At 48.6% G+C, this 121,896-nt stretch overlaps 1 protein-coding gene across 1 annotated transcript; it reads left to right on the plus strand.

Annotated features, from left to right (window-relative positions):
* The first annotated feature begins 7,075 nt into the window (after positions 1-7,075).
* INPP5D (inositol polyphosphate-5-phosphatase D) lies at positions 7,076-121,668 on the plus strand. Its single transcript, XM_072961859.1, has 27 exons — positions 7,076-7,348; positions 23,449-23,512; positions 55,806-55,956; positions 58,283-58,454; positions 61,923-62,063; positions 69,994-70,081; positions 73,293-73,373; positions 73,523-73,594; positions 74,550-74,673; positions 85,340-85,446; positions 87,388-87,490; positions 89,838-90,034; positions 90,445-90,562; positions 93,077-93,173; positions 93,702-93,840; positions 94,804-94,912; positions 95,065-95,153; positions 97,608-97,689; positions 100,940-101,029; positions 103,260-103,373; positions 104,635-104,717; positions 107,340-107,427; positions 110,311-110,460; positions 112,551-112,647; positions 114,544-114,810; positions 118,883-119,504; positions 120,480-121,668. Exons 1-27 carry the CDS (start codon positions 7,215-7,217, stop codon positions 120,480-120,482), a joined length of 3,582 nt encoding a protein of 1,193 aa, XP_072817960.1. The 5' UTR covers positions 7,076-7,214; the 3' UTR covers positions 120,483-121,668.
* Positions 121,669-121,896: the final 228 nt, after the last annotated feature.

Genomic DNA, 121,896 nt, shown 5'->3' on the forward strand with positions numbered 1-121,896 from the left:
TGAAGTGACCCTACATCTCTGCCTCCCTGACCACCACATCTGGGACTTCAAAGTCCCTCTCCTGGCATGACCCTTTCTCAGACCCTGTAACCCACTCTGCTTCCTGTCCAGGGTGGAAGGACCCTGGACAAGTAATTTGTGTTTTGTTTTTTCTTTTTTAACTGATGAATTCCACAGAATATTTTTAAATTGAAGTACAGTTGATTTACCGTATTATTTTGTTTCAGGTGTACAACAAAGCGATTCAGTTTTACATGTTTTTTTCCGATTCTTTTCCTTTATAGGTTATTATAAGACATTGAATGTGGTTCCCTGTGCTATATGTTGTTTATCTATTTTCTACATAGTCGTGTGTATCTGTTAATTGCACGTCCTAATTTATCCCTCCCCACCCTCCTTCCCCTTTGGTAACCATAAGTTTGTTTTCTATATCTGTGAGCGTGTTTCTGTTTTGTAAATAAGATCATTTGTATAATTTTTAGATTCCACATATAAGTGATATCATATAATATTTGTCTTTCTCTGTCTGCTTATTTCACTCAGTATGATAATCTCCAGTCCATCCATGTTGCTGCAAATGGTAATGTTTCATTCTTTTTATGGCTGAGTAATACTCCATTTGTGTGTGTGTGTGTGTGTGTGTTTGTGTGTATTCTTTATTCTTTCATCTGTTGATGGAAACTTAGGTTGCTTTCATGTCTTGGCTATTGTAAATAGTGCTGCTATGAACATTAGGGTGCATGTATTTTTTTGGATTAATTTTTATCTTTTCTGGATATATGACCAGGAGTGGGATTGCTGTTTCATATGGTAACTCTATTTTTAGTTTTTTAAGGAACCTCCATACTGTTCCCCATAGTGACGGCACCAAGTTACTTTTCAACCAAGTGTGTAAGAGGGTTCTCTTTTCTCCAAACCCTCTCCAGCATTTATTATTTGTAGACTTTTTGATGATGGCCATTCTGATCAGTGTGAGGTGATACCTCATTGTAGTTTTGATTTACACTTTTCTAACAATTAGTGATGTTGAGCATCTTTTCATATGCCTGTTAGCATCTGTATGTCTTCTTTAGAGAAATGTCTATTTAAGTCTTCTGCTCATTTTTTTGATTTTTTTTTGACATTGAATTGTGTGAGCTATTTGTATATTTTGGAAATTAACCCCTCCTGGACAAGTAATTTGATGGTGATCCTATTGCACCTCTCTCCTGTCCCTGTCACGTGCCCCCACATGAGGTTTCAGAAGCAGAATTCCTCTTATGCCTTGACACCTGCCATGTAAGCTCTTTTGTTTCTTCAACACTGAGGTTTTGTCTGTCTTTCCCAGAGTTTCTAGAGATGGCCAAGTGCCCACAACCCCGTGTCTGCCAGACCACCCTGATGCTCTTCACTGCCCTGACTTCCTAGAAATTTTCCAAGTCCCTCTTCAGTGCCTGGACCTGGCCAGAGCTGGCAGGGCAGTTGGGTGGGTTGATACCCTAGCTTGGATCTGAGCACACGTGAGCTCTGACCCTACTTTTCTCCCTTAGCTGCTTTCCAACTCTCTGCCCTACATGTGGAGTTCACCAAGTGCCCCAGTGAGCTCTCAAATTCAAGTCTATGGGCTCTTTCTGGAGCCTCACTGACTGGGTGTGGCTCAGGTCACTCCTTTTGACTGGTGCAGTATTTCTTTCGTGTGATGGCACAAGATTGGAGCCACTAGAATGGTGCTGAGATGCTGATTTGGGTGGCTCTTACTCACATCAAACACAAGACAAGTTCAGGCTCTTCTATCACTGCTTCTTGGCCAATCCTTGGCCTTGAACAGTGTGTGGACCTGTCAGTCACCTCTCGCCTATACTGAGGGTGACAGGGATGGTGGCAGTTGTTTTTTGTCTGAACGCCTGCCAACAGCCCCTGGGCAGTTACTCCATCCCTTCTAGAGGCTCCTGTCCTGGTGTCAGGCAGCATTTCCGCCGATGTTTTTCAAGACCATTACTCTACAACACTTTTCCAATCAACTGACATTGAGCTCTCCAGGTTCATCCTCATCATGCCAGGTGCAGGATGGACAGTCCTTAAGAATGGGACTGCTCTCATGTGTGGAGGGCAGGGGTGAGATCATCCCTGAAAGAGATCACAATACAGAAATGCAGTGATTATGCCTGAATATTCAAGAGGAGATGCCCAGAAGATGTGTTGTTCTACGTTTATGCTATGAAATTCAGAACAGCAGCTTTAACATGACCAGAAAATGAATTATTATTAATAATTTTCTTTTTTTATTGCTCTCTATTTTTATTTATTTTTCCTTTTTAAAAATTTAAATATAGTTGACAAATGATATTATGTTAATTTCAAGGGTACTACATAGTGATTTCACATTTGCACACGTTATGAAATGATCACCACTATAAATGTAGTAACCATCTGTTTCCATACAAAGTCATTACAGTATTATTGACCATATTCCTTATGTTGTATATTATATTTCCCTGGCTTATTTATTTTATAACTGGAGGTTTGCACCTCTTAATCCCCATCGCTTATTTTGCCTCCCCACCACAATCCTCTCCTCTGGCAACCATGCATTTGTTCTCTGTATTTATGAGTCTGTTTTTGTTTTGTTTGTTTTGTGTTTTAGATTGAACATATAAGTGAGATCATATGGTATTTGTCTTTCTCCATCTTATTTCACTTAGCAGAATACCCTCTAGCATAATCGATGTTGTAACAAATGTCAAGATTTCACTAATATTCCATTGTATATATATACCACATCTTCTTTATCCACTCAACTATGGATGGGCACTTAGGTTGCCTCCATATCTTGGTTATTGTTAATAATACTGCAATGAACATAAGAGTGCAAATATCTTTTTCAATTGATGTTTTTGCTTTCTTCAGATAAATATCCAGGAGTGGAATTGCTGGATTTTATGCTAATTCTATTTTTAATTTAATTTTTGGAGAAATCTCCATACTGTTTTCCATAGTGGCTGCACCAATTTACAACCCCACCAACAGTGCACAAGAATTCCCGTTTCTCTATATCCTCGCCAACACTTATTATTTGTTGTCTTTTTTATAATAACCACTTGACAGACGTGAGGTGGTATCTCATTGTGGTTTTGATTTGCATTTCCCTGAAGATGAGTGCTGTTGAGCATCTTTTCATGTGCTTGTTGACAATCTGTATGTCTTTGGAAAAATGTCTATTCAGATCCTCTGCTCACTTTTTAATTGGGTTGTTTGGTTTTTTGACACTGAGTTGTGTGAGTTCTTTGTATATTTTGGATATTATCCCCTTATAGGATATATCATTTGCAAGTATCTTCTCACATTGAATAAATGGCCTTTTTCTTTTGTTGATAGTTTCCTTCACTGTGCAAAAGCTTTTTAGTTTGAAGCAATCTCATTTGTTTATTTTTGCTTCTGTTTCCCTTGCCTGAGCAAACATATCCAAAAAACATATCTGAAAAAATATTACTAATACCAATGTTAAAGAGCATACTCCCTATGTTTTCTTCTAGAAGTCTTATGGCTTTAGGTATTACACTGAAGACTTTAATGCATTTAGAATTTATTTCTGTGCATGGTGTGAGAGAGTAGTCCAGTTTGATTCTTTTGCATGAGCTGTCCAGTTTTCCCAACACCATTTATTGAAGAGGCTCTCTTTTCTCCATTGTATATTTTTGCCCCCTTTGTTGTAGATTAATTGCCCATATAAGTGTGGGTTCATTTCTGGGCTCTCTATTCTGCTCCATTGACCTAAGTATCTATTGTTGTGCTGGTACTGTACTTTTTAAAAATTACTGTAGCTTTGTAGTATAGTTTGAAATCAATGCATGTGATACCTCCAGCTTTGTTCTTCCTTCTCAAGATTGATTTGGTCACTTGGGGTCTTTTGTGTTTCCATACAAATTTTAGAATGATTTGTTCTAGTTTTGTGAAAAATGCCATTGGTATTTTGATAGGGATTGCGTAGAATTTGTAGATTGCCTTGGGTAGTATGGTCATTTTAACAATAATAATTCTTCCAATCCATGAACACAGGATATCTTTCCATCTGTTTGTGACATCTTCAATTTCTTTCATCAGCATCATAGTTTTCAAAGTACACATATTTTACCTCCTTAGTTAGATTTATTCCTAGGTATTTTATTCTTTTTGTTCTGATTGTAAATGAATTTGTTTTCTTAATTTTCTTCTGATAATTTGTTGTTATTGTATAGAAATGCAAAAGACTTCTGTGTATTAATTTTGTATCTTGCAACTTTACTGAATTCATTGATGAGTTCTTGTAGTTTTTTTGGTGGTGTCTTCAGAATTTTCTGTATATAGTATTGTGTCATCTGCAAAGAGTGACAGTTTTACTTCTTCCTTTCCAATTTGGATTCCTTTTATTTCTTTTTTCTTGACTGATTGTTGTAGCTGTAACTTCCAATCCTCTTGAATAAAAGTGGCAAGAGGGGGCATTCTTGTCTTGTTCCTGATCTTAGAGGAAATACTTTCAGCTTTTCACCATTGAATATGATGTTAGCTGTGGGCTTGTCATATGTGGCCTTTATTATGCTCAGGTATGTTCCTCCTGTACCCACTTTCTTGAGCATTTTTATCGTAAAAGATGTTGAATTTTGTTAAAAGCTATTTCTGCATCTATTGAGATGATCATATGATTTTATTCTTCACTTTGTTAATGTTCACATTAACAATGTATGACATTGATTTACAGATGTTTTAAGGTCCTTGCACCCCTGGAATAAATTCCCCTTGATCACAATATATGATCCTTTTAATGTATTGCTGAATTCAGTTTGCTAATATTTTGTGGAGGATTTTTGCATCTATGTTCATCGGTGATACTGGCTTGTAATTTTCTTTTTTGTGATATCTATATCTGATTTTTGTATCAGGGTGATGGTGGCCTCACAGAATGAGTTTGGAAGTGTTTCTTCCCCTGTTCTTTCTCTTTTCCTTCTGGGAGCCAATAGTGCAAATGTTATTATGCTTGATGTTGTTCTAGAGGTCTCTTAAGCTGTCCTCATTTTTTTAAAATTCTTTTTTTTTTTTTCTGTTCAGCTTGGGTGATTTCCACTACCCTATCTTCCAGATCACTGATTTGTTCCTTTGTATCATCTGATCTACTGTTGATTCTTTTAGTGTGTTTTTATTTCAGTTATTGCCTTCTTCAGTTCTCTTTGGTTCTTTTTTATATTTTCTAACTCTTTGTTGAAATTCTCACTGTGTTCATCCTGAGTTTGGTAAGCAGCTTTATAATCATTATCTTGAACCTTTTATGGGGTAGATTGCTTATCTCCACTTCTTTCAGCTCTTTTTCTGAGGTTATGTCTTATTCCTTCATTTGAAACATACTCCTCTGTCTCCTCATTTTCCCCAGTTTTCTGTGTTCGTTTCTGTGTGTTAGGTAGGTTGGTTATATTTCCCGATCTTGGAGAAGTGGAGAACCCAGTTTTCTGTGTTTGTTTCTGTGTGTTAGGTAGGTTGGTTATATTTCCCGATCTTGGAGAAGTGGCCTTTTGTAGGAGATGTCCTGTGGGCCCCAGCAGCATGCTCCCGTTTGGTCACCAGAGCTATATGCTCCGGGGTGCCCCATACAGGCTGCATGTGCTCTTCTGCTCTGAGGCTGGCTCCTGTGGGCACACTGGTAGGTGGAGCTGGCCCCTGGCCCGGGTGGCTGCAAGGCTGTGCCTTGTGTGGTGGCTGTGAGCGCACCAGAGGACAGGGGGAGCTTCTTCCTGGGCTGGCTGTGCAGCCCATGGGGCTGTGGAGCTGCTGCAGCCCCACTGGTGGGCAGGTTTTGGTCCCTGCGTGGCTGGGAAGTGGGCTTGGGCCTGGTATCAGCTCACTGGAGGGCAGGGCTGGGTCCCAAGCAGCTGTCTGTGGGGCCTGGGGAAAATGCAGGGGTGGTGCCAGCCCACTGGTGGGCAGGGCTGGGTCCCTGGCACTGATATGCTAGAGGTCGGACTCCTCAATGGCACTTTCCGATGCCAGGGTAACTGAGGTAGACCCAGCTCCCCAGAATGGCTGCTGCCAGCGCCTCTCTGTCCCAGGGGGAGCCCCATTTGCCTGCTGCCTCTCTGGGAGCCTCTCCAAGGTCAGCAAATGAGTCTGACCCAGGCTACTTTCAAGCTACTGCCTCTGCACTGGGTCTTGGAATGTATAAGATTTTGTGTGCTCCCTTTAAGAGCAGGGCTTGTGTTTCCCACAATTCTGAACATAAGCCCCACTGGTTTTTCAAAACCAGACATGCTGGGGGTGTGTCATCCCACTGCAGGACCCCTGCATTGGAGCCTGGTGTTCCCTTTGCTCCTTGGGGAGGACCTCCATGATTGGGATAGTCTTCCCATTTGTGCGTTGCTGACCCCGGGGGGTGGGTATTGACTTCTGCGTCTCTGCCTTTCCTACTCATCTCATTGTGATTCCTTCTTTATGTCCTTGTGTCCTTTGCTATTCTGATAGATAGTTGCTCTGTAAGAAGGTATAATTTTGGTGTGTCTGTGGGAGGAGGTGTCACCCAAGGTTCTCCCAGTGCCCAGGGCTGAATGGTGTCTGGATGGCTGTGAGTCTCCAACATGGGGATGGGGCTCGACTATACCCCTGCCCCTCAGTTTTGCTAAGCTCTAAGGTAGATCTTAGTCTCCACTGAGAAATCTGTCCTGTGAGCCTCTGTTCCATGGGTAGGTTGGAGGGAGGGGACAGGGAGTTGAAGAGCCCTGGGGGAGGGCAGAAGGCTAAGGCATCCGTCCAAGGCGTGGCCACCCCGCTTGGGCATCAGGACGGGCCTCAGAATGGCCGCTGCTTTGGCCATGCTTCCTCGGAAGCCGGCCATGACTTTCCTGACGCCAGGGGAGCTGACGATTCCCCCAGGAGGACCTGAGCTGACGTTTGCCCCTCTGGGATCTGAGCCCCATTGAAGGAAAGAGCCCAGGCAGAAGGGGGAGGGAGGGGCAGCAGGCAGTGACGGGCGGGGTGGGAAGGTGGAGGACCTCTCTTGCTTGGTCTCTGCAATGAGGAAGTTCTCTGCAGCTCTGTTTCCTTTCCCTCGCTGAGAGCCTGAAACAGGAAGTCGGTCAGTGAGCTGGTGGCAGCAGCTGGGGCGACTGAGAGGAGACCGACGGCGGGTCACAGCGCAGGGGGCCTCAGCTCCCCTTGGCGGCGCGTAGGTCCTGTGAGGTGGCCTCCGGCCTGGCCTGGGGAGGCCCACGCCCGCCATGGTCCCCTGCTGGAACCATGGCAACATCACCCGCTCCAAAGCTGAGGAGCTGCTCTCCAGGACGGGCAAGGATGGGAGCTTCCTCGTGCGTGCTAGCGAGTCCATCTCCCGGGCGTACGCGCTCTGTGTGCTGTGAGTACCGTGCCCACCCACCCTTGTCCCTTTGCCCCGGCTGGCCACTCCTGCCCAGGCATGGAGATGATGGAGGTGCAACTGGGAAGAGGGGGAGCTGGCTCGCGGCTTAGCCAGGGACCCGGTTCTGAGATGGGGTGTCTTTATCCAGGTGGGATGGAGCAACCTGGCTTGCATGCACCATGGGTCGGTTGGTGAGTCCTGCTGAGGCCCATGGTGGACCTTCTTGGCCTTGGAGTTCAGGTTGTGCAGGGCCGGGGCTCTCCTGAGCCAGACTGGGGCCTGGCCACACACCCCAGCTACCCATGAGCTGTGGTGCTCCGGACTTCCTTGGGGTGCCAGGGGCTAAGAGAAGGGGTGTGTGTGGGCTTTCTGAGCCAGGCAGAAGCTCAGGACTCCATGGTGGTGGCTGTGTTAGGCAGCAGCTTGGTCAGTTCAGGTGTTGGTCAAAGATGCCCCATTTGGAAATACTCCTGGAAGAGCAGAAGTAGCAAGAGGGACCCTTCCTGTGCCAGGCTCTGGGCCTTTGGAGGAAGCCATGGTTTGGGGAGCCATGAGTGTGGGATGGGTTCATTCAAGAAAGGATTTTCAGTTCACCCAGAAGTTGTGTTTGGGGCCCTGGGAGCAGAGGAAGTCCCCATCATCACTAGCAGGAGCCTCTTCTCTGCCCTCCTCAGCCCTTAGCTGTGTCCCCACCAGTATGGGCCTTTTTGCCACCATCAATAGCCCCTGTCCCTTGGCTCTGGGAGGTTGCTGAATGTGCTGATTGTCCTAACAACTGAGGAACTGGCCGCTTGCTGGAGGTTCCTATTAAAACATGCTTCTCAACCAGTGTCTTAACCGTGGCAACATCACTCACTCCAAGGCTGAGGAGCCGCACCCCTGCAGCCCTGCAGACTAACCATCCCCACTGGGGCCCCAGGCAGTGCTGGGCGCCATGGGGGAAGGGTGTGTCCATCTACACCTCTCAGGTGGCCTCCCTGGGCTTGCAGAAGGGTCCCTCCAAGCAGACAGGCCCTGCCACTCTCCACGCAAGAGGGGAAGTGGGTCCTGGACATGGGCCTTTTTGGGAGCATTGAATCTAAGCATTTGTCTGCCCTGCACCCCATCTCATCTTCACGACAACCTCAAGTGTGGGTCCTTTTGTTGCTCCACTTTGCAAATGAGGAAACTGAGGCTCAGAAAGGTTAATGAGTGACGACTGTCAAAGCTAAAGCCATCTGCACCCAGAGGCTGCACCCAGACCACCAGACTCCCACTACCCCACGCCTACACCTGTCAAGCCAGGTGTGAGCATAGGTTCCAGGTGGCAGCAGAAGCCAGGACATTTACAAGGGCCAGCTGGGAGCATTTAGAAATTAACCCAGGCTCACAGCTGGCTGCTCGGCTTGAGCTCAGACTGTGTCAGAGCCCCACCTCCAGTCCAAGGCCAGCTTCCTGCGGCCCCTACTCTCACACTCAGGGGAAGGGAAGCTGACCCAGACCTCCCCGCAGGCACTGCCCCTGTGGGGGACCCGTCAACGGGGCCATAGAAATGGTGGGGAAAGTCTGATCCGCCTCCACTCAGCCCATGTGGGTTTCTCTCCCTTCCTGGGGACCTTGGCTGAAGGCTGATTCCATCAGGTGTTCCAGGGGCCTAGTCTCATGCTGGCCGCTAACCTTCACAGCAGCCCTTTGACCGGGTGCTGTGGTTGTGCTCAGGCTACAGATAGGAACGTGGGTCTCTGACTCCAAACTGGGAGCAGTGGGACGAGCCAGAGCCAGAGCTGGGAGAGGCCTTGGAACCTCTAGTCCCACCACCCCAACTTTGCAGGGGAGCAGACCTCAGAGAGCTTCAGGCCTTTGTCCACACTGCCCTGCTGGCCGGTGGCAAGCTGGGATCCAGGATGGTTTCCAGTATTGCTCTACCTCTCCTCCCTTCCCCTCGCCTGTGCTGAGTTAACTCTCTAAGCCTCTGCCCATGTGCAGGGTCTACCCCTTCGGAGGTGCCTGTGGTTCCTGAGATGTCCATCAGCCTCTTAGCCCAGGGCTGGACTTCCTGTCAGTCTCCCATCCCCAAGGCCCCTTTAGCTCCAGGCACCAAGGCTCGAAGCCCTCCCCAGGGAGTCCAGTCCCTCGGCCAGGCTCTTGCCCCAGGCCCAGGGCTCCCCTTTTCCCTCTGCTTGGTAGGGGACGCCACCCTTCCTGCAGGGCCAGGAGCCCCTGGAGGCTGTGGGACACCACGAACCACCAAATGTCCCCCAAATCTGGGGGACCTAATTTTGCTGCCACTCTTAATGTTGCCAATTAAGGAGATTTAAAAATGAAAAATCCTAACTAAATGAATGACAACTAACTGCCACTTGACACCAAAAAGGCAGGAAGAACGTGCTTTAAAAAAAAAAAAAGCCAAAAAGCCTGTCTTAAATCAAATATGTCTAACTTCCTGAAAAACAGCTCCCCGGCCTCCATCCTTAGTTTTCTCTGTTGCCTGGTGAAGACCTTGCCCCATGCCCCCCAGGTCCACGGCCCGGCGGTGGGAACCCTGATGGGGGAGGAGCAGCCGGGTTGTCCTCAGTTTCACAAGCGTCAGCCTTCGCCCTCTGCTGTCTCTCTGGAAGTTGCTGAGAATGCAGGACCTTGCTTGGGCAGCTGTGGGGTCAGGGCCTTTTAATGACCCTGCTCCGACAGGAGCCAGGACTGCAGAAGGAAGCCTCAAAAACTGGCCCTTCTGCTCTAGAAATATCCATATGGGAAAAGGCCTCAGAGCCCAGGGTGCCCAGACCTGTCCTGCCTGGGCCCCAGTGGCTGGAGCATCCTCCTGGCCCCTCCGGTGAGTGAGGGGATGGCAGGGTCCTCCCACTGCCCAGTCAGGCAGTTGTGCTCGGATGGAGCTCCAGGAACTGAGGGCAGCTTCCTCAGGAGTGGCCTTCATTCTCGGGAAAGAGAACAGGATTTGACTATTTAAATGGAACTAGGGAGGGCGGTGAGGGAGACAGCAAAAGACAAGGCTGCGATTCAGTATTGCCCACGTGACCTAGGAGTGCACATTCGCCCCTGGCTTAGCAAACCGACATTTCCTCTCAAGGGGTCAGCCCTGCCACCTGCCACTGGGCAGGAAAGCTCAGATCTCTCCACAGGAACTCAGAAAGCCCTGCTTTAGGGGGACCCCAGGGCTCATCTTGAGTCACAGAGAGCTGGAGGGGAAGACCCCAGGCAGCTGACCACGTGGTTTGAGGCCAGCTCTGCCTTCTTGCAGCCAGGGGCTTGAGAATGTGTGGGACGGCAGACTCTTCCAGCTGGGGCCCATGTCATCCTCATCTGGCCCCGCTGAACCCGCCAGCGGAGTCAGCCCTGGTCTAGGGGTCTCCATGAGGGAGACATTCAGTGCATCTTGGATGAAGATGCTAAGAGGCTGGGAAACTCGTGTCCTTCTCCTGCCAGGACTGCACATCCACATAGGGGCCAGCACACCTGTCAAGTGCTTGCTGTTGCAGAGAAGATGTCTGCCTTTGGGGTTGGGGGTCCATCAATGTAAGGGGCAGCCTCCCCTTGCCCTGACTGCGCAGGCAGAGCCAGAGCAATGGCTGGTGTCGTTAGGATACACCTCCCTCTCTGTAAGAGCAGCTGGGCCCTGAGAGTGAGCTGGGGCCTCTCACAGGACTGGGGCCATCCAGTGGGGGCTGCTGGGTTGGGTGGTGCTCCCACCAAACCATACTGGAGAGAATTAGCTTCGCTCCCAGGGGAGGGGCTGGGCACATGCTGCCTGTGACTCAGCAATCAATACCTGGTCCAGCCAGCTGTGGTGGGGACAGTCTCGGTTTCCCTTAGCGCAAGTCCTTCCACGAGCTGCTCAAGGCCACCTCCGGCCTCCTTCCTGGCAGTAGTGTCCCAGGCAGCCTCGTCAGCACAGCCAGAAAGATGAAGCGCCAGAAGGACGTTTAGTCACCGACAGCGCCCTCAGAAAAGGCATCCCACTTGTTGGGAAGAATGCGACAGGCCACTTGAGGTCGGGCAGGCCACGAGCCTTGCTCCCACAAACCAAAGGTGGTTGCTAACCTGTTCTGCCTAAAAATAACAGCAAAAGACTCATAAAGGGCTTAATGTGTGCCAGGCTCTCTTCTAAGCTCTTTACACATATTAACTCACTTACTGTCCACCCTGGCCTTTGGAGGAAGTATTATTACCCCCACTTTACAGATATGGAAACTGAGACCCAGAGAGGCTATGTAACATGCCACATTTATAGGATTGATAGATGGCAGGGACAGGACTTGAACTCATGCTGTTCTTGGAAGGGAGAAAGAGAACGGAGCCAGCAAGCCTGCGTGTGTGTAGGGTCAGGGGAGGCCTGGAGAGGAGACCCCTGGTGATGGAGCCACAGAAAAGGGGCTTTGGAGGGCAGAAATGTCCAGGAGAAGCGCAAAACCATTTACTGCGGCGTGAATGGGTGTGATGTAATCCTCCTTCCTCCAATCCCCTTTCAAAGTTCAGTAAAGTTCACACTGCTGGTGAATTACTTAAGTGCACATGCAAAGAAAAAGGCTGTTTTTACTATCTGGTATTGACAGAAAGTGGTGGGAAATGCTGGCACAGGCCGTAGTCAGAGCTGGAGGACCGCGGCTCCTAAAACCTAGCATACATAAGAATTTGTCCACAGACAATTGTCCTGAGCATTCCTTCTGCATCCAAGGCCAGGAAGGATTGTGTGTAATGGATTTCTGGTACCTTCTATGTGAGTGATTCAGAAAAACCATGGTTAATGTTGAGTGTCTCCAAGTTTCTGTGCCCATGCCTGGCACCCTGGAGAAATCCTTCCAGAACCAGGCTTTGGTGTGTCTTGCAAGCTTGCCTACCTGTCAGGTTAAATTCACCTGTGCACAGACGTTGGCATTTTTCTGTTGAGTGGTCCCATCTCCTGGAGTATGAACCCTGGCATGGCGATAAGATGCGCCCCTCGCCAGGCCTCCCCCCCGCCCAGGGATGGAGTAAGAGAAGATCGGCTCTCCCCTCCCTAAATCATGCCATGTGATGCCATCCCTAGGGGCAAGCCCTCTGTGGTTGGCTAGGCCTGATGTGAGTTCTAGCATTTGCGAGATGCTAACCTCCCTGTGCTTACCCAGCATCCTCACTGGTGAAATGCATGCTCCTTGGGTTCATCTTTTTAAATTGCAGTATAATTTACATCCCATAAAATCACCCTTTCTACAGTACACAGTTCAGTGGTGGTTCGTACGTTTATAATGTTGTGGAACCATCACCAATATCTAATTCCAGAACATTTTCATCATCCCCCTAAAAAACCCTGAACCCACTAGTAGTCACTTCCTATTCTGCTTCCTCCCAACCCTTGGCAGCCACTAATCTACTTTCTGTCTCTGACCATTTGTCTATTCTGGATATTTCATATAAATGGAATCACATAGTAGATGGTCTTTTGTATCTGGGTTCTTTCCACCTGGTATAATGCTTTCAAGGTTCATCCATGTTGTAGTACAAATCATTCCTTTTTATCATAATAAAAGTAATAGCCCACTATATAAATATATCACATTTTATTTAGTCATTCACCAGTTGATGGACATTGGGTTGTTTCTATTTTTTGGGTATTGTGAATAACTGTGCTGTGAACATCCATGTAGAAGTCTTTGTATCGGCATGTGTTTTCAATAGTCGTGGGTGGAGCTGCTGGGTCACATGGTAATTCTGTCTAATTTCTGTGGAACTATCAGACTGTTTTCCACAGCAGCTGGGCCATTTGACAGTCCCATCAGCAGTGTGTGAGGGTTCTAATTTTTCCACAGCCTCACCAACACTTGTTATCTTTTTGGTAATAACCATCCTACTGGGTGTGAAGTAGTATCTCATGATGGTACTAATTTGCATTTCACTAATCATGAATGATGTTGATTGTCTTCTTTGGAGAAATGTCTATTCATATCTTTTGCTTATTTAAAAAATTGGGTTCTCTGTCTTTCTGTTGTTGTCATTGGATTGTTGAGAGGGTAGATAGAGAGAACGTGGGTAACCTCTACAACCAAGGCCAGCATGTAGTCAGCACCCTCTGAATGCTGGCCAGTATTTTTTACGCGCTGTAAAGCGAGTAGCGCCAGCTCAGAAGCAGAGGAACATAGCGCCCATCTGTGAAGAGGGGCCCACTGCAGAAGGCAGAGGAGAGCGGGGGCAGAGTGTTACTTCTGGAACTTCCTGGAGGCTGCGGGAGCCTCCGGGAGACACTGAGCTGTCATGTGGGGCCTCCTCAGAGGAAGTGCTCAGAGAGATGAGGCAGGAAGAGGACTTGAATGACGCACGAGTGGCCGGTGGCCGCTGGGGCCAGGGTTGAGCACCTGAGGGAGAGAGCGGTCTGGGGCACAGTCACCAGGAAGAACCACCGAATGAAGCCAGGGAGGATGACGAGGTGGAGGCCTTCTCAAGAGTGATGAACTACAACATAGGAGGGAGGCCCTGGGGGAGCTAAAGTCTCAGGGGCACAGCCGATGGATGGGATGGGGAGGCCAGGCCCTGGGAAGCGGGCAGGACAAGCCTGCAGCTCCGTGGACCAGACCCTTCCTCTCTCCCCTGCTCGTTTCACACTCGCTTTGTCCCATTAACTAGAAAAACATGTATTTTCCAGGACCAGGACCCAAGCCATTTGAGTTCAATGACTTGTTCTAAATAACCCCAGACAGGCCTGGCCCCCAAAGGCTCAGCTGGTCTGGCCCCCTCACTCACCAACCAGAAGCCTGCCTTCCAGAGGGGACAGACCCGATGAGGCCACCCGGGCGTCAGTGGCAATGCAGAAATAGACCTTCTGATAGACAAGGCAGAGATCCTTCAAGTGACTTAAAAAATATACAGTATTAAGCATAACACACAAAGAGTCCAAAGTGCAAAGAAAGAAAATAATCGCCCAATCACTGAGACAAGAGACTAACATATTGATTCCTCTGTCAGCAGACATTGAAGTTACTAACAGTGTTTTGTTGTTATAAACATGACCGTGATGAAGGTCTTTGTGCAGATATGTGACATTTCTGGTGATAGATTCCCAGGGATGGAATTACTAGATCAAAGGATAACGTTTTTAAGGCTCTTGATGCAAAACGGCAAATCGCTTTCCAGAAATTCTGTTCCAGTGTTTGCTCTGGGAAGCAGTGCTAGAGAGCGCCTGCCTCGTTCCAGTCTCCCTCTTCTGAGTATTTTCATTTAAAGAAACATTATTACGTTGCAAGGTGAAAGGTGTTCAATTTCTGTTTGTCTGGGTTTGCATTCCTTGATGGCACTCATGGTGAACGTGCTTGGATTATTGACCTTCATCATTACTCCTTTGTGAATGGTCTGTTCCATTCTCTTTGCCATTTTTCTTCTGAAACTGTAGTTTTTTGGTTATCTATTTGCATGAATTCCTTATATCACATTTATTACAAATATTTTCACTGTGTTTTGCCTTTAAACTTTGTGGGGTTTTTTTACAGTCAAAGATTGTAAAATTTTGTAAAGTTTGTCAGTCTTGTTCTTTTGTGAATCTTTTTCCCCTTTGTTTTCCAATATAGAGACTGCCTCTGCACACAGATACGCTGTTCTGTTTCTTCCTGTGGGAGGCAGGGCCTTTGGAGCTAATAAACTAAGGGATAACTCTGCCTTTCCAAGCTCTGGCAGTTTGTCTAGTTCCATGGGACCTTGGTTTCCTCATCTGGCAGGGCTAAGAACACCCACGTAGCAGTGTGGTTGGGTGGATTGAAGAAAAAGTGTGTATCATGTGTTTAGCACAGTATTTGGCAAAAGCAGATGGAGAGATGACAGGTTTTTTGGTTTTGTTTTGTTGTTTTACATTGAACACTTTAATCTCTCTGGAATTAATGAATGGTGGGAAGATTTATGTGTATTTTTCTCAAAACCTCTTCCTGAATAATTCATCCCTTTCCTTTTGCGATCCCTCTTTTACTATATAGTAAATCTTCTGTATCTCTTTCTTGCCCGTTTACCCAAGTCCATGTATCTCTACTTTTCTTACAGCTATTTCATACCAAAGGCATTACCACAATTTTATAAAATATTGTATTTTAGGATTTTCACATTTATTCTTTTCTAAGTATTCTTCTGGGTGAACCAGATGATAATTTTGTCAAGTTGGAAAAAATGGTATTGGGACTTTGATTGGAATTACATGAAATCTTTAATACAACTTGTAAAAGTGGACATTTTAGTACTTTTCAGTCTTAACAATAAATATAGCTCTCTCTATTATTTTAAATGTTATCATTTCCTTCATCTAGGTCTGGCATGTTTTTGTGATGATTACTTATGATTACTTTATAATTTTGTTACTCTTGTGAATGAAACCTTTTGTGATGACTGATTACATACAGGGAAGTTGTAGAATTTATAGATTCACCTTTTATTCTATCACTTTACTTATTATTTCAAATTGTTTTCATTTGCTTCTCTGGGATTGTCTTGCTAAACAATCACATCATATACAAATTATAACTATTGTGTGGTCAACTTTCAAAATATTTATAACTCTTATTCAGATTTCACAGTTTATTGCATTGGCCAGTATTTCTAAAATTTCACAGCAGAGGGTATTGGGAATAGAAAACATCTACCTAAGGCAGAAGTACTGTGAGAATCAAACATGGTATTGCCTGGGAAGGACAGTATCTGGCACAAAGTTAGCACCTGTTAAAAAAAAAGTTAGTTGTTCTTTTTCATGTCAAAGAAGGAGCCGTCTTTTCCTAGTTTTATAAAGAGTTTTTGGTGGACTGAGTATTCAATTTTATCAAATGCCTTTTTAATAGCTATTGAGATGATTATGCTATTTCCTTTATTTCATTTACTGGTGTATTAGCTTAAATTTATAGAATTCCTAATATGAACCACTTCTGCATAATTAAAATGAACTATTCTTGATTTTGATAATTTTTTATTGTACTCTGAGGTTTATTTAGGATTTTTGTGTGTGTGTTCATAAGTGAGATTGATTTATGTGATTTTGATCTTGTTATGGTTTAAGAATTACGTAAGTTTCATAAAACATCCTGGAGACATTTACATAGTATCATCATTATCTGATTTTTTAAATATATAAAAAAATTGGCAAAAGTGCTTTTCCTCAGAGCCATTTGTAGAGATAACTCTTTAATACTTACTTCAATTTCTTCTTTGGTATTGATTTATTCTTGTTTTCTATCTCCTCTCGTGTTACTTTTGATAAATTACATATATTTTTCATTAAACAGCCCATTTGTTGAGATTTTCCAATTTTCTAGCAGACGATTATGCATGGTTTGCTGTAATTTTAAGGTTCCTCTTTTATTGCTGTTGCTACCTTCCTTTCTCATTACTGGTTTTACTTACTAGTTGTGTTGGCCAGGATCCCAGCAGAAAATAGAGGGTATAATCCAAAGGAGGGTTAGGGTTAGAGATGGTGAGTAGCCTGGGGCCAGTAACCATGGGAAGCCATCCCCACTCCTGGACTGGAGGAAGCAGGGCCTTCTGACTTGAGCTGTGGCCTCCCAAGGAGCAACTCAGCCACTGCCAATCTGCAGCAGGTGGGGTGGGGTCAGGGGAGCAAATACCCCTTTCTCACCTTCATTAGTTAGTGGTGAGGCAGCCGACACAGATCAGCTCCCTGGACACAGGGCAGGTGCAGAAGGATGGAAAGTGGGTGTATTGGGGGTCAAAGCGGGGGGTGTGAGAGGAGCGTGTTCAGCTCACTTACATTTTTTTCTTTTTGCTATTCTATTTGTCAGAGGGCTGTCCATTTAATGTTCTGCTTTGCAAGTCATATGCTCTTAGATTTATTCACCTGCTCTGCTTTTTACTTTTATATTAGAAAGCTATCTGTGTGTTCAGGAGTCCCTACCATATATATGTTTGAGGACAGAGAACTGTCTTCTATGTTTCTCACCTTCCCTCTCCTCCTGTACTGACCTTCTCAGGTTTGTCTTCTTCCTCGTTGAAGTTCTCCATCTCATAAGCTGCTATTTACCGCCTCTCTTGCGGTGTGTAATGCTGACTGTGGGGTTCTAGCTTTTCCACTTATGGTCAGTTTTTCTTTTTCTTTTTCTTTTTTTTTTACATTTTTTATTGATTCATAATCATTTTACAGTGTTGTGTCAAATTCCAGTGTTCAGCACAATTTTTCAGTCATTCATGGACATATACACACTCATTGTCACATTTTTTTCTCTGTGATTTATCATAACATTTTGTGTATATTTCCCTGTGCTATACAGTGTAATCTTGTTTATCTATTCTACAATTTTGAAATCCCAGTCTATCCCTTCCCACCCTCTACCCCGCCCCCCCCAGTAACCACAAGTCTGTATTCTCTGTCCATGAGTCTATTTCTGTCCTGTATTTATGCTTTGTTTTTGTTTGTTTGTTTGTTTTTGTTTTTTAGATTCCACATATGAGCGATCTCATATGGTATTTTTCTTTCTCTTTCTGGCTTACTTCACTTAGAATGACATTCTCCAGGAGCATCTATGTTGCTGCAAATGGCATTATGTTGTCGGTTTTTATGGCTGAGTAGTATTCCATTGTATAAATATACCTCATCTTCTTTATCCAGTCACCTGTTGATGGACATTTAGGTTGTTTCCATGTTTTGGCTATTGTAAATAGTGCTGCTATGAACATTGGGGTGCAGGTGTCATCCTGAAGTAGATTTCCTTCTGGATACAAGCCCAGGAGTGGGATTCCTGGGTCATATGGTAAGTCTATTCCTAGTCTTTTGAGGAATCTCCACACTGTTTTCCACAGTGGCTGCACCAAACTGCATTCCCACCAGCAGTGTAGGAGGGTTCCTCTTTCTCCACAGCCTCTCCAGCATTTGTCATTTTTGGATTTTTGAATGACGGCCATTCTGACTGGTGTGAGGTGATACCTCATTGTAGTTTTGATTTGCATTTCTCTGATAATTAGTGATATTGAACATTTTTTCATGTGCTTTTTGATCATTTGTATGTCTTCCTTGGAGAGTTGCTTGTTTAGGTCTTCTGCCCATTTTTGGATTGGGTTGTTTATTTTTTTCTTATTGAGTCGTATGAGCTGCTTATATATTTTGGAGATCGAGCCTTTGTCGGTTTCACTTGCAAAAATGTTCTCCCATTCCGTAGGTTTTCTTCTTGTTTTATTTCTGGTTTCCTTTGCTCTGCAGAAGCTTGTAAGTTTCATTAGGTCCCATTTGTTTATTCTTGCTTTTATTTCTTCTAGGAGAAAATTTTTGAAATGTATGTCAGATAATGTTTTGCCTATGTTTTCCTCTAGGAGGTTTATTGTATCTTGTCTTATGTTTAAGTCTTTAATCCATTTTGAGTTGATTTTTGTATATGGTGTAAGGGTGTGTTCCAGCTTCATTGTTTTACAGGCTGCTGTCCAGTTTTCCCAACACCATTTGCTGAAGAGACTGTCTTTATTCCATTGTATATTCTTGCCTCCTTTGTCAAAGATGAGTTGACCAAAAGTTTGTGGGTTCATTTCTGGGCTCTCTATTCTGTTCCATTGGTCAGTTTTTCTTATATCATGCTGCTCCATGTTCACAATTGATTTTTCCAGTTTCAGAGATGCAACTGTCTCTTAAATCTTACTGAGTTCACAAATCAGACTTCCCCTCCAGAATGTGTTTTCTTTCCTTTTTCTTTTTGCAGTGATTCTGTGTAACATGGAGATACCACCTTTGAGCCCATAGCAAAATGACATTGCTCTTTTGAGTGGTGATGTTTTTCTAGGTCTGGTGATTTTTCTTTTCCAACCATGAACTGTCAGGAAAAATTGGATCTAATTTTTTTCAAGTTGGTGTGGGTTTCTGCCCAATTCCTCTTCCCAAACATAAAAAAACCAGCAGGGGTGGGAGTGGGAGCCCTCTGATCCCAAATCCACCTGATGGGTTGAGTGATGCGGGGGTGGTGTGGAACATAGATGGTGGGCTTCCTCCCAGGGTCTCATGCAAGGAACCTGCCAGACCCCCAGGCCGCTTGGACTTAGCAGGTGCCCCCAAACACTAGCTATCTTCTCTCTCACCTGGGCACCAGGCTGCCTCCCCTTGCTTTCTTCCTTCTGACCTAATGGCTTCTTTTTCTTACTGCTTTTGGCTGGGATGCTTTGAGGTTTTGGTGATGCATAGAGAACACCCTTGGTTCCTAGGGCTGGTGTACGTTTTCTTTTATTTCTACACTGGTCTATGTTTCATCTTATTTCTACTTTTTTGAATGCAGTTTCCAAGTCTTGTTCTCACATCCCATCTTGTCCAGAAGTCGGCAACACTCAAGCAAGAAAAAAAGAACAAACACGTACAAACAACATTAGAAATTGGAACTGATATACCACGAAGGTTACGAAGGGGTTTAAAACAATTACAGAACATGCTAAGTCGATCAGCAGAGTGAGACAGAGACATTAATGAGGTTCTCGAATTTCAGAGTCTGATTTCTCTCTCTCTCTCTTTCTGTGGGGCTCTCCTTTGATGCTTCTGGCCATGCTTGTCAGTGTTTGTTTGGCAAGGAATAGTCATATAGACAGTAATATTTATCTGAGAGAATAAATAAAGTGCCACAAAGTAGTTTCTTCCTATTTCCACTTGCTTATCCTCTTAAGTAAAACTTCCCAAACCATGATCTGAAAGTGCCCTTCCTGGGAGAAGCATCTTCCTGCTTGGAACAGCACAGGCACCTCGAGTCACTCATAGCCACCCAGCAGCTGTGAGCAGTCACGTGGGAAGTTTGCTGTAAGCCCCACTGCATTTGAGAGTGGAGTAAACTCTAACGCACTGGGGATGGATGAGACTGGGGTGGACCCAACATCATCCCAGCCCATCTCCAATATTCCTAACACGCCCTGAAATGTGACCCAGTCATTGGAAGGAATAGCAGCTGAGGACCAGTGTTAGCGCCCTAGATTGTTACTAGGTCACCGTAAAGAGGTGGGAAGGGGCTGGAGGGGACCCATGGCCCCCAGCGAGCACGGTGTCTGGATTATGTTCCAGTGCAGTAGTTGTCAAAGATGATTTGGTTGTGGAATCCTCACGCTAAACATTTTACATATAAGATTGTATGTGTGTGTGTGTGTGTATATATGGATGTTTATGCATATGCGTATATGTGTATGTTGTGTATCTGTATGTGTATACGCACACGTACGTATCTGTATTCGTTTATGCATAAAGGACCAGGGGGACGTACAGATGCCAGTGAGTGTGGGAGGCCAAGGAGTGTCCACCTCCATCTCCCTGCAGAGCCCTCAGCAGCCCACAGCCTGCAGTTTGGACCACCTGCTCCCCCAGGGGTTGTGTGTGGCAGGGGTGGGAGTGGGGATGATGCTCTACACTTTCCCTCGAAGATCTACTGACTCAGCCCCAGGGACGATGTGTTCGCCCGTACATTGGAGATGCTGAGATACTACTATCGAAGGGGAAATATCCTGTCTTCCTATTGTACTAGCTTTTGAATTCTGGTCTGTTTGAGTAATATGGAGCTGTTTCTCTGTTTCAGTGTTTCTAGAACATCTTTGAAAAAGCCATAAAGGCTTGTCTGCCACACTTGACTAACTAAAGGACCTTCCTGCTCTGTACGCTGTCTCTGTTCCCCTCCTTGTGACTCTGTGTTCTTTCTTTCTGTTTACAAGCTGATGTCTGGGGCCTGTTCAGCCTCTTCCACAGATGAGCTGCCCTCAGCCAAATAAGATGCTGTTCTCGGCCGTGGCCTGATTTGCATATCTATAGGAGGAAGTGTCGCGAGAACAGGCGCTGAAAGCCAAGAGCAGCGCAGGCTTCCAGCTCTGGCTTGTGCCTGGCAGCCTCTGCAGAGGGTGCTGAGACTGGAGGGGGTGGGGATGGGGGAGTTAGGCTGGGATCTGAGGGGGTTCTCCATTTCCTGGACATCTCAGAGAGGTAAGGTAGCACAGGATAGAGATTCATCCTGCAACCTCTGAGATAAGCCAGTTGTGCTGTCAGTTCAGGCTCTAGGGAAAGGACAGGGAGCAGAAGGATGAGAATTAAAGGGATGAGAAAAAGAGAGAAAAAGGAACTTTCCCATGTGAAATGAAGAGATGTGTGGAAGTGAAATTACCCAAAACATTCTCCAAAACCTTCTATAAACATTCATTGATTCAAAAGCCATTAAAAAATATTGTAAAATTGACCACATAAAATTGTAAAACTACTACACAGCTAAAAAGAAAACAAAAACTTAAAAATAAATAACTCCAAAATATATTATAGCATATATCAAAGTCTTATGAATAAATAAGCAAAAGATGATCAAAAAGGAAGCAAAAAAAGTGTGAGCAAAGACACGAAAAGGAATTCACAGAAAAAGAAATACAAGTAGCGAAACATGATGTTCAACCTTTCTCACACAGAAAGACAAATTTAAGCAAGCCATCATTTTTCTTTCAGCTCTCAGATTTGCAGAAGATTAAAATGTCTGATAACAGCCAATTGGCAGGGTGTGGGGAAATTGACACTTTCATATCCGGTTGATAGGGGACAAAACGTGACACAACTTCATTAGAAGGCAATTGTTAGTCTCTTGCAAAAAGCAGTGTCCCTCAGCCCTGCTGTTCTTCTTTTAGTGATTTATCCACAATCACTAACAAATGTCAGTGAGTGTCATGTTTAGTGTGTTCCGAGCTAAATGTTATTATTGTCCCCTTTTTACTGATAGGGAAACTAAAACTCTGGATTCACCAATGTACACAAGAGGTAGGAACAGGGATGTTGGCTGCAGCATTATTTATAATAGCAAAAAGCCAAAACAATGACACGTCCATCATCACAGTCTAGTCAAACAGATAACAGCACAGCCACGTGCTGGAGCACGGCTGGACAGGTTACTTTATTCTTTTGGTAAAAAAAGCGAATTTCAGAACAACGTATATAGTATGAAATTATATGCATTGAAAAGACGTGCCTGTCTAAGTTTGCGTGTATGTTTCAATGTTCTGGAATGATTTACAGAAAGGAGTAGGAAACCTAAGGGACTCACAGGGGTGGGGGAAAGAGACACTTGCTTTTCATTTTATACCTTTCTGTGGGGTGTTGAATTTTTTTAACGAGTGTATCATTTAAAAATAAAGGTAAACAATAACATAAATATTTAGTGATGCGCCAGGCACATGAAAGGGTTGAAGTAAGTGAAACTTCCATACTGAAGCAGTGACTACAAGAACAGATGAGTATCTGTGAGCTGGAGTCTGGCCCCTGCCTGGGGCTGGGCGAGATTTCATGGTCCACGAGAATCCCAAGTGGGGAAAATGGGGGAGGGGAGGTTATGGTGGGTGAGAGCACAGACCAGCCATTTCAACTGGGAGTGTAAGACCCAGTAGCCTTGCACCACACCATTCTGTCTGTGGGCTCAGCAGCAGAGCCAAGGGACCTCCATGGCCGCCACCTGCCACCAGATTCCTTGCGGGCTGTGTCACCCGGCTGGACCATCCCTCAGTGGGTCCCTCTCCCAGGGTGCTCAGACTTGACAACTCCACCTTCTTCTCGAAAGTTTTAGGCAAGTAAAAAGTAGCTCTTCTTCCTTCTCCCACTTGGGAGCCTCTGGACCAGAGCTTCTAGAAAGAGATGAGAATCCGAGATTCCTAGCCCTTCAGTGTTGGAAGCAACCCTAAGGCTCACTCGCCAGCTGCAGGGGGAAGATCCGGGCCTCTGAAGGGATGGTGGCTGACCTTCGGGGCAGAGTCTTCAGGGGAGGCAGCCACGGGGCTGGGGGAGCCCCACAAAAGGGAGGTGCTGGACCCAAAGCCTCGCCCTGGCCGGCGGGACCCTCTGTGTGGTCGCACTTAACACCCGCTGGGCACGGGCCCACCTCGCTCAGCCCCCTGGAGTCTGATTTCGTCTTGAAACACCCCCTCTGGCTCCGTTCTTTCAGCCAACAGGACAGCTCGAGGGCTGAGGAAGCCCTTCCAGATGGTGGACTCCTTCAGATCAGACAGCATAGCTGTCAAAACGCCAACGTAAATCATGTCCAAAAGACCCCGGCCGCTTTCTCCTAAAGCTCCTTAAGTGCTGAGGGGGTGGGAAAGGGGACAAGCAATGTCTCCTTCCGGGATTGCTTGATGTCCAGAAAAAGGAACGGGCAGATTCTAACTCAGTGTTTGCTCAATTTCAGGTACCGGAATTGCGTTTACACGTACAGGATTCTGCCCAATGAGGATGATAAATTCACTGTTCAGGTAAGACCTTTATAAACCTTGAAATCGGACCATGACTGGAGCCTCTGTTGGCCAAGAAAGAGTGAAAAGAGGAAGAAGGGACGAAAGCAGGTGTCCCAAGCAGCCTAGACACGGGGGCTTGGCTGAGCCTGTATTTCTCCTAGAAGAAGCTGGGTGGGGTGGCTGAGTGGGTAGGCTGTGACCCTGCAGGGGCCCTGCCCTGTGACATGATGGGCATTATTTGTGTTCCTGTGTGTGATGGGGAAATAAAGGAAAGAAGGATGCTCTGAGACGAAGGAGAAGGGACTGTGGCTGGTCGATTATGCTCTTCAGTGCATCCAAATGCATGAGAGCAAGTGGACCAGGAAGGAGAGGAGGGAGGGAACTTGGAGGAGAACAGACCTTCGCTTTTGAGGGGCTAGAAGATTGCCCAAAAGATCAGCCCTAAACAGTACCTTTTAATTCATAGAGATCTGTTCTGTCAAAGGCTGATGCTCAGGGCATCTGATTTCATCGTGTGAAGTCCAAACATATAGAACTTGCATTAAAGGTTAAAGAAAGCCAGGCGAGATGCACCGACTCTGGGAAGACCACCCTCCATACAGTTTGCATGGCAAACACCACAGGTGTTTTGTGACCACAGTGCATTTCAGCCAAGTGATGTGGAGGCCAGAGGAGCTTTTTCTCTGGCTGCACCGATAGAGCATGAGGTGGGCAGAACAAAGGAGGTGACGCTCTTCGTGTCCACAGTGGGGGTGGAGGAGTCACTCTCAGTTCTCCAACCCTTGGTGAGAGGCACCAGCCGGCGGAGTGCCCCCACCACGTGCTGAGCAGAGCAGCCGCGATAGATGAGGGTTGGGACACCACGTCATAGGGGAGTGACGACAGGGTCTGTGAGGTTTCGTTGAAAAGGAAGTAGAAGTGGAAGGGGCGAGGTGGCGTGGAGTCACTGATCAGAAGATGTGGAAGGAATGATGCATTTTGTGCAGAACTAGGATGCAGTTGTACAGACAGAGCTGGACTCAAGGGCAGGACAGCAGGCAGGTCCCTGGGGCACAAGTCACTGTAAATACGTCAAGCCGAAGAAGCTGAGAATGCCTCTGGGAGACTGTGTATGGGGATCAAAGAAACCACTTCAATGAGCCACTTGGCACAGGCGCTGAGACCCTCAGGGCCTGGCATGAGCCAACCCAGGAGCTCATGAAGCTGCCTTCTCGGGAGTGGGGCTGTTTGCTGCAGGGCTTCCATGGAGATGAAAGTTTGGGCTCAAGCAGAATTGCTTCCCACTGTAGAGGGCAGGCTGAGTGTTGCTTCTGGCTTCTTGGTCCTTCCCATACGTGCATCTGCACTAGTGTCTAAAGAATATCCACTGAGTGTTTCTGGGTAGACACGCCCATGTTTCTCAGCCTCGTCACCAGGGACCAATGGTGGCATGCCTAGTATGGGACGGTCGTCTTAAGACTTGGCCACTGCTCATCACTGGGACAGCTGCCTCTCCTGTGGGCTCCTCACCTATCAGGGAAGAGGCCGCCCGAGGGGGGCCTCCCTGGGACAGACAGTGAGGCTCAGAGGACTCTCATTTTCCCAGGTCTAGGACTGCGTGAACTTTCCCACAAAGGTGGCATCCTTGATAGGTGGTTTGCTGAAAGGAGTCTAAACTCTCTTAAGTTAAAAGTTAGTCAGTGCTTTTGATCTATTTTCCCCCTTGTGGTTTCTTCTATTCCTTCAAAGGGAAGAAGACTTTAAGTATGACTAGGCCTTAAGCTGGAAAATACATGACTTTGTGGCTTCTTGTATAGAGTCTATACCCACAGCTCTAAACGTCTAGACTGCTTCTAGGTCTGTTCCCTCTCCCCTTCACCTCTTGCTGCCAAAGGCATCACACTTTCCTGGGACTGACTGTCTGTCCCGCAGCAGCTTCAGAATCCGGGGCCTTTCCAGGCTTTGGGGACAGATTGTGGTTGCCTGAGGCCCATGCTCAGCCAGGGTGATGAGCAGGCAGGTTTCGGAGAAAAACTGGGGCCCTGCTGGACATGTCTGCCCCTAACACCAGCACTGGGCCTGCGACCTCCTTGGTGGCCAACACCTGGTCACCAAGGTACAGGGAGCTATGGGGCCCTGGCAGCCAGGGCGACTTCCACTCCTAAGGCTCTGCCTTCCCCAAAATATACATCACCTTACGGAATAACCAGAGTCACCGTGTGCTGAGGAGCCGGTTAAAGCACATGCACAGTTAGGCCGGGTCCTGGCGCGGACGGAGCTCCCGCAGGTACCGATCGGGGTCTATTTTAACTCGAGTTCCTCTTTTCATGTTGAGGCAAAACCTCATACTCTTTTCTGAGCTTAGCCACAGTTTCTAAATAACTCACTCCTTACACCTGAATCTGTTTGGGGCCACGGAATATGAGGCTCCCCAAAATAAGAATCGGGCCTGAAACATTGCCAAGTGAAGCAGCAAAGGCTTTCATCTTATTTTAATCACCTTAGCTCTTCGCGCTGGGGCCCCCGTCTTTCTGACAAACTCGAAGAGCTGCTCCGTCCTCATCTGCTGCAAAGCGACTTCATGAGGTTGGCCGCGTGTCATGGCCCGTGACGGTCCCACGTAGCTCAGGCAAAGAAGTGATCCTGACGTTTAGTGACTTTATTCTCACTCCACCTTCTTAGACTTATGAAAAATCCGAGATGGGAGGGAAGGGTGTAAATCGTAACTTCATTCACCCCCTTGCTTTACGTATGAATGTAGCTGAGTCCTGCAGAAGTGGGGCTCACAGCCGGTCTCCAGACCTACCCTTCTTTCTTTCTTCGACCCCAGAAAGTGTGTCCACACCTGGCTGGGCGTTCTTGGGGAAGGATGGATCTGCCCTTAGGAAGAGGGGGAGGCAGGGAGACGTAGCCTCTCAAAGAGGGAGGCCTCTTTTCCTCCCATGGATGTAGATAACATTTGATCCCAAATGCGGTCCATCAGTGAAGCTCTTGGAGCACAAGCAGACGGCTCTATCCCCGGCTGTCTCGAGTCAAGATTGTGCCAGCTGGGTGGCCTTGGGCGAGGATGTGACTCCACTGGAAAGTGGGAGTCACACACATGCCCCTGGGTACCCATAAAATACCCAGCCCTGGGGAGCGGTTGGTGTGGGGGAGCCGCCGGCACCACTGTTACTGGCTCTACCTGCTGTGAGAGGGAACAGACCTCACACGAATCTGTGGCATCTGAGAACCCACATAAGTGAGCTCTGCCTCGTGCTCAGGTGAGGGAGGAGGAAGAATGGCAGGAAATGAGATGGAAAGAGGGAGCAAGACAAGCGAGAGTAAAGAAGGGAGGGGAAAAAAGGAGAGAGGGAAAGAGAAAGATAAGAGGGAGGAGGAAAAAGCAAAGGAAGAAAGAGAGAGGAGTTAAGGTGAGTGTGGGGGCAGTTGTGACAGAAGAAAAGATAGAAGTAGGTGTAGGGCAAAGAGGCAGAAGAGTAGGGGGGCAGGGAGCCAGGCGGTGTTCTAGAAGATTCTAGGCCGTGCCTTGGGGTGGTGGGAAGGGGGCAGGTTTGGGGGGGATCAGGTTCCCTAATCTCTGCTCTGTGGGCTGTGGATTGTGTCTCAGTTACCTCAGGAACCCATGGATTTAAGTTGTTCAGCAGCCACCCTAGGTCCTGAGAACATTCTGGACTGGAGGCTGAGCTGCTGTGCTGGGGGTGGGGTGGGCAGGGCTCTGAGCACCATGTGAGGCCAGAGGGAGGCCAGCCCCTCGGCCCTGGGTGTCCCGCACCGAGAGTGGTTTCTTGTAAGGCCCAGACTCCCTCCCCAGCTTGGAAAGGGAAGTGACCCTCAGAGGAGGAGGGCTGACTCCGGAATGAGCCGTGAGGCTCCTGCTGCCTTTTGCAATGACCCTCCTCCCTGGGACACGGGGCTCAGTCTGAAGCAGGATGAGCAGTCCTGATGCGCCAGCCTGAGGGGCTGAAAGGAGGCCCCAGGGCAGGCCTGTCACATAAACAGCCTGACACCACAGTCCAAGCAAAGGGGGCCCTTTGGCTCCATTCGTACAACCCCCTCAACCCTTGCTGTTCTTCTGACATCCTTCTTACCAAGGAGAATAAAGCTGAAAATAAAAACCGCCCCGACTCCCCCCTCAGAGCCGAATTCGCTGCGAGCTTCCTGTCTTTTCTCGTGGTTGAGATTCTGTTCAGGACGTTGACTGTCAAAGTCAAGTCAGAGACACACACAGGTTTTAAGGCACGTTTATGTGAAGAGGGAGTTTGAAACTGTCAGCCTTGTAGACTCTCGGTATTCTTTCCCCATTTAGAAGAAAACCCCAGCGGCTCGAGTCGGGTGAGACCCATGACTCAGTTCCTGGTCCCTGACGTTGGCCCGCACGTTGCTCTGGGCAGTGTGGCTTTTGGAGAGAGAAAACAAAACAACTTTCTAAAAGCTGTTCGGTCACAAGTGTCCGGGAGGGTTGACGGTTGAGCCATTGTTATTAAGCTCAGGAAGAGGGTGGCAGCTGCTATTGTTCTGAGTGGTCGCCAAGTGAGGTAAAGATTCCGTCCGAGCCGCTGGGCCAAGGATGTGGCTCGAACACACACTTCCTGGCTTTGCACAAGAGGGAGCAGACAAGACAGACGACAGAGGCCGCACAGGGCAGGGGGCCTGGAGGGGTCCACCGTGGCCAAGCCGTCCCTTTAGGCCATGGCTGCCACCTTCTAGAAGCCTGCGTTTTAATGCAAGTTTATTTTATTTCATTTTACGTTATTTTATTTCTTTGCATGTTAGTTTAATCTGCTGTAGAACTTGGACAGGCCTGTTTTCCAAGCTTCTAACTCAAAACATTTTCCAGTTGCCTTCAGATTCAAAAGGAGATAAAATTCTTGGAGACTGAGTTTTCCCTCTGAATTCTGAAGAGGTGTTGTTCCACTGCCTTGAGAAACTTAGTGTTACAAATAGCCCCAGGTACAAAATCCAAGGCCGAGCTGGTACCAGTCCCATCACAGGGAACCATTATTTTTTTCTTTTTCTGCTTTGAAGCTGGTGGGAATTCTTTTCCATTCTTGTCATTTTCCTTTCAGTTGTTCTTGGAATGTGTTCAGCCTACTCTCTTTGCAAACCTGGATCTTTCTTTGGCTCAGAAGACTTTTTTCTGTTGGATCTTTGAGTAAGTTTTTATTCCGGCTCTTGTGATTTCTATTTGTTGTCTTTATCTCCAAATGACTGTCTGTCCTCTTTTGCCCTCCCCTCTGGCCATCTTGTCCCTCATTCTCATATTTCAAGCTTTCTGGTCCACCTTGCCCCAGGACATGGGCCCATTTCCTCTTTGTTGCCCAAAGCAGAGGCCACACAAAGCCAACACCAGCTGTGGGTTTAAGCACAGAAATGGGATGCAATCATAACCAATGAGATGTGAAGGGAAATCTTCCTCAGGGCTTCTGGTAAAAGTTTATTTGTCTTATAAAGAGACACAAAGATGAAATGGCCCATTTTCTACCTTTGGAAACTATCATAGGATGCAATAGCTGGGGCTGCTGCTGCCGTCTTATAACCAAGAGGAGAAGTAGCTGGAAAGTGAGGCCAATATGCGGAGGATGGAGGAGAAAGATGAAATAAACCTGGGTCCTCAGTGATGCCACTGAATTAACTGAGCAGAATTAACCAGCCTGGTCAATACCCAGTCTCCAGAATTCTTGTTTGTGAGATAGTTGATTCCTTTTTGTTCAAGTAGTTGAATTCAAGTTTTCTGTTATCTGAAGCTAAAAGTACCTTAACATGCAAATGTTGACCTTCCTAGGGGAATTTAAAAAAAGAAAAAGAAAAATTTTAATTGAGCATCAAGGTTCACTGCACCAGAAGCTGACAAGCCATGGTCTGAGGCACGTAGTCCCTGACTCTCCCCTCTCCTCAGTCCTGAGAGTGGTACAGGATGGTCTGGGAGGACTTGGAAAGAAGAATGAGTGGCCAGGAACCCTAACTGGTCCCAGATCACAACCCAGGAGTGGGGAATGGAAGGAGGTGCCAAGTTTGGGTCTCTCTGTCCTGTACGTAACAGGATCCACTTGAGAACTGGGATTGTCCTGTGTCTGCTCTTTGGGCCAGCTGAAGAACTGGGGCAGACAGAGGCAGTGGTCTGGGCAATGGCCGGTGCCTCGGGTCCCACTAGGTAGCAGTGAGAGAGCCCTGAGGACACTGGAGAGCCAGAGGGAAGGTCCCATAAGCCCTCGGGGACCTACCTTATCTTCTCCTGTCACCATTACCCCCATTTATTGAGCCCTTCTTAGGAGCCAGGCACTTGATACACATTCTTTAATCTTGAGAGGGAGGTATTACTATCATTATTCCCATTTTAAACACAAAGAGAAGGCTCAGATGGGATAACACTGTTTGCTGGGTTCATACAACCAATCAGTGACAGAATGGGAATATATATCACTTGACCTGCCATGCTATGGCCTGAAGGCTGGGCCACCCTCCCTCCCCTTGGCTGGGCCCTTTGTCACTGAGGCTGGAAGGGGAGGACCAGGTTAAATCTGATGCTGCTGCCACGCTGGGCTACTGGCCTTTGCTTTTCCAAACACCGAAGTTTGGCCCCAACTGTGGAGCCAGTTGTGAGTTTCATGGCATTTAAGCCACTAACTTTCTTGAATGAGGATCAAGATGACCCTACTTTTAAGCTGAGTCCGGGCAGTGTCACAGCCGTATCTGCCATCCATGTTCCAGAATGACTCAGCTGAGAGACTCCCCACAGCCATTTATTTATCTACTCGTTTGTTCAGCAAATACTAGTTGGGCACCGGGGGTACAACAGTCAACCTCACAGACACAATCCCCGCCTTCACGGAATAGTCAGCTTAGAGACCAGTGACAAGCAATTATCAAGATTATCCCCTGAACCCCCGATTCATGGAGCTTGAAGGAGTGGTATTTTAGGAAACTTCTAAACCAAAAGGAGCTCCCCTTAAACAGGAGGCAGTGAATGGCCCAGCCAGTTCCTCCAAAAGAATCCTCACCTTCTCTTCTGTGCTCCCCAGACACCTCCCCACTTCCCACTGCCGTGCCCTGGCCATGTGGGGTGGTACTCAGCCTTGTGTCTGTCTCCCCCAGTGAGCTCTGGGTTCCTCGGGAACAAGGGTGAGGGTCTTATTTGCCTCTGTGTCTTCTAGAACCTGGCCCAGGGCAGTCTTTGTGACCATTCGTCAAATGGAAGTCCTAGCTGGACTTGGCTTGAAAATGGTGCTCCTACTTACCTCGCAGTGCTCAGGAGTCCTTTTAAGGTTAACCTGCAACCCCTGTTCTTGGCAGAGGTGTACCCAATTCTAAGCAATCCCAAGACAGAAGAATCCAGAATTTTCCCCCTAGTATTTGAACTAACTAGTAGGTCATAAGTTGGCCATTTGTTACGAAGAGATTCTCTTTGAGAGAGAAGTAAGAGTCCCCTAAGTCCCTTCGGTCCAGCTGCTCCTGCCCGTCCAAGTCAAAAAAGTCTGGGTGGCTGATGGCCGTCAGAGCGTCTGCCTGTCTCTCTACCACACTTATGTCCTTCATGACTTGGCGGGGAAAGTTCTGAAGTCTTGAAATGAAGAAATGTGTTTTCCAAAATCCAGTGTCTCTGGCAAAGCAATACTCTTAAGACCCTTCTTAGAAGAGGTCTCAGCACCTCATCCTGGGGCAAGGAAGGCATAGTCTCAGACTTTAAGGAGGGAAACCAGACAGTTAAACAAGTAGACTTAAAGGTTACTCAGAGCAGGGTAGGGGTATAGCTCAGTGGTAAAGTGCATGCTTAGCACGCATGATGCCCTGGTTTCCTTCCCCAGTACTTTGACTGGTTTCAATTCTCCCACCTCCCTCTTTCCCTTATGAGGACCCTTGGGATTTGATGGGACCCACCAAAATAATTCAAGATAACCTCCCTATCTCAAGGTCAGTATGTTAGCAACCTAAATTCCCTCTTCGTCTTAATTCCCTGATGCCTCGTAACAAAACATCTTCATGGGTTCCAGGGGTTGGGAAATGGGTGTCTTTGCGGGGCTGTGGCTCTGCCCACCACAGCGACTGCCTCTGCCATTTACTGACCCACTCGTTCATCTCCACCACGAGGATATAACACCCAGGGGGGCTAAGACCTCGTCTGTCTTGCTCATCACTGTATCTGCAGCTTCTAGAAGAGCACCTGGCACAGAATAGGCACGCAAGAAGTATTAGCTAAATATATGAATAAGGGGTAAATTTGTAATATAAGTGAGGGCGGACCAGCCTCCATTTCTTTACCTGTAAAAGGAGGGGAGAAGACTAGAGACCTCCACGTGCCTTCATGCTCTAAAATTCTGATTCCTTCTACAACAGTGACATCAACAGAGGAGAGGGGAGCGTTCGGGGCAGCTGTTTCATAATCTGCTCTGCGTGCAGGGGCACAGTGGGCGCAGCAGGAACTGGGTGTAGGAGGGAGCGAAGGCAGCAGGGGAGTTTGGGGGCGAGCTGCAGCATTAATCAGGAGCTGCCCCAGGCTCCATCTGCCCCAAGGCAGCTCCTCTCCAAGCTGACTCCCAGGCTAAGGACACAGAGCTCGTCTGCCAGCTGTCATTTCTGTCTCCCTCAGAGTACCTCGAGAGTTTCACAAAAAGAAAAGAAGCAAGCTGGAAAGAAATGCATCTCGGGGATGTGTAATTAAGGATAAAAATATCCCGCCTAAGCTCCCAGCAGTGGGGAACGGAGAATGCTCCTGTTCCGGGGACCACTGGAACCGTGAAGGCTTTTGAAAGATAATGATTAGTACAGGTTTAGAGCATCAATGAGCTTGTACAGTTATAAATACCAGCTATATCCAAGCAGTGCCAAGAAATGGGTGGTTAGATTCTTGCAGGGGAGGAGTTTCACCCGGGCAGCCTCTTAAACACAGGACCTTTACTTGGGGTGAGAGAAAAGGGGAAATGGAAACAGTGAAGAAGATGAGCTTCCTTCGTTGCATGTGTCAGAGGGAAATGGCTATTTTAAAGGCAAATTTTGCATACTGGAGGTGGAGGAGGACTTAGAGACTCCTAGCAGTGCCCCCTCTTTCCCCATCTCCCACTCCCTCTTCTATTTTGAGATGGAATAAGCCAGGCTGTGGAGCCCCAGCGACAATTTCTGGCCCCCAGATGACTGTCCCAGGGACACCTCCCCCACCCCTCCCCCTCCCCACCCCCCCAACCCTCTGTACCCCTCAGCCCCATCCCATGCTTTGCACCTGAAAGGATATGTTCCCGCTGGCACCGGTGAACGAATGTTGACCCCATGATGAAAACGGTTGCACAGGAAGAAGCAGTAAGATAAATCAAGTACCCTGTCCTGAGAGAAATGGAGAAATAAGCAGATTTCTAATCAGAGTGCAAGATGCAGTCCTGTGGTTTACACCACCCGGCTGGGACCTCAAAATGACTCCCTTGGCTAATTTTTCCTTTTTTGTGTATTAAGGATTACTGTGGATCAATACTTGTTGTCTCTGTCTTTTCTCTTAGGAAAGTAGCAAGTCAAGGTGGGGAAGTTCAAATCGAAAATGCAAAACAGAAATAAAATCTCCTGACGTTGAAACATGTCTTGCTTCTTGGGAAACTGTCCCTGTAAATATGTTCCTCTAAAATTTAACTTTAGAAACTGTAATACATTTGGTACCTTAAATATAGTCATAAGGACTTTATGTTAAGCACTATGAGTACTCACTGAAGCATTCTTTAAATGTCGACAATCCTATGATATTTGGGGGAGGAAAGATTTGCAAAATTTTGGCAATAACCGTATCATGCCTGGTCAGCTAGAACGAACCGTGCACAATTTTAAGTGTGTGATTTCCTTTAAAAGTGAAGGTAGTCAAAAGGCACAAACTTCCAGTTATAAGATAAATTAGTCCTGAGGACGTAAGGTACAGCATGGCGGCTCTAGTTAACAACACTGTATTGTACACTTGAAAGTTGCTAAGAGAGTAAATCTTAGAAGTTCTCAACACAAGGAAAAGAAAACTGTAATAACGTGCGGTGATTGACTCACCAGACACCGTGGTGATCATTTTGCAGTATATGCATTGACTCACGTTGCACACCTGAAACTAATGTCAATTTTATCTGAAATTTTTTGAGTTCTTGGGACTGTGGTCTAGGAGCAGAGAGTATTAATAGCAATAACAGCGTCGCTGCATCCAGAGTTCCCTCCTGCTGCCGGTCTCCTGATGGCTTCAGGCCACACTTCCTTTGGCTGATGAGTATGTTCTCACCAAGGCCCCCTGAGCGCCCCTCTTCTGCCTCCCGCCCTATTAGTCCTGTACCGCCCCCTGGGCTCTGAGAAACAGACGCTGTTCCCCTCCCTGGTAGAACCCAGGAGACTCTTTAGAGCTCGGTAATGCAGCAACCACTGGCCACAGGTGACCACTGAACACGTAAAATGTGGCTAATCCAGGCTGAGATGGGCGAAGTGTAAAATACACACCAGATGTCAAATAAATTTTTTAAAAAAGAGAAAAAGGTAATATATCTCGTAATAATTTTTTATTGCACATTGAAATCCTAACATATTAGATGTACCGGGTTAAAAGAATAGGATCATCAAAATAGTTTCCCCTGATTTTTAAAAATGCTTTTTATTGTGGCTACTAGAAAATTTTACATCGCGTATAAGGTTCGCATTTTATCTCTATTGGACAGTGTTGCTCTAGAGCCTGGCTACTCAAAGTGTGGTCCATGGACCAGCGGCCTCAGCATCACCCTAGAGCTTGCTAGAAATGCAGAGAAGCAGGCCCAGACCTAATGGTTCAGAATCAGCATTTAAACAAGTGATTTGTGTGGATGTTAAAGTCTGAACACCACGTGGAGGAGGGGGAAACAGCAGTAAGTGCCCCACGTGGTGGGAAGGAATGAATGCACATGGAGCAAAGCTCTGGAGGGTGAATTGTCAATATCCGTGAACATCTGTAGCACCTGGTCCCGAGAGGAATGCGCCCCTCCCAGGAATGTGGCCAACAGGTCACACCGGCAAAGACGCCTGTACAAGGACATTCACTGCAGCATCACTTCAAAAGGGGACCAAGAAGAACCAGCAAACCGCCTAATGAGATGAATAGGGAACGGTTACGGAAAGTGTAGTCTGACCGGTTGTTTGAAAAATTAAGGCAGAGCTATGTGTAAGAGGTTGGAAATAACTCCAGAATTTAAAAGAAATTGCAGGATGATATTATAGTAGGAGAATTTTGGGTTGTTTGCTAAAGGATAGAATACACAGGACTGCACATACATCAGAGTAGGCAGGAAAGATTCTGAGAAACTGTTAACAGGGGGGCAAGAATGGAAGTTACCATGAGGGGGATCACAACAAGAGAGGGGAACTTCTACTTGCCAATTAATACCCTTTGATGCAGTTTTAATTTTTTTTAACTATGGCCAAGATATAACCTTTATAATACTTAAAATTTTTTTCACTTCTTGTATTTATTAAAAATTTTATATTACGGGAAACAAGATTATCTCAGAAAATGTGGGAGTAAGGTTGCTGTCATGCGGGGTCCCAAATAGGAGCCCCAGCAGAGAAAACTGGGGAAAGAAAAGTTGAAACAGACTGATGTGAAAGGCTCGAGCCCTGGGCTGGGGAGTTCGGAGTCTGGCTGCAGACGGCAGGGTGCCCTGTGGGTGCAGGGATTGTTGTTTGTTTTTGTTGTTTTTTTAAATAAGTTGAGGTGAAATTCACACAATACAAAATTAACCATTTTAAAATGAACAATTCCGTGGCACTTAGTACATTCACAATGTTTTGCGGGAAAAAAAATTGTTTTTAAATTACTTTTTATTCCCTGCACTTCTCTAGGAAAAGCCTGTGTGTTGAATTTAAACCCCCCAAGGCAAAAACTGGGTGGTGGGGTGAGTTTTTTCTTTTTTGAAAAAGTTGTTGTCCTTCTTGTTGCGTGAAGCCATCAGTGGTGGTCACGTTGGGTGAACAGGGACAGAGCCCCCAGGGTGAATTACCCCAAGGCCCCCTGCTTGTTCCCAGGCAGGAGCTCTTCAGGGTCCCCAGGTCAGGGGCAGGCGGAGAGCTCCCAGCTTCAAGACCCTTGTCCGAGGACGCAGGTCTGCAAACAGTTGCTACTGTTTTCTTTCTTTTCTTCTTTCTTTTTCAACCCAAGGGAAATATGAATACATTTTTTTAAAGTGTTCAAACAAAACAGAAGCACAGAGTAGAAAGTGAAAGTCTGCCCTCACCATCCCCACAACCCTCTCTCCTCTGCAGTGAAGATGCATTTGCCATTTTTAGTGCATTTACATAGAAGCACGAGCCTGTACAAGTATATAGGTTTTTTTTTTTAATAAATGGGATCACGCTGTTCATACTGTTCTCTAGTTTGCTTCCTTCCCTTAGCAGTCTGTCTTTGAGATCCAGCCAAGTGAGTTCACATACCTTTGTGCTTTTCAACTATCATACGTACAGTTCATCCTCCTACTCTTAGGCAATCTGGCAATTTCCTTTTTTTTTTTTTTTGGTTATTACTACAAGAAAACAAGGCTGCAATACGCAAGATTTGTCTGTGCTGTGCACATGTGCAAATTTTCTTCAGGATGAACTATTACTAGGTTGGAGGGGTGCATGTTTTTATTGTAGATACAGCCAAATCACCCTGTCAAAGCCTCTTCCAATGCGCCATCTCCCACCTGATGTCACTTTGCACCCACCATGTCTCCACATCTTCTCAATATGGGACATTATCAGTGTCTAATTTTCATCAAACAGTGGGTAAAATGCACAGCCTCTACTTCATTTTGTGTGTCCTTCATTGGAAATGAGGATGCGCACATTTTCATATATGCGTTGGCCGTTCGTATTTCTTTTCCTGTGAATTGCCTATTTATACTCTTGTTCGTTTTTCCCTTTCGAAAAAAAAAACTCTTCTGATTATAAAAAGCTCTTCATATGTTTTGCCTATTAATGCTTGCTGGTTATAATGTCAATATTTCCTCCCAGCCTGTCATTTTTTAAAAAAACTTGGTTTATGGTTTGTGTATCATGTGGATGTTTACCATTTTTTGTAGATAACTGTTTTCATTTATGGATTCTGGGTTTTGTGAATCACTCATTTCAATATTATTTATCCAGAGAAAATGTTATTTTCTCCTACCACTTTTATACTAAGCTCCTATGTTTAGCTCTTTATTTCTGCATTTTGGTACAAAATAGAGGCTGTAACTCCATCCTCCGAATGGATAGCCACACCATATATTAAATAAGCCATCCTTTTCCCATTGACTCACAATGCCATCTTATCACCCCAAAGTTCACATCGTCCTAATCTGAGTTTGGGCTCTTCCTTCTGTTCCCCTGACTGATGAGCCCATCTTTGCGCCAGTTAACATAGTGCTTGCATTATCGTGACTTTACTGTGTGTCTCCAGTAGACTAAGTTCTATTTATTGTTCTTTTCATTCCTTGGTGGTTTCCACTCATTTTCTTTTCCAGGTGAATTTTACAATCAGCTTGTAAAGTGCCCTAAAAAAATCCAGTTGGAATTTTTAATGTAGCTACATTGAATTTATAGATTAATTAGAACCCTATGCTATTAAGTCCTTCTATTGGAGAACATGGTATCTCTTTCCATTTATTCAGATTTCCTTTTCTGTCTCTCTTATGCTGTTTTATACTTTCTCCACAGAGCTCTTACGTCTTCCCTGTTACTGAGTGCGACGTGGCTTTAGTTACCTTGGCAAACAGAACCTGACTTTTCCATGACGTTTTCTGATTGGGTTTTTTTGGTGCTTAGGAAAGTTACGGTTTTTACAGGGTGGTCTCACCTATCTTTCTGAACTATCTTATGAGTTTTAATCATTTTTTAAATGTATTCTTTTGGCCTCTCTAGGTACATGATCTTGTTGTCTGCATGTAACGATAGGCTTGTCTCTTCTTTCCCGTACGACTAACTTGTTGGGGAGGGAAGTTGCTGGAGCTTGTTTCACGCTGGCTGGGCCCCGCGGCCCAGGCGTACAGATTGGTGGCAACAGCATTCATTGTTGTCTTGCAAGGACCTTTCTGCTCTGGAAGGAGAATGCATATCAAAGACAACGAAATAAAAAATTTCAGTTGAAGACGAAAGGAGACAAGGAGAAAAATGGCAGCGCCAAGAGAGGGTCAGCAAGCAAACAATGCCCCAGCTGGAGCTGCAGAGTGGACTGGGAGCTGTCAAGTAAGTTGGGCGGTCAGTGCCCAGCGGGGCCTTCTTTCTGACCCAGCCCACTGCCCAGATCACCGAGCTCTGCTTTGACCTGGCTCTGCCCGTCACCTAGCATATTTGAGATGCCTCCTAGCTTGATGGTAGCCACACATTGGTAGGTCCACCTCCTGGATCCTAACCTGAATCGCTGATATAAGTGAGAGGGAGAACCCAACAGCAGTGGAAACCTATGTCCAGGCTGACACTGGTGTTCATTCACCTAGCCAATACTCCTCCATGTGGTTCTCAACAAAAGATCATGGATGAAGATCACAAAATGCTTTATTGAAATCTATACAGATTGTGTCAGAGATCACAAACTGGTAGTCCCTGGGTTAGATTTAGTGTTCTGTTTGCCTGACATATATATTTTTAAACTATGAACCAGTTAAAAGCATTTCTACAAAGCCAGAGATTTTAAATAATACTCCAAATTTTAAGCTTCCCTTGAAAAATTTGAAGCTCTGATAACGTTAGACCTACATTACCTCATGGTGCTGAAACTGGAGCTGAATGGAAGCCTCCCCCTTTCATTGAGACATTCATTTCTCTTTGATGTGCCACAGTCCCCACCTCTCCCTGCTGCCTCACTCCCAGCCAGTTCCGCTCATTTACATCACCTGCCTGTCCTCTGCAGGCTGAGCTATGGTCTGTATCAGATGCAACAAATGATCTAATTCATTAAGATAGCAAACATACATTGGCCTTCTACTGTGTAAATAAAATAAGAAAAACAGGTTCACCCAACTTGATCTGTTCTCAGTGAACTTCTGCTGGTTCCTAAGATCGCCACTTGCTTGGACACATCTTACAAACCAGACTCTTAATAAACTGACCTAGCACCTTGCCTGGGGTGGACACAGAGCTCATGAAACTGTAAACTATAGAAGAACCCCTCTTACTCATTGTGCAAATCACAGCTGCTGGCCCCCTCCTCCTTGCCCTCCCCCAACTCATCAGCATCCCACAGCTGGACCCTCTCCCTGGCGTGCTCTTCCTCCCCTGGGATGAGGCTGGCTCTGTAGAAGCAGGTATAGTTGCATTCCCCTTTTTGGTCTTGGGCTTCAGTCCCATGATGTAAGGGTGACTTTGTCACTTCCTCAGAGCAGCAGGAGCCTGTAAATGGTGACTTTCAGTTCCTCTGCAGGACACAGTGTTTACCCCGAGCTGCCTGTCCACTCCTGTCTACCTAAACTGAGCCCCTCTTCTCCAGAGGCCACGGGTGAGCCCAGCTGGGGAACTGGAGGGAAAGTCTGCACCTTGCTGACCAGAAGACTTTGCCATTGTTCCTTTTCAGCGTCTCATAGCTTCAGACAATCCCACCTCCCCAACAAGGCAGACTGGAAGCTTCCTGTTTTGATCTGAGCCTTTGCCATCTTCAAGTGAAAAAGTGTTTTTCCTCACTGAACAGTAATCCCCTCTGAGTTCTCCCAATGAATTATTAACCATTTTGTGTCAAGGGTATTTCTTCCTGACCCAGTGTTCCTTCCAGAGATTGGGGCCGTGCAGAGTCAGGCAAGTGTGCACATGAAGCCAGGCCTCTAAGAATTGATAGGATGATTTTGCCAAAGTGATTAAATGTCGCTGGGCCCCCTGCAGTGGCAAACATTTGACAACCAGTTCTCCAGGAAGAAAGCGAAGCCCTGATCTGCAGTGTTGGCCAGTTTCTGTGGTGTAAATACTCTCAGCGTGTCTCCCACTGTAGCGGTCACATTTAACAACCAGCTCTTGGGGTTCTGTAAAAATTGGGTTTTGAGCCAGTACAAATTGGCACAAGTAGGCATGAGCCAGCAGCAGCCCATCACTGGCCCGTACATTGCAAACTCATTCCTGCTACTGCCCTGGTGACATCTGCCTGCCTCTGGGACGTAGATGTCTTTATTAGAGACTCCTGTACCTTGTTAGGGGTCAGACAGATTGATATTCACTTCTGCTTTACTTAGAGCCTTTTTAATCCCCAAACCCTATTTATAGGTTATTTTAATTCAGTTTTATCCATTCCTTTTCATCACATATGGGGAAGATTTTTTTTTCTACCTGACTCTTCTTATTTTTCCATTCCTCCAAGCTTTAGTTTACTCATCTGAAAAATAGGAGTTGATGATATATTCATGTATTCAAAACACATAGGAGGTACTCTGTGATAATGGAGCTGCCCCAGGCTTATATATCAGCTCATTTAAACACCTGGCTGAGCTGATCTGAGAATCTTCTTTCGTGAACAGGAAAAGTGGCTCAGCCCTAGAGCGCTGAATGTCGTACTTCCAATCACATGACTAGTTAATGGTGGAACTAAGATTTGAATTTGTGGCCTGACATAGTGTTTTAAAAAATGAATTGCAAAAATATGAGATTTCATCTAAGAATCTGTAACTTTGCCCTCCCTTGAATATTTTGAAATTCTGGTAACTCTAGGCCTAAGTTACCCCATGGGAATGTAACTGGAGCTAAGAGGAAGCTGGTCCCTTTAAAGGGACATTTCTCCAGTGTGCCACGGTCCCCACCTCGCCCTAGTGTCTCACAGCCAACCTGCTTTGCTCACTCATCGGGCTTGAGATTTTGTGCTTTTACTTATGGGCCACACTGCTTTCTAACTAAATGTTACTTCCCCTCGCCCATTTTTTCCTCCCCATTTGACCAAGGAAGAAACTCAGACACAGAAGATTTTGGTAATTAGTTGACGTCAAATCAGAAAAGCCATAACAAAGTACCTATCTTTTGCAGTCAGGTTACATGACCAAAGTTGCAGCACCTCCTCACTATAAAGCAGTGTCTTCACAAACTGTTTTAATCCTTTCTAGCCCCATCCTGTGCTATGTAACCCTCCCTTTAACAGGCAGCCATCAAGTGGGTATCTTTTTATTTGAGTAGATTCTTACAAAATATGCATTTTTATTTTTCATGCATGCGTCTGTAAAATGGGAAAGCCACAGAAACTTAAGTAAGGTTGTTCGGGTCCTCAAAAGAATAATTCACCCTTTCATTCATTCATTCTCAATGCTGAGGTAAATACATGATGCATTCTGTCACCTAAGTGCCGAGTTCCAAGTGTGCCCCGTCTCATTTGTCACCCTGTCTTCCCTCTTGGCAAATTAGGGACTCACAGGACCAGAGACCCCGCTATGGAGCAGGGCTGTGAACTGGACTGTGCAGAGTTGAGGTGGGATGTGTGTGGAGAGCGTGCTGAGCCCAGGGGAGGGGTGGAGAGGGTAGTTATCATCCTTCTGGACAGCCACATTTGGGGGAGGAAGAGGATGCTAAGGGCTGCAAGTCTGATCAATGCCTCCTTAACGTGGGGGTCCATAATTGCTGTTGGTGAGAGGCTTGGGTTGAGGGCTTGATGGTAAATCCTTGGGCTTAAGATGGACAAGTAAAAGGACTGATTTGGGAAGATGACCATCATAGGTAGAGTTCTTCGAGAAGCAGACCCCGAGCTTGGGTACCAATAATTGATTAAAGAAGGGCTCCCAGGAGAATCCGGTAAGAGGACAGAAGACGCACAATGGGGAAGAAGAGAAGCCAAGCAAAGGTGCGACTTCAGGTGAAGTCTCAGACCCAGCCCGACCCTACAAGGAGCTCTAGAGTGTGAACCCACACCTGCACGTTTTTCTTGCATCAAGCCAAAGATCTGGGCTTTTGCACACACCCTCTGGGCCTGGCTGCCTTGGTGGGCCCAGGAGACTGAGGGTTTCTCCTGGATCTCCGTGTGGTGCGGTGGCTCCATCACCTGAGGTTGCAGGTTCAAGCCTTTAGCAGCAAAGCATTCCCCAGAAGAGAGGGGGATGAGGGCACAGATGATAAAGGGATCTGGGAGCTGGGTAGGACACCAGCTGCATTCCGTGTTGGGACTAACTGTGATTAGCAACCACACATTTATGTTAACATCAATGTTGTGCACGTGCTGCTCCCTCTGTCTGCTGTGAAGCTTCCTTCTCTCCTTGTCTGGACAACTGCTACCCACCCTTTGCATCTCAGCTTAAGTGTTGCCTCTTTAACGAGTAATTCCCTGACCCACAGGCTGTCTCCTTGTAGTGGCCTCTCAAGGCACTGACTCTGCCTCTCAGCCCCTGCACCTTGTAATTATTTACTTAATTGTTCATTGTATCACATCTTGCTTCTCTGCTAGACTGTGGGCAAGGCCTGGGTTTGCGTTAGTCCCTGCTGAATGCCTGTGGCTGACCCTGGGCGGGATGCATGGTAAGAGATTAGTACACTTGTGTGGGCTGCCTGCTGGCTTCATGAGCCACTGGCCTACTTAAGCCCTGCTCGGGTCCAGAAGGTGAACTGGGGAGTGGATCCTGGACAGTGGCCTCAATGGGCAGGGCCTGCAGAAGTGCAGGGAGTGGAAGGAGCCATGGGGACAGGATCTCTGGTGCCACAGTGGGATTTAGGCTCGTCGGAAAGATGATGAGGCTCTGAGAGAGCTGAGGGTCTACACAGAGGATGAGATTGCAGGACGGTGGCCTCTGGAGAGCATGTGGTGAGAATGAGGGTGTGGAACTCCAAGATGTGTCCCTTGTGGCAGGTCCTGGTGATCAAACAAGTTGTGTGGCATTGAACAAGTTACCTAACCTCTTGGAGCTTCAACTCTCTCCTGGGGGAGTGGAGAAATTATATCATGAAGGTTCAGTAAGAGGTAGAAGCTCAGGAAAAGTTCATTCTTCCCTTCTAAATTGTATTTGTCAGCATTTGCCACATAATAAATACTCAAAAAAACTCAGTAGTTGACAACAACAAACATTTACCTTCCTATCCTGGGTCTGCAGGTCAGTGGTGGTTGGCTGACCTAGGCTGTGCTCTCCTGGACTCGGCTGGACCCAACTGGGCTCCAGATTTCTGGTCAGATCCACGTCTGCTCCTCACATCTTTATTCTTGGCCCATGCTGAAGGGCCAGAGGCTCCATGGGGCATCTCTTCTCATCAGGTCACAGGGGCCCAGGAAGGGCAAACAGTAGCCCAAAATGCCCATTAAGCCCTGAGCTGAGAACTGGCACTTTGGCCCACATCATTTTGGTCAAAGCAAGTCATGTGGCCAAGCTCAGCATCAGTGGGACACAGGTGTGAGTTCTCTTCCCTCTAGTGCAGTGACAGCACTCTAGGTGTCACAACCACAGCTGTGGTTTCTAAGTTGTCAACTGTGACTCTACTGACAAAGGACCCATCCTCTCCCGGGGTCTGCACTGTGGACCTGAGGTCCCCAGATGAGGGTCCCACTGTTCAAACATGCAGACCATGTGCTGGCAGACAGCACTGTCACCCTCTACCCCCCTCCTCCGACTGCAGTGACACCAGCAGAGACCTCAGATGATGCATCACAGAGCTGTCATTTCCGTACCAGCAAGAGGTGTGAAGTCCCAGTCCTCCAGCCTGCAGCTCCTTTGATGTAAGAAGTTCAAAGCACTTTGTAAGCCACTCAAGTCTGCGAGGAGAGCGCAGGACTTACTTCCACTGCACAGATACCGGAGAGTGAAAGGCAGAGATTTGGGGCCTCATGACCTCAACAACCAGTGGGGATCCAAGCTCACAGGAAAAAAAAAAGCCCAAAACCAAACTGTAAAGCTGAACAAGCCCACGTGACCCCCAAATCTGGGAGCTGACCTGGCACCCAGGATTCCCCCAGCTGGAGGGTGCAGTGTGTGGGCCTGCCGGCAGCTGGCTCTGCCAGGTGAGGGGTGGGATGGGGGGCCAGCCTGGGGAGGAGTGGCTACAGGAAGGAAGGACTTAGAAGTGGGCTGAGGGGTGTTAAAAGCCCAAAGAGGGGCTATGAGTTGAGAAATGGGGGTGTCAGCTCTGAAAATCGGGAAGGATGTGGATTTAGAAGGGAATGCAGACTGGCGGGCGAGCAGAGCTGTGACAAGTCGTTCTGGGAAGTCTGCCCAAACAGGAGCAAAGCTGAGGCACCCAGCCGCGGGAAGTGGGGGCTGGTTGGACCAGGGTGATGGGCGACCCCAGCCTGCTGGCTAGGTGCGAGACAGAGCCCACCGCCACCAGTGCGAGTGCCCCCGACCTGGGCAGAAGGGGCCAAGGGCAGCCCGGTGTGAGCAGTGATGTCCCAGTCCTGCTGGCTGCAGCTGATGGGTGGGGCTGGGCAGCCCGGCACTCAGTTCCTCCTTCTCTTCCTTTACGCTTCAGGCCTCCTCCCAGAGCTGTCACCTCCCTCCCTCCTGCACATAGGAGACTCTGAACACATCTGGTGTTGGCTTTCACCTTCTTCAAACCCCTAGACAAGTGGTTTTAGGACTGAGCCGTGGGGCAGGCAGGGGAGACTGGACTGTGCCCACAGAAAGCAAATGCCAGCCTCCCTGCTCCCACCCTCCACCCCGCAGTGCAGTGCGGAGGGGGCCCGCTGCCACCCAGGATATGCGCTTCTCCCACACGCCGGCTTTCACACCCCCAGGGCCTCCCGCTGAGCCTCTGGAAGCTGCCAGAGGATTGCTAACCACCTGGTTGCACCCCGAGCTGGCAGCGCCCCGTGTCTGGGTCCCTCCCTCCTGTCTAGCTAGCAAGTCTGCAGATCCCCAACCACCACCTCCCACCCTGCCTCTTGCCTTGAAATGTCCCCCTGGGCACTGCTCTTCTGACAACGTCTCTGACCACCCAGGTGAGTTGCTCGACCTCTCCGAGACTCTGTTTTCTCATCTGTAGGATGGAGCAATTGCACTCACCTGTGATATTAGAGATACTATAAATGAGAGAGCATTCCTCACACACCTGGCCCAGTTCCAGCATCTTCCATTTGGGAAGTGGGACCGTCACCTAGGAAGGGCCAGAGAGCTTCCAGGAGACCCCTCAGAGTTTCCCACCTGCCTCTGACACAGGGCACAGCACAGGGAATTGTGCTCTGGCCACTGTGACCTCTCTTTTTCCCCAAGGGACTGAACCCCAGGGTTGTTCATGATTTCAAAGCAAGACCGGAAGAAAGAAGGCCCCACTCCCCCGGACCCGGAGAGCCCACCTTCCCCGCCATGTCCTCCGCCCGCCAGGTGCCGCTCAGAGCTCTCAGCCTTCCGCCCCTGTGAGCCCCCAGCACCAGGCCATCCATGAGACGCGGCAGCTCCAGCTCCCTGCAGCCTGACTGCCATAAAGTGACCCCTTTGAAAGGTCCCAGGAGGAGTTCTGAGACATCCTGGGAGGCCCCTCAACGTGCCCTCTGCTGGCCGGCCAGCTGCAGGTGCTGCACTGAGCGTCACTCCTTTCTCCTTCGTCAGCTCCTGCTTGTAGCAGGCAAGACACAAGGTCACCAAGGTCCCCGTCCCTGTCCCTTCCTGGGGCTCTGTGCTGGGTCCCAGTCTGCCAGGTTCTGCTCCCCCAAAGGTCCCTGTATCAGTCACCATCTCTCTCCTGTTCTTCCCAGAAGCTAAACTAAGCCCACGGGTCCCAGAGAGAAAGAGACTGCGTCCGTATCCACCCCAGGCCCCCCCACCCCTTCGCCAGGCTCCCCCTATTCCTGATCACAAAACAAAACCTGCCCTGCTCATCAATGGATGGGACTTTGCAGGAGCCCACCTCTGCCCACTCCCCCCCCAGCTGCCCGGTGCAGCTGGAAACATCTGTGTGGCCGAAGCGAGCGCTGCCCCTTCCCTCCAGTCAGTCCCGAGGGGGCACGCCCACCACATGGCTTGTTGTAGGGCTGTGGCAATCCCCTCAGCTCTGTCCACTCATGCTGAGCGACTGTGACTGTCTTTCCTTTCTTCATACATCAGTACTATTACGGTTATCTGAGCCTCACAGATGTTTCCAAGATGTAGTTTTTATACCGAAACCTCCAGAAGTGTATAGACTGGGAAAGCTTTTGTACAATTAAAAAAAAAACTGACACTTTTAGACAAGATGCGTTTTTTAAAAAGTTGAAGTGTAGTTGATTTACAAGACTGTTAGTTTCAGGTATCCCACACAGATTATATTCCATTATAGGTTATTACAAGATAATGCATATATTTCCCTGTGCTGTACAGTATATCCTTGTTGCTTATCTATTTTATACACGGTAGCTTGCATCTCTTAATCCCAAATCCCTGATTTGTCCCTCTCCCCTCCCCTTTCCCCTTTGGTAACCGCAAATTTGTTTTCTATGTCTGTGAGTCTGTTTCTGTTTTGTATATACATTCATTTGTGTTATTTTTTAGATTCCACATGTACCTGATATCATGTAACATTTGTCTTTCTTTGTCTGACTTACTTCACTAAGCACCGTATTCTTAAATTATACACATGCATAATATACATCCATCCGCGTTGCTGCAAATGGCATTATTTCATTCTTTTTTATGGCTGAGTAATATTCCATTGTATATGTATACCACATCTTCTTAAGCCAATTGTCTGTTGATGGACATTTAGGTTCCTTCCATGTTCTTGGCTATTGCAAATAGTGCTGCTGTGAACATTGGGGTGTATGTGTCTTTACAAGTTAGTGTTTTTGTTATTTTCTGGATATGTAACCTAGAGTGAAATTGCTGGATCATATGGTGACTCTATTTTTAAGGAGTCTCCACATTGTTTTCCATAGTGGCTGTACCAATTTAAATTCCTGCCAACAGTGTACAGGGATTCTTTGTTCTCCACATTCTCCCCAACATTTGATATTTATAGACTTTGATGATAGCCATTCTGATCAGTGTGAGATGATACCTCATTATGGTTTTGATTTGCATTTCTCTAATAATTATTGATGTTGAGTATCTTTTCATGTACCTATTAGTATTTTTATGTTTTTGGAAAAAGGCCTATTCAAATCTTCTGCCTATTTTATGATTGGATTTTTTATATTGAATTCTGTGAGCTGTTTGTATGTTTTAGATATTAGTCCCTCATCAGTCACATAATTAGCAAATATTTTCTACCATTCCATAAGTTGTCTTTTCATTTTGTTAATGGCTTCCTTTGTTGTGCAAAAGCTTTCAAGTTAAATTAGGTTCCATTTGTTTATTTTTGTTTTTATTTCTTTTGCCTTAGGCTGACCCAAGAATATTCTGCTGTGACTTATGTTGAAGGCTGTTCCACCTGTTTTCTTCTAGGAGTTTTATGGTTTCATGTCTTACATTTAGGTCTTTAAACCATTTTGAGTTTATTTTTATATATGATATGAGGGAATGTTCTAATGTCACTGATTTAAATGTGGCTGTTCAGTCTTCCCAGCACCACCTGTTGAAGAGACTGTCTTTTCTCCCTTGTATGTTTTTGCCTCCTTTATCATAGGTTAACTGTAGGTGTGTGGGTTTATTTCTGGGCTCTCTATTCTATTGCATTGATCTATGTGTCTGTTTTTGTGCCAGTACCACATTGTTTTGATTACTATCGCTTGGTAGTGTAGTCTGAAGTCTGGAAAGGTTATACCTACAGCGTTGTTCTTTCTCAGGATTACTTTGGCAATTCAGGGTCTTTTGTGGTTCCATATAAATGTTAAGATTACTTGTTCTAGTTCTGTGAAAAATCTCCTGGGTATTTTTGATAGGGATTGGACAAGACTTCTTTTAAACCACTCCCCTTTTGGATGTGTGTGTGTGTCTCCTTGTGCCTATATTAATTAAATGAGTTAGGATGCACAAGGTAATTTTTAAAAAACTTTATTACAGTGTATAGCTCAAAAAAGTGTTTATAAATAACCACCATCCTGATTAAGCTATAGATCATTTCCAACCAATCATTTATTTTTTTACTTTTTATTTTGAAAATAATTTCATATTTATAGAAATGCTTCAAAAATAATACAAAGAATTCCTGTATACCTTTCATTCACTTTCCTCAATCAACATTTTAGCTAAGTTTCTCACTCTCTTTCATATTATTTTTTTTTAATTATTGGAAACCAAGTTGCTGACAATGCCCCATTATCCCTAAATATTTCATGTATTTTTCCAAATGATATTCTCCCCTACATAACCACAGTTCGACCATCAAAATCAGGAAATTAGCACAGATAAAATACTGCTATTTAATCTTCAGACCCCATTCAGATTTCTCCAATTGTCTTAACAATGCCTTTTATAGTAATATGTAGATATTATTTAAATATTTATATTAAAAATAAATATTTGTTTATATATGTTTTACATATATCATATATAATGATATATATTTCACAGTTATATATATATATATGTTGTATAGATATAACATTTGTGTATATAAATACACACACACACACACCCCCCTTCCCCTCTTGACCAAGCTTCAATCCAGGATCACGTGTTACATGTAGATGTCACATCCCTTTAGTGCCCTTAAGCAGGCACAGTTCCTTGTCTTTCATGATCTTGGCATTTTTTAAGAGAACAGGCTGGTACTTTTTTAGACTGTCCCTCGATGTGGGGCTATCAGGTGTGTCCACGTGTCTGGGTCCAGGTGCTGCATTTTGGCTGGGGTACCACAGAGGCGCTGCTGTGTCCTCTGTGTACGCATCCCAGGAGAGCACGGTGGTGCTTTGTCTCGTTACTGGTGAGGTCAACTTTGCCACTTGGTTAAGGTTGTGTCTGCCAGGTTTCCTCCTTATAAAGTTATGATTTTCCCCCTTTAGAATGATTAACTCTTTTGTGGGAAGATACCTTGAGACCGTCTAGAGATCCTGTTCCTTCTCAAACTCTTCCCCACTAGTTTTAGCGTCTTTGGCATCTGTTGGTTCTTGCCTGAATCAGTTATTATGATGAAGGTTGCCAAATGGTGACAATTTCCATCATTCCTGAGACAGTTACTAATTGGCATTCTACTGTGAAAAAGAGCTTCCCCTTCTCATTTATTTACATCAGCATGAACTCATGAATTCCTATTTTATTCAATGAATTATAATTATTTTTCTTATTCATTTTGATGCTCAAATTGTGCCAGATGGTCCTTTCAATTGTCCTTTCAGTTGTCTTCTGACTCCTGTATCCTTTTGACAAATCCTCATCATTTCTTGAGCATTTCCTTACTTTCTGGGGCAATGGATGTTCCAGGTGCACATGACACCTTTCCTGCCCCGGCCCTGGGTTCAGGTTCTTTTTGATGAAGGGGCCTGGTTCTTTTTGATGAAGAGTGGTATTTAGAAGGGCTCATTGCAACTGGGATGCTGTTGCTTCTGGGTCTTCTCAGAAGACAGAGCTGGGAAATGTGTGTGAACATACAGACACACTCACACCTGCAGCGGGATTGACCTGCATGTAGTAAAATCCCTGAGTTCACACTGATGCTTCCCCCTTCCAGTCCGACACTACTGACGGAGTTCATTCTGGCCTCACTCCTTTCTCTGGCAGGGAGAAGTGTGACTCCCAGTTCTTCATGTATTTCTTCACTTGCTCATTTCCCTGTGTGTAGCCCATCTTCTGCTCTGCTGACCCTGGGCCCCAGCCAGGCTGCTTCCAAAGCCCCAACCACCTCCTCGGCCTAGCCATATCCTCTGCCTGCTGACCGCCTCCTCGGCCCCAGCCCTGCCGGCCCTGGCCGCTTCAAAGGAAGAGCAGAGAAAGGAAGCAAACTCATAAATATGTCTTAAAGAGAAGAGGGGAGGGGACGGGAAGGGAAGGAAAAGAGCTGACTGGCTTTTAAGGAGGCACAGCCTGGGGTCCATTCCAGGGCCTATGGATCTTCATCCATGGATTTGTGGATCTGAAGTTGGCTTCTGCAGCTCTTCCCAAACCTGCCTGCCCACCGCCCTTTCCCATCTCATTAAATGGTTCTGAAATCAACCAGGTTCCTGAAGTCAGGCATCCAGAGTCGTGCTCCCTGGTGAGCCTCCCGTCCTCACCTGCCCCTTCTGGGGTCTTAACAAGTCATCCAGCAGGTTTTCTATCTGCAGCTCCAGCAGCTTCCACTTAAATCACTCTTAGAACAAAACTCAAAGTCTGGCAGGACCATGATCAGGTCTCTGCTGCTCCCTCCTTCACCCAAGTTGCAGTCTGTGATTCTTAGGAAGAAGTTTAGGGGAGGGGGGGTGATTAAAGATTTAGAACCATCCTGAGAGCAGAAGAAAGACCAAAGAAAGCATTTCAGGGGCTGGCAGAGATGGGGGAGGGCAGAGGCAGGGCTGGAAGGAGGTGGATTCCAGCAGGACAGGGCAGCGAGTCCAGCCCCTGCTGAGCTGATCTCTGAGTGGAGGAAATGCCGCTGGGTCTCAGAGCCACGGGGGCCGGAGGTGATGTTCCAGAACCCAGAGGCTGGGCCCAGATCGCCAAATTCCACATTACCCCTCACTCGGCTCCATCAGTGCGGCTGCCTCTGTGGATGTGTGGGAGCCCCAGGTCTGGGGGACTTTGCGGTCTGGGGTCTGGGCTGAATCCAGCTCTGCCCTTGCCTCCACCTCTGAGGCCTCCGACACCCTTCCAGCCTCCACAGGCCCAGGGTCTCCTCACCAGGGACTGGAAACAATAATGACACCAGCCCCCCACATCCCACCTCTCCCTGCCGTTGTCTTCACAGCAGCCAATTAGTGCTGTCACCCTGCTTAAGACCTTGCTAGTGACTTTCCCACTGACTTGAAAGAAATGCTTTGCTGTAGTGGCGTAATGAGCAGATCCCCCCAAAACACACACACGCACTTCTTAACACTTTCCCATTACTTGTAAAATTTCCACAATGCTTGTATATACTTTTTATTTTTAAATGCAGGGCTGGCAAAGCCTCCAGGAGAGGGTCCCAGGAGGCAGGCCTTCCATTATACTCCCTGGGCCCGCTTCCTTCTGGGGGCCAAGCCCGCTTTCAGTTCCCCACTGTGAGACAGCAGACAGCACCGAAGTTAAAATTACCCTCTGGGAAAGTTCAGCCTGTCCGGTGACCTGGCCTTCCTGACCTGGTCCCCCTTCCTCTGGAAGGTGTCTGAAGTCATAGCCCAAGAACTGTTTCTGGTAACACAGTGTTTCTCAGAGGGCACAGCCCTAAGTCTCCAACAGTCTGAACATCAGCTGTCCTTTGTTTTATTTTACTTTTTAAAATTTAAAAAAAATTTTTTTTACAGGGAGGAGGTAATTAGGTTTATTTATTTAGTTAGTTTTTTGATGGAGGTACTGTGGATTGAACCCAGGACCTCATGCATGCTAAGCATGCACTCTACCACTTGAGCTACACCCTCCCCACATCCTTGTTTTAAAGACCTGGTGGTCTGGGGCTGGGGGGCAGCGCTCTCCTCTGGCTCTGAGCCTTCGCAGGAGTGCTGTACCTCTCCCTACAAGGCCCAGCTCGGCCACCCACATCTCTGTGTTTCCTGCTACAACTTGTCAACTGTAAGGTATGTGTTATGCAAGATGCACATCTCTCAAAACAGGTCTGGGGACTGTCATTACCCCTGCGGGCGATTGAGGGGACTGTGAGGCGAGCCAAGCAGGGTCCCTTTCCTTCAAGGACTTGGAAGCTTGGGCGGGAGACTGGCAAGACTGAGCCTCGTGAGGAGCTTGTCTGCAGGGATTTCCTGAAAGGATCTTGCTGGAAATCACCTGGGAATTTCCAGAGACCTGGAAATAGGAGGCAGGAGAGGAGACAGGTATTTTGTTTCATGACCTGAACTAACCACCATTTTTTCGGCATCACTTTTGGTGGGGAATATGCGTTCATGTCCATTCAGTGGATCCCACAAACCCTGGGGGATGTCTGCTCTTTGCCCCAGGTTTGGCGAATTAACAGCCAACTTGACTCAGGAAAGGCCGCTCTTGCTTCTTCACATCAAGCTGTCTGCTACGTGCTCTAGGTATCTGCTAAAGGGAGAAGGAATTGGTTTCCTGTGGTGAGAGAGTGGCCACAGTGCAGAAGTCCAATCTCTGCCCCCTGGGCACTACCTTGGGCAGCGTCTGCAAGGCGCAGCTAACGCGGGGTTTCGGGGTTTCCTTCTCTGTTTCAAAATGACTTGATAGATGTCTTCAGGAAGGCAGTGGCTGCGGAATGAGGAACGAAGTCTGGCAGCCGTTAAGGATGCAGGGCAGTCCCCTTCCCCAGAAGCATGGCGGTCCCCAACCTGGTGTGAGGACCGCCCTAGCCTGCAGGACATGCGGATCTCGCCTTCCTACTGCTTCCCTGGGCGTCTTGTCCCCGCGGGCTTGCTGCTGTGCTGTGTGCCTTCTGTTCTGGCCCAGATCCACCGAATCCCTGGTTTGGAGGATGGGAGGCACTTCCAGCCCCAGTTCCCTCCCTGTGGGGCCTGGGGGTTGGCTCCGCTGAAGGCTACAGCCCTCCCCTCTCAGCTCAGCCCTCTCTGAGTCCCACATCTGCCCTTCCCCGGTGGTCAGTCCAGGGTGGAACCTGCTCCCCCACGTTGCTGGCCGTGGAATGCTGAATCCCCTTTCATTGGTATCCCTACACCCCGTCCACTGATTTCTCCCCAAATCCCCAGTTTATCATGGCATCTGCCATTGGCCTGGACTTGATACACATGATAACCTTCTAGTCAGACATTTTACATTTTAAATTGCTGAAAAGGCACTACCTCTGGAGGGTCAGGTGGGGGACACTCCCCCTGCTACCTACCCTCCCCCCACCATTTCTCTGCACCCCTGTCCCAGGTCCACATAGGATCCTCTCTGACATCTCTCTCCAGACTCCAAACGCATGACTGTCATCCCGACCCCAGTGCTGCAAGTCTATCCCAGCATCCCAACGGCCAGACCCTGCAGCACCATCTGGGGATGTGACATTAAGACCTGGCCCCTGACTGTGGGGTACAAGGGCAGCAGATATGGACTCGACCGGATGCCCATCCCCACGGGACTCCGCTGCCCCTGCTGGCCCATGGTCAAGGCACTGTCCACTTGAAAGCCCTGCCTCCACTCTTTGACTTGGTGGGTTTGTCAGGTCACACCCAGGTATGGCCACCCTTCACACGGACCCACCCCCTCGTTGGCCACGTGGTGCTGCACTCTTGGCCGTCCATCAACAGAGGGCCTTTCTGGGCTCAGCTCAGGAGTGAGAAGGCAGTGGCTGGGCCGCTCCTTCCCGGGCACCCTGAGCCTCCACCCCACCTGTCCGGACTGCACTCCTCGCCTGCCGTGAGTCTGAGTCTGGGCCAGCTTGGGAGCTTCTGCAGCTCTGGGCACTTTCACCTTTTCTTCTTCCTGCCCCTGTTCTAGAACGTGCTTTAAGCATAAGTTCTCAAAGGAGTGTCTGTGGACCTCTTCCAATCTTAGCACCGACAGCCAGAACTTCTGAGGATGTCCTCCTGGAAACAGTTCCCCCAAGGAGCCGCTAACTGTAGCCAAGTTGGCTCCTTGCCTTCATCATTTTCTCTGTGTGCGTGTGTCTGTGTGTCTGTCCGCTGAGACACACATGCAGACCTGCCCCCGCTTGCCGGCTGCTCCCGTCTCAGGAGCTGTGGCGTGTGCAGGAAGGCGTTCCTCCACCATCAGTGCCATTGAGTGGCCACTCGTTGGTTTGCTCTGTGGTCCTGGAGGTTTGGATTCAACCCTCATTCTCTACCCTCCTGGGAACCTGGGCCACCAGGGCGGCCAGCAGCCGTGGTTCACCAGGCCCTGGCTCCCTGGCCTCTGTGACCAGTCCAAGCACAAGCAGTCTGACGTGCCAACATCGCTCAGACCTGGCACTGCTCCGGGTCCTCCCACCCACCTCCCGCCCACCTCCCCCTTCACGGGATCCATTGGGATTAGATTAATTTTAGGGTGTTCTGTTCCTCTGCACACTTAGTACCCAATGTATTCCATCCATTCTAAGGTGCTTATTTTTTTCATATTAACATCTCTTAAATTGAACGTACCCACCAGTTGATGGTGTGTTGGGGTTTATGCTTTAGCTTTTAGTGGTACATAAAACGTCTCAGCAGCCGTGCACCTGAATCCCCTGAGCGCACGTGCTCCCTCAGACATACGTTCCCCAGACGTCCTCCAGCTGAGAGCCCTTTTCCAGACTCTCATGAGTCGTTTCCCTTTGATTTCCTTTGATAGCTTCACATCCTTTTCCCATGCTCCTAATGGCTTGTCATCCATTAGCTGTGGGTGCTCTGACAGGATGACGCTTGTCATGACTGCTTTAATCGAGCTCATCGACCCTGTGTCATGTCAAATTATTTTGTTATTCTGCTCACTTTGGGTTTTGAACCTATTTAAGTTACTTTTTCGAAGGCCTGGCTGCCGCTACTCAGATATCTTGGGTTCAGTAATGCTTGAAAGAGATTGCTTAATGTGGGGCTTTGTGAAAGCAAGGGGATTTATTGAAAAGGATCAGAAAACCCTTTTGTTAAACTCTCTACCAATTTACTAAACAGCTTCAACCACACCATCGAACACACACACACACGCCCTTATGTACAAAGGTATGCACGTGTGCAGTGTATACACACAAATACATGCGGAGAGAGAGGCAGAGAGACAGAGACAAGGGGAGGCAGAGAGACAAGTGTGGAGCTGAGTGAAGGTGAGTGGCAGAGGTGAGTCTCGCTGAAGGCAACCATGTCCTCACCACGACTTGGGGTTACCACCGGGACCCCACTCAGGGACAAGGCTGAGTCCCGGTCCATTCCCAGATGTCTGAATCTGTCCCGGTCTGGGTCATCCTGCCTTGTCTGCCCTCCCAGTCCTGCTCACATGTGGCCCTGATGACCTCCCGCATCAGTGCCAAGCACGCTCGAGCAATAGAAACCTGACTTGAAGGTGGGCGAGTCAAGACGGTCCAGCCCCGCCCAGCCCAGGCCCCACCAACCTGGGTGGGCTTTCCAATCTCCCCCTATTTCCTTACTCTCTTTCCCCATGTGGGACTCTCAGGGTCCCATTCCCTCAGCTGAGAAGGCAGCTGACAGCCCCCCAGGGAGCAGTTGGATCCTTCACCTCCAACTCCAAAAATAGCCCCTTTTCAACTCAATTTTAAATACATGACTATCCATTGACATGATGGCTATTATGATGATGGGGTGAATCACAGGTACTTAGTGATAGGACCAGGGGTTCTGTGCTTCTTCAAGGCCTGGGAAGCCCTAGCCAGAGGTGGTTACACCTCTTCGGTGCTCGTCCCTGTACCCTCCAGCAGCCTGACAACTTACTCCTGTCCACCTGCCCCCCTGCCACTCACTGGTCTTCCTTGGAGCCCGGCTGCATGGTTCTCCTCTATCCAGGGCTACAGCCTCACTCAGCATCTTCTTGGCTGGATCAGGAACACCCTGCCCCGCGTTGTCCACCTTTGCCCTCTGTACCAGGTGGAGGGAGAAGTCTCAGATGCTTCTGGGTTCCTAGATGGGCCAGCGGGGAGACAGTGGAGCCCTTCCTTGAGACAGGGAACATGGAGTAGAGGTGGGCCAGAGGACTGGACGCGGAGGATGGACAGATGTTGCAACATGTTGGGTTAGGAGTTGGAGCTTGCAGCCCTGATGAGAACATAAGTCTCCTGCTTGCAGTTCTCCTGTCCTGCCCTGCTACATGATACCACCTCCACCTCCACCTCCACCCCCACCCCCGCAGAGGGAACAACAGGGCGGTGCCTTGGTGTGGGTGGGGCCACAGCAGGGGCAGGACCTGGGGGCGGGGCTGCCTGCGTGGGATTACCTTGAGTTTCCTGTTGGAGCCCCAGGGCAGAGGACGGAGACCTGGCCCCAGGGCATTTGAACAGCCCAGTGGAATGACCCTTCCACTCCCCTGTCATCAGCTGCAGAGATACAAATCAGGAAAGGTTTTTGTGCTGCCTTGACCATTTTCTGAGTTTTCATAAAAAAGAATTTTACATCAAGTGAAAAATATAAAAGCAAAACAACTGGTAGAATAGATTTTTCCTATATTTAAAAGTAAATGATTTTGGGAAGGGAGAGGATAACTCCCCCTACCAAACATACACATAAGAAGTCTAGAAAAACATTCTAAACTATTGAAAATCGGTCTCTGTAGATTATAAAACTACAGGTGATTTCTTTTTTTTTAATTCTATATTTAAAATTTTTTTCCATAATGAAAATGCACTACTTGTATAAGATAATGCTTTTAAAAATAAAAGTTTAAAAAAAACTGAAAGAAAAAAGTCTTTAAAACTGTGCCTTTTGCAGACTGTCTCTTAGAGGCTGCCGGTTACAGGATGGGAGGGTGTGGGAGTGGCTGGCAGACCCTGCGTAGGAGCCCAGGGCTTTTTCTGGATCGTGGTCACTCCCTCAGCCTCATTCGTCTCTGCCGCAGGTGGCCTTTTGTGGTTGGGTGAGGTTCCAGCCCATTGAGATGTGCTTCTGTTTGGGGTTTGTCCTCAGGCATCCGAAGGTGTCCCTGTGAGGTTCTTCACCAAGCTGGACCAGCTCATCGAGTTTTACAAGAAGGAAAACATGGGTCTGGTGACCCATCTGCAGTATCCAGTGCCGCTGGAGGAGGAGGACGCAGGCGACGAGCCAGAGGAGGAGACAGGTAGGAAAGGATGGAAGGGAAGGCAAGAGGCTGGCAGTGCCTTCAGGACCCTGCCATCTAAGTACCAAGGTGAAGTTCTGGGGTGTTCCTCTCACTTCAGGTGCTTGTAGATCAGCTGAGTCCAGTTATCAGACACTGACCTGGTGGTTAAAGACAAATTAGGAACCCCACAGACTGTGGGGTCAGGCAGAACTGGATCAAACTTCCTGGTCCCCAGCTTCTTAGCTGTGTGACCTTAGGGGAATTACTCAACCTCTCTGAACCACAGACCTCTCTTTAAGAGACACCAAAAATAATATCTACCTCTCAAGGTGTCATGAAATGAGTTAATCAGTATAGACCCAGAGCCCTGTACATAGTAAGCACCTGATAAGTGAAGCTACCATCATTGTCAAAATGATTAGCTGAGTTTTCCTGTGAAGAGAATGAGGGAGGAGATCCTTGCACTAAACCAGAAGGATGAGAAAGGTGCTTCTTGATGTCATCATAAAAGGAACAAAAGGGCGGCCCCTAGATGGTAGGTGAGAGGCAGGCCCGCTGTGTACACAGTGGAGGGACAGACAGACGGAGTGAGAGGCCTGCGGCCCAGGAGCTCACCTTTTCCCCTCAGGAGCTCGTGTCCTAGCAGAAAACCCTGAGACACATAATTGAGCCTCTCAGCCAGTCAGGGCTCCTCCGAAGTCCCAGGGCCTGGAAACGCATGGTCCCCCAGGGTGTCCCCCAAAGGACAGATTAGGTCAGAGCCGTGATCGCCCCTGGCCTGGCTCCGGCCCATCTCTGGCGTCTGCCAATCACGTGCTGGGTGTCTTTTGACCCCCTCCATGGGCCACCTGCCCATCTTCCTCCCACCTCCCCAGAGACCCACTCAGAGTGATTTCTCAGCTCATCGGCTGCCTGTCAGGTGGTAAACTCTGAAGAGCGGCTTCACCAGCTCTTGGAGGCGGTGAGGGCCAGGCAGTGTTTCAGACAGAGTGCCGCTCTGCACAGGTGAGGCCGGGTCCCTTCTCGTATCCATCGGCCCAGTAAGAGGTGCCCTCAGCTGTGAGACAGCCAGAGCTGACATGTCCCCGGAGTCCAGGGTCACTCACCAGTGCTGTGCCCGCATGTCCCCCAGCTGGCCTGAGAAGCCATCCTGCAGAAGTGTCCTCTCTTCCTTCTCGCCCCCAGGCCAGCTTTTCTGCCCCTTGGGAGTGGGTGCCTAGAAAAAGATCCCAACCCTTTCTGTGAGGGCTGGAAAGAGAAACCCTGTCTTGTGACCGCTCCCGCCCTCAGACGAAGCCCAGTTGTCAGCTTGAACTGAAGCAATGTGACGTTTGCTCCCACCCCCCTGGGCCAGCCCAGTGACTGATTTGGCTCAGGTCTCCTCAAGGTGCTGCCTGTCCCCGTGGGGCTCAAAATGGACTCAGAACCATTGAAAGAACCCCAGGCCAGGTGAGGAAGAGGAGGGCTCATCCTTTAAAGAAAATGTGTCCTTGTAAATCAACTCAACTTCAATTTTTTAAAAAAGAAGAGGGAGAAAGAGAATGTCCCAGGACAGCTCTGTGGCCAGGGCCCTGGGACGGCCATTCTGTGTGGGAAGACGCTTGGACAAGAGGTCGTGGAGCTCAGGGGCTCAGGACCCTCACTCACCTGTAGCATCTGTGGGGTGGAAGTTTCTAAGGTGAATGGGTGGGAGTCCCATCTCCCAGGTCAAGTTCAAGTCATTTGTTTCATATTTCAGTTCACTGGGTGGAGGGAGCCCCTCACTTTCCCGTATTGTCTCTGAGGGTCCAGGGGAAGAGAGAAGGAAAGACAGGCTGGAGAGAAAGTGCAGAGAAAAGGGGATAGGGTGGGAGAGAGAGGAGCACTGTGGCCGGGCCTGCCTGCTCCCTGCCCGGCTCCTCCCGTCACGGGAACCCAGCCTCTGCTGGCCGAGGGCCCCCACCTCAGCCCCAAGCTGGCTGTCCTGCTGAGCTGCTGGGACTGCTGGCTCCACTCGTCCAAGGCCAGCAGCCCTGCCCAACACGGCCATCTGACTCCAGCAGGCATCTTCAGAGCGCCTCCGGGGACAAAATCTGGGCTAGGGCCTGGGCCAGAGACCCCCAAGACCAGGTTCCTGCCCTCAGCAGGCTCCCTGTCTAGTCCCGGAGTCCTCTGGCAAGGGAGTGGGGACAGGAAGGGACAGTGCAGGCACAGATGGGTCTGGAGCTGGGCGCAGTGACCTGGGCCCCACGTGTTGGGAGGGCACAGCGTGTGGGCACACAGCCCTCTCTGGAGGTGTGTGGTCCCAAGGGAGGGAGAGAGGATGCGCTCAGCCCAGATGGCATTCCTGTCTTCTCTTGGGTAGAAAGTGTCCTGTCTCCACCTGAGCTGCCACCCAGAAACATCCCGTTAACTGCCGGGCCGTGTGAGACTAAGGAGGTCCCTCCTTCGAACGAGAATCCTCGAGCCAATGAGGTCAGCCGGCCGAGCCTCTCGGAGACGTTGCTTCAGCGACTGCAGACCATGGACACCAGCGGGTGAGTCCCCTCCAGGCAGGCTGGTCTCGGAGGCCACAGATCCCAGGTAGCTCACGCTGTGCTGACTCCTGGATCCCCCTTCCACCCCAGGACAGGTTTGCTGTGGAGCCCACCGACCTCCCGACAGTGGGTCTGAGGCAGCCGGGCCACAGGGCAGCTCTGTGTATGTGGACGCTCGTTGGCCCCACTCAGATGCTCCATCTCCACCAGGCCCCGTGGCGTGGCGGGAGCTGGTTCTGTTATTCTCTGCTGCACACGGCATGGCCCCACTCCAGACTTCGGGGGCCTGTGCTGTGACCCCTGACTGGGGCTTGCTGTGAACTCACCTGGCATCTTTTCCCATCACGAATACCTCTACCCCCATGAGTCAGATGGTGGTCCAAGTGGAGGAGGTTGCCTGCACTGCAGGCTGGACCTGCCATGCAGTCCTTCTCTGGTCTGGCCCCATTCAAAGGAGGCCACCTTCCTCATCACCAGGAAATGGGTCAGTGCAATACTTTCCTGTGTAGTATGGACTAGGGGGTCTATACAACATGACGCTCCCCTCTTTGTGGTGGACGCTGTGAGATGCAATCGTTGCAACACTCTGTTTCACTCGCTCTGATCCAAGGTTCTCAGGATCTGGTCCTGTAGGTGGTACCGGGCCGGCTCCTGTTGGTCCACATTGATGAGTCCTACAGCTTCTCCACCTCCCTTAGCAGGCCCAGCACTTCCCTGGCTGGATGATGGGAGGTTGGGGTAGGGCCTTGGAGGGGTGTTGGTTATTTTGCAAATCAAAGGCCCTGACTTCGAGACAGGCCAGGGGGTGGCTTCCACAGGGAGGTGGGGTCCACGGGGGAACCGTGTCCCTGGTGCCCAGAGCGCTGCTTAGCACAGAGTTGGCGCTCCCTAAGTATGTATTGAATGAATGAGTTTGTGCACAGTGACTTCCATGCATTAATAATTTTGAAACATTTTTTGTTTCTTTGTGAGAAAAGGACCCCTGAAGGACATCCTAAGGTTAGGGCTGATGTAACATGAACTTGAAAGATGATTTTGAGGCAGCCAGGGCTGCTCACCTACCATCTGATTTGGCAAAGGACAGAGGAAATGCCTGAAGGTACACACAAGCCACTGGTTGCTAAGATACCTGGTGTCTTTATATTTCCACCTTGACACATCCTCTAATTCTTCTCCAGGCCCACCAGATTATATTCTCTGCAAGCTCCCTAAATTCCTTGTGCTACTTATCCAGTAGCTCAATATCCAGGGCTTTGAATAGCTGATCTGTTATCATGATTATCCTGATAACGTGTCTGAATAACAAATGTTTATTAAAATAGGCCTTGCCAAGCCCATTGCCTCATTTCCTTGAGATTCTGTTTCTCTCCGAGCTCGTCATCATTATCATCTAGTAAATGCCGTGTGCTCCTTGAGAAAGCAGACAAGGCTGCCCGGTGGTACCGCCACTGCCCATCCCTGCCGACTCTCCCATGTGTTCCTTTGGCTCCATCTCCTCGTCCGTTTCACCTCTGCAGGGACGGGTGTTCTCTAGGCTCTCAGGGCCCAGCCGTGGGGCAGGACGAGGTGTTCAGCCAGGCCTCCACGCAGCCTCCGGGGAGGGGCGGGGCAGCTGAGGGCTGGGGAGCACAGGAGGCGCGCCCTCTCCGGTTTGGCTCCTGTGTTAACACAGAGCAGTGGAACTCGGCCGAAAACTCCTGCTTGGAGCAGGGGGTGTGTCAGTGCGAGTACAGTGGGGAGGACCCTGGCGACACGGTGCCCATCCTGCCTTCTCTTCTGGGTCGTGAAAAACTGAGATGCTGCCTTGTGTTTGGAAGTCAATCTATGTCACTTGTAAAATAGCTGTAAGACAACCTGCACGGTGTTTTGTGCAAGTAAATGAGATCAGTTAGGTCAGAGTTACTACGAGACTGCTGAGTAAAATCAGCCTTCTCTGATAAACAGAGTTCACATCTTTATGACAACACGAACATGTCTGCAAGAAACATTCTAACAAATACAGCTTCCTAAAGCAAGCACTCTGGCTCTCAAAGTTACAAATCAATAGACATTAGAATGGTTAAAATACCTCAGAGTGGGGACGGGATAGCTCAGCGGTAGAGCACATGCTTAGCACGCACAGGCCCTGGGTTCCATCCCCAGTACCTCCATTAAAATAAACAAATAAATAAACCTAATTACCTCCCCCCAAACAAAAACAGACAGTAAGTAAACATACTTCAATGCTACAAAAGAGATTTCTTTTTTGTCCTTTTTAGTAAAACAGACTGAGGCAGAAACTGGATTTTTATGATGTCAAGGCTCAGAATAAGTATAGATTAAAGTTAAATATTGTGACAACTGGTATGTGCATAGCTGCTGACTTCACAATCTAAATACCTCAAAACGGCGAATCCACCTCCTTCCAGTCTTAAGAGCAAGTCCTTCATTATTCGAGGATCCTGCAGACCCTCGTGATCTGTAGTTTCAACTTGATTGTATGTCAAGGCTGGCACAACGATATTTAAGGCTTGTATTAATTTTTTCAGACAAGTAAATCAGCGTCCTCGAGCCTCCGTGTCCTTATTTGTAACATAGGAATGCCAGTACTCTCTGCCTCATAACGCTGATGTGCGGATTAAAGGAGAGAATGAACAGAAAGTGCTGAGCAGAGTGACTTGTGTGTTGCACTCAGGAAATACTTGCTGTGATTATAATTTTCATCATCATAAGAACAAAAACTCAAAAGTTGTCGAGAGAAACGGTGGTGGGAGATAGAATGAAGAGGTATGATCGGACCTAGGTGGCGGCCCCAGGGCTGTCTCTGCTGAGCTGTCATGTGCAAGGGCAGATCCTGCCTCGGGTCGTGCGCTTCATCCGTAAATTGAAAGGGGTTGGACCAGACCTGGAGGAGGGATGGGGGCGTGAAGGGCGGGCACCTAGGCTGCCACTGCCCTATCCCTAGCCCCATCGCTCATGGCAGAGACCTCCCCTTGGAGCCTCGGATGACTCAGAACCTCCTTGACACAGAGCTCCAGGTGGCCTTTAGCTGTGAACTTGGAGTTGGCCTGTGAGCTGAAGCCATCTGCTTCAGCTCTGGACTAGAGCATCCCTCAGCCCTCAGTTCCTGCCTTTAGGAACAGATGAAGTGGGAAAAGAAGTCCTGTGTACATTTTCAAAGCTATTTATCGCCTTTTCAAAGGATAAACATTTCTCCTCTCCAGCTACTATCACTTCCTTCCATGCACCAGCTTGGGGAAAAGCCGCTGTGGGTGGGTTAAGAGGCAGCCTCTCTCACTGGGCCCTTTCCCTTGTCCCACCTGGTCTCCATCCCTTCGGTAAGACCCAGGGAACCATACAGGTGTGCGAACGTTCTCCTGCAGGACAGTGTATCAGTGAGGACGTAGACTTTTTCTTCTTGTGACTGTTGGTATCTATGGCTAAAGGACAAAGTAAGCATGTTGTTATTTCTATTCCTCCCCTCCCCAGGCTTCCAGAAGAGCATCTGAAAGCCATTCAAGATTATTTAAGCACCCAGCTCACCCTGGACTCTGATTTTGTGAAGTCGGGCTCCTGCAGTCTCCCTCATTTGAAGAAACTGACTGCGCTCCTCTGCAAGGAACTCTATGGGTAATGGCTGCCCGTGGGGGCGGGAGGTGGGGCGGGCTGGGCCAGAGAAAGAGCTCGTTAGGGTGACCCTGCACTCCGCCTGGCTGTCTACATACCTCTGCTCAACTCAGAATAATTGGGCAGTTGATGGGGTTTAGAAATCGTTGTGGTTGTCTGAGGTTTTGTTTTCTTGGTGTTTGAACTTGGTGGTTGTGTTTTTTTGGTTTTTTCTTTTAAACTAAAGTTAATTTGAGGCCAGTTGCTACGGGAAAGGGTAGGCAGAATGCACTGCAGCCCTTTCACACCAGCTCAGGGTCTAATGTTTAAGGATTTTGCTACTATTCATCCTCTGTGCAGCAGTCAGCACATTCAACAAGCCCCTAAGGGCACCGAGAGGAAATAAATTAAAATCAGCTTATTATCTGTGTGGGTGTTGATGGCCCAAGATCGCCAGTGATGGTAGTTTTTTGAAGTGAGGCAATTCACTAAAACTTTAATTTTCTGATATCAAATTCATTTTTACCAATTGGTAAAAATTCTAATATCTTTTAGAGTTTTTGATTATGGGTTTTAATTTCATAACCATTAAAATTAATTTCAAGTCTAATTACACTTTAAGTGTTATAAGGGCAAAATTAAGGCTGATAGCTGTCTAAAGAATTGGCAAAAGAGTATTTTAAAGGCTTGAAAAAATAGAAAATAACATTCAAAACATCTGAAAGAAATCCAAGGATCCAAAACAATCCCATTGCAAATGAAAGGTCAACATTTTGGCTGGGAAAAGAGCATTTCATGTGGGTGAGGCTTTATCAGCCTATACTGTTGTGTGTTTTATTACATATACAGCAGTGTCTAAATTCTTTTTGTCAGCTTCTCTGGTGCTGTATCTATCTTAGCTTAGTTAATATGCAAAAAAGAATCTTTCACCATCAGTAGTCATATTGAACTTTCCTTTTAAAGGCTCTTAAAAGCACAATCTATACATTTGGTAAATTTAACAAATAATTTCTTTGACAGATTGAGTGCTCATCACATTGGCCGGTCAGGCTTAATTTCAGTGAGTTGGCTTTCAACTAATGTAATTTCAGCTAATTGTACCCAGAGCCATCACTTTTATAGACTCCCAGGGAGAGAGATTTTTCCATGTGACACTGTTGTTACAAATCATTTACCACTAGGGAACACACACACGCACTCTCTCTAAGAAACAGAATTTCATGATGACTGGTAACAAGCTTTTATTTCTGCTCCAGTGAAGACTCTCCTCTTTGCTGCTTCCTTGACCAGGAGAAAATATACCTTTAAGTGTCTCCACAAGCGTCACCCAGTCACTCAGCACATTTCCCCAACACAGCATTGCTTCCTGGACTTTCCTGGGATCTAGGTAACCTCATTCTTATGGTGACAGCAGCTTCCTCAACATGGCTAGTTTCCCACACCTTTATTTACTGAACAGTTAACTTCCAGTTAGAAGTAGAGACACTGTGATGGTGTAAACTCCCCACACGCTTGTTTGTCTTCGCTTCGTAGGCAAAGTGATAGTCAGGTTTGGAGACTTGGTTAGCTCAGGGATGGACTCTTAGAAAATCTTAGTAACAAAATTATGTTTCCTGTCCCCCTGCAACCCTGCAGATAGCGTTTAATGAAACTAACTATGCACTTGTAGTTTTCAACTGCTTTGCTTGGAACAGCTCTTCAATGCATTCATTCATTCATTCACTCACTTAACAAATATGGATGAAGAGTCTCCCCTGGGCTCTGTTCTGGGTGCTGGGATGCAGCAATGAACACAACACACAAGGTCTCTGCTCTTTCAGACCTTGTTGGAGCTGACATCCTAGTGAGAAATAGAGCAGTCAATTAGGTCTGTAAATAAACAAGATAATTTTAATCAATATCATGACAAAATACAATAGAAAAATGTGATGGAGAGACACTGGGTGGAGGGTGCTACTGTCCTTTGGGGTCAAGGATGCCTCTCTGAGGTGGTGACAGAGCTGGGACCTCAGTGACAAGAAGGAGCTAGCCATCCAGTTGCCTGGCAAAGGGATGTCAGGTACAAGTGTCCTGAGGCAGGAATGAGGTCAGCCTCAAGGAACAGAAGGAAAGTGGCTGGAGCATAAAGAGTGAAGGATAGTGTCAGGAACGGAAGTTGGGAAGAGTCAGGTGTCGAGTGGCCATATTTAGCAAATAACACAGGATGCTCCTTTAAGTCTGAACTTCAAATGAACCGTAAATGTTTTTTTCAGTATAAGTATATACCACAATATTGGGATATACTTACCCTAGTAGATGATCCATTGTTTGTCTGAAATTCAAATTTAACTGGGTGCCCTGTGTTTTATCTGGCAATGCTAGCAGGAGCCACATCACGTGAGGCCTTCCAGGCCCTGGGGAGAGTGTCGGGACTGTGCCATAATGTGAGTTAGGGCTGTGGAGGCAGACCCAAAGCAGGAGACACTCCGGAGCTGCTGTGTGTACCGTGATGGTGGCCCATGAGAAGGGAAGTGAGAGGAGGCAGGGATTTGTGTCTGTTTTGCATCCTGCTGAGTCCTGTGTTTAGACGGCCCCTGCACCCAGTAACAGCTGATAGATATTAGTTAAATGACCCAAGGCTTGGGAGCATGTGGGTGCTGAAGGCTGGTGTGACCGGGGTGTGTGTGGATGGTAGAGCTGGCAGAGGGTGACTAGGTTTTTGGTGCGAGCCACTGAGTGCGGGTGATGCCAATAACTTAGTTGGGGACAGTCAAGGAGGAGAGGGGGGAATGGGGGGGTAGTTTCTCTGAACTACCATTGACTTGAGGCCTTATTAAGCATCCTGTGAGCTGAGCTACCAACCAAGGAGTTAGTGCTAGAGGTTAGAGCCCAGGAGACCTTTGGGCTGGGGGTACACATCTGGGAGTCATCTGCATGCAGCTGGCACTTGACACTGGGAGACAAGTAGGGTAAGGTCACTGCAGGGGGTAGTGCAGATGGAGGGGATGGAGGCTAAACATTTCAAGGGGTGGTGGAGGAGGAAGAGCTGGATCAGGGGCTGAGGATGGTGCCAAAGGAGGCCAGGTTTGTTGACTCAGACCTGAGGAGTGAGAAACAGTGCAAGATTGTACTCCTCTGCAAAAATGTCATCTAAGTGTCAGTACCTGCATCTGAAAGAAAGAGCTTCAGCAGCACAAAGGCTTAAGGAAGATGTAGAATCCTAAATTAGATTACCTAGAACCAGACGGTAACTTTTCCAGGGAAAGAGAATAAAGAATAAAGTCTCCAATCTGATAACCCCTGAAATGGAGCAATGAGAAGAATTGCAAGTAGAATTTTAGAATAAAATGTCGAGTGTGAGAGAGGGCATTTTATCTATTAAGTGAGGACAGGGCACGGATTTTAATAAAGAAGCAAACCAACCAAAACAAAAATACTTCACCATTATAACTGCTTCCTTGGAGGCTATAAGTCCATAGTTTCCAAATCAAATTTGAAAATCAAATCACGAAACAGAGCAGAGTGTCAGAGAAATACATACATACAGAAGACACGGGAGGACTAAATGAGCATATGCAAAGAATGTGTGATTTAAAAAGTGATAGTCTTTGAAAAGGGCATAGAGATTCAACTTATACCTGGTAGCATGGGCTGTCCAAGAAGCAGTGGAAAAATGGATAATTAATGACTAAATGTGTAAAAGAAGAAAAATGTTTCCAGCTTATGAAGGAGCTAAATCCAGGTATTGAGAAACCTCGTAAAGATCCAATGACAGAACAACCAGATAGGAGCTTCTACACCCCTCCTTATAATCTTCTAAACTGCAAGGGAAGATAAATTCAGGAAGCAAATAATTAGGAACAGCACCATTCCTTTTAAAAATTACAATATTGATATTATTCATTCTCCTTGATGATATGAAAATTCCCAAGCAGTATCTCCAAGGAGAAGACTACTGACCTGGAAGTAACCCAATCTAGATGTCATTCGAGGGACTAGGGAGTCTTGCAGGTTTTAAAAATTTGTGAAAATGTACTCATCACATTTCTTTACTTCAAAAAGTTTACAAGAGTTTTTTTCCCCCAGAAGTTTTAGAGGGCTGGTGGTCCTAAAAATAAGACCCTAGCAGCTAACCAAGCAGTTGGATGTGAGTACACCCAAAGCAAAAGTGTTTGTTCTGTACCCCCATAGCACAATATGATGAAAGTAGAAATAAATAATAAAACTAGCCACAGCCACTCAACCATCTAGACATGTTTAGACCATCTCTCCTAAATCATAGCTGAACTAAGGAAGGAACTGATGCAATATTAGCCTATGTGGGATAGGTTTGGGAACTAGGAGTAATCAAACCACTGTGTATCAGAGCTCTAAGTGATGCAGCCAAAGCACTATTTGGAGGAAAAGCCATAGCTTTAAAAGTTCTGTTATGAAAAGGGTGGTGGGTGGAATAAGGAGTCAAGCATACAAATTTATGCCAGTTTCTCAGTCTCCTGAAGGCATCATGGGTTATATCCTGATTGCCTTGATATTTCCTGGGTCAGGCAAAGTACTGGAAACATTTGTCTGTTCAGTATTCATGAATGAAGATTGAATGTGTGCCAGCTGCAAGCCAGGCACTGTTCCACGGGCTGGAGATGCAGCAGTGAACAAAACAGCATTTCCTTTAAGGAACCTCTGTTAAGAGACTGAGCAATAACAATGGCTGCAAAGGAGAAGAGCAGGGGGAAGATAGTTAAAAACAGAAATAAATTAGAAGAAAAGTCAATTAAGAACATTTTCAAAATCAGAAATGTAGGAGATTTAATAATCTGCACTAAAGATTCGCAAATAAATAAAGAAGACAGTGTACATTACATGGCTGCAAATTTTCAAATTATAATTAATTGAAACAAATATTTTATATGAAATATGAAATGTGAAAATTACCATGCATGCCCTCCTTTGAACTTTCAAGGAATGATAACTATAATTTATCAATTATTCTTGAATGACAAAAATCTTCAATATTCAAGAAAAGTAAGACTTAAATCCAAAACCCCGATCAAGATAATAGCCTGAAATAAACTATATCCAGCTTCATTTATTAATATGAATGTATAATATTTCAGTATTATTCTAGCAAATATAATTTAGTGATATGAAAAATGTAGTTTTTTGTCTAAGAAATTACCCCGAAGGTGAATGAACATAAAGAAAACACTATAATTGAGCAGTAGACTAAGAGATGAAGCAATCATTTGCATAGATGTCTTAACAGACCTGATAAAATTTAAAAGCCATTTCTAATTTTTAAAAATTATTCTACCTCCTTAATAATGCAGTATGTGTCAAAGTAAAACCAATTATCCTTGACAGGGAAACATTGAAATCATTCCATTAAATCTTTTAACAAATGAAAAAGAGATGCTCACTATCACCTGATTATTTAATACTGTGTGAGAAATTTTCGCTAAAGCAAAAAGAGAAAAAGAAGCAAAGAATCAGAGAAGCAAAAATTAAGAAAACAACAGAACATCAGAATGTTCCTTCTGAGTCTGGAGGTCTGGGCTGGGATCTCCAGATTGGATGTGCTAGCCAGAAAGTGTGTGGGGAAGCTGGGGAGATTAACCCTCTCTCTGAGGCCAAGGTGGGAGGCAGCTCTCCTTCTGGGAAGGCTCCTTGACCTGCCTGAGGACTGCAGCCTTCTCTGTCTCTACTCCCTGTCTCTCCTCGAGCTGGTGACCTGACACGGAGACAAGCTTCCCAGGGCCCCTGCTGATGGTAACTTCCCCAGGCAGATCTGTATTATAAGGACCGTTCTTAAGTCTTCCAGCTCAAGTCCCTATGCATCATCAGTCACTGTGACCCTAACCAGCACCTCCAGACACATTTGGGAACCAGGTTACTCAAAATTTTACAAAGGTTTGAACTACAGAGGGTAACGGCATTATTCTTAGAAAACTCTAAAGATTCAGTTTGTGTATGTGTACTTGTGTTTTTCGGGTAACATTTTGAAAAAGGAGAACAATGAAGGGGACCTATTTGATGTTAAAGCTTGTACTGAATTAGTGTTTTAGAATTGTTTTTGGTTTTGGGGGCTGGAATTCTTTGATGAAATGACAGTGGAAACAGAATACCACTATGTGCACAGTGAACAGAGCAGCTCTGGCAGAGGCAGGATAGAAAGCAAGCACCCTGTCTGCCCAGCACATACCTCCCTCTCCCTAGTCAGTTACATCCCCCCACCCTCCTTGACTCCCAAAGGAGTCCCAAGGATGGCCAGTCAAAGCCAGTAGGCTAAAACACCGTCCTTGCAACAGTGAGATACTGTCAGTCTGCGAACATGGCATTGCCTAGTACATGTGGGATGCTCCAGAATTTTCATTGAATGAATGATATGGATTCTGGAAATAAATCCTATCACATTTAGGATGGGTTCGTGCAATGAACTAGCCCAAAAGAACTGAGAAAAACACAGCAAGTGCAGTTCAGTGAAACTAAATAGCAATATGGAAAAAGATGAACTTATTTCCACAATATTAAAAAAAAATTCCAGATGAGATAAGGAATTAAAAATATATAACAACAACCCCAAGAATCCTTGTATATAACATAACTTTTAAAAGAGTGAGAAACCAATTTAAGAGGAGCAAGTAATTGCTCACTAGTAAATACTGATGATAATTTTTGAACTAAGATAAGCAAAAAAATTACCAAGGAAAAGATGAAAAACACAGCAATAAAAAACTATAAAGCACTTTATAATGAAATCTAGCCCACCGCGGATGAAAATAACAGAATGGGGGTAGGGGGGGCTTACAACACCTGGATTAAATAAAACACAAAGCAGTAAGTAAAGAGTTTATACCCATGTGTAAAAATACCAACAAAATTCCCTGCAGAAAACCAACAAAGACATGAACAATTTATAGGAAGAGAAATACAACAGGTCGAAAAATACTTAAAGACTTTAGAAATTAAAGATATGTAAGTCAATTCAGCACTGTTGAAATGCACTGTTACGCCCACTAAAAGAGAGAAGAGTAGAAAGAATTCAGACAGCTCCCAGGAGGAGCAGGCTGGAGCAGTGCCCATGGCCCCGTAATGGGTACCATCACTCAGAGGCTTAGTGATGTTGATCCAGAGCCACAGTCTCTGGTTAGCCTAAAATTGTCATTGAGAATAAGTAAAGAGGAGCTTTATGAACAAAGCTGTTCAGAGCAGCCTTCACTTAATAATCGCCAAGATCTCAAACTCACCCAATTATCTAGCAATTGATTTGGGCCCATTTCCTCAACAGAATATTTTGAAATCACCAAGACTGTTATATGTGTCAAAACATGAACAGTTTTTGATGAAATAATAAATGAAAAATAGAACTCAAAATTGCCCGCCGTTCCTAAAACATTGGAAAATAGAAAAAGATGAGAAGGAATAAAAAATCGGTAAAACCCCGGTATTGGAATTATCAGCGGATTAGGCAAGGACAGATCTGTCTGGGCGTCCATCTCTGCTGCCAGGACGGGGGTTGGAACCAGAAAGCACAGGCTGTGAGCACAGGAGGCCCCTGGGGCACGAATTTAAAATGCAGATTCCAGACCAGATCCAGTCGGGGCCCAGACTTGTATTATTCACACTCGGTGTAGGTACGATTCTTATAAACACTTAAGGCTGGGAACTGTGGATTACTAAATTATTTCAAAGTAGTTTTGTGATTCTAGATTTAAATTTTCTGCAGGCTGCGTAGTTGAGTGTGGCTAAACAGAAGTAAATCAGGTCTACGCGTCACGGCTCCAGCTTGGTCTGGGTCGGGGACAGGCAGGCCAGGGCGTCGGGCAGGTGACGGGCCAGCTTTGGCCGCCCTGGATCTTTGCCTGGACTTGTCCTCCTGGGAAGAACCCCTGTCTTTGCCTGAGTGGGCGTGACCACGCTGCGTCTCTAGCTGGAGCCTTACTGGGACCTTACTAATCCTTGGCCTTCGCCCTGCCCCCAGGGAAATCACCCGGATCTTCCCTTCCCTGGAGTCTCTGCAGAAGCTGTTTGACCAGCAGCTGTCGCCTGGCCTCCGTCCACGGCCTCAGGTAAAGACTTTGGGGTTGAAAAAATGAGTCTGATAAAACATGTCAGGGTTGAGGGGTGGTGGCGGGGGGTGGGGGGAGAAGAGGTAGCCAAGGTCCTGAGGGCTCAGAAAGGAGCACTGAGTTTGGAGGAAACCAGAGTATGCATTGGGGTGGGGGAGGGATCCTCAGGACCCTGCCCCCCACCCAGAGGCATATCCCCCAGCTCCCTCCTGATTTTGATTTGAGGATTAAAGATTTCAAATTATGCAACTGCCAGTAAAACTCCTTGTTAGTGCTGAATAAGGAGGCAAGGAAGAACTTTCCCCATCATTTCTTATCAGAAACTAAAAAAACATGAGCTGTCTAAATGCTTGATCTGCCCCTTGCCCCAGAAAGAGCAGGTGAAGGTGGCCCACCCCTCACATACACACCTGCTAACACCTTGGCAGGGGGCCAAGGCCAAGTTATCCACTGAGCAAAGGTCTGTGTAACAAAGTGTCATCGGCAAAGTTAAAAACAGCAGAGGCAGTATCTCTGGAGGAAGCACTTGAAAGAAATTTAAGGGACAAAGGATTATGTTTAAAAGTAAACCCTTCCACAAATAATTAAATAAAAACAACCAGATTTTTTTTAATGGGGAGAGGATTTTTAAAGGCTATTTGACTGAAGAGGGACTGGGGATGGCCAGAATACACTTGAAAACATGTACAATCTCACGTCATTGGTAACTGGCAAATGACCTGCGGAACAGGGAGCTCCCATCCTGCCTACGGCATGGGGAAATTTTGCCTGGGGAAGCCAAGGCTTGACCAGGGTGTGTGGATCAGGGGCTCATATGGGTTCACAGCTCAATGTTGGGAGTGGAATGGGTTTTCTAAAAGACAGTTTAGCCATTTGCATGAAAATGTTAAATGCTCAGCATCCTTTAAGCAAGTCGATCTACCGTAGACAGCTGCCTTAGGGTCTACACGGTTGCACCGAGATGTTAACAAAGATGTTTAGTGTAGCTTTGTCTCTAAAAAGGAAAAACGTTGGAAATCACAGCGAGAGGGTTAAAGTATGATGCAGAATTCTGTTCTGAAGTGGATACACTGATGTAGAAAGGTCTCCAAGGCATACTGCTGGATAAAAAAAGCAAATGGCAGAACAACGGATAAACTAGGATGTGAGTCTACACATGGAAATCGGACCAGGAGTGTCTGTACCCAAAGGGCTACTCCAGTCACCATGAGGAGGCGATGGAATTGGGCAGAAGGGGGCTGGGCAGGGGAGATTTCAAGTTTGCCCAGATGGTTTGTGTCTTAATTGAGAAAATATGTTTGTGTTCTGTTTGTACAACTTAAAAATTCTTCAGAAAAAATAAAAGGTGATTTTGCTTTCCTCGAAGTGAATGATGAGTTAATTTCCGGGAAAGTAAAAGCAAATCTAGACAAAACAGGGGCCCTGCCAGATGCTAACATTTAAATAGTTTGAATACAAGATCACACACCCAAATCTCTGAAGTAGATTAGAAGAGGAAGAAGCTTCCAGAGAGGTAGGCTGCCAGCAGTCACACCCCAAAGTGGTGCCCTGTGTGCTGAGGCCAAAGCGTTTGCATTTGGTAGCAAGACAGAGCAGTGACAGAATGGCATTCGCCAGGGATGTAGAGAAAGGGTTCTAGATGCCAACCTCTCTTCTAAGATGCTGACTTGTAAAAAAAAATCTGAGAATATCTTGTTGGCGTCAGAAATTCACAAATGGGAGGAGAAGTTCCAAAACTGCCTGAGGTAGAGGAAAGAACTCTGGCCTCTGGAGCAAAAACATCCAAATTCAACATCTGACTCACCTCCCACCCCGCCCTTAGTTTCCTCATCTGTGAAATGGACATAGTCATATCTGCCACTGCAGGATTATGGGAAGGAGTGAGTGAAACTGCTTGGGTGAGCCATCTGGCTGGGGCAGCCTCTCACCAGCCTTAGGCCCCTCCCCTTAGGTAGACGAGGCAAGATGGGGACCCCTGGACCCCTGCATGGAATTTGTTTGAAAACTGCTGGGAGGTACAAAATGCAACACTATTAGAATGACTGCTGGCCTGAGGTTTGGGGAGAGACCTGGGTCTGCCCTGTGTGAGAAAGGGTGAGTTGTTAACCTTGGAGCCCACATCCTCTGAAGGTCAACTGAAAAGCTAAATGAGATAACCCGGTCAGCTTTTGTAAACCCACAGGTGACCCTCAGACCAATTTGCCCACGTTCAGGCTAAGTTGTGAACTATGCCCTCAACCTCGACACTAGTGACGCTCGGGGCTGAGACCGTTCTGTGTGTTGTAGGATGTTAACGCATCCTGGGCTCTACCCACTAGAATGCCTTTAGCATCCTCTAGTTGTTACAGCCCCAAATGTCTCCAGACATTGTCAAATGTCCCCGGAGGGCAAAATCCCACCAGCTGAGAACCGCTGGGCTAGATCTACATCCAAATCTCAAGTCTGGACTAGCTTTGTGACCTTGGGCAAGTGACTCACCATTCTGACTCAATTTCCCCCTCTGCAAAAGAAGGATTAGAAGAATCAATACATTCTAGTGGGGGAAACACACAACAAACCAATAAAGAATCATGATGACCGATACGAAGCAGAGCAGGGTGATCTAATAGAGATGACTTTGGCTCATGTGGTTGGAGAAGACCTCTCAGTGGCTCTGAGACCTGAGTGACAAGGAAGTGGCCTTCCCAGATGATGTCCTTGCTTCTAGGGATTCCTCAGAAAGTGCTGCTCAGGGCCATGGACAGATCGGAAGTGAGGATGAGAAGGGCTGCGGGTGAAGGTAGATCATACAGAGCCTCAGCAAGTTTGGATAATTTTCTCCCAGTGGCGGGAAGCAACTAGGTATTTCAAGCAGGAGACAGGTTGTGTTTTGGAAGTCGGGCACGAGCTGGTGCATAGACGTAGAAGGTGGAAATCTTGTAAGCAAAGACAGTCCTAGAGTTTTGTTTAAGCAACTGAGTGGCTGAGGTGAGAAGCACTAGGAAAGAAGCAGATTAAAGGGAAGAAGAAATGAAGATTTATTTTTTGGTCATCGTAATTTTGACGTGATTGTAGATACCTCTGATTTCCTTGTGGGCAAAGGGGCCTGATATCGCACTTACAGGGCTTTTGGGGGGATGAACCAAGAGAAAGCATGGGGAGCGCTTGGCCTGACGCCTCTCAGCAGCCGCACTCAGCCCTCCGTCTTTATTTGCTCTTCCTCACGTCCCAGGGGCCTGCTGAGGCCAGTCCAGTCAACGTGGTGGCCAAGCTCAGCCAGCTGACAAGTCTGCTGTCCTCTATTGAAGATAAGGTATTTGGGGGATCCTGCAGCTTCCCTTGGCTTCTCTTGGGTCCCCTCTTGGCTCAGAGAATGCCCAGGTGTCCCCTTGACTCTGTCCCAACTGCTGCTGCCTTCCTGACACCTCCCAGCCTGAAGGGCCCCTGCGTTTATACCCACAGGTCAAGGCCTTGCTGCATGAGGGTCCTGAGTCCTCCCACCGGCGGTCCCTCATCCCACCAGTCACCTTCGAGGTAAGTGGCTGTGGACTCGTGCTCCACACCTGGGAGCTGGCGGGCTTTTGGCTCAGCAGGACCTACTCCCTGGGAAGATGATTAAACGTTAGAGTGGGTGCCCGGATGAATGTGTGGAACCTCCTTCATGGGGAGGCTCCCAAGGCAGGAGCTTCTCCTTGGCCCAGGATGCCAAAATGCATTCTTCTCCAAACGGGGGCAGTAAGTGTCGTCAAACAGGGGGCCCCCAGAGTGGCTGCAAAATAGTGCCTTGAGGGGCAATTAGGGGGAAAAGTGATTCCTGTGATTTCCCAGAAAGTGACTGAGTTAGCATCTCCAGGCCCAGAAGTTTGTTTTTCTCAGGGTCCCCAGAGACTCTGCAGCAGCTAGCCCAGCACTGTCCCACGTTCCAGCGCAGGACAGGGTACCCGCCCCCAGGTGCCTGCTAGCCAGGTGACAACGCCATGCCAGGACGTAGTTCCATCTTCTGAGCGTGCCTAGATAGTTGTCTTTTTCCTAATTATCATCAATAAATGTTCATTTATCAGTTGTAACAAGGTCCAGGGGCTTAAATCTATCACTTAAAATCCTTTCTGGAAGTAGATGACACGTCAGATTAATGAGTGTTGTCAAATTAAGCAGGGAATGAGCCGTTTTCCAGTAGTTCATCTGTTTCCTCCACCAGACCTGCTGGTGGAACAGCCGATGTGCACACAACGGGCAAGCCGGGCTCCTTCCACATTTTAGCGACTCTCAGGCGCTGCCTGTGCAGACTCCCCCTTGGACGTAGAAGCCTGGCGGCCCCCCACAGGGCACCAGGGCTGGACACATGGCCACGGGCTGCCCAGCTACACTGGCAAGGGCCTGATGGGCTGGCACTGTGAAGGCCGGGAAGGGAAGGGATGACTGACACCCCCTCTTCCCCTCCTCCTTGCCCTCCTCCCCCTCTGCCCGCTCCTCTTCCTCCTTTTCATAGGTGAAGTCAGAATCTCTGGGGATTGCTCAGAAACTGCAGCTCAAAGTCGATGTTGAGTCCGGGAAGCTGATAATTAAGAAGTCCAAGGATGGTTCTGAGGACAAGTTCTACAGCCACAAGAAAAGTAAGGCCTCCTGATGTCTGGGAAGTTCTCTCTGCTGATGCCCTTACTGTGGCCGGGCAGCGGCAGGCTGCCAGGGAAAAAGTCCTGCCAGGCGCTTTCCACCCGTGTGCTGGGATGCCCACCAGCCCTCACCCTGCCTGTGGGACCCCTCCCCTCCGCTAAACCCCCATCTCATGCCCCCTCCATCATGAGCCTGCTCGTATGCTCCACCTGCTTCTTCTGATCCTGGGGAAACGAGTTTACACTCAGCTCTGGGTGGTGGTTCCGCGTGTATATGAGCTCTTCTCTGCTAAGAGCCAGGCTGTTGCATGTGGTCATCACAGTGCCTGGTTCAGGTGACCGAATCAGGTGGCATCTCTAGGGCAGCGTGGACAGAGAGACAGTTTAGCATGGTGCTGAGCTCATGGACTCTGTTTAAATTCACATCCCAGCTCTGCCACTTAGTAGCTGTGTGACCTTGGACACATCACTTCACCTCCCTGGGCCTCCATTTCCTCATTCGTAAGATGAGGATGATAAGGATCAAGTGAATTAATCCACATACAAGGCTTCCTAAGAAAACCTAGCACATAGGACCCACTCTGGGCAACTGAGGCTTTGCATTTTCCTCATCAAAATAACTCATCAGTAAAATGGAAAGTGTTCACAGACCAAATGCTTCTGGAGAAGCTGCAGGGGGCCAGGCACTGGAGATCCAGAGAGCAAGGCAGTCAAGGACTCTGCCCACATGGAATTTACATTCCCTTGCATTGAGTGGCCAATACATATGTCAGCAGGATGAGTTCAGCTCGGAAGGAAAGCACAGGTGGTGGGTGGAGGATAACTGGGGGTGGGAAGCAGCTTGGGGAGGCAGAGTCTGGAGTTGGTAGCATCGATGGGGAGAATGGCGAGTGACAAGCGGGCAGTGTGGCCAAGGTCGGAAAGAGAAGGGCTGCAGAGAGGCTCCCGGGGGAGGGACCCATGAAGGGCAGCTGGACTTTAGGTGGCAACCGAGCAGAGTGATGGAAATGCACAGATGTGGCCCGGCCTGGACTCGGACCCCTGCCTGCCGCGGACGGGACAGCTCCAAGCCTCGGTTTCTCCTTGTGTACAATGAGAGGGACCTGTGTGTCGTAATGTGGTCTTTTCTGAGCCGCATTTCCTCACTTGATCTCATTTTATCGTCACAACAACACTTTGAGGGAAGCAGATTTATAGCGAAAAGCACTGTGCCTGAGAGGGTCTGCGTGTTTACTTGCCCGCAGTAACTCAGCTGGTCAGAGGCAAAGCCGCCGCATCCCCGCGCCCCCGGGCAGCGTGGTGGGCAGACACAGGCACACTGCTCAGCGCTGCTGTAATCTGGGCGGAAGGGGGAAGGCGCATGCCGGCAGGGAGCTGGAGGAGAAGCAGGGAGGCATGCAAGTTAGTAGAACCCAGCTTGGATGGGGTGTCCTCTGGATAGGAGGACAGCAGAGGAGTTTGCTTGGCTGTCCTGGAATCCAGAACTTGCAGCCTGGACCGAGTGGATGAAGGTGTGAGACAATGCTAAGAGGACGTTTGCGCGCCAGGCCCGGTTAACCCACGGCATTGGGTCCTTGCAGGGGCTGGCAGGCAAAGAGCTCAGGTGAGGGTGGCCGGGCAGGAGGAACGCAGGAGGCAGGGGTGATGCCAGAGCCCCTGTGTGGGGGCCACACAGGGTTGGTGGTCGCCAGCAGAGCAGAGGAGACCTAAGGAAAGCCCACCAATTTCCCCAGCAGCCCCAGTTCTGGCTGATGGATATCAACAGCTGTGATGCTGTGGTTCTTTGTGTATGTGGTCGATAGGTTCCCCGAGACACTTGAGAAGTGCTGTGGACCTCCCCGCCTCAAATAAATTCCCCCTTCAACAGTTTGTGTTCCGTTTCAGGTTTATAGACCCCTGAAGACAAAGTCCCTCTGGTCTGTAAACACTATTTTTCACTCTCGAAAGTCTCAAAATCTGCTTAGTAGCACATAACTAGGGATGCTAGAGTTAACAAATGGAAATGCAGGATGCCTGGTGAAACGTGAATTTCTGATAAACAATGAATAATTTTTTAGTATAAGTGTGTCCCATGCAATACTTGGAACAAACACATAGTAAAAAAAATTATTCCTTTTTCTGAAAAGGAATCACAGGTATCCTGGGTTTTATCTGGAAATCCCAAGCAAGATCAGCATCTTTTGTTCTTAATAAAGTAGTATGGGGAGAGAAAAGAACAAAAAAGGATAAAATAGAAAACACCAAAGTGGTTTTGCAGAGAGTAAAGGTAATGTTTAAATATTTGTTCATGAAACTTGTGTTGTAGTTACACATACACAGAAATTGTGTGCATGGGGTCACCACATGAAACCTTTTTCCTGCTGTCTGGAAGCAGAGGACTTTGGTCTGGTTCTGTTAGAAGCCTGACTTGTGGGATGGAATGTTCTGGAGGCAGATGCTAGTCTGAGACCACGGCTAACGGCTGGAATTGGAAAGATGAGAAAATCCTACTGCACTAGCCTCCTGGGCAGGTACCCATGGGGAGCGTGGCCTGTGCTTCCATGCCGCCCACTGCCGTTTCGCCCATGGGCTAGGGTGGCCTTCGGGGACTGTCCTGGCTCAGCACCACCAGCTCTGAAGCACGCACCAGCAGAGGTGGCAAAGGGAAGAGGTTGTGGCATGTCCCACAGGCCTCTGGGATACACCACACGAGCCATAGCTTTGCCCCGTCAGGAACCCTGGTTTGAGCTGTCCATCCAGATGGCAGACATTTGGCCTGACAGCCAAGCTGTGCAAATAATGCCATTGCCCCTAGAGGTCCCTAGCTTTGGACCTCCAGAGGCTCAGGAAGGAGATCATATGTTCAGCATCAACTTGACACCGGACACTGTGCTGGAAATAGTGGGACAGAGGATAAGAGCAAACATGGGCTCTGGGCTAGACTGCCCAGGTTCCAATCCAGAGCCTTGCCGCTTGCTAGCTGTATCACCCTGGCCTAGTTACTTAACCTCTCTGTGCCTCCGTTTTCTCATCTATGAAATGGGAATAATAATAATAAGATGTCTTGCAGACTTATCATGAGTAGGTGAGCTAGAGCATGTGAGAGTATCTTCCTTGTGCCCAGGAGCAGCAATGACCCCCTGGCAAAGTGTCCGGCAGAGGCCAAGGAAAGAGAGGGTCTGTCCCACATGGGCTTGCCCTGCCCTGCAACCTCCTGCTCCCGAGGCCCACCTGGGCAGTGGCACCAAGGTCCAAGGGATGCTCTTGGGGCAGGAGGTGGGATGGAAGTTGGGACCATCCCAGTGCAAGAGGTGGGGTACAGCAAGGAGAAGAGTGTAGATAGCACAAGGAGGTGTTAGAGGCCCAGTGTTGAGTCCCAGCTCAGCCACTTGTGACCTTGGTCTAGTGCCTTCTTTCGGTTCTCAGTTTACGTTTCTGTCAAATGGGTAGAGTAGCATTCTGTAGGGCTACTGTAAGTCTTAAATGGGAAAATGTCAAAGTATATAATGCCTAGAGTCTAGTAGGTGCTCAGTAAAATCGGCTGCTTCACCACCATCATCATCGTTATGATGATCTCTCCAAGGCAGCCCTTTAAGGAAGGCAGAATTGAGCAGTGAGGAGGAACAGTCAGGAGACAAAGTCCCTAGACACTGGAGTGTGACAAGCTGTCATATTCACAGAGTTAAGATCACAGTGTCAGGCAGGGCCACTCTGTCTACTGCCAAGTTGGGCAGGAGAGAGGGAGAGAGAGGATGTGAGCAGGGGAGGGCTGTTGAAAGTGATCAGCTTAGACCCATACTTTCCTCTTAACTATCACAGAAAATGACTTACAACTGAAACGGGAGGACCCAAGTTTGACTAGAGGAAACGGAAACCCAAGATGAATAAACAGATTGTCAAAGAGTGCCTGATTGCTCTAAAAAACTTGAGGTTTCTGGACTGAAAGAAATGCCTGTCAGATTCTGAGAAGCACTGTGAACTCTTGTCAGTTTAATTCAATGGACATTTTTCTTTTGAGCATTTTCCGTGGGCCAGGCCTGAGTTAGAGCCTTCCGTCAAAGGACCTGCAGTTCAGGAGGGAAGGCTGACATGTGGGCATGCATTAGAATGTGGCAGGTGGAAAGTTATCCCTGGAGGAGGATTGATTAGCTCTGCTGTGGGGTGGTGCAGGGAAGCTTCACACCACAGAGGTGGCTCTGTCTGGGCTTTGAAGGATGAATAGGAGTTCAAGCACGTAGTAGGTGAGGGCACTTGGACTGAGAGAGTAGCATGTACAAGGAGTGGAACAGGTTGTTAGGGAAATAACATGTCACCTGTTGCTGCCTTGGAGGGAGGAGCAGCGGGGCAGGGAGTCCCAGATGTGGGCAGGGCCTTGAAAGCCAGAGGTTTTCTCCTGGGGGTTAAAGAGCACAGACAGGTTTACCACCTACAGGGGTGAGTAGACAGCTTTGTGGGATTATAGACAGTGGGAGTTGCAGTCAGATCCTGTTTGGGTGAAAGAGCCAAGCTAGAGGTGAGTAGCCTGGAAAAAAAGCCCAGTTGGAGTCTAGAATGAACTATTATAGCATGGGTTTGTGAGCTTTTAAAAGAAGAGCATAGATGCCCAGAGTCTGCCAGCCAGACCATCTGGGACCTCGCTTACCTGGCACCTCTCCCACCTGGCTCCTTCCCCCCTCGAGGCCAATGGGGCCTGGTCCATCCTCTGTTGTGGCACCTGTTACATCAGAGCACAATTATGTGTTCACAAGTCCCCTCCTCCAAAGTGGATGGGGTCTTTACCTCGCACAGGACCTGGAACTTAGCAGGTGCACATGCAGGGATGCCAGTGAACTGAGCACTTGTGATGTTGCTTGTAAATCCCTGACCATCCCCCTCCACCTCCACCATTAATGTGGGCTCCACAGAGGCCAGGGGGTGGGTCTTTGTTCACTGCTAAATTTCCAGGGTCTAAGACAGTGCTTGGCACAGAGCAAGTGATCATTAAATACCTCCTGAGTGAGAGAATGAGTGAGAGAACAAATGCATTTGAGACCAGTGGCATAACACAGTTCACATGGCTACATGTTTAGGGGGCTTCTTTATGTCTGGCACTCAGAGGCATTGTGCTTCCCCAGGGAGGGGCTCTGGGTAAACTGCCTTCATGTACTAGATTCATGTCCTTCGTCCACGGCTTAATAATGGTGTGTGTGACCTTGAGCAAGTTACTGAACTACTTGAAGCCTCCACGTCCGCATCCATAAAACAGGGATTCCTTCAGGGTTATAGGAGGGGCCGGTGGGACGAGGCACGTCCTTAGCTGTCCTGGCACACAGTCAGTTTGCAATCATCGTTACTGTAAAGTGCTGCCCACTTGGAGGAAATCTTTGGCTACAGGTTTTGGAGCTTCTTTGCCCTGTTTCTGGTCACCATGCTCATTAGTAGCTTTGGCATCAAAGTCTCCAATACATCAGAAAACCCAGTTGCTGTTAGAGGAAATCATAATGTATTCACTCACTGAGCAGCTGTTCAGGATGGGGATGCGAAGGTAAACTAGCCAAGTGGGGTCTCAGCCCTCTGGGAGGTTACATCCAAGCCAGGGTCAGGGAGAAGCATAAGCCAGCGCACAAACACTTAAGTCAGGAAAGCGTCGGGGAGTGGTGAGCTCTAGGCTGGGAATTTAAATAGGATGTGACAACAAGGGAGGACATTGAGCTGACGCCTGAGTGTCAAGAAGGCGCTGGCCATGAGAAACCCAGGGAAAGAGGCTCTTGGGCAGAGCTTCCGGGGTCGGGAGAGCAAGCTTGGCGTGTGAGGAGGCAGGGTGGCTAGAGCAGAGATGGCGCAGAGATGGCACAGAGATTGGGCATCAGTCTCAGTGGTTTGATGAGCCAGGGTATGTTCTAAGTACAATGAGGCACTTTTAGGAGGTTTTAACCAGGGGAATAGTGTGATTCCCCCTTTAAAATGGACTCTGGCTGCTGTGCTGAGGATAAATTATGGCAGGGAGCAGGCAGAGACAGGGAGACCAATTAGGGGACCATGACAGTAGCCAGACAAGAGGTAGTGGCGGCTTGAGTTGGGGAAAGAGGGACAGATGGCAAATGGTCTAGAGGTAGAACTTTCTCATACGTGCTGATGGATGAGCTGTAGACAGGGAAGGGGGAGTGGAGCCAAGAAGATTCTACTTTTATTTAACTAGATGTAGGGGCAAGTGGGCCACTTACTGACACAGGTAATACCAGTAATACTGTTAAAAATACTAATCCTGCACAGGCAAGATGCCCCATCCTGGGGGCAGCCACATAGCCCTGCAAACGGATGGGAAGGAAAACCAGAAATTCAGAAGGAAGGAGGCCTAGCCTAGGAGCAGCAGATTTGGAAAAGTTGGGGCATGCCAGGTGGACTGATAGGAGTCACGCTGGGGGACATGGACTGCTGCTGACAAGGCTAATGGGACTTCTGAGAGCACGGGACCTCTATGGGTTCCCTGGAGGGAGACTTCTAGCTTAAGATGGTGTTTGGCTAATTATCAGAGAAATGCAAATCAAAACTACAATGAGGTATCACCTCATACCAGTCAGAATGGCCATCATTCAAAAGTTCACAAACGATAAATGCTGGAGAGGGTGTGGAGAAAAGGAAACCCTCCTACACTGCTGGTGGGAATGCAGTTTGGTGTAGCCATTATGGAAAACAGTGTGGAGATTCCTCAAAAAACTAAAAATAGACTTACCGTATGATCCAGCAATCCCCCTTCTGGGCGTATATCTAGAGGGAACTCTAATGTGAAAAGATACATGCACCCCAATGTTCATAGCATCACTGTATACAGTAGCCAAGACATGGAAACAACCTAAATGTCCATCAACAGATGACTGTGATAAAGAAGTTGTGGTATATTTATACAATGGAATATGACTCTGCCACAAAAAAGAAAAAAAGAATACCATTTGCAGCAACATGGATCAACCTAGAGATTGTCATTCTAAGTGAAGTAAGCCAGAAAGAGAAAGAGAAATACTATATGATATCACTCATATGTGAAATCTAAGAAAGAGAAAAGGACACTATGAACTCATCTATGAAACAGAAACAGACTCTCAGACTTAGTAAACAATCTTATGGTTACCAGGGAAACAGAGTAAGAAGGGATAAATTTGGGAGTTTGAGATTTACAAATGTTAATCATTAAATATAAAAATAGATTTGTTAAAAGTTTCTTTTGTATAGCACAGGGAACTATGTTCAATATCTTATAATAACTTTTAATGGAAAAAATATGAAAATGAATATATGTGTGTATATGCATGACTGGGACATTGTGCTCTACACTGGAGACTGATACATTGTAATTTGCTGTACTTCAACTAAAAAAAAAAAGATGATGTTTGGACACACACACTATTGTCAGTTCCCTTCGTAAAGGCAGAGCTCACAGGGACAAAGAGAACAGGAGAGAGAATGACGGCAGCAAAGTTCTGAATTCTGGGAAGCAGATGGATGACCGTAACCAACTTGAAGAACCAAAGAAGCTAAATTTTGAGTATGTCATCGGAAAAGCTGAGACACCTGACTCACACCGCGGAACCACAGAGGGCACAGGAGCCGGCAGCATCAGGGGCCCTGGGGCGGGGGTAAAGCTGGGGTTTTAAGCAGTAGGATTGGATGAAAATCTTCTTGAGAGAGTTAGACCCAACAGATCCGTGTCCATTCCACACAGCCAGTTGCTTCCTTGAACATGTTAGACAGAAGACCTGAGGCTTATTCTCTGTCTAAGGTAAAGAACTGGGAAACACTTGGTGAGGGCAGAGGAACATACTGAAACAGAGCACTAAGAGTCACTTCTGAATGCTGAGACCCCGGCTTTCATCCCGGCCCAGCCAGCCAGGCCCACACCATGTAGGCAGGAGGTTAGGTTGGAAGAGTCTTCTCTGGACCACGTGATGAGCCTTGGAACAAAAATCTAAAGACACTGCCATTAAGAGATTCCCCAGGAATCAGCGCAAGAGACCACCCAGTGGAGAAGCCTTGCTGGACAGTCCCCCACTGTCACCGTTGGGACCCACAGCCGAGGGTCACCGGGCATTGGAGGGAAGCCAAGAATTGGAGACAGTGAGGCTTAAGGCAAAAATAGGCAAAAAGACAAAAAAACTTGGAGGAAACAAATTATGATGGTTAAAAGAAACTGGACCATGAAACAAGGACAGAATGCTATTAAAGGAACATTCAGAGAACAAAATAAAAATGAAGAAAAAGGAGGAAAGGGGCAGAAGCAGGAGGAAGGCAAGAAAAAAGAAAAACCTATTATAGCAGAAATTTTTTAAAATAAAAACTCAAAGGAAGGGTGCAAAGATAAAGTTGAGGAAAGCTCCCAGAAGGTAGAACAAAAGGATGAAGTGAAGAGAAATAGGAAAGAAGAGATTTTTTCAAATGAGAAGACCATTCTGGGGGGGAGGGTATAGCTCAGTGGTAGAATGCATACATAGCTCACTCCCCAGTACCTCCATTAAAAATAAATAAATAAACGTAATTACCTCCCAAAACAAACAAACAGTAATAAAGTAAAAAAGACTTTTTTTTTTAAGACTTTATTAAAAAAAAGAAGACCCGTCCAGGAGGTCCAATACCAGCATAGTAAGTGTCAGTAAGAGAAAACAGGGTAACAGAAAACTCATTAAAGAAACAATTCAAGAAAAATTCTCAGGACGGAAAAACACCGGTTTCCAGGTTGAAAATAGCCCACCAAGTGTCCAGCACACACAGCCCTGGAAAGTCTCAACACTGGATTCCAAGAAAAGATCCTGAGAACTTCAAAGCCAAAGATGGATCACAGGCTGTGCCAGGGTTCCCCAAGACCACCTCCAGGTTCAGTGATTCTCCAGGGAAACCCTCAGGACTCGGCACAGAGTCGTACAGCTGTGATGTATTGCAGTGAAGAGAACAGCACAGCCAGCACAGGGAAGAGGCGGCCGGGGTGAAGTCCAGGGGAGACCAGGCGCGAGCTTCCAGGAGTCCTCTCCCTGTGGAGTCACACCGGCTGGGCTTCATTCCTCCCTGCTGTGTTGTGATGACACCTGTGAAATGTATCTACCAGGGGCGCTTGTCAGGGACAACTCTAGGGATTTTCCTGGGGGCTGGTCATGAAGGCACTTTCTGCCTGGCACACTCCCAAATTCCAGACTCCCAGGAGGAAAGCAAGTATTCAGCATGAACCACACTGTACAAACAGTGCAGGCACAGTGAGCTGCTCTTAGCTCAGGGGATGCTGGGAACCCTCCCCAAATCCAGGTTCCCAGATGCCAACCCAGGGCCACCTTGCAAGCAGCCTTTCCAAGGATAGTAGCCAGGCCTGCCGTGGGAACTTTTCTGCGTGCAGGCAGATCAGAATGACATTGTGTTTCTCAACAGCTGTGCTGAGATGGAGCAAGGTCTCCAGGGTCCTGAGGAAAATTATTCCTAACTTAGAGTTGTGTCAGTGAAGTGCGAGGTAGAATTTTCAGACATGCAAAGCCTCCAAGAATGTATCACCCATTCCCTCTTTCTTGGAAGGCTACTAGGGATGTTGTTCTACCAAAATGAAGGCATAAATCAAGGAAGAGGAAGCATGGAGTCCAAGAAACAGGATCCAATATGAGACAGACAGAGGTGAATGGCTTCCCAGGTGATGGAGAGGGAGGGACCTAGAGTAATGGGTCTGCATCAGGCCTGGAAGTCACCAGTCTGGAGAAGAGAAGCCCAGTGGCTCTGGGAGAGGCTCCCCCAGGATGCTAAACCTGATGGAAGCGCTTGATCACATTGAAAAGAAAGTTACAAACTGAGAGGGTTAGGACCAGAGAAAAAACATGACAACTATTCACTCCAGGAAAAACAAAGTCATGCAGGAAAAAGAAAGCAACCAGGGCTTGTCTGTCAAGAGCATTTCCAGAGTCATAATAAACCCTGAATGCCTACCTGGCCAAAATGATGATATAATTATTGGAAGGATGATGGCAGGACTGAAATGATACCTTGGCGGGGGGAGAGGGGAGCAGTGAGGTGGGTACAGGTTGTACATGTGAAAGAGAGCTAAACCTTCATCTTCCATAGTGGGAATTCATTGCATAATAGGAAATACCTAAAACTGCAACACCAGGAAGTTAGCAAGAGTAGCCTGTTATTTAGAGACCTGAGATAGAATTCCAAAAGGATCCATTAAGAGAATTGAAAGTGGTTGCCTCTAGGGAGCAGGACCTTGGAGGGAGGTGGGACTGAAGAGTACTATTGTTTGTAAAAATCTTGTAGAACAATTTGAGTCTTTCAATTGTTGTTAGAAGTAAAAATGTTTAAATTTTCATTTAGATATAAATTAAAAACAAAACAAAAGAAGGAAGAGAGAAAAGGAAAGGAAAGAAAGAAGGTAGGAAGGAGGAGAAGGAGGAGAGAGAGAAGGAAGGAGGGAGACAGGGAGGGAGATGGAAAGACAGACAGTCACGCTCTCCTGCTCGGGCCAGGCCACCTCTTCCCGTTCCAGGTCCCACTCACGCCAGCATGAGCTCTTCCTCAGAAAAGCAGCCAGGAGCAAGGATCTGGGAGACCGGGCGCAAATTTGGTGCTCAGCCTGGAGACGGGGAAGTCAGCATTGTTGATGGTCAGGTGCCAGCTTATAGTGCAGACTCTGGATGTATTGAAGGATGAATGAGAAAACTGAACTTCTTCTATTCCTCTTAAGTCCTGCAGCTCATCAAGTCTCAGAAGTTTCTGAACAAGTTGGTGATTTTGGTGGAAACAGAGAAGGAGAAGACCCTGCGGAAGGAATATGTTTTTGCTGACTCCAAAGTAAGTGATGACAAACCCCTGAGACGGGCCAAGGGGGAGTGAGGGACGCATGTTTTCCGAGGCTTGCTGTGTGCCTGGAAGTTGGTACCAGCAGCTCACTCAGTTCTCATCCCTGGTTTCCACCTGGGAGAGCTATGCCCGGGAAGGTGAGGGGGCGCATTCCAGGCCAGCTGGGATTTGAGCAGTCATGGCTCCGTCTCGTTCCTCTGCCACCACACCTGCGCCTGAGAGCTGCCTCCTTTATTATCCACGTGTTCCCCAGCCCTGAGCCCCACTGGGAGGCTTTCAGCTTCCCTAAGATGCACTCAGAAGCCCTCAGGGGCACCCCAGATTTAAATCTGAGTCCCAACCAGCACCCCCTCCATTTCTACACTTTGCCCTACTCTGCAGAAGCAAGATTCCCTGCCAGGTCTGGTGTTGGAGTTAGAGGTGGTGTGGGCTGATGGAAAAACTCAGAATCTGGGCATTATGGTGGCTTCTGTAGAGACAAGCATCTCTGGGACCTGATCCCTCACCTCATACACGCTGACCAGGGGCTGAAACCCACCATCACTGCCCTGCGATTTATCCTGCAGCATATGGCTGGGGTGAGGCAGGCTGCAAAGAGTGCCCACACGTCGGGTGTTGGCTGACTGCATCAGCACTGAGGCCAAGGGACGAGGGATCCCAGTGCAGGCTCACAGGGACAGTCCCCACCAAGTGCTGGGACCTGTCTCTTTCTACCTGCCCTGTGTGGCAGGGGTGGGCTGATGGGAGGCCAGTGGGAGGTCCGAGGGCTCCCAGAACTGGCTGAGAGGGTGGGAAGGGCTGGGAGGAGTGACAGAAAAGGAACTAGGAGAAACAAGGAAGTGGAGGTCAGACAGGCTGGGTGGGCAGAGACAAAGAACCCCTGACTGGACATCATTCTTGGGACATAAGCATGGATCCAACACCCACTTCTGCCTGTCGCTGCAGGCTCGCAAGGATCGAGACACAAGCAGTCATCAGGCACTGAATTTTGAGCCATCCTTAACTAAAGGCAGGTTTCCATGAAGGTGGCCGTCATGACATCTTCGTGGTTTCTTCAAGGGGCTTAGATTTGCAATTAAATTAGCTTGAATCATATGAAATTGCCATCTTTGTAGGTCAGAGACAGTCAAACATTGGTAATTTCATATGGTACAACCTAAAATTTGGGGGCATGCCTGTTTGGTCAGCCTGCCCTATGTGACCATAAGCTACGAGAGGGCCATGTCTGCCTTGTGCCCCTCTGTGTACCCAGGGCAACTATTAAGAAGACTATGACAGCCTTCATGTATTCTTTTCTTTTTAATTAGTCTCTTTAATTTAAATGTTCTCTCACTACACAAGTAATCTATTCTCATTGGTGGGAAAGTAACAAATACTAATAAGCAAAGAGTTTAAAACAGAAACACCCATGTACCACTAGTGAACTTGGACTCCGTCTTCCAGGATTGTTTTTGTTTGTGTTTTTTTTTTTAATACAAAAGCAAGGGTGCTAATCATACTGTTTTGTCAACTGGCTTTTCATCCCAAATAGTATATTTTGACCACCTATCCTTGCTGATGAAATTTTTAAAACCTATAGTATTCTGGCAGCATATGGATGATGTGTAATACAGTTATTAATTCATCTCCTAAGCTTGAACACGAAGGTTTCTAATATTTTCTGTGTTAAAACACATGCTGCAGTCCCTGCCGTGTGGTTGGGTCTTCGTATGGTCCCTGATTTTTCCCTTAGTGTCTGTCCTCACAGAGGAAGGGCCAGGTCAGACGGAAGCCATCTTTTAAGACCCTAGATGCTTATTTCCAAATGGCTCTCCTGGAAGTCCACACTGATCTGTGCTCCACTCAGTTTTCTTGAAGCTGACCAGTCCTTTGAAAGTGTCCTGTGCAGGGAGGCAGAGGCCTTTCTGAGTCTTGTCTGCCCTTGATTCCTAGAAGAGAGAAGGCTTCTGCCAGCTTCTCCAGCAGATGAAGAACAAGCACTCGGAGCAGCCGGAGCCCGACATGATCACCATCTTCATCGGCACCTGGAACATGGGTGGGTCCACGAGCCTCCCCACCTTCCTGCCTCCCCCCACCCCCGTGGGTTCTGCTTTGCTGCCTCAGGCATCATCACCTGTCTCCCCACCCTACCCCCAGTCCTGAGACGTGGGTACCCGTCCTGAGACAAGGGGTAAGAGTGGCGAGCTCCAGGAGGCTCATACCCAAGTGCAGCTGACATGGGTTTCTTTCCTCGTCTACACTAGGACGTTTTAGGCAGACTCTGAATATACAGAGGCTCTGGGCGCCTGCCGACCTTGGGCAGCTCGCCGAGGGGGTCTCAGGCCCGGAAGGAGGAACTCCCTCCCTGAGCAAGGGTGCCAGATTTACTGAGAGAGGCAGAGATGATGCCCAGTTAAGTTTGAATTTCATAGAAACAACAAATAATTTCTCAGTATAGGTATTTAGCTAGAAATAAATATACACAAATGGAATATATATGATGCTAAATATATATACTGTATATTTATATACTAATATATATCATATGCTAAATATATAAATATTATGGGCTGAATATAAATGTACTAAATAATTATTTAGTGTAACAATTCAGCTAGAATTAAGTGCAAATAGACACCAAATAGATATTATATTAAATATATGTAGTATATACTTAGATGCTAATATATAATTTTATACTGAATATGATTTATACTAAATATTTGGTCTAAGTATTTAGCTAGAAATTTTTAAAAATTAAGGAGATGCAAGATTTCCAGTTAACTTGAATTTTAGATCAACAGATATTGCATGGGACATGCTTATTCTAAAAATTACCCTTTGTTTATCTGAAATTTGAATTTAACCAGGCATCGGTCTCCCCGACTTTTGTCTGGATCAGAGTCAGGACCACTGGCCTCCCAACACAGCAGGTGTCGCCCCTTGGTGGATGCGACAGTATGATCCAGAAATGAAAACACAGCTTGGGACTCCTGGCTTGTCACTGAGTGCAGGACGGGCTGGGCTTCTGGGAGGGGAGTCAGGGGAGCTCCCGACCCTGATTCCAGCAGCCCAGCTCTCCCTAGGCCTTCATGCCCAGATGTTCCAGGAGCCACAGCAGCACTGAAATAGAACTGTGGCCCGGTTTCTGTGTCCTCTTCTCTCCTCCTCAGTGTTTCTTACTGGCCATCCTATTTCACTGGCTCCCACTCTTGGGGGTTCATGCACGTGGCCACCGGGTCCCTTTCTGTTTTTTCCTCTGTGAGCCTGAAACTCTTAAATTGGGCGGGCATGGTTCAAGCAGTCCAGGTGCACAACCACAGGGGGTGTCCTTCACACAGAGACAGCATGGAAGATGCTGACTGGGGCCCTGTCACACCAGGGCGGTGTGGGAGGGTCTCCCCAGGAGGAGGCCACCAGCCCCCAGGGCTTGTGCTCTCACTGTGAGCTGTAGTGGGAGCAGAGATGGCCAAGGTCAAGTCGCTCTAGGTCTTGGCTTCTTGGCATTTGTGAGCCAAGAGGTTATTGCTTTGGGAAAGCTTATTGTTTTCAAGGACACTTGAGGAGAAATAAATCTTTCATCATCATTTCTTTGTTGAGCTGTTTCAGCTCTTTTTTTTTTTAATTTATTTTTAACGGAGGTACTGGGGCTTGAACCCAGGACATGCACTCTACCACTGAGCTATACCCTCCCCCCTTTTTTTGTCCAACTATTTTATTTTTTATTTTTCAATTTTTAGGTGTATTTTTTTTGGTGAGAGGAGGAAGTAATTAGGTTTATTTATTTAATGGAAGTCCTGGGAATTGAACCCAGGACCTCGTGCATGCCAAGCACACACTCTACCACTGAGCTATACCCACCCCCTCAGCTCATTTTTTGAAATGGCAGTGGAGTGGGGCTCTCCACGCTCTTCTGTTTCTCTGGCTAACCCCTGTGCATCTCTCAGTTTTTGGCTGAGCGCTCTCTTGTCGTGGAAGTCATTATTGTCTCCTAACCATGGTTAGAAGCCTCCCTCCTAACCCTGTCAGCCTACCGGGTTGTCTCGCCACCAACGGAACATAGGTTTCTTGAGGCCTGTGTCTGTTACTACAGTTGCCCCACAGACCAGGACCATGTTTGACATCTTGTCAACTAGCTCAAGTTGCCGTGCGGAATCTTTGGGTGTTTCTAGTCTCAGAAACTTAGCTCTATCTTTACAAAAAACTTAACTGAGTTCTGACCCTCCTGACACCCTGGGAGATGATAGTGCCTAGTTCTCTATCTGAGGTATTTTGTTGGGTGGCCTGAATGGTTTTCAGTGACTAGATGACCCTCCTCCCCACCCCCCATGCTTTCCCCACCTGTGTTTTGAATTCTCTTGATGTACCTTTGACTCACTTGGTGTTGGGTTTTGCTGTTGAAGGTAACGCCCCCCCTCCCAAGAAGATCACGTCCTGGTTTCTCTCCAAGGGGCAGGGAAAGACGCGGGATGACTCTGCTGACTACATTCCCCACGACATCTACGTGATCGGCACCCAGGAGGACCCCCTGGGAGAGAAGGAGTGGCTGGAGATACTCAGACACTCCCTGCAAGAAATCACCAGCATGACTTTCAAAACAGTGAGCAGTGGCCGCGGCCCTGGGTGGGACTCCGGAGCAGTGGGCTTGGCAGAGCCAGTCAGGAGCATCTCAGAGGCAAGGGCGGGGTCAGCCTGTTGGCCCTCAACTTCCAAAGATACCTGGATGTGCTCAGTGGCCCTCACCTTCCACAGCCAGACAGTGGCACCTGTATTCAGAAATGAACAGGGTCCACGGGTGTTGCTGATCACCGGGGTCCTCCCTCTTCCCTGCCTGAGCTCTTAGATCACCTTCATCGACATCTCGTCTGTGAGGCATCCTTAGGAGCCCCCCGAAGCGTAGGATTACAGACAGGGTGCCCCATAGCTGGGGTGAGGGCTGGGTGTGACTCCTTGCTCTGGGGTCAAGCACTAAGTCCTGGCCAAGGGTCACAGCACTGTCCTCCTCACCAGATCGCCATCCACACCCTCTGGAACATTCGCATCGTGGTGCTGGCCAAGCCGGAGCACGAGAACCGGATCAGCCACATCTGCACTGACAATGTGAAGACGGGCATCGCCAACACGCTGGGTGAGCGGGAAGCAGGGCGGGGCGGGGGCGGGTCAGGGTGCTTCAGAGAATTGAAAGAAGAGCGGAGACTGCAGGAGGGTGAGTGCGAGTGTGTGTGAGCCCGTCAGTCTGCGTTTAAGTGTGTGAGTCCGTCCGTCTGTGAGTGTGCGAGTCTGTGGGTCTGCCTGTGTGAGTCTGACTGCGAGGGTGTGGGGGCAAGTGCAGCCACACGGGCAGTGGGTGGAGTTGAGGGCGAGGCCAGCGGTTTCTGATGGTTGGCGTCAGGGACAGGACAGAGCCCCAGAGGTAACAGGAAATAGAAGAATTGCTGCAGTTGAACGTAAAAAGCCCTCTCAGCCTTTCTGCCAAGAAACCGCAAACTGCCCGCGTCCACACCCACTCGCCTCCTTCCTTCCTGTCCCAGCAGCTGCCCTGCTCTAAGCCCACGCCCTCTGCTGCCCAGGAACCTCCTTCTAGTCCTTATCCATCTCTGCCCGGGCTGTCCTCCTCCATCCCAGAAGCTACCAGCCTGCAATACGCTTGGACCTCCCATCACAAGACAAACCCCACCCCGTTCCCTCAAGGGGCTGGGCCCGGGGCTCGTTACCACCGCAGACAGGAGCCTGCTCCTTTGGACAGGCAGGCAGGACAGACAGGCAGCGGGATCGTTTCTGGGGGTGAGCATGCTGGCAGAGTGTACGGTGTGTGGGCAGAGCAGCTCCAGCTGCTACTTGAGATGGAAGGTCAAAGGGACTCTCTCAGAAAAGGTGTTGGTACTCAAGTCCAAGGAGTGAGGAAGGGTGTGCGTGGGAGGAGCATGCCACATAAAGAGAACAGCGAAGCAAAGGCCCTGCAGCCCCTGAGCTCAGCTTTAGTGGGTGATGGGGAGGCCAGATTGTGGCACTAGGCCTTTACAGTCTGAGCTTTATGGCCATGGGAAGGCATCTTGGAGACGGAGGAGTTCCCATGCACCAGCCCCTCCCTCACCTCCCCCTCTCTCCCCTGAGGCTGGCCTCTCTCCCCTGACCTCCCCAAAATGTCCCCCAGCCATGGTTAGCACAGAGTAGGAGCTCAGTGAATGCTAGCTGACTGACGGAAGAGCTAAGACCTTTCTGAGAGCGTACCCTATGCAAGGCCGTGTGCCAAATGCTTGACGGTGTTCATTTAACACAGATGCCCTGTGGGTGTAGGGACTGTCACTAGCTCCATTCACAGACAAGGCTCTGGAGGCTACAGTGAGGTTCCTCAGCCTGTCCGAGGCCCAGTGACAAGGAAGTGGTGGGCGAGGATTTAAACCCAGGCCACGCTGCAGGGCAGCGAGGAGAGAGCCTGCGTGCAGGAGGCCCATCCTAGCTCGGTGGCCGCAGCTCCGCCCAGAGTCCTGAGGGGGCAGAGCCCGCTGAGCTCCAGGGGCCCAGACAGAATGTGAGCCACGTGGGTGGTTTTACATTTTTAGTAGAACATTAAAGAAAGGAAAGGCAAACAGGGCTGTCAGTTTTAATAACGTACTTTCTCAAACCTTATACATTCATAATATTACCATTTTAAGAGGTAGTCAGTATAAAAATGTATTAGCTGTTTCACAGTCTGTCTTCCTTACCGAGGCTTACAGTCCCGACGTGAATTTACACTCACAGCCCTTCTCAGGCTGGACAAGCCCATGAAGCACTCCCAGACTTCTGCAAGTGTCAGAACCATCCAGAGCAGGGCGGCCAGACGTCTGCCCTCGAAGGCCAGGGAGTAAATGTTTCAGGCTTTGCGGGCCACGTCATCTCTACTGTGACTGCCCAGAGGCGTAGCTGTGCTCCAATAAAGTGTTAGCTGCATGCTCAGAAATTTGCATTTCGTATCATGTTAATGTATCCAAAACATTCTTCTTTTGATTTTCTCCCAACTATTTTAAAATGTAAAAGCCATTTTTAGCTGGGGGTGGGCCAGTGCTTGCCTACCGCTTGACCTAGAGGGCTTGCTAGACACGGATTACGGGCCCCCAACCCCAGAAGATCTGATTCAGCAGGTCCAGGGCAGAGCCTGAGAATGTGAACCTCCAACCAGTTCCCAGGGGGTACTGAGGCCGCCGGTCCAGGGAACACGCTTAGAGAGCCACTGGTCTCAGTGTGGGATTTGGTCTCTCCAGGAAGCTGGAATGAGCTGGTGGAAGATCAGCCCGCCCAGCCCCGGCCTTCTCCTTCTGAATGTTCTTCCCGAGGCTTCTGGCTGCTTCTGATGGTCCTGCCTGGGCACTGGGGAAGCTGACAGTCCCCTTAGAGGGAGATGCCAGAATGGGTTCCACCAGCAGCCTCCTTACACCACTCATCCCATTTTCTTTTGGTCCTGGAGGAGTCTCGCCCCCTACCAGGCCCATCACCCATCACTGCCCGCCCCCAGACCAAGCTGGTCTACTTTCTTCCTCCTCCACTTTCCCACACCTGCTTTTTCCCTCCTGAGAAATGACAATGCTTCACCTTGATTTCCTGCCGCTTGGCAAGTTTGCCTATTTGATGTTCTGATGTCATCCTTCTCCCCTCCCTTTAGGGAACAAGGGAGCTGTGGGGGTGTCATTCATGTTCAATGGAACCTCCTTGGGATTTGTCAACAGCCACTTGACTTCTGGAAGCGAAAAGAAACTCAGGTAATGGAGAGCAGGTATTGAGGTCATCTTCCCAGACAGACCTCAAACCCTACACGCCATAAGGACGGCCCAGCCCGCGGCCAGGACCCTGTCGGCCTCTAAAGGCTTTTCCCGTGGTCTCGTCAAAGCAGCTGCAGCACAGGAGTGTGGGTGAATCACATCTAAAGGATGGAACAGACATTTCCTGTGTCATTAACCCAACGGACACCTAAATACCACTCCATTTCTAAAAGGAAGACCTCATCTAGGGCACCCTTACAGTGTAAAACCATTTTGCCTACTGGTGGCCCAGTCATGAAGACAGCCATCTGGAGGATCCAAGATTCCGATTCCCTGCTGAGTGGCCGCTCCGGGTCCCTGCCTGCGTTCCCAGTTCAGCCTGGGATCTCGTTAAGGTGGTTTGCTGTAGCAGGGGCTGGCGGTTTCAGTCTCAGTTCCCCCTACATCCCCTCTGACTTCCTGCCATGTGGAGTAGGGAACGAAAGACCCTGTGCTAAGAAGTCTGCTTTTTTTTTTTTGTTTAATTAGGCGAAACCAAAACTACATGAACATTCTCCGGTTTCTGGCTCTGGGAGACAGGAAACTGAGTTCCTTTAACATCACGCACCGCTTCACCCACCTCTTCTGGCTTGGGGATCTCAACTACCGTGTGGAGCTGCCCACCTGGGTGAGGAGCTGTCTGCCTGGAGCTGGGCTGCACAGGACAGAGGCTCCCTGGAGTTAGCCCAGGGCAGACGGTCATGGAGGCACACAGACCGAGACACTCTCTCTGGAGCTCAATGCTGTTCCCATTACGGATCCGCCACCTTTCTTTACGATTGGCCTCTGCTCACACCTACTTCCCATGTAACTGTCCTGGCCTCCCCTCTTTGCCACTCCTCTGCCTCTCTGGTCCTCCAGCTGGCTGGCAGCAGGCCCTCAGCTTGCCAGTCCTAGATCCCCAGGAAAGGCTGAAGTCTGAGGAGACCAGCTCAGTTTTCTCCCCAAATTGCAGATCACCAGCCAGCCTAAGGAAGACATGTCTGAAGTTGGATGCCCATCCAGTGAGCAGCAGTCAGAGGGGCCATGTGGCCAGAACAGCCTTGCTCACTCAGGGAGGGTGAAGGATTCCTTGGGAGGGGGTGGGCAGACTCCCCAAGAAGTCAACTAAATATATTCACCAGAGTGGAGGTAACATAAGTTTTGGGAGAAATGGCTATTGGATTCCAAAGCCAACCCATCCCACTGATGTCAAACTGACTCTCAGAGTCCAAAGCCAGATCACAGAGGCCCGATGCCCAGAGATCCCAGGGCTGAGGTTCCAGATCCCTACGCAGCCTTACAGCAGGCTGTCTCACAGAGAGAGAGCAAGAGATGTACCTACCTATCGACGCTAGAAGTCAGTGTGCAAAAATAGTGTCCGTCCGCGAATTTAGAACAGCCACGAACGTATGTCATTGAGTTACATTTCACCACCCTTGCAGAGTTTTCCTTATAAAATGGTTGAGTGTTAATAAGCACCAACCCAGCATCCTGGGAACCAGGATCTCTGCAGCTTCGGGCTCTGCTTTCCGGTGCAGCCGGCGGGAAGGCAGCGATGTGTTGGTGAGGGGGGTGTCTCACCAGTGGCCTGGCCGTGTCCTTGCTCCAGGAGGCAGAAACCATTATCCAGAAGATCAAGCAGCAGCAGTATGCAGACCTCCTGTCCCACGACCAGCTGCTCATGGAGCGGAAGGAGCAGAAGGTCTTCCTGCACTTTGGTAAGCACCGCCATCCTCTCCAGCCATCGTTCTGTCTCCCCTTTGCCCAAATATCCTTACAGGGGGAGGATGCTGCCTGGAAAAGGGGGAAACTTAGCCAGAAGTAAAAGGTGGAAAAACAAAACTGAAACCAAGGTTTTGTTTGGTTTCAGAGGAGGAAGAAATCACGTTTGCACCCACCTACCGTTTTGAAAGACTGACGCGGGACAAATACGCCTACACTAAGCAGAAAGCCACAGGGGTGAGTCCTCTTCCCTGCCCTCCGTCTCCACCCCTTGCACATCTCGCCCCTCTTGTGTCCCTTCCCATGAAGGTGAACAGGAAGTGCAGAGCATCCTTGTCCATCAGGGAACAACAACAAAAAAGAAAATTAGAAATCACATGTTGACTGTGCCACAGAGCAAAACCCTCCCCTAAGGAGAAGTTAGATGGAGGCTGGTTTGGAGGTTCCAGCTGAGAAACAACTAGGACCTGAAGCAGAGGGGAAAACTGAAAACGAAAGAAGAGGAGAAAAGCAGGATGCGTGGATCGATCTGATTGACGTTGATGGGAACAGGGAACTCAGGCAGAGCTGGCTCGGAGGGGAGAGACGGAGCTTGTTTCCAGGCTTATTGTGTAACATCAGTGGAAGATCTCAGCGAAAACATCCAGAAGGCAGCTGAAAATACTCGAGTGATGCTCAAGTGCGATGCCAGGGCTGGGTCATAGATTCAGGAATTGTCTGCACAGAGAAGACAGTCAAATCATGGGGGTAGGTGAGGTTGCCAAGAAGTGAGTGGAAGATGAAGAGATAAGGGCTGTGGACAGATTTGGGGTCATCTACGTCCAGAGAGGACAGGAAGAAGCAGAGACAACAAAGGAGATGGGAAAAGAGTGCACGTAGGTGGCAGGAGAACCAACCACGCAGTTTGGCATCACCAAAGCTGGGGCTGAGAGATTTCAGGGATCAGTGGTCATGGAAGATTTTCAGAAATACATAGGTTCTGATGCGATATACCTGGGGTGGGGCCCTGCTTTCTGTGTCTTTGTGAAGCTCCACTCGTAATTCTCAGGGACAGCCAATGCTGAGAACTGGCAGCATCTTTGAAATCTAAACATGCACCTGCCCTATTCAGCAATTCTACTTTGGTGTCTACCCAAGAGAAGTTAGAGCATTAAGACAGATACGAGAATGTTTATAGCAACTTTGTACACAATGTCCAAAAACTGGGAACAACCTTACTTTCACCAACAGTAGAATAGATGAATGTGGGTTTGGGTTTTATTTTTTAATATTTTTGGTTTTGGTGGGGATTTTTTTGTTTTGGTGGGGGAGGTAATTAAGTTCATTTATTTATCTATTTTTTCTTTTTAAAATATATATTTTTATTGAAGTATTATTTATCTGTTTTTTTGATGGAGGTACCGGGGATTGAACCCAGGACCTCATGCATGCTGAGCACGTGCTCTACCACTGAGCTGTACCCACCCCCCGAAAAAAGTGGTTTTCACAGACAGTGGGATACAACTGCAACAACAGAACAAAGAACTTCTACAGGTGACAGGAAGGGTGAAAGAAGCCAGACATATATACGTGTATACAAAGACTACATATGGAATGAGTCCATTTATAAGTTCAAGAGGATGTGACGGAACACTTTGGGATGATGGAAATTTCCTCTGTCTTGATCTGGGTGGTTCAATGGGTGTGTACAAATGGTGACAAAATCCTCAGGCTGTACAGTTTAGATTAGTACACGCTCCTGTGTGGAAGTTGCACCTCAAGTTAAAAAAGAGTAACTGGGCAGTCCAGAATTAGAGGCAGTGAAAATAGAACATTCTTGAAAGAAAATTGGTGAAAAAAAAAGAGAAGAAAAGAAAAAGTCATTTAAGGAGATGCCACGGATAGGCTTTTTTAGGATGAGTACTTCGACGTTTGCAGGCAGAGGAGAAAGAGCTAGAGCTCAAGAGGATAAGGATATTCATTGCAGAGCATTGTTGTCGTTGCCAGTTTGCCTTGTCTGTCACACCCAGTGGACACCTTGCTCACAGTATAGCCCAGAGAGAGCTTGTCATAGTACATATTGCTTGAACAATTAGATGGGTAGACGGATGTGTGGGTCAGGTGATGGATATGTGCATAGGTAGGTGGGTGGATGGATGGTTGGATGGAGAGACAGATAGGTAAGTATATAGGTGGATGGATGTGTGAATGGGTGTGTGTGGCTGGAGTGTGTTTCTGTTTTTGTTTTAGTGGAGGAGCTTGGGATTGAACCCAGGACCTCATGCATGCTAAGCATTGCTCTCTACCACTGAGCTAGACCCTCCCCCTTGGACTGTGTTATTAAAGTAAGTGACTAGGGAAGATAAGGAGAGACTGGGTTGAAGATACAGGTAGAGAACTTCATCTGAGTCAGAAGAACAGAGAATGTAAAAATATAAGAGACTCTGAAGTAGCAAGGGGGGTGGGTAGGGAGCACGGCCAGGGGAATCGGTCTGGTTCCAAAGCAGGAGTCCAGGTGTCTGCAGGTGCGGGGCACGGCTGTGGAGGCAGATGGAGAGGGTTTAAAGCCACCTCTGGGGAAATCCTATAAAGCACCAGCAGCAGGGGAAGGCAAGGATTACAGAGGCCCTGAGTTAATCTCTTCGTTTACGATATGTTAAACAAAAAAAAAAGTGGCAGGCATTTTACAAAGCTTATGACTTTGATCCACAGATGAAGTACAACTTGCCCTCCTGGTGTGACCGAGTCCTCTGGAAGTCTTACCCTCTGGTGCACGTGGTGTGTCAGTCCTATGGTGAGTGACAAGTTGGGAGGTTTGACTGCCCTAAACTGAAGGGCTCCCGTCTGTCCATCTGTAAAATGGGAGACTGCCCTGCAACCCCAGTCAAGTGACCTTAAAGAGATGATGCCTTCTGTCCCTTCTTGGGCTGCAGCAGAGTACATATCTTCTGGTTTGGGAAACATTTGAATTATGAGCCACTTTAAAAAGTAAATCCAGATTTTTTTTTTGAAAAGAGCTTATTATGTTTGAACCATATGAAAGTGGTATTTTCATTGGTCAAAATAGTTCAATAATGGAAATTCATATGGTTCAACCTAATACAGATCATAAGTATACATATATGTATTTGGGGAGATTTAAAGATAAATTGGGTCAAATTGATGAAAAAGGAATACTATGCAGTGTTAAAATAATTATGGAAAAGTTATCCAGGCCTGTTTCACCTCCACAGAGTGGGGGTCTTGCTGCTGCCCCCAGGCCACCTTCATAGCTCCCACCCTCTCTGGGGACCGACAGACGCCCACATTCAACTCAGGTCCTGTTAAGTTGAACTGATTTCCATTCCTTTCTTTTGCGAGCCTCCCGCTGCCCAGAAGGGACCAGAGCAGCTACCCTGGGACAGTTTAAGGCATGCGCCCTGCAGTCCCCTCGTTCCTGAGCTCTGTTTCCCAGAAGTAACTTCACCAGATGAACTCCATTCACCTTTAGATGCACAGAAAGGCAACCCACCCCGACAGCCACAGCCAAGCAATTGTTCCGCCTTCACAACCTTCAAAGGCCCACATGGCACCCTCTGCCCGCAGCCTCCTCACCTGTGTGTTCCCTCCTCGTGCCCCCTCTACACCTGAGTTCTCCAGGCCTGTGACCTTTCCTGCCACCATCAGTCACACCCAGTCCTCTCTCAGCCATGCCTCCTGCCCACACCTTGCAGCTCCGTGACTCCTGCCAATTCCTGATTCAGCCATCTGCCCTCTTCAGCTGGCCTCTGCAGAGATTCAGGAGGGAGAATTGTGACATGACCACTTTTTGAACCTGAACTTGGCATTCAAAACAGTGGAACCATAATGGAGGTCTTTAGAAAGAAGGAGGGAGATTGGTCTGAAAGTGGCATTGAGGAGTAAGGAGGACTCAACTTCCCCCTCTCCAGGCCACACATGAGGGGTGGGGAGGAAAACCAGGCCTCGCTTGAGAGGCTGCAGTGTCTTCCAGGAAGGTCCAGGTTTGGAATGTGAAGGGAAAGTTGAAGGTGTAGGGAGTTTTGCTAATGATATTTCATGGAATGCCAGAGGGCATGGCAGGAGGGTTTAATGAGTTGCAGGTGGGCAAGAAATTGGTAAGAAAAGGGGAGAATGTCCAGAGCTCCGGAAATGGGGGTAAACTGGGAGCTTGAGTCTTATGGAGGTTGGCATCAATAGGATGTATAGGTGCCTACTGCTGAGTAACAACTACCTTAAAATTCTCTCATCATCCAGCAGGCTAGTTCAGGCTGCTGCTTCCTGGTCCCGGATTCCCAGCTCAAGTCACGGATGTTTAAATCCCTGCTTGGGTCACATCTGCTAATGTCCTGTAGGCCAAAGGAAGTCACGTGGGCAGGCCCAGACTCCCAGTGGGAGTGGGGGACGCACAGGGTGTAGCTACAGGGAGGCCACCTAAGTAGTAGCTCCCCCCCTGTTTTCGGGCACAGTTAGTGTAGTGCTAATGTAACCACATTCAGTACACATGTTAAATATTTTTAAGAATATTTTTTTTAAAACCTGCTTGTCCACCCTTTAACTTCTCCTCTTCAATCACCACCACAAACTTATAGCCCCACACTTGGCCTGACTCCCCGCTTCCGTCGGCCCCTGCTTAACACAGCACCAGACCCTCGCTGACTTCTTCCTGCTCATGTCCAAACATGTTTCAGGCTGGTGCCCGTCCTGACTCAGGGGAGGGGTGCCCACTTCCTGGCCTGGCTAAGCTTTTCACCTGGACCCTTTGCTCCATGTCTTCCTTCTCCCCAGTATCAGCATCCCCACTCCCCAGTACCAGCATCTCCACTGTCCCCAGTACCAGCATTCCCACTGTCCCCAGTACCAGCATCCCCAACGTCCCCAGTACCAGCATCCCTACTGTCCCCTGTACCAGCTTCCCCACTGTCCCCAGTACCAGCATCCCTACTGTCCCCTGTACCAGCTTCCCCACTGTCCCCAGTACCAGCATCCCCACTGTCCCTAGTACCAGCATCTCCACTCCAGCATCCCCACTGTCCCCAGTACCAGGTTCCCCACTGTCCCCAGTATCAGCATCCCCATTGTCTTCCTTCTCATTCTCTTTCTCCATCCACCGCACTGTTGTTTCAGTTTGTCTTCCTGATGGTCGTTAGCAAGTCAGTAATTTTCTTCCCTGTTTATTGGCCATCTATATTTCTTTTGTGAATTTTCTGCCCATATCCTTTGGTTGGTTGAGGGGTGGGATGTTTTTCCTTTGCCAATTTTTAAAAGCTTTATTGAAAAGGATATAGATCTGTTGATTGCCTCCTTGGTCTCCTGTGCTGCCTCCTTTGCCCATTCATGCTGGCTGTGAGTTTCATCCTTATCTCTTCTCATCCTTCATGTCTTCCCTGTGGAGCCTGGGTGTCCTTGTGGCTTCTGCTTCCACCTAACCTCATGACTCCAAATCTAAAGATGTATCTCCAGTCCTGAGTACCCAGCCAGACATCTCCATGTGACTGTATCAGAAGCACTTAGAACTCAGAATTTCTAGAACTCTGCTCTTTCTCTTACCCCCTCCAGACATGCTCTGCTGCCTTCCTTTCTCATCCAAGCACCAAGTTCCTTAAAAGAGTTGTCTACACTCAGTGTCTACACTTTATCACTTTCAGCTCTCTCCCATCCTCGAATGCCTTGTGGGATGGGGGAAGGTGCCACCTCTCGCTGATGGACTCAGTGACCTCAACCCGCATCCCACTCTGGAGCGTGAGCTCCTCATCAATACAACAAAGTGCACAGAACAGAGAAATCTTCACAGTTCACACTCCACAATCTATGTGTTTAAAAACTCGCAAGTCTTTAGGAAAAACGATTACAGGCACATTTAGCCGTGGAGGAGACAGTGTCATGCATTTTCACTGAGACTTTTGAGTGTGGTTGTGGAAGGTCAATGGAACCACAGGTACAAAACAATGAAACTTCTGGAAGCTTCCAAAAATGTAAGTCAATTTCTGTTGAGGGTTTGCCATCCTTGGCTTGACCAGAAGGATTTCTCCTTCCCTCCCCTGCAGGCAGCACCAGCGACATCATGACAAGCGACCACAGCCCTGTTTTCGCCACATTTGAGGCAGGAGTCACCTCCCAATTTGTCTCCAAGAACGGTAAGTGGTGGGTGGTGTCCGACCCACTGTTCTCCGCCTCGGGAGGCCAGGGAGCTTGTCTTCTGGTTGCAGCAATCGACTGTGTGCGTTAGATGAAGGCTCATCCTTCCAGGCAAGTCCACCGTGCATCCATCTGTTGGGTCTCATCATGTCCAAGACACACCATGATTTCCGTCTCAAGCATGTTCTTGTTCCCTTTGGCAAATATGTCAGCTTTTTCAGCCTCAGTTTTAATACAGTCTTTAAAATTGGGGAAAGGAGTATTTTCCAAGGTTTAGCACATTTTCAGCCAAAGATGATCCTGGATGGGACATGGATGATTTATTAGTAATGCATTGATTTTAATACGCTTTAAATGTGATTATTTCTGTGAAAGGCAAGCAACACTGGTTTTCCAGTTAGTCTTGTGGTATACTTTCTTATCTTAATATGTTTTATGTTTAAGTTTACAAAGTGAGTCTATTTAAAGCAAATGTTAAGTCAGTATTAGTGCAGGTGCGTGGTAGGCAGTAAAAACTGTGAAAATAGGAAACAGATGACTGAGTTTGGGGAGATGCTAGAGTAAAGAATACTCTGTAGGTTTTCTAGATAATTTTTTCAAATACTCCAACTTGGCCTTGGTCGCCGGCCCACCCTCGTCCCAGCAGAGGCCTGGTTCTTTGCAGCACGTCCAGCCTTGGGCCTGGATGACCGGGGAAGCATGATGTCACCTTCCCTGCCCTCCCCCCAATTTCCACAGTCAGCAGACAGTGCGGGCTCCTTTAGGAGGGCTGAGCGGAGCGCCTAGTACAGGCTGGAAAAGCCTGTATTGCTCTGTGTCCTTTGGGCTATGAGGGATGTAGGTGTCTTCCTGGGACACTCTTGATCATGCTGTTAGGTCTAACACACTGCTGGGGTCACATTGTGGCCCCAGCAATGTGACCTCTACTTTCTGAGCAGTCTCCTTCCTAGCTCTGGTTGCTGTGCCTTTCCAGAACCTCCTACCTCTTCCCCTGGTCCCACCCATCTCTCCTTTCTCTGAGTGCCTGCAGTGCTGAGGCGTGGCCCATGCCATCACATCCTCAGTATCCGCTCTGTCCCCTCCCCTGGGACTCAGCACACCGCAGATAATCATAAGTGCCAATTCACCTGGATTGAGCATTGGTTGAATGTCTATCTAAGCAGAGCCTTGGTGCTGTGGGGCTTAAAAACAGAAAGGAAAGTAAATGAAATAAGCCAGACAGAGAAACAAGGACTATACGGTATCACTTATGTGTGGAAACTTAAAATTAAAAAAAAAAATCTAAGTAGATTTCATAGAAACAGAGAGTGCAATGGTGGTTGCCAGGAGCTGGGAAATGAGATGTGAGTAAAAGGGCACGGACTTTCAGTGACAAGACGAACAAGTTCTAGGCCTCTAATATTCAGCATAGTGACCACAGGTAATGACACAGTGTTGTATGCTTGAAATCGGCTGAGAGTAGATCCTAAGCATTCTCATCACACCAAAAAAAAAAAAAATCAGTTACTTATATGAGGTGATGATGTGTTAATTATCTTGACCTTGGTAATCATTTCACAATGTGTATCAAGTCATCGCGTTGTAGGCTTCAAATATACACAATTACATTTGTCAGCTTTTCTGCATTAAAGGGAAAAAGAAAAACAAAAGGAAAGCAGGAAGGATGAGGGGACAGGGGAAGGGAGAGCGTCCTTGCTCTCAGGTGGCTCAGAATTTACGTAGAAGGACAGAACACTGTTCAGAGCCAGCCTAAGGACGCTTGCAAAAGCATCATCTAAGTGAGTACCAGACTGCGAGTTAACTGGGTACAGATGAGAATAAGGAGCAGAAGTAACTTTGTCTGAGGGAAGACCAGGCATCCCTCACAACCTGAACTTAGAAAAGAGATAGGTTTGGGAATCAAGCCCCTGAGCTTTGATTTTTGCCAGAATCCATGGGAGGGGGAGGCAGTGAGGTTGAGGGCATCGCCCGAGGCCACTCAGCTCTGGTGGCAAAGCTGAGAGTGGAACTCTTGTGCTCTGCTCTGCACCAGCTTTGATTCGTCAGAGAGGCTGTTACCATCATGAGGATGCTGCATGGGGGTGGTGGGATTTTGGGGGAACTGCTCCTTCTGCTTGGACTCTCATCTTCCCTGGGCGCTAGGAAGGAGCTCGGTTTTGGGGGCCTGGTTTGACACACTTCGTCTCCAGGCACCTTGTAGAACCAAATTTCTGTTCTCACTCCTTCCAGGCCCCGGGACTGTGGACAGCCAAGGGCAGATCGAATTTCTCAGGTGCTACGCTACCCTGAAGACCAAGTCCCAGACCAAATTCTACCTGGAGTTCCACTCAAGCTGCTTGGAGAGTACGTACAGGCCGAACTGCCTTTTGTGGGGGCGAGGGGCATAGTACCCTGTCCTTCCCGCTCTGGCCTCATCTGACTTACTGATGGACCTCAAGGGGGTCAGAAAAGTGGGGCTGCAGGTGGAGGGTTCCAGAGGACACCCAGTTACTGCAGGGGGCCCCCTGCTGACGTGCAAGGCTGCTGCTCCAGTCCCAGGGACAGGTAGTAGCGGATGCACAGACCTTGGCAACTGGATCCTCTCCTTGTCCCTCAGGGTGGAGTTTAGTCCACTTGAGGGCCCCCAAGCCAGGGCTCTGACTCAACCCGAGAGCCCTGGGCGAGGGTCCGGAGCTTGGGGGGCCAGCGCCGGGGCTGGTGCAGCTGCTGACAATCCCCTCTTCTTGCTCGGGGTCCGTGTCACAGGCATCTTTCTCAGGTGGTCCGAGCATCTGAAAGCAAGCTAGAGCTGGACAGCCTCCTGTCAGCAGCAGCAGTTAGCACAAACTGTGTTTAGAAAACACCCTTTCTGGGTGACACTTTTAGGCATATTGTCTAAAGCTGTTCCACGGTGAGCAGATCTGTGCGGTTTCCAGCTCTCCTTGCCGAGATGGTCTGGACGGGGGGTTCAGGGGGTGGCACATAACCTCACAGAAGGAAGCATTTTGTGACGGGATGACAGATGCTTCCAGGGCTTCTAGGAACAAGACACGTGCCACCAACTGCAGTGCTGCACACACACATCCCCTTCCCTTCCTCCTCAGATTCAGCCTGGGCTGGCTCCTGGTGACAGCTCTGCCTTCTCCAGGAAGTCTCCAAGTCCCAGTTCACCAAGCAGGGGCAAAGCACTTCCAAAAATGATGAGGACTTTGTGCGGGTGTTTTTAATAAACTATCGACATTTGCATACATTTCTATGGAAACAGCATATTAGGAAGCTAAAATTAGCATTTCAAAAGGCTGCTATCTTGAGTGGCGTGGGACGAGCTGTCATGTTTCCTAATCTCCTTGCCTGTGATGTGATGATTTCTTTGTTGCCTGGTTTGTTGCAAAGAGGAGCCGAGAAGGAGGGAAATCTCTCCTATTCTCCTAAAAATAATTACACTGTGTTGGCAAATGACCATCCCCTGCACTAAAACAGAATCCCCAACAAGCCTGACTCCTAAATGATGCTGCAGCCCCTGCAGATGGTGTCTTCTTTGGTCCTGGGGGAACAACCCTAGGAGTCTTCTCTGTCTGGTTCTGGTTTCCGTTTTCTGAAAACCAGCCTTCCTGTCCTCCAACAGGTTTTGTCAAGAGTCAGGAAGGAGAAAATGAAGAAGGAGCTGAAGGGGAGTTGGTGGTGAAGTTTGGCGAGACTCTTCCAAAGGTAATTCAAGAACAGGGAGAAGTTTGCGTCATCAGCCAGCAGTGCTGACCAGGGGACCCGGCCAGACGGAGTGCGAACCCCATGGACCAAACGTAGAAGAGGCTGCCCTAGACTTCTTCTCTTTCAAGGCAGTTGATGTCACCTTTCTCAGCTGTGGTTAAACACGGGCCTGTGTCTAGTGGCCCCAATATTCCTAAATGGATTTCAGTTCCCCTAATGGGTCATGGAAAGGCTACAGGGCACCTCATCTGACCATGGGGCTTTACAAAGATGGGAACAGAGGGAGATCCCAGAGAGGCCTGTTCGCAGCCACACGGCTGGCCCTGTTCCCTGCAGTGTTCCTTCTTCTCAGCCCTGGCTCAGAGGATCCACTGGAGGAGCAGAGAGGAGTTTGTTTGCTCCGGACACACAAAGTACTTGACGTGTCCATGGCCCCCTGCAAGCAGAGGGTAGAGCTGCAAACATGCAGGCAACCCTTAGGGTAGAGCTGCAAACACATTTGTCTTTACTGCAAAACAACTGGTTTCCATCTGGCACCCAGCACTGCTTTTGTGATGTTAAATTGATGGTGGATGTATCCGATGTTCACACCAGGAACACGTGGTGTAGGACCCCATGTCTTTGTCACTAACAAAGGAGGGGGATATAGAGGGAGTGTCCAGGCCGGGCAGATCTATCGCACAGGGTGGAGGTCTCAGGCCCGCTGGAAGGTTCCCTCAGAGAAGATGCCTGAGGTGAGTCCTGAAGGATAGCGTGAGGCTGGTGTGGGCTACGGGCTGGTGTCCTGGGCCACCCATGACGGCATCAATTGTTGATTGGAACCAACTCTTGGGCCACATACAAGAAGGCAGATGCCCGAATCCTGGAGTCTCCTAATCCAAGTACACTTCTGATTGGGGTCCTCCATGAGACCAGACATAGCTGTCAGAAGTCCCTGTCCTTGGGCTGTTTTCAGGTACCCAAGTCCTGGTGGCTCTGGGCTCCAAGGCAACATCCTACCTCAGCCACCCACCCCACCCTCCTGCCTCCTCTCCTGCCCAGAGAAGCACCCAGAGAGCCAGTTTCTTACTTCCTTGAAGTTGGGAAAGATGCCAGCATCCCAGTCCCCACAGCCTGTGCACCCCTGTCCCCTCGTCCTAACGCTGCCCAATCCGGCTCCTCTTGCCTCTGTGCCCTCCTCTCCACCCCACTCCCACCTCCCAGATGGCCCCATCCCTCCTGTCTTCTCGCTGAGGCATCATGAAGCCTGGCAGATCTTTCTGGAATACCCGTCTGACCCTGGCATCCTTTCCTCTATCCAGTTAGTCCCTCATGTCAGCCCCTCAGTTTGGCTCCCAGGCCCCTCCTCGCTCTCCAGACTCACCTGCTCCCACAGCACCTGGGGGCCCTCACTCCCTCCTGCCCCTTGACCCTCCACACCACCTCTGTCACCTGACAGCCTCTTCTCTTCACCCTCTAAAACCCTGTCAAGGCACCTGCCAGAGGCTCCCTCCCTGCCACCCCCATCCTCACACGCTCTCTGTCCACATATCCGCCTCCAGCTCCCACCACTGCCTGGAAAGGAGGGTCTCCCTCCTGCACCTGCAGTACCTGGGCCCCAGCTCACCTCAAGCCAGTGGTCACTACGAGTCAGTGAACCCAGTGTTCGATGCGGCAATGGAAACTCAGAACAGTCCAGAGCCCCCACTTCAATTTCTAGCCATTTGTTCTGGAACTTTCTGAAAGGAGATAGAGTCCATCCTGTCAGTCAGCATGGCACCCAGAGGCCTATCGGTATCTGGATGGGAAGGAAGGGCGCAGCCTCTGACCTTTTTATTAGGCCCATCTGTTTTGGGGTCAGCATGAGGAACAGCCTTAAGTTGTAAAAAGTCACAGTGGTGGCCAGCACGTGGGAGCGAGTGCACCACAAAGCCCCTCCCTGCGCTTGCCAAGGTGCCCTGCCCCGGAGACACTGGGGTTCACCCTGCACCCAGAGCCTGTGCCTGAGCCAGACCAGCAGGGGGTCAGAGACAGGCTGGAATTCAGGGTCTGTGCCCACCCTTCAACGCCCTCCAGCAACCCCCGGGACTCTCCAGACCCTCCCTCGAGGGCTCCACAGCAGGTGGTCACAGGCCTTCTCCAGCCCAGATGGAGGGCGGGCCCTGTAGTACCCTCTTCAATGCAGCCTCCATCCTGGGAGCACGCCGAGGAGAGGAGTCCACCCTGCTGGGGGGGCCTGGGGTGGGGAGTGGGATGAGTTCAGACCTGGTTCCTGGTCCCACTAGCATTTGTGTATCAGCCTGGCCCCACCGCCTTGATCCTGAGGTGTGCAGAGGAGGGGGAGGGAGGGCAGGGAGGCAGTGGGGGTGAGGCATGTTTGGGGTCAGATCCTCTCCCTGGGGTCCGGGGTGCAGTGTGATGGGGTTGTGGGGGCAGGAAAGGAGGTTAACCCCACCCTGCTGGGTAGGGTGGGTGTGTGGGTTCCTTTCCTGCTCTCTTGGGTAAGAAAAGCAGAGATTCGAATTTATTTAAAAAGAACATCTACGGTCCTTTTTTCCCAAGCATTCCCCTCATCTGGGCTGGCAGCCCTCCCCCACCTGTCCCCCACCTGTCAACTCTAACCCTGCACCCTTCTCTCTGCAGCTGAAGCCCATTATCTCCGATCCCGAGTACCTGCTGGACCAGCACATCCTGATTAGCATTAAGTCCTCCGATAGCGACGAATCCTACGGTAGGGGTCCCGGGGCAGGTGGTGCAGGTATCACACTTGCCGAAAGCGGCGGCCTCTGATGTAAGGGAGGCAGTGACATCTCCTTCCGCAAACACCCACCTACCGCTCTGCTCCCCATCGCAGTGCTGCCAGGGGGGACAGTTACTGGAGAGTCATCGCTCCCACCCCCTCTGGCTCCTGCAGTGAGGGCCAGCGACCACACACCTCCCCTATCTGTTGAGCCTTTTCCATGTCAGGTTTGTGCTGCATGCTTTGAAGTATTATTTCATTTATCCTGACATGACCTTATAAAGCAGATACAATTCTCTCAATTAGATGAGTAAACTGAGGCTCAGAACGGTGAAGTGACTCGCCCAAGTCACACAAGTAGTAACTGGCTGAGTCCTAATTTGAACCCAGGTCCGCCCGGCATTGCTTAATGCCCAGGCCAGGCAGGCTTGTGGAGGAGGCCTGTAGCCCCACCAATCGTCCTACGAGAGAGACACCATCTTCTGCAACATCTTCTTTAGCCTATCCTTGGCTCCAGCCCAATGTCAGGTTTGCCCTTGCACTTGGTGCATTCTGCGTGGCTAGAGCGTAGAGTGAGGAGGGCAGGAGGCCAGAGAGAGGCTGGAGGCAGAGCCAGAGCAGCAGCTCCATTCCAGCCAGGCCTTCGGTAAATGCCCTATCCTGGGGCCAGGAGGGAGCCATGGACAAGTCAAGACAGTAACATAATAGGCTTTGCATCTTAGAAACACGTGTTTGCAACAATCAAGATGAGAGAGCCAGAAAGAAAGTGGTGACAGTAAAAAAAATTTTTAAAAGGAGAGACGGGTTAAAATTGAGAGGGACTGAGAAGGGCAATTGTTTGACCAGGGAATTGGTGGAAGAGGGGAGTTGAGGATGGCCCTGCGCTTGTGGTTTGAGTCACTGGGCTAACATTTCCGTTTCCTGAACTGGGTCAGCTGTGGTGAGGAGCAGGCAAAGGAGCTTAAAAAGGCTCAGCCAGAGAAGTGGGAGGAAAGCCAAAGACTGGGGTGGGGACATCGTCAGAGGAGGCTCGAGAAGAGGGCGCAGTTATGATAGCAAATGTGGCCCAGAGATCCAACCAGATAAAGACCAGTGTTCTGCAGACGGAGGGGCTTGGGGACCACCTGTGGACTTGGGAGATGAGGAGGTGAGGGCATGAGGCAGCCCAGGTTGTGCACCTGGGTCCCGGGAGGTTGTCTGTTTCCAGTGGAAGGAATTGAAAGGTGGTTAATGCTGACTGGTGAAGCCGAGAAACAGAAGGAGGCTACAGACATGGAGGATGCCCGTGTGTGTCTGTCACCCACTGTGCAGGCTCTGCTCAGAGCCCTGGGATGTAGGTACCATCACCACCCTTGTTGCAGAGGTGAGGAAATGAAGTGACTTGTCCAGGGTCACACAGCCGTGGAGTGACTTTGACAAGCTGCTGTGTGACCTTGGACTTGAACCCAGTTACCATATTAGGCCCTTCCCCCTCTCCAGAGCAGTCCTGGAAGAGGGTCCCTGAGCCAGGGCTGGGGCGGGCAGAGCTGGAGGAGCGAGATGAGGCGAGGAGAAAGAATCCTTGTGGGTGCCGGAGTGTTGGAAGGTTTGGTGGCAGGAAATGGGAACACAGGTCTGATGGTTCCCTTTTCTCCTCAAGTGCTGTATTCCTCCTGTTTCTTCCACGTGGTATTCGCACAAACAGCATATCATGCTAATAACGAAAAACAAAATCGCCCAGTGGTCTCGTTCCCCACTAGGGTGATCGTTTGTTATTTTGCTTTCACACCCCCGTGTTCATACATCAACTTTTATTTGAATAACTATCATAAAGGTAGCACGTATATTCTGCTTTCCTTACCTGGTATTAGATAATATACCTTTTTCATGATCCTGCTACACATCTTCATGATGGTTGCTTAAATGTCTTCACAATATTCCATGGACTTGCTGCATCCTCACTTTTTAGAGTCCTTCCTGCTGCTGCTGAGGCTCTGCAGGCTCTTTTGTTAGTGTTATCAGTGATGCTGAGATGACCTCTTCGCAGACATTTTTTCTTCTTCGTTGGCTCCATTTGTTACTCTCTTTGATCATCTCTTTAGCATAAATCCCCACATTTGCTGGGTAAACTGACCACTGGGAAGGCTCCGTCTTGCCTTGTTGACCTCGCCATGTCCAAGGGGACAGGTGTTTCCCGACCCTTGCTGGCACTGGGTGCTCTTTGCTTCCTTCTACTCTGTGCTAATTTCACGTCTGTAGGAGAGGCCCTTAGTGCTGCCTTAATTTGCATTTTTGGTGGCTCGGAAGACTGAACTAGTTTCCTTTTTTTTTTTTTAATTAGCCAGCCATACTTCTTTTTGAGGGAAACGTCTGCTGGGTTACCTGCCCATGTATCTGCTGGAGGTTTGATTTTGAAGAGTTCCTCGTGGAGTTCAGATAAAACACTCTCTGTGTGAAGCCGGCTGCTGCCATTAGCCCCAGTCAGCCTCCTTTCCGTTTTTGTTTTTTAATCTGTGCGGGAGTTTAAAACGTTTGTATCCTCTTATCTGTCAGTCGTTTTCTCATTTCTCGCACCGTTTCAGACCTTGGGGTTATCATTGCCTCCAGCAATCAGATTAGTATTTCATTCTGTTTTTCTGATGGGTTTTCTGTGATTTAGTTTTTTTCACATTCGCTAATCTGCGTAGAGTTCATTTTGCTGTGAGGTTTGAGATGTTCTTCCCCAAACTGCTGAGGAATTGTTCTGAAAGGTTTGTTTGATAATCTCTGCCTTGGTCATTGCTGTGAAGGATCACCTGTGAGTGAGGGAGCTAAGTCCCCAGGCCAAATGAGTGGTGTTTCTCCCATGAAATGGGGGGAATTCTCGACATGACTGCTGTCCCCCCACCTCCGCAGGCGAGGGCTGCATTGCTTTGCGGCTAGAGGCCACGGAAACTCAGCTCCCCATCTACACGCCTCTCACCCACCACGGAGAGATGATGGGTCACTTCCAGGGGGAGATTAAGCTGCAGACCTCCCAAGGCAAGACGAGGGAGAAGCTCTATGGTAAGTGGGCACGGCCCCTCCCCGCTCCCTCTTCAGCGCTGCTGGGTTGGGGGCAGGAATGAAATATTCGCTCTGCTGTGGCCTTAGAGGGGAATCCAGCATCGGAAGGGATCTCAGAGACAAACTGGCCCAACCCTTAGTAGATTCAGGAATTTCCCTACAGAACCGCACACCCCACAGCCAGAAATCACCCTTCCCTGACCTCAGTCAACTTACATCTTTAAGGATATGATGCTTGCTAATTTTCCAGGTCCTCTGCTCTCACCTTAAGTCTTTTAGGCCTTGTCACTCCCTGTTAGCACCTCCACCAGAAGGACCACATTACACAGTTGACCTGCCTATCACTGACTGGCCCTTTCCAGGCCATGGAGACTGAAGCTGTGGCTGCAGTTGAGATTAGAATTGCCCATGTGGTCCCTGTTCTTCCTCGTGGCCATACGATGGGCATCATATATACACACATACCCTGGCACGTATCTACATCCTGCCCTCGTGGTACCCACCCAGGGTTTCTGTACCTTCTGTGTTGCTTTCACACACCACATACATCTGGAAGACCCATTTCTCATCTTGAGCACTTTTCTTTGGCTTTTCCTACCTTAGTGATATCCAGCCACCCTCTAAAGCAGCAGCATCTCCTGGCCTTCTCTTCCCTGGCAGAGTCCCCTAGCACCTCTTTGAACTTGAACTCAGTCTTTTGGTCCCGCTCAATACCACTCGCTTACTTTGGCTGGCCTTTGGGAGGGTGCGTTTCTTGGGACTCTCAGTAGTGACACCAGTGCAGCCACACTTGGAAACAAATACTCACCACAGGCATTTCCTTGCCCCATGTGAAATGCCAGCCTCGGGGAGTTATCCCCTATCTGTCCCCAAAGGAGACCCTACTGATTTCCACTAGCTAATTTCAGATGCTGCATCTCTTGGATAAGAATTGTCACTGCTCCATTGTGAGAGTATTGAAATGTGGCCAAGAAGTCCTCATAACATAGGGAGAACTCAAGGAAGTCTATAGACAGAAATTTGTAATTTTCTCTGAATCCTGCATCCATTTTTGAAACCTGGAAATTAACCTGTGTCCTTCTCAATAGTCTCCATCATGTGAAAACCTCCCTGCTTGAAAAAATAAAACATTTGAGAGGCACAGCGCTGCTCAAAATTTGTTAATCAAGTTTTTTTTTCCTTTTCACACAGGCAACAGGTCATTTTTTTTCCTTTTCCTCTTTGCTTGAATTCTTGCTCAAAAGCACTCAAATAACAATGCCTAAAACGACTTGGGTTTTCATTTTATACATGATGTGGGAAATGGTTGTCTTGTAATATCATCTTGATTATCTCTCACAATAGCTGTGAGAGCTGGACGTTAGCCTTGTTTGGTAGGTGGGCACAGAGAGGTTAAGTAGCTGGCTGGAGGTCACACACTGAGTAAGTAGCTGGCCCAAGGGGAAAGTGCCGGTTCATCCACTGCTAAGCTTCGTATCTTCATAAATGTGACAAGGTGCTGCCTCTCACGTGAACAGTGAGACAGTAAGACTCACTGCAAGTGGACTATCTGCACCCCTGCTCCTGGGAAGGCTCTGGGCCATCGAGGGTGCCGCCTCCCCGGGATGCAGCTCCTCGTTCTGCCCTCTGGGAGCTTCTTTCTCTAGCAGGATCTAGACCTGAAGGGGACTTGGCACCCTTGCAACTGGAAACCAGAATCAGATATGAAGACAGGGTCCCAGTTCCCCATGAAGCTCGTGAATAGGTTGGCTTTGGGCACCAGATACTCCAGTAGAGCCACCTCGTTATATTTGTTTTATTCAGAGCTACTAAGAGATAGTTGCCTGTTTTACCCCTTGCTGACACAAACAAGTTGGAAATGTCACATGAAATGACAACTCTCGGTCATACACACCAACTCTCCTCCCTCCAGAGCCACAGCAGGCATAACTAATCAATCACCAGCCTCACATGAGGCCTCAGAATCTTGCTTAGCCCCTTCCTCAGGCAGCCGTTATTCACTGTCTAGCTTCAGCAAGCCAGTGGAAATCTCAGCCCAAACTCTGGGGGCTGGGCCCCTCACATGATTTTTCCTGGCCCTTTTTTTGCAGACTTTGTGAAGACAGAGCGGGATGAGTCCATTGGGCCCAAGTCCCTGAAGAGCCTCACCAGCCACGACCCCATGAAGCAGTGGGAGCCTGTCAACAGGTAGAGCTGGGGTGGGCAGCTTCACTACAAACAAGCGTGGCTTTGCAGACCCAGGACCCAGGAGAGGGGACATGGAGCAGAGAGAACGCAAGGCCTGAGGGGAAAAGAAAGCTCCAGGCTGGAGAGGCGCTGTTCCGGCTCTGAAGCTTCTGACCACAAACCCCGGGCTCTGGGGAGGCTGGTTTGTGATTGTGACAAGGCCGGGGAGACTCTTCTCTGTTGCAGAGTTCAGTTCAGTTCAACAGACAATGGCTGAACACCTATTATGTGTCAGCTTCTAGAGAAACCAAGGCTCATTAGGTGCAGTCTCTGCCTTAGGAACTCATAGCCTACTAGAAAGATGCCCAGTCCAGGAGGAAGCGACTGCAGAGATGATAGCATGGCACAGTCGTCCTATTTCCTGTGGACCAGGGACATCAACAGTCACGGCTCCATGGCCAAAAGCCCCGTCCTGTTACTAAGGGGTAAAATCATTGGAGGAAAAGGCACACGGGTTGCTCCTGGCAGAGCCTGGGCTGGGAAGAATCTGGACATCAAGAGTCTGCATCACTAGGGGACAGCGTCACCTCAGCTCATTAATGCAGTCTTAAGTTCCAGAATCAAGCCAGCAAGGGTTGTCATGGTCTCCAGACCAGCTCACCTGCCAAGGGGACAAAGCAGTGTCAGGCAGCCAAGCAAAATTCTAGAAGCTGCGGCAGAGCCCAGCTTACTCCCTGCCTCCTTTCAGCCCCCACTACGTGTCCTTCCCCCCCACCTCCCCCCACGTGCACAGCAACTCCCACCTCCAGCCCTTCCCCAGTCCACTTCCAACTTCTGATGGTTGTAGCCGTGGGCATTAAAGTATCCCTTTCAGTCTTTTTCTCCTACTACCATCCCCTCAACAAAGGCATCCCAGCTCTCAAATGTCTGCTTGACTCCAGCATCAGGACCAGTGTAGGTCAACCAGTTATTTCCCATTTGACTAGTATTAGAATTTACACTTACTTCTTAAGGAGGTATGAACTGATGGGAGTGCGGTATGCTCAAAACCAGGCTGGCTGAGCAGATGGGAGCTGGGGAGCATTTGTTACAACCTGTATACTCAGTCTGCTCTCCCGAGAGCACTGTCTCACAAGGAAGAATGGCACTTCTGTCACCGAGAGGCAGCACAGTGGTGTCTCAGGGTTACCTCACTAGGTCTGGCCATCCCTTTGACTGCTTTAGGCTGACTCCCCCACAGTAGAGGCTCAACCTTGACTTCTGTGACCTCCACACTCATCTTTCCCAAGGCCTGCATGGCTGTGTTCATTCTGATGCTTCACAAACATGCAAGCCAACTGGCTCCATCTGCCGGCCCCACCATCTGCCCCAACGATTGCTTGTCCACAGCGGCCCCCTCATTCCATTCTCACCACTTGCTCACAGGCCTTCAGACTGTTCCTGGAACGGGTCATCCCCCTTGTACCACAGGGCCTTTGCACTTACTCTTATCACTATCTCCTCTCCCTCCCTTCAGACAGGCCCTGTCTGGCCGCCCTGTGCCCAAGTGGTCCCAACCATGTGCTAGTCTGTCTCTGCCCCTTTAATTACTCTCAGTCAGACTTCTCAGGGTATAAATATGTCATCTCTGTCACTGAGCTCGTTCTGTTTGTCTCTCCCATCATATGTTGGTTCCACAAGAACAGAGACTGTGGCTGTCTCATTTACAACCAAATTTCCTCCTTTTAGCCCTGGTGTTACAAGGCACTCAGTAACCATTTTGTTGTATGAATGAATGAATGAATGAATGCACTACCCCAGAAGTGAAGGAATTAAGGAGAGCCTGAGGAGCCCTGAGGGACATCAGAGGACACTGTCCTCAGGCTGGTGCTGACCTGGAGGAGCCCTGAGGTATGACTTTGTGTGTCTCCCCCGCAGGGTCCCTCCATGTGGTGGCTCCAGCATCACTGAAATCATCAACCCCAACTACATGGGGGTCGGGCCCTTTGGGCACATGAAGCAGAACCTGTCCCCTGACCAGCAGCCCACTGCCTGGAGCTATGAACAGCCACTCAAGGACTCCTCCCTGGGGCCTGGAAGGGGAGAGAGCCCTCCGACCCCACCCTCCCAGCCGCCCATATCACCAAAGAAGTTTTCATCATCCACAGCAACCCGAGGCCCCTGCCCCAGGACACAGGAGTCAAGGTGAGTCCTCTTCACCAAGACCTCTCCCTTCCCTGGGTTTTCACCACCAGGAATCCTGGCCTTAGAAGAGAAGCCGTGTGAGGGCAGGGATGTGTGTCTACTTGGGTCACTGACTCATCCTCGGGGCCTGGAACACAGTAGGCACTTGAGAAATGCTTGTGGAATCTCCAATTCCTACCCTTGAAAGGTTTTATAAAAATAGGATAAAACATTTTAAACATACTGCCAAAGAAAAACACACTCCTGTAAAACGACATTCATTGAAAAACACATTTCTATAAGCAGTAAACCTCATCCATCGCCCACTCCCTGGAGGGCCCAGGGGACCTGAGGTGGGAATTTCCACGTAGGAGTCCCTCCCCAGCTCCGAGTTCCCCTCTCTCTCCTCAACCACGAGGGTTGCTGTTCCCATGTGCATCTTTCTGGTCTCTTCTGTTAAGACCGATTAGAAAAAGCGGGGACTGGGAATTCCAAAGGGGAGGAGAGCAGCCAGCCTGCAGGGAGGGAGGGGATCTGGCTGTGAAACTTCAGGGAAAACCCAGCCGTTAGAGAAAGCTGACCCGCGTCTAGAATTGGTCCAGGCTGTACGTGCTCAGAGGATGGAAGCTGGGGAGTAGCCTGGCCTGGGCAGCCACTTCTGATCAGTGGTGCCTTAACCAAGCAGCCCCATGCCTGAGTGTCTCGTGGAAACGCAGGATCATTGGGAGCCTTTTGTGCTCCTAGTAACCTAGAACAGACAGAAATTAAAGGTACAGATCTTAATTAACAATGATTGAAGATGTGCAAAGTACCATTAGCATTTTCTTCCTTTGGGGGCTGCCCGTACTGTTTATAAGGACTTCAGAGCATCGCTCAGGGCCTGTCTTCCCCTCTCTGATCCTCTGATCCTCACGGCATTTTCTGTGTGCGTGAAGAGCCAGGGAAGGGCATGTTGTCAAACACCGCTCCCCTCACCTCCCGCCACTTCCAACCCTCCCGAGGCTGGCCTGGCTGGGGCTTCCTCTGGATTGAAAGGCAGTTTACAATTTTCTGTCTTAAGTTTTTTCTCTTAAAAAAAAAATTGGACAGATGAAGGGGTGGGGAGGAGGATGGGACAGCACAAGACCTGCCCTCGAGCTCAGCCATCTCTGTACCTCCAGTTTTCAGAACTTGTTAATGTTGTGGACTCTGGTCTTTCCGTAAGAAATATCAGGGAGGGAGAAACAGCCTCAGTTTTCTCCCCTGGATAAATGAGGACAAAAGCCACCGTACGGTGGGTGCTGAGGCACCTTTTTGGCAAAGGTCTTCTCTTTGGCGACCCCGGGAAAAGGAGCTGTAACAACTACAAAGAAGGGGACCGTTTGAGTGAAATGTTTTAAGTTCCCAAAGTAAATGTCCCTTTGTGCCTAATAACTTGGAACACAGCACACAGCTTGGAACCGGGTGGGGAGCTGTTCCCTCCAGTTTCATGGGTCACAGCTTTAGAATGGGGACAGCTCCCAGGCGTGGGTGCTGCCAGCTTCTTGCCTCTAATCACCTCCTTTCTGAGGTGTGAGCTTAGAACCCACGCTGCAGCCCTCTTTGCTGCTCCCGACCCCCCACTCGGCCTGAATGAAGACTGTGGAAAAGTGGGTGTCACCAGTCCGCCCTGCAACCAAGTAGGGTGACCAGACGTCCTGGTTTGCCCAAGACTGTCCTCTTTTTTGCAGTAAGAATCCCACGTCCCAGGCACTGCTTGAATCCTCGGCAAACCAGGGCGACTGGTCCCCCTGAACTGAAGTCGTGTGGTTAGAAAGGGGTCCTTGCTCAGACCCTACTCAGTGCTTCACTTTTTTAGGAAAGAGCAGACTCTGGAGTCTGAGGAGTGCATTTGGCCACAGGAATAGACTCTGTGCCCTGGGCGTGGGTCCCCGTACTCCACCCCCGTGGCTGCTGTGAGAGCGGGTTTTCCCGTCTCCCTCACCCCCACCAAGCCTTCCCCACTCTGAGAGGGACAGCAGCCCCCTCCTCGAGGGAAGACTTGACTTGCCCCATCTCCCTGCTCCTTCCCCAGGGGTGCGAGCTTTGCAGTCACCAGAAGGCTTGCATCCAGGATCCTCTTCCTGGCCCTGCCCTGCACTCTCTGAGGCGAGCCCCTCCTCGCTCAGTCTTTGAGGGTGGGCTTCAGGGGAAGGCGATGCGTTTTTCTCTTCTCCTTCTTGCCTCTTCATCAGAACTTCTGGGCAATGCCGCTTTCACACTCCTGCCCCTGCCTCCCTGGGCCAACATATGGCAAAGGTCTTTGAGGACTGAGGGGCAGTGTAGAGGATGGCCTGTGGCAGACAGATACCTTCCAAAGTCTTTGTTTAAGGCCCTGACGTTTCTGGTTATGCAGTTGCTTCCAGATCTTTCCAAAGAGTAATGAGCAAAAAACCAAGTCTACAGTCTGGGGCCCCCTTTGGCATGTCCCTGAGGCTAGCCTCCTCGACACCTCACATCATCTCAGCTCATTGGCACCTGTGTAAGGATGACATCTTGCCTTTGTCCCCTGCCCACGCCTCCTCCCCCAAAGAGTCCATTAGCCTTGGCTGTCCGGCACTTTTGAGCAGCATTTCAGCACATACTCCATCAGGAAGAGGCATCAGGGCCTCAACAGTTCAGTGTGTTTTCCAAGGGGCCCACATTTTCTTCACAACAGCTTCCTTATTTTGCAGGAAAACAGAACCCAAAACACTCCCTGGGAGAGTGTGCCGTTGGCCAGAAAGTAAAATGTGTTCCCATTCTTGGTTCTCATAATTTGCTCAGCAGGAAATCACCTCCAGTAAGAGCAGTAATAAATCAGGAAACAGACAAAGGAAGCTCTCACCTACTTTGGGTACAGCATGGAGCTCCTTCTCCATCCATGAGTCAAACAGGCCTATTTTCTTGCTAATGGCTTGTTTCCCCAATGCATCTCTCCAGGTTGCTTCTGATTTTCAACATGAACGCCACTTTTCCCTTCTTACTCTGAGTGAGGACACGAAGGAGACCACACTTTCCAGGGAGAGGAGTTTATGCAGAGGAAAGAATACTGTGTTAATAGGGAACATCACCCCCTGAGCATAGATTTTGTCTGGTTCATGGTGACCTCCTGTGCCTGGGGCAGTGTCTCATGCTCGGGGCTGGGGGCTGGGGGCCGGGAGGGGGGGGCTCCTACACATCTGTTAAATGGAGCTCCTTGACCTGGGACCCTCAAGCAGCACAAGTGGTCACTGAGCAGGTGGTCTGGTTGCCTGCAAAGCTTGTGTTCCCCTGAGGGTCAGAGTAGAATTTGCTAGAGACACCGAGAGGCTGCAGGATTCTTGGGGGAAGCCAGGAAGGGAGGTCTTTTAGCAGCAGTGATTGTGGTGGGGGACCAGCTATGGAGGGCAGGTGTCTCTCATGAGGATGGAGCAGGTGGGGTTTTTTTGGTATAGAGGGTGCCAAGTAAGCCCCCACATCCCTTCAGTAAAACCCCCCTTGCTCACTGATGCTCCGATGTGGAGAGTTTCTCTGGTGGAAAACATCCAAGGCAAGAGCTGAGCTTACCTGTGAGATCATCAGTATCTGAGTAACACAGTACATACTCCTATCATTTTTTAAAAAGGGTTTTTTTTTAATCAAGGTGAAATTCACATAACATAAAATTAAGCATAGCATTTATTGCAGTATAGTCAGTTTACAGTGTTGTCAATTTCTGGTATACAGCACAGTGTTTAGTTATATATATATTCCTTTCCATATTCTGTTTCATTATAGGCTATTATAAGGTATTGAATAGAGTTCCCTGTGCTATATAGTGGGACCTTGTTATCTATTTTATGTATAGTAGCATCTGCAAATCCCAAACTCCTAATTTACCCCTCCACACCCCGCCTTTTCCCCCTGGTAACCATTAAGTTTGTTTTATATATCTGTGAAGCATAGCATTTTAAAGTGAACAACTCGGTAGCATTTAGTATATTCACAATGTTGTGCAACTACCACCAGCATCTAATTCCAAACCTCCTTACTGCCCCCAAAGAAAACCCTACACGCATTAAGCAGTCATTCCCCACGGTGTTTCTTGCCTGTGTGTCCTCTTTCCCACCTCCAGGCCCGGCGACGTGGGGAAGAGCGCAGGGGAACCTTTGCTTCCCGAGGACCCGCAGCTGACCAAGCCCGAGATGTTTGAGAACCCGCTGTATGGGTCTGTGAGTTCTTTCCCCAAGCTGGTTCCCCGGAAAGAGCAGGAATCCCCCAAAATGCTGAGGAAGGAGCCCCCGCCCTGCCCGGACCCGGGAATCCTGTCGCCCAGCATCCTGCTCTCCAAAGCCCCGGAGACGGAGGGCAGCAAGGGGGCAGGCAAGCTGCCGCCCGCGCCAGTGCCCATGCCCGCGCCCTTCCTCAGCCCCACGCCACGGCTTCGCTCCTTCACCTGCTCGTCCTCCGCCAACGAGGGCCGCCCGGCGGGCGGGGACAAGAGCCAAGCGAAGCCCAAGGCCCCCGCCGGCTCGCAGGTCCCGGTGCCAGCCAAAAGGCCCATCAAGCCTTCCAGGTCGGAACTGAGCCAGCAGCCCCCGCCCGCCCCGGGGCAGCGGCCTCCCCTCCCGGTCAAGAGCCCGGCGGTCCTGCACCTGCAGCACTCCAAGGGCCGCGACTACCGCGAGAACGCCGAGCTCCCCTACCACGCCAAGCACCGGCCCGAGGACGCGCCACTCGGCAGGGCCGCCATGCAGGTGCGCTGGGGCGCGGGCGGGCTTGTGCGCATGCGTGGGCGCGTCAGTCCCGCCACCGTGTGCGTGCGATTCGGGAGCACGTGGGCTGGTGTGCTTGAGAGTGTAAGAGCACCAGCGAGTCCAGGAGTACGCTCCGTGCACGCGTGTGATTCAACCACCATGCCTAGGAGTGTGCTCGGGTGCACCTGGGCTCTCGTCCATGCAGGTGAGTGCGCGTGCGTGTGCGTGATAATGAGGACGGGGCCTAGGAGTGGGTTCCAAGAAACGGTGGTTCTGGGAGCTGTGTATCAGAAAGGGGGTGGAGACAGAATTTGAACCCACCTGTCCTCAAAGTCCTTGCTCCTACATTGAAAGGGTTAAAGGACCCACTGTGGGTAAAGGCCCATAGGAATAAGGCTCCATAAATGCAAAGAGCTCAGATCCTTTGTATTTCATTTTCTTTCATTATTATCATCATTTCTACATTACATTACAGTGCTTTAAAATTTCCCAGTGTTTTAGAGACTTCAGGCACGGTGTCCCCTTCCTTCCTATGAAACAGATTTCTTGTTTGAACAAAACTAATAGTGGTTAAGAACAGATTCTGGAGCCAGACTGTTTGCGTCTTGGGTTTGCATCCCAGCTCTTCCGCTTTCTGGCTCTGTGCCTCGAGCCTCAGTTTACTCATCTGTAAAAAGGGGACTATCAGAGGAACCTGCCTGGTAGGTTTATAGGGAGGATTATCATTAGTCTCTTTATAGTACATATTACTACATATATCATTACTATATATTCCTATGCATACATATATATGTGTATATCAGAATATAGGTCAGAACATATGTAAGTACTGAGAACAGTGCGTTGGCTCTCTTCAGCACTGCGTTAAAGGAGCCCTGATGTAACTCATGACCTGCAGGGACATCGGGACCTCTAGTTAAATCTGGCCTGGAGAGAATGCAGCGCTGACTGTCTTCTCCTGTTCTTGTTCCGCAGTGAAGCCCCCGGTGAGCTGCCAGCGAGATGGGAGCCCAGAGGAGCAGCAGGAAGCCGCTGGGACCCTGTCTCGGGGCCCCCTGTGTGTTCCTCCTACCGAGCTTCCTCTGCAGGGCTTTGTGACTTTCAGGAGAGGGCCTAGTTTCTGTGTGGTTGGCAGAGCACACTGGCTGTGAAACTTGGCACCCAGTGCTGAGGTTAGAAGAAAAAGCTCACCTGACAGACAACAGACAACCCACACACCTGGGCCCCCAGCTTGATCTTGGTACTTGGAACCCAAGAGCTTTGTTCCGGTCGCCATTTTGAAGAAAGGAACTAAAGCGCTGATTTGTGGGTGGAGATATAAATAATAATAATAATATTAATAATAATAATGGCTACATGTATGGAACACTCACCATGTGCCAGGTACCGTGCTGAGTGCTTTACAAACATTATCAGTTGAGTCTTCTTCAGCCAACCAAAACCACATTCTCAGACCCTCCGGTTCAAAACAGTATGTCCTGAGTGGTTTGGACAAAGCATTAAAAATCAAGGCCAGTGCCCCCCTGGAGTGAGACAGGCCTTGACCTCTAGGGAGCTGAGGAGAGGGTGGTTAATTTAGGGTACAGTGAACCTGGCCTTGTCTAGCTTCAGTGATACAAACTGCATTAGCTGAAGCCATGAGAGTCTGGCAGCGCTGGCGTGGAGAGCTGGGACCTCTCTGGGTCCTCTCAGTTCTTTAGTCGAAAGAAGAAGGAAAGCAGCTCTTACTCTCCATTAGAGAGGACTGATGATGCCAGGCTGGTGCCAGGTCCCCCGTGCCCTCTTCCAGACAGGCAGCCACCTCCAGGCCATGGGATGAGCCACACTCTCTAAGCTTTAGCTCCTTATGCTGATGTGAGAGTCCTTGCCGTTCATTGCCCCTAAAAGCCAGCTCTCCCACCTGGCTGCTGGGGAGGGCAGGCCTCTCCGTTTCCTGCTCCCAAAACAGTGCCACCTTTTCTTTCCGAACTCCGTGGCTTTCAGCCCTGCTTCTTGGTTACTAGGAAACTAGATTGGTGACGTCTTTTCTTGTGTTGCTTTTTGACATAACGGAATTAATGTAGGAAACCAAATGCAGAAGTGTGTGTGTGAGTGCAAGAGAAATGGGTACGCACCCCACATCCCCATATGTGTCAATTTGCGTGACCAATAAATTGTGCCTTTCTCACTCAGCTCCCATCTGCGTGGCGTATTTTCCTGACATTCAGCCACAGTCTTGCTTCTAGGCTGTCGGGGGTGCGGAGCAGCAGCCTGGGGAGGGGAAGGTGTCAAGGTTCACGGTAGAGATGGGCCAGCATTGCCCTGACCAAGGGAACTCCACAGAATGAGTTTGAAGCTGGGCATGGACCAGGAACAGCAGGAGACGTCACACATCATCGTGGGACTCCAGGCA

This window comes from Vicugna pacos, chromosome 5, assembly GCF_048564905.1.
Source record: "Vicugna pacos chromosome 5, VicPac4, whole genome shotgun sequence".
NCBI lineage: Eukaryota > Metazoa > Chordata > Mammalia > Artiodactyla > Camelidae > Vicugna > Vicugna pacos.

Coding starts and splice junctions, on each gene's coding strand:
- INPP5D (XM_072961859.1), top strand. CDS start 7,215: ATGGTCCCCTGCTGGAACCATGGCAACATCACCCGCTCCAAAGCTGAG. Junction 70,082..73,292: donor GCCTCCGTCCACGGCCTCAG/GTAAAGACTTTG, acceptor CTCACGTCCCAG/GGGCCTGCTGAGGCCAGTCC. Junction 90,035..90,444: donor CCAGCATGACTTTCAAAACA/GTGAGCAGTGGC, acceptor CCTCCTCACCAG/ATCGCCATCCACACCCTCTG.